Raw genomic sequence first — 121,299 nt, forward strand, 5'->3', positions numbered from 1 at the left:
GTCAGCTGCGTGATTGCAAGGTTTACCGAGCACAAAAGGGTAGTGATGGGAGAAACAAAGCTTTTCAAAGCTTTGAACTGATTCAATGTTTCGAAGCGTTCGGAACGCCACACGCTGGTGACCCCTGCTGGTCAGATTGGAAATGCAACAGTGGAAATGCAACAAAAACTCAGGCCAAACATGCATAAAACAACCTTTTACAAAGCCATTGCAACCGCTTCCTTGAGAGTAAAATCTTTCAAATGCAGTTAGCTTACCATCATCAGGTGAGTCTTGAACGGCGGGTTGGCTTTATCAGCAGCTTCCACGGTAAAGCCTGAGCTTATGCAAGATCTAAAAATCTAAAATCTAAAAATCTCATGCGAATACTACCACTGGTCTTCAACATACTATCGGCTTCAGTGACATCCTATTGGACAGGGTTTGCGGTCATCTGGTGATGGGGCAGATTCTTATTACATCTGCTCCTTCCTCTAATGGAAATGGCTGTGTTATTGTTTTTTGTTTTCTTTAAAGAAAAAAACCTGGGTGGGAGGAGCCTGCACCAGACATTACCCTTGCTGAGCATGGTGGCATGTGCGTGGGAGCACATTGACCCAACGTCTCATGGGTATAGCTCGAGTTTCTCTTCATTCACGCATAAATCTTTCGCCTTTTACTAAAGATTTCCGTGGAGGGGAACATTTGCGAGTTTCTGGTATTTTTGGACGCTCTGCTCACAGCAGAGCTACCTAGTTTGTTCAAAAACAGAGGACTTTTTGTGGCTTGCTCAGAAGAACCGCCGCAGGTTGGTCGAGCGTGGCAGAAAGTGTTGGCCATTTTGTCCATGTCTGGAGCTGGGTGGTCGTCAAACCATCGCCACTTTCCCAGTTCACAACTTCAAGTCTTGGGTCAGCTGCGTGATTGCAAGGTTTACCGAGCACAAAAGGGTAGTGATGGGAGAAACAAAGCTTTTCAAAGCTTTGAACCGATTCAATGTTTCGAAGCGTTCGGAACGCCACACGCTGGTGACCCCTGCTGGTCAGATTGGAAATGCAACAGTGGAAATGCAACAAAAACTCAGGCCAAACATGCATAAAACAACCTTTTACAAAGCCATTGCAACCGCTTCCTTGAGAGTAAAATCTTTCAAATGCAGTTAGCTTACCATCATCAGGTGAGTCTTGAACGGCGGGTTGGCTTTATCAGCAGCTTCCACGGTAACGCCTGAGCTTATGCAAGGTGTTTGGCCGTGATAAAGAAGAAGCCTCCCCGTCGGGGAATCGAACCCCGGTCTTCCGCGTGACAGGCGGAGATACTGTCCACTATACTAACGAGGACTGGTCATTACAGTTGTGTCCCTGAGCCGTACGGCACTGTATGCTCAACCGTTACTGGATATGCTTTCCATTATGGGAGTTATTATTATTTAAGCCTTTTACTTTGGCCAAGGGGGGCAGGAAGAGGAGCTCATCCTGTCCTATGGAGGAATCCACCTGCAATCCAAGGAGATGAAGGGTTTGTTCATTTAGCTTCCAGGGAGTTCATAAAAATCTCATGCGAATACTACCACTGGTCTTCAACATACTATCGGCTTCAGTGACATCCTCTTGGACAGGGTTTGCGGTCATCTGGTGATGGGGCAGATTCTTATTACATCTGCTCCTTCCTCTAATGGAAATGGCTGTATTATTGTTTTTTGTTTTCTTTAACCAGTTAAGCTGCAACGCCACTTTTGAAAAATCCCCAGAAATGACATACCCAAACTTAAACAGATACAGTTCATGAACCCTTTGCACTAAAAGCACAAGTATGATCTCATTTGAAAGCTGACACCTGGCAGTTTATTGTAAATGTAGAATTAATTATTGTCATAATGAAAAAAAATTGTTATAAATAGCTTCAAAGTTTTGTAAAGTTATTATAAATTATTTTTTATGAAACATCCTCATGAAAATAAAATTGAAGTTGGCACTGGAGCAATCTAGAAATGCACTACAGCTAAAGCCACATGTCTAAACATTTTATGTTTAAAATCTGAAGATAATAAGTCCAAAACTCTGTATTTAGTTACATGTTTTTCAAGACCATGTCAGTTGACTTTATTTTGATTTGACGTTAAAGATGCTTCTGATGTTTATTGCCATCTTCTAACCATCTATCCAGTATATTGTCTCTATTGTTTTGTGGTGCAAACGAGCCCCATTCAGTCTCAGTCTCCCCCTGCACACATTAACACCTCTCCAGCCTGGTTATGTCTGTAAATAAGCATTTCTTTTGTCTGCATTATAGTTACTAACGACTGGCTATTCGTAGGGTTTCAATCCCTAATTTCTTTTATCAAATTTCTTACTTAACATTTAAAAACTGGATCAAATGCCCTGCTTGAATAATGAAACATTTTAGTAAGCATATTTAGAAAAAAAATATAAAAGGATAACTGCAATATGTGGCAGGTGCACCTAGAGCTAGCTAGCATGTTATCTTAGCACACCATCAATACACGACAATTTATGAGATTAAAACCATTTTTGTGCTTCAAACTTAATTTATAACGCAAGTAGAGTGTTTTAAATAATCTTCTGTGATATAATTTCGCTTCAGATTAAAAAATCAGACAGAAAATATATATTTTTTATTATTCTGCACAATGATAAAGTCTATATCGATTAGCAATACATTATAAATATAATCTATTATTATGGAAATACCTGACATTATTTGAAGAACACAGGTAAACCAAATATCATTTCAATCATGTTTATTGTCTTCAAAAAGTATTTTTTCTGCATGTAACAACGATCTCTGATAGCTTTGTGTGTGTTCGAGACTTCCTGGATTGTCACATGATCATGGTTCTTCTTCATGTTACATAAATGGACTATTATTGTGAATGTAGCGCCCTCAGGCTGTTGGTATGGATTGAAAACACAATACATCACAGTGTCCAGCGCTCATAATGATTACATCGACGCATTTGGGCATAAATTCAATAAATATTATTACTGTCTATAGAAATCTGATGAAAACTTATGAAAATATATCAATATTTCTCCAAATCTGCACATTTTTTAGCTAAAGCCCTGAGGGACGTTGTTTTGTGTATCGCTGTCATGACGACAGCACGGGAGTTTTTTATGAATGAAAGCGGCTGACGGTCATAATTCATATTAAAGGTATCGACTCATTTTTTCATTTCATAACTCCTGACACAAATTAAGACATAACTGTCACTATAAGTTTTTCAGAATACAATAGTGGTCAAATACTGAAACTTGAGTCTTATATCTTTTTAATGATGTATAGTTTGTCAATTTATAACATTAAATCTGATAGTAATTTTTAACTAAATAAAAAAAAAACGCTTCAGTGCACCGACGCACTGGTGAAGCTTAACAGGTTAAAGAAAAAAAACTGGGTGGGAGGAGCCTGCACCAGACATTACCATTGCTGAGCATGGTGGCATGTGCGTGGGAGCACATTGACCCAACGTCTCATGAGTACAGCTCGAGTTTCTCTTCATTCACGCATAAATCTTTCGCCTTTTACTAAAGATTTCCGTGGAGGGGAACATTTGCGAGTTACTGGTATTTTTGGATGCTCTGCTCACAGCAGAGCTACCTAGTTTGTTCAAAAACAGAGGACTTTTTGCAGCTTGCTCAGAAGAACCGCCGCAGGTTGGGCCAGCGTTCGAGCGTGGCAGAAAGAGTAGGCCATTTTGTCCATGTCTGGAGCTGGGTGGTTGTCAAACCATCGCCACTTTCCCAGTTCACAACTTCAAGTCTTGGGTCAGCTGCGTGATTGCAAGGTTTACCGAGCACAAAAGGGTAGTGATGGGAGAAACAAAGCTTTTCAAAGCTTTGAACCGATTCAATGTTTCGAAGCGTTCGGAACGCCACACGCTGGTGACCCCTGCTGGTCAGATTGGAAATGCAACAAAAACTCAGGCCAAACATGCATAAAACAACCTTTTACAAAGCCATTGCAACCGCTTCCTTGAGAGTAAAATCTTTCAAATGCAGTTAGCTTACCATCATCAGGTGAGTCTTGAACGGCGGGTTGGCTTTATCAGCAGCTTCCACGGTAAAGCCTGAGCTTATGCAAGGTGTTTGGCCGTGATAAAGAAGAAGCCTCCCCATCAGGGAATCGAACCCCAATCTTCCGCGTGACAGGCGGAGATACTGTCCACTATACTAACGAGGACTGGTCATTACAGTTGTGTCCCTGAGCGGTACGGCACTGTATGCTCAACCGTTACTGGATATGCTTTCCATTATGGGAGTTATTATTATTTAAGCCTTTTACTTTGGCCAAGGGGGACAGGAAGAGGAGCTCATCCTGTCCTATGGAGTAATCCACCTGCAATCCAAGGAGATGAAGGGTTTGTTCATTTAGCTTCCAGGTAGTTCATAAAAATCTCATGCGAATACTACCACTGGTCTTCAACATACTATCGGCTTCAGTGACATCCTCTTGGACAGGGTTTGCGGTCATCTGGTGATGGGGCAGATTCTTATTACATCTGCTCCTTCCTCTAATGGAAATGGCTGTATTATTGTTTTTTGTTTTCTTTAAAGAAAAAAACCTGGGTGGGAGGAGCCTGCACCAGACATTACCCTTGCTGAGCATGGTGGCATGTGCGTGGGAGCACATTGACCTAATGTCTCATGGGTATAGCTCGAGTTTCTCTTCATTCACGCATAAATCTTTCGCCTTTTACTAAAGATTTCCGTGGAGGGGAACATTTGCGAGTTTCTGGTATTTTTGGATGCTCTGCTCACAGCAGAGCTACCTAGTTTGTTCAAAAACAGAGGCCTTTTTGCGGCTTGCTCAGAAGAACCGCCGCAGGTTGGGCCAGCGTTCGAGCGAGGCAGAAAGAGTTGTCCATTTTTGGAGCTGGGTGGTTGTCAAACCATCGCCACTTTCCCAGTTCACAACTTCAAGTCTTGGGTCAGCTGCGTGATTGCAAGGTTTACCGAGCACAAAAGGGTAGTGATGGGAGAAACAAAGCTTTGAACCGATTCAATGTTTCGAAGCGTTCGGAACGCCACACGCTGGTGACCCCTGCTGGTCAGATTGGAAATGCAACAGTGGAAATGCAACAAAAACTCAGGCCAAACATGCATAAAACAACCTTTTACAAAGCCATTGCAACCGCTTCCTTGAGAGTAAAATCTTTCAAATGCAGTTAGCTTACCATCATCAGGTGAGTCTTGAACGGCGGGTTGGCTTTATCAGCAGCTTCCACGGTAAAGCCTGAGCTTATGCAAGGTGTTTGGCCGTGATAAAGAAGAAGCCTCCCCGTCGGGGAATCGAACCCCGGTCTTCCGCGTGACAGGCGGAGATACTGTCCACTATACTAACGAGGACTGGTCATTACAGTTGTGTCCCTGAGCGGTACGGCACTGTATGCTCAACCGTTACTGGATATGCTTTCCATTATGGGAGTTATTATTATTTAAGCCTTTTACTTTGGCCAAGGGGGGCAGGAAGAGGAGCTCATCCTGTCCTATGGAGGAATCCACCTGCAATCCAAGGAGATGAAGGGTTTGTTCATTTAGCTTCCAGGGAGTTCATAAAAATCTCATGCGAATACTACCACTGGTCTTCAACATACTATCGGCTTCAGTGACATCCTCTTGGACAGGGTTTGCGGTCATCTGGTGATGGGGCAGATTCTTATTACATCTGCTCCTTCCTCTAATGGAAATGGCTGTATTATTGTTTTTTGTTTTCTTTAAAGAAAAAAACCTGGGTGGGAGGAGCCTGCACCAGACATTACCCTTGCTGAGCATGGTGGCATGTGCGTGGGAGAACATTGACCCAACTTCTCATGGGTATAGCTTGAGTTTCTCTTCATTCACGCATAAATCTTTCGCCTTTTACTAAAGATTTCCGTGGAGGGGAACATTTGCGAGTTTCTGGTATTTTTGGACGCTCTGCTCACAGCAGAGCTACCTAGTTTGTTCAAAAACAGAGGACTTTTTGCGGCTTGCTCAGAAGAACCGCCGCAGTTTGGGCCAGCGTTCGAGCGTGGCAGAAAGAGTTGGCCATTTTGTCCATGTCTGGAGCTGGGTGGTCGTCAAACCATCGCCACTTTCCTAGTTCACAACTTCAAGTCTTGGGTCAGCTGCGTGATTGCAAGGTTTACCGAGCACAAAAGGGTAGTGATGACAGAAACAAAGCATTTCAAAGCTTTGAACCGATTCAATGTTTCGAAGCGTTCGGAACGCCACACGCTGGTGACCCCTGCTGGTCAGATTGGAAATGCAACAGTGGAAATGCAACAAAAACTCAGGCCAAACATGCATAAAACAACCTTTTACAAAGCCATTGCAACCGCTTCCTTGAGAGTAAAATCTTTCAAATGCAGTTAGCTTACCATCATCAGGTGAGTCTTGAACGGCGTGTTGGCTTTATCAGCAGCTTCCACGGTAAAGCCTGAGCTTATGCAAGATCTAAAAATCTAAAATCTAAAAATCTCATGCGAATGCTACCACTGGTCTTCAACATACTATCGGCTTCAGTGACATCCTCTTGTACAGGGTTTGCGGTCATCTGGTGATGGGGCAGATTCTTATTACATCTGCTCCTTCCTCTAATGGAAATGGCTGTATTATTGTTTTTTGTTTTCTTTAAAGAAAAAAACCTGGGTGGGAGGAGCCTGCACCAGACATTACCCTTGCTGAGCATGGTGGCATGTGCGTGGGAGCACATTGACCCAACGTCTCATGGGTATAGCTCGAGTTTCTCTTCATTCACGCATAAATCTTTTGCCTTTTACTAAAGATTTCCGTAGAGGGGAACATTTGCGAGTTTCTGGTATTTTTGGATGCTCTGCTCACAGCAGAGCTACCTAGTTTGTTCAAAAACAGAGAACTTTTTGCAGCTTGCTCAGAAGAACCGCCGCAGGTTGGGCCAGCGTTCGAGCGTGGCAGAAAGACTTGGCCATTTTGTCCATGTCTGGAGCTGGGTGGTTGTCAAACCATCGCCACTTTCCCAGTTCACAACTTCAAGTCTTGGGTCAGCTGCGTGATTGCAAGGTTTACCGAGCACAAAAGGGTAGTGATGGGAGAAACAAAGCTTTTCAAAGCTTTGAACCGATTCAATGTTTCGAAGCGTTCGGAACGCCACACGCTGGTGACCCCTGCTGGTCAGATTGGAAATGCAACAGTGGAAATGCAACAAAAACTCAGGCCAAACATGCATAAAACAACCTTTTACAAAGCCATTGCAACCGCTTCCTTGAGAGTAAAATCTTTCAAATGCAGTTAGCTTACCATCATCAGGTCAGTCTTGAATGGCGGGTTGGCTTTATCAGCAGCTTCCACGGTAAAGCCTGAGCTTATGCAAGATCTAAAAATCTAAAATCTAAAAATCTCATGCGAATACTACCACTGGTCTTCAACATACTATCGGCTTCAGTGACATCCTCTTGGACAGGGTTTGCGGTCATCTGGTGATGGGGCAGATTCTTATTACATCTGCTCTTTCCTCTTTGGAAATGGCTGTATTATTGTTTTTTTGTTTTCTTTAAAGAAAAAAACCTGGGTGGGAGGAGCCTGCACCAGACATTACCCTTGCTGAGCATGGTGGCATGTGCGTGGGAGCACATTGACCCAACATCTCATGGGTATAGCTCGAGTTTCTCTTCATTCACGCATAAATCTTTCGCCTTTTACTAAAGATTTCCGTGGAGGGGAACATTTGCGAGTTTCTGGTATTTTTGGATGCTCTGCTCACAGCAGAGCTACCTAGTTTGTTCAAAAACAGAGGACTTTTTGCAGCTTGCTCAGAAGAACCGCCGCAGGTTGGGCCAGCGTTCGAGCGTGGCAGAAAGAGTTGGCCATTTTGTCCATGTCTGGAGCTGGGTGGTCGTCAAACCATCGCCACTTTCCCAGTTCACAACTTCAAGTCTTGGGTCAGCTGCGTGATTGCAAGGTTTACCGAGCACAAAAGGGTAGTGATGGGAGAAACAAAGCTTTTCAAAGCTTTGAACCGATTCAATGTTTCAAAGCGTTCGGAACGCCACACGCTGGTGACCCCTGCTGGTCAGATTGGAAATGCAACAGTGGAAATGCAACAAAAACTCAGGCCAAACATGCATAAAACAACCTTTTACAAAGCCATTGCAACCGCTTCCTTGAGAGTAAAATCTTTCAAATGCAGTTAGCTTACCATCATCAGGTGAGTCTTGAACGGCGTGTTGGCTTTATCAGCAGCTTCCACGGTAAAGCCTGAGCTTATGCAAGATCTAAAAATCTAAAATCTAAAAATCTCATGCGAATACTACCACTGGTCTTCAACATACTATCGGCTTCAGTGACATCCTCTTGGACAGGGTTTGCGGTCATCTGGTGATGGGGCAGATTCTTATTACATCTGCTCCTTCCTCTAATGGAAATGGCTGTATTATTGTTTTTTGTTTTCTTTAAAGAAAAAAACCTGGGTGGGAGGAGCCTGCACCAGACATTACCCTTGCTGAGCATGGTGGCATGTGCGTGGGAGCACATTGACCCAACGTCTCATGGGTATAGCTCGAGTTTCTCTTCATTCACGCATAAATCTTTCGCCTTTTACTAAAGATTTCCGTGGAGGGGAACATTTGCGAGTTTCTGGTATTTTTGGATGCTCTGCTCACAGCAGAGCTACCTAGTTTGTTCAAAAACAGAGGACTTTTTGCGGCTTGCTCAGAAGAACCGCCGCAGGTTGGGCCAGCGTTCGAGCGTGGCAGAAAGAGTTGGCCATTTTGTCCATGTCTGGAGCTGGGTGGTCGTCAAACCATCGCCACTTTCCCAGTTCACAACTTCAAGTCTTGGGTCAGCTGCGTGATTGCAAGGTTTACCGAGCACAAAAGGGTAGTGATGACAGAAACAAAGCATTTCAAAGCTTTGAACCGATTCAATGTTTCGAAGCGTTCGGAACGCCACACGCTGGTGACCCCTGCTGGTCAGATTGGAAATGCAACAGTGGAAATGCAACAAAAACTCAGGCCAAACATGCATAAAACAACCTTTTACAAAGCCATTGCAACCGCTTCCTTGAGAGTAAAATCTTTCAAATGCAGTTAGCTTACCATCATCAAGTGAGTCTTGAACGGCGGGTTGGCTTTATCAGCAGCTTCCACGGTAAAGCCTGAGCTTATGCAAGGTGTTTGGCCGTGATAAAGAAGAAGCCTCCCCGTCAGGGAATCGAACCCCAATCTTCCGCGTGACAGGCGGAGATACTGTCCACTATACTAACGAGGACTGGTCATCACAGTTGTGTCCCTGAGCGGTACGGCACTGTATGCTCAACCGTTACTGGATATGCTTTCCATTATGGGAGTTATTATTATTTAAGCCTTTTACTTTGGCCAAGGGGGACAGGAAGAGGAGCTCATCCTGTCCTATGGAGGAATCCACCTGCAATCCAAGGAGATGAAGGGTTTGTTCATTTAGCTTCCAGGTAGTTCATAAAAATCTCATGCGAATACTACCACTGGTCTTCAACATACTATCGGCTTCAGTGAAATCCTCTTGGACAGGGTTTGCGGTCATCTGGTGATAGGGCAGATTCTTATTACATCTGCTTCTTCCTCTAATGGAAATGGCTGTATTATTGTTTTTTGTTTTCTTTAAAGAAAAAAACCTGGGTGGGAGGAGCCTGCACCAGACATTACCCTTGCTGAGCATGGTGGCATGTGCGTGCGAGCACATTGACCCAACTTCTTATGAGTATAGCTCGAGTTTCTCTTCATTCACGCATAAATCTTTCGCCTTTTACTAAAGATTTCCGTGGAGGGGAACATTTGCGCGTTTCTGGTATTTTTGGATGCTCTGCTCACAGCGGAGCTACCTAGTTTGTTCAAAAACAGAGGACTTTTTGCGGCTTGCTCAGAAGAACCACCACAGGTTGGGCCAGCGTTCGAGCGTGGCAGAAAGAGTTGGCCATTTTGTCCATGTCTGGAGCTGGGTGGTCGTCAAACCATCGCCACTTTCCCAGTTCACAACTTCAAGTCTTGGGTCAGCTGCGTGATTGCAAGGTTTACCGAGCACAAAAGGGTAGTGATGACAGAAACAAAGCATTTCAAAGCTTTGAACCGATTCAATGTTTCGAAGCGTTCGGAACGCCACACGCTGGTGACCCCTGCTGGTCAGATTGGAAATGCAACAGTGGAAATGCAACAAAAACTCAGGCCAAACATGCATAAAACAACCTTTTACAAAGCCATTGCAACCGCTTCCTTGAGAGTAAAATCTTTCAAATGCAGTTAGCTTACCATCATCAGGTCAGTCTTGAACGGCGGGTTGGCTTTATCAGCAGCTTCCACGGTAAAGCCTGGGCTTATGCAAGATCTAAAAATCTAAAATCTAAAAATCTCATGCGAATACTACCACTGGTCTTCGACATACTATCGGCTTCAGTGACATCCTCTTGGACAGGGTTTGCGGTAATCTGGTGATGGGGCAGATTCTTATTACATCTGCTCCTTCCTCTAATGGAAATGGCTGTATTATTGTTTTTTTGTTTTCTTTAAAGAAAAAAACCTGGGTGGGAGGAGCCTGCACCAGACATTACCCTTGCTGAGCATGGTGGCATGTGCGTGGGAGCACATTGACCCAACGTCTCATGGGTATAGCTCGAGTTTCTCTTCATTCACGCATAAATCTTTCGCCTTTTACTAAAGATTTCCGTGGAGGGGAACATTTGCGAGTTTCTGGTATTTTTGGATGCTCTGCTCACAGCAGAGCTACCTAGTTTGTTCAAAAACAGAGAACTTTTTGCAGCTTGCTCAGAAGAACCGCCGCAGGTTGGGCCAGCGTTCGAGCGTGACAGAAAGAGTTGGCCATTTTGTCCATGTCTGGAGCTGGGTGGTTGTCAAACCATCGCCGCTTTCCCAGTTCACAACTTCAAGTCTTGGGTCAGCTGCGTGATTGCAAGGTTTACCGAGCACAAAAGGGTAGTGATGGGAGAAACAAAGCTTTTCAAAGCTTTGAACCGATTCAATGTTTCGAAGCGTTCGGAACGCCACACGCTGGTGACCCCTGCTGGTCAGATTGGAAATGCAACAGTGGAAATGCAACAAAAGCTCAGGCCAAACATGCATAAAACAACCTTTTACAAAGCCATTGCAACCGCTTCCTTGAGAGTAAAATCTTTCAAATGCAGTTAGCTTACCATCATCAGGTGAGTCTTGAACGGCGGGTTGGCTTTATCAGCAGCTTCCACGGTAAAGCCTGAGCTTATGCAAGGTGTTTGGCCGTGATAAAGAAGAAGCCTCCCCGTCGGGGAATCGAACCCCGGTCTTCCGCGTGACAGGCGGAGATACTGTCCACTATACTAACGAGGACTGGTCATTACAGTTGTGTCCCTGAGCGGTACGGCACTGTATGCTCAACCGTTACTGGATATGCTTTCCATTATGGGAGTTATTATTATTTAAGCCTTTTACTTTGGCCAAGAGGGGCAGGAAGAGGAGCTCATCCTGTCCTATGGAGGAATCCACCTGCAATCCAAGGAGATGAAGGGTTTGTTCATTTAGCTTCCAGGTAGTTCATAAAAATCTCATGCGAATACTACCACTGGTCTTCAACATACTATCGGCTTCAGTGAAATCCTCTTGGACAGGGTTTGCGGTCATCTGGTGATAGGGCAGATTCTTATTACATCTGCTCCTTCCTCTAATGGAAATGGCTGTATTATTGTTTTTTGTTTTCTTTAAAGAAAAAAACCTGGGTGGGAGGAGCCTGCACCAGACATTACCCTTGCTGAGCATGGTGGCATGTGCGTGCGACCACATTGACCCAACGTCTTATGAGTATAGCTCGAGTTTCTCTTCATTCACGCATAAATCTTTCGCCTTTTACTAAAGATTTCCGTGGAGGGGAACATTTGCGAGTTTCTGGTATTTTTGGATGCTCTGCTCACAGCAGAGCTACCTAGTTTGTTCAAAAACAGAGGACTTTTTGCGGCTTGCTCAGAAGAACCACCACAGGTTGGGTCAGCGTTCGAGCGTGGCAGAAAGAGTTGGCCATTTTGTCCATGTCTGGAGCTGGGTGGTTGTCAAACCATCGCCACTTTCCCAGTTCACAACTTCAAGTCTTGGGTCAGCTGCGTGATTGCAAGGTTTACCGAGCACAAAAGGGTAGTGATGACAGAAGAAAAGCATTTCAAAGCTTTGAACCGATTCAATGTTTCGAAGCGTTCTGAACGCCACACGCTGGTGACCCCTGCTGGTCAGATTGGAAATGCAACAGTGGAAATGCAACAAAAACTCAGGCCAAACATGCATAAAACAACCTTTTACAAAGCCATTGCAACCGCTTCCTTGAGAGTAAAATCTTTCAAATGCAGTTAGCTTACCATCATCAGGTGAGTCTTGAACGGCGTGTTGGCTTTATCAGCAGCTTCCACGGTAAAGCCTGAGCTTATGCAAGATCTAAAAATCTAAAATCTAAAAATCTCATGCGAATACTACCACTGGTCTTCAACATACTATCGGCTTCAGTGACATCCTCTTGTACAGGGTTTGCGGTCATCTGGTGATGGGGCAGATTCTTATTACATCTGCTCCTTCCTCTAATGGAAATGGCTGTATTATTGTTTTTTGTTTTCTTTAAAGAAAAAAACCTGGGTGGGAGGAGCCTGCACCAGACATTACCCTTGCTGAGCATGGTGGCATGTGCGTCGGAGCACATTGACCCAACGTCTCATGGGTATAGCTCGAGTTTCTCTTCATTCACGCATAAATCTTTCGCCTTTTACTAAAGATTTCCGTGGAGGGGAACATTTGCGAGTTTCTGGTATTTTTGGATGCTCTGCTCACAGCAGAGCTACCTAGTTTGTTCAAAAACAGAGGACTTTTTGCGGCTTGCTCAGAAGAACCGCCGCAGGTTGGGCCAGCGTTCGAGCGTGGCAGAAAGAGTTGGCCATTTTGTCCATGTCTGGAGCTGGGTGGTCGTCAAACCATCGCCACTTTCCCAGTTCACAACTTCAAGTCTTGGGTCAGCTGCGTGATTGCAAGGTTTACCGAGCACAAAAGGGTAGTGATGACAGAAACAAAGCATTTCAAAGCTTTGAACCGATTCAATGTTTCGAAGCGTTCGGAACGCCACACGCTGGTGACCCCTGCTGGTCAGATTGGAAATGCAACAGTGGAAATGCAACAAAAACTCAGGCCAAACATGCATAAAACAACCTTTTACAAAGCCATTGCAACCGCTTCCTTGAGAGTAAAATCTTTCAAATGCAGTTAGCTTACCATCATCAGGTGAGTCTTGAACGGCGGGTTGGCTTTATCAGCAGCTTCCACGGTAAAGCCTGAGCTTATGCAAGGTGTTTGGCCGTGATAAAGAAGAAGCCTCCCCGTCGGGGAATCGAACCCCGGTCTTCCGCGTGACAGGCGGAGATACTGTCCACTATACTAACGAGGACTGGTCATTACAGTTGTGTCCCTGAGTGGTACGGCACTGTATGCTCAACCGTTACTGGATATGCTTTCCATTATGGGAGTTATTATTATTTAAGCCTTTTACTTTGGCCAAGGGGGGCAGGAAGAGGAGCTCATCCTGTCCTATGGAGGAATCCACCTGCAATCCAAGGAGATGAAGGGTTTGTTCATTTAGCTTCCAGGGAGTTCATAAAAATCTCATGCGAATACTACCACTGGTCTTCAACATACTATCGGCTTCAGTGACATCCTCTTGGACAGGGTTTGCGGTCATCTGGTGATAGGGCAGATTCTTATTACATCTGCTCCTTCCTCTAATGGAAATGGCTGTATTATTGTTTTTTGTTTTCTTTAAAGAAAAAAACCTGGGTGGGAGGAGCCTGCACCAGACATTACCCTTGCTGAGCATGGTGGCATGTGCGTGGGAGAACATTGACCCAACGTCTCATGGGTATAGCTCGAGTTTCTCTTCATTCACGCATAAATCTTTCGCCTTTTACTAAAAATTTCCGTGGAGGGGAACATTTGCGAGTTTCTGGTATTTTTGGATGCTCTGTTCACAGCAGAGCTACCTAGTTTGTTCAAAAACAGAGGACTTTTTGCGGCTTGCTCAGAAGAACCACCGCAGGTTGGGCCAGCGTTTGAGCGTGGCAGAAAGAGTTGGCCATTTTGTCCATGTCTGGAGCTGGGTGGTTGTCAAACCATCGCCACTTTCCCAGTTCACAACTTCAAGTCTTGGGTCAGCTGCGTGATTGCAAGGTTTACCGAGCACAAAAGGGTAGTGATGGGAGAAACAAAGCTTTTCAAAGCTTTGAACCGATTCAATGTTTCGAAGCGTTCGGAACGCCACACGCTGGTGACCCCTGCTGGTCAGATTGGAAATGCAACAGTGGAAATGCAACAAAAACTCAGGCCAAACATGCATAAAACAACCTTTTACAAAGCCATTGCAACCGCTTCCTTGAGAGTAAAATCTTTCAAATGCAGTTAGCTTACCATCATCAGGTGAGTCTTGAACGGCGGGTTGGCTTTATCAGCAGCTTCCACGGTAAAGCCTGAGCTTATGCAAGGTGTTTGGCCGTGATAAAGAAGAAGCCTCCCCGTCGGGGAATCGAACCTCGGTCTTCCGCGTGACAGGCGGAGATACTGTCCACTATACTAACGAGGACTGGTCATTACAGTTGTGTCCCTGAGCGGTACGGCACTGTATGCTCAACCAACTTTTTCAACCGACAAGCCTCCCCGTCGGGGAATCGAACCCCGGTCTTCCGCGTGAATTCCACTGTCCACTATACTAACGACAACTGGTCGTTACTTGCCAGAATTGTGTCAATGGCAAGCAAAATAATTGGCAGACAACAAAAGCCATTAGTACAGCTCTATGCTGAAAGGGCAAAGAAGAAGGTGAGGACTATTCTTGCAGGTAGTTCTCATCCTCTCTTCAGTCAATTTGAGCCCCTGAAATCAGGTAGACGCTACAGAATCCATCTAGCAAATAAAAATGGGTTTAAGAGGTCTTTTATTCCAAATGCTGTTAAAATTCTCAACTCGGCAAGTGACTGATAATCCAAATGATTATGGCATGAAATGTGATTATTTATCTATTTATTTTTAATTTTAATTTTTATGTAATGTGATTCTGTCTGTTTTATGTCTCTGTTTCTCATTACTGCTTGTAAACTTATTCTAATGGCTGGTGAGCCAAAGACAATTTTCCACCTCGGTGGACAATAAAGATATATTACTATTACAGCTTTGTGATTTTAAGGTTGACCAAGCTCAAAAGGGTAGTGATGGGAGAAACAAAGCTTTTCAAATAATTATAACCCTTTTGAAGGGTACTGTCCCAGTGACAGCTTTTATACCTTTTTTTCTGAGAGTGCAGAGAGAGAGAGAGAGAGAGACCTGCCTACTTGATAACTTTCTCCCAGTCGGCTGTAGTGATTTTGGACTTCCTCAGGGTTAATGGCTCAGGTTTAGACACTATTGCCTTCACACTCTAGGGCTAGGGCTAGGCTTTGACACAAATGTCATGATTTTATTAGATTTCAAATCAATTTGATATTGATTAACATCTACTGAAAACAGTATAGACTGAAAGATCAATTCTTGGGATTTACAAATCAGTTTTGGTTTTGAAATACTGGATTCAAAATGAGAATCGATTAAAATCGAAAAATCTATCTTTTTAACCCAGCCCTATTATTTTGACATTGCAATCCTCAATACCTTTCTCGTCTCCTTGTTTGTGGGCATCTAAAAGTAACACATAAAAAAGACAAAAATGCATTAAAACATTAATATTTATAAAGTTTAATATTTTCGTTTAGTGCTAAACATCCCTCATTTATCTGAAATACAAATAAAATGTTAAAAACGTTATCTAAACAGTGACACTCATTCAGTGTAATGATGACACTGTGGTGTAACAGACAATTTGCATTATACTGAATGACAAAACGTTACCCTCCCACTAAGCAAAATGATGTCCAAAAGACGTCTTTTCAACGTCTTTGTCACAAAAATCGGACGTTGAAAAGACGTCCACTGAGGGTCTAGAATGAAAGTTTTTATGACGTCTTTTTTTGACGTGTTCTGCACGTCCGATATAGACGTTCATCGAACCTCGAAGGTTAAAACTAGTTCAGATGTGGCCATTTGTGGACATATTTCAACATCATTTATTGTCTTATTTAGACATAATTACTTTGACTATTGCTGTCAGATGATCTCAGTGAGAATTAACAGAGGTTTAGATGTTGATATTTGTTTAATTTGAAGTGTCACCATTGTGGTGATCAGTGTTTGCTTTAGTTGGGCTCTTGGTCACCGTTCCTTTTACTTTAACTTTTATTTGACTGCTTTAACTGTGTGTTTGTAAAAGACAAATGTTGTGGCAGAGAAAGCCAATAATAAGTAAGATCAGCTTATGGTTGATGATGAAATCATCACAAAAAAAGCATTGAATGTTGTCAGATGTTTTGGCATTCAGACCACCAACCTTGTGGAACTGCAATATTGGTGTGAAAAGCATTAAAATTATCACTTATTTGAAGGTGTATAAAAAGCATGTGCACATGATGTTTTGAGCAAATGTATCAAATAGTCACACACAGACATCAAGATTTTGCACATGAATCACAACAATGGTGACAATTAAAAAAAAAAGCTTCATGCTGCAATGCATGATGGGTAGCTTTCATAGTACAAATCTCATCCTTGATTCTCAAGCTTTTTTGTTTTAATTGTCACCGTTGTTGTGAATCATATCCAAAATCTTGATGTCTGTGTGTGACTATATGATACATTTGCTCAAAACATCATGTGCACATGCTTTATATACACCTTCAAATAAGTGATCATTTTAATGCTTTTCACACCAATATTGCAGTTCCACAAGGTTGGTTATGAATGTCAAAACATCTGACAACATTTGATGCTTGTTTTGTGATGATTTCATCATCAACCATAAGCTGATAACAGCTGATCTTACTTATTATTGGCTTTCTCTGCCACAACATTTGTGTTTTACAAACACACAGTTAAAGCAGTCAAATAAAAGTTAAAGTAAAAGGAACGGGGACCAAGAGCCCAACTAAAGCAAACATTGATCGCCACAATGGTGACACGATCTATGATCGATCAATGATCTAACCTCTGTTAATTCTCACTAAGATAATCTGACAGCAATAGTCAAAGTAATTATGTCTAAATGAGACCATAAATGATGTTGAAATATGTCCACAAATGGCCACATCTGAACTAGTTTTAACCTTCGAGGTTCGATGAACGTCTATATCGGACGTGCAGAACACGTCAAAAAAAGACGTCATAAAAACTTTAATTCTAGACCCTCAGTGGACGTCTTTTCAACGTCCGATTTTTGTGACAAAGACGTTGAAAAGACGTCTTTTGGACATCATTTTGCTTAGTGGGCTGAATGACGAAACTTCTACTTAAGCTAATATTGCAGGCTAACAACTAACCACCTATATCAAACAGTGAACTTGACCAGAAATGTTAATCATAATTATTTACAACATCTACTTATTTTTCAAAAATTCTAACAATAAAAGTTTTTTTTTTTTTTTTTTTTTTATATTTCACTGAAATCAGTTCACAAGAAAGTGAACTGATAATATTGTGTGAGCGCACCATGCGCCGGCGCCATCACTGGATTTGTTCCTCAGCACGGGAAATAACTTAATACTCTGTCATTTATAGTCATACAGATAATATGACATACTTCGAAATAGTAAAATGTATATTTTTATTTTTGTACATTCAAAATGACAACAAAATGTCATGCCTTTGAAAAATAAAGAAAACAACATGCTAGCACGTTTTGGTCTGCTTGAACATCTTTCTGGCGCACACCAAAAATGAACCAAAATACAGAGAATAGTCTTCTTGGTGCACCTACTTTTGAAAGTCAACATTTAGATTATTTGAACGAACTTAAATGCTTATATAGGCTTAAGTCACTTTGGAATAAATCACAGCGTGTTTCATGATAAAAAACTTGACTTTAGTTTACAGTCCGGAAAATATGGTAGGTTATAGCAAATTATTTCACGGACCCCCTGGCACTTGGGAACTGCTGGTCTACACCAGTCTATGGTCTACACAGTGTCACATGCCTGTCCTGTCTTGTGCTGCACATGGGTGTTTTGTTATTTTGGGACATGTGCTCGTGTCTATTGTCTAGCCCCTCCCATCTTGTTATCTGATTATTGGTTAATTTGTCCCACCTGTCTGTCTCGTTCCCCTATTTAGCCTCCTTGTGTTTGTAGTCTTGTGCTGGTTCGTTGTCCGAGTTTCCCCGTTCCTGGAGTCCTGAGTTTTTGTACCTTGTCTGCATGTTACTAATACATTTCCTCTGCATCTGTATCCTCGTCTCACGTTAACTGTTTCGTGACACACAGAAGAAAGCCCTGTCTAGGCTCTTCCCCGGTACGGTTCGTGCCGAGCCATTAGTCTGGTTGTTTGATGAGAAAAATCTGAAATGTAGTAGTTACAATAAACGTGTTAAGAATCCGTACAACTGCAGCGGAGGACTATTATTCTGCTGTGCGAAACTGAGGAAGAACTGATTACTTTGGCTGACAAATCACGGATAGAAATCGAATATTCAAGCTGTTCAAATTTTTTTTCTACCTGAGAATGAAAAACGTAAAATTAGCTGAATACTTGTTTTTTATTTATTTATTAAAAAACGAAAAAATAACTGTTTTCTCGTTTTTCTACTTTCAATATAAAATAAAAATACAAATGAATATGGACCTGAATTACCTAATAAACTGTAGGCTATCTGTAATCCTCATTGTGGGGAAGAGACTGTGATTATTCTTATGTGAAAGTCATCAAGCTTGACTTAAACATTATTTTCCTAACTTTGTAAAACAATATACGGAAAAAATATATAATATTATTAAAATACATTTCTTTTAAAATTTTAAGCGCAGCTTTTTAATGAAGCAGCAACATAGACAGGACCGAACAATTAAGGCTATCAATAAACTTCCATTGCACAAAAGTATTGTAGTATGAAAGGCTCCAATAAAGAGCGGCACGGAACCAAGCGGCAACCTCCCCGTCTCTCTCTTGAAACCAACACGGAAGTGAGTTAAACTGCAATTCGTTGACTGGCCGCTTGAGGCTGTTGTCAGAAGTGAGTCAAATCTGTATCTCCCCCATGTTAAAATGCCAAATTTTACAGCAGAAAAAAACGTGTTTAAAGCCTGGTGTCTGTATGTGGATTTGGTCTATACAGCTAATTTTGCCCTTCATAACAACTGTGAGGGGGGTGAATTATTTTATAACTCGTCCGTTTAGTTGATTAATATTTAAATTTAAGGGTGTGGCCAAGCCACTTGAGTGACAGATGGATTGCCGCTGTCAGCAATATTATCTGCCTGCAGAGCCGGAGGCTGCATTTTTAGGACCCCACTTCTAGGACCGCATTTCTAGGACCCTAGGTTTTTGTGACAGCGCCACCTACCGACTCGGAGAACCGCAGTCTCAGGAACGCATTTCCAGGACCCTAGTTGTGCCAGGCAGTATTTCCACCCACCCAGTTTCAACTACATTAGAGTTTTACAGTTTTATTACACCCAAATACTACTTTATTTATTGCAATTAAACCTGGTTCCTAGGAATGTTGAGAAATTATTGGGTCTAGCATAATATAATAACTCAAGTAAAATAAACAAGGAATCATGTTATAGTCTTTTCAGTCACTAGATCGACCACATTTTCAAGTATAGAGGGAAGACAATGACTCTGGGGGTAGATTGTGTATATTTTACAAAATAATATATCACACCTCAACTTGAACACACTAAATATTTTACAAAATAATATATAACAACTGAACTTGCACACACAAAATATTTCACAAAATAATATATAATAACTGAACTTGCACACACAAAATATTTTACAAAATAATATATAATAACTGAACTTGAACACACACAAAAACAAATTTGTTCATGATGTGGACCACAAACAGAACTTCATGGACAACATCATCACTGACTCCTTAGAGAGAGAGAGAGAGAAAGAGAAGTGAATTAAATAAGGAACATTTAGTTGAACATGTTCTACACTTTATTTTTTTTTCTTAGTTACCAAACAGTGCACACATATCAATTAATGTTCATAATACTATTATTGCATACTGTTCAAAGATTTGAAAAAAAAAAAAGGTTTTGATGTTGTGGGAACAAAGGTTCTAGAAACACTCATGTCAATAAAGCCCATCTCAATTGAGAAATCTGAATAGAAATAACATTGACACGACTTTTTTTCTGACCATATATATATATATACATTTACATGTATATAATATTTAAAGCACACATTATAAAACCATGTCAAAATGATGAGACGCATGTAGACGCATACTACACATAACTTGTATTGTGGGTAACGTTAAACAGGCTGACTGTGAGCACGTGACAGTGAAAACATTAAGATTATTTTAACTGAATTGAAATGGAAGAACAAGGAGTAATTAACAAGCTTTCAGAACGAACATGCTACAGTTTTATTGTGCTGTCAATAAGTCAACACAGGCTTATCACGCAACAGTTCCGTTAAATGAACGTGCTAACAATTCATTTTCAAGCATTAGAGGCTAAATACTATGGCTATGCATTCAAGACTATTTTTTTAGCAAATCACCATCACGTTTGCTACGTTAACTTTCCAATTAAATGCATCGCAATTGTAAAAATTTATTCGCATTTGATACTCACACTCTGATTGTCATCCATCTTCGCTGGTCCTCTAATTCGGTAGGTGGCGCTGTCACTAAAAACCTAGGGTCCTAGAAATGCGGTCCTAAAAGTGGGGTCCTGAAAATGCAGCCTCCGGCTCTGCAGGCAGACCCTACTCGCTGTCAGTGCTAGCCGTTTGTCTGCTGTTACTAGCCGTCACTTCACGTCAGCAATGTTAGCTGCTGAACTTGCCATCTCTGCAGTGTTTGTGCTTTTTTTCGGGATTATTATTTCAAACAATTTAATAATTGGGTAACGTTACAAAGCCCACGTCTTTGGATTCCGTCGTTATCGTTCGAGAGAACAACCAGCGCTGTATTTCAGTTGTTTTCCTCTGTGAACATGCACTGATGGATGTCTGACAATTTCGTTGCTTTTTGGGGTTTTCAAATTTAAAATGTCAATAAATGCTCGTTCGTTCTGCTCCCATGGAACAGATGGATTATAATATGCTTATGTAAGTTACCGTCAGATGAAATCATGCGGGCGTCGGTGCTTTCTCCGTCCGTGAATGAGCGCGGATTTTCTAGCGCATTTACTTGCACTTCAAAGGCAATATATCTATGGTTTAACGGTTAAACCATAACCCATTTGAGAGACGGCCAACATCAGAATTTAAAATGGACTGAATAAGCTCTCTACGAACTTGAGCGATGCCGCGCTGACGGACCATGAAAGAGTGACGGACATGTATGCACATAAATCACTGTCACACACAAACACTCTCGAAGTAATACACAGTCTCACTTGTAGCCATGTCTTTTAACTATTATAACATTTCGAAGGGCAAAAATAGGAACGTTTAATTGGCTTTACATCATCAGCTAACTCGATCACGTTGAGCTAGGTTATTTCAGATAGCCAGGCCAGGCTCCTCAGCTCCACTCACGCCCCGCCTGTTTGCCTATTTTCTGTTATCCGGGAGTGACGCAAGGCCAAGATGGCGACGGCCGGCTCCGCCCACTTTAGGCTTCAAAATGCTCTTCAGAAACCTACGGGTGACGTCACGGACACTACGTCCATATTTTTTTACAGTCTATGCACGGAACGCTTATGCGCATCCCGAGCGCAGAATGATGCGCTTGAAGCAACATGGAGTCACAGCGCGCAGCGACAGCACTTAGCATTGAAAAGTTCAAAGCACAAAGAGAAGAGATATTGATGCGTAGTGTTTTATATATATATATATACAATATATATATGTATATATATATATATATATATATATATATATATATATATATATATATATATATATATATATATATATATATATATATATATACATATATACATCTCAATGATGCTATCCAGTATCCACAGGAATCAGCTGCAGTGTTTGAGGTTCAAGTTTTCCCTGGTGTCTGCAAGCGCAATAACCCCGGATTTCCACCAACTGCGGAACTGCTGCGGATCGGCTCCACTGCGTGTCAGCTCCGTGTCAATACGATTCAATACCCACCAGGTCCAGATTTGTTGCAGAATGGCTGCGGCTATGACTGACAGCTGAAGTCACGAGGACCCACGAGATCTCGCAAATTCACGTATGATCGCGTGATATAAGTGCTGAATTCTCTCCGGCATCCGGCAAAAATAGAAGCTCTGCGAATCTGCTCTGGAGGGCCGGAGTCGGAACACAGCCGTTCCGCAGTCAGTGAAAATACACACATTGACTTTAATGGAAACCTATTGACTCCGCCGCCATTTCGGAGAGGATCCGCAGCCGTTCCGCAGTTGGTGGAAATTAAGGGTAAGTGGCTGGGCAATATGCTAATGTTTCGTCTTGACGTCACAATGAAACAGCTTATGACTGTTTGAAAAACATTTCATTTCATTGACTCAGAGTCGACTCTTACTTTTGAAAGACAATACCTTATACGGTGCACTTTCAGATTTAAAACTTTGCAGGATGTTTTCATTCACTTAGAGCTGTTACACACTACATGAATTTTCATTTTCAAAAATCCATAATAGGGGCACTTTAATGGAAACTGGTTAGTAATAAGTGAAGCTGGTAATGCTTTTTGTGGAGATGTTTAATCCTCCTCTGCTGAGATTTTGAGATATTTAAAGTGCCCCATTATGAATTTTTGAAAATGACCTTTCATGTGGTGTGTTACAGCTCTTAGTGAATAAAACATCCTGCAAAGTTTTAAATCTAAAAGTGCACTGTATATAAAGTTATTGTCTTTCAAAAGTAAGATTCGACTCTGGGTACACCTACAGTATATGATGTAGGAGGCCTCAGGACAGCTGACGTTGTTATGGCAATGGGCGGTTTTTTTTTTCGATGCACGCGCTGTACACGGTACACCTATCACAACAGACTAAGCTGTATGGCCAATCAGAGCAGAGTAGCTCGCGGAAAGGATGTATTTAGAGAGATTTATTCTTCTGATGAGTCGTTTGAGAATCATTGAAAAATGTGATGTGCAAATGTATATTATGAGAAAATGAAACCGTTTTTTTACCTTTGATGCATGTAAACCTGTTGTAGGAGACTCCAAAACAACATTACGAAACTTTAAAATAGCACAATAAGGGCACTTTAATGTTCATCTAAGGCTGTGTCTGAAGTCAGTTGTGGTTCTTGTGTTTCTCTTTCCTTTAGTGATTTTACTTGTTTTTATCAGCTGTCTTCTATCACTCAATTATATTTATGTATATTTGTGGACATCTCAGGTTAAACTTCATGATATTTACCTTTATTTAAGGGATAAGGCCATGCAGTTTTTTCAGTGGTCTGAATGTCTGTTTTTTTAAGAAAATTTCTAAGGCTCGTTTTATATAAAAATTGTGAAATCATTGTTAAATTTGACTGCATTTTCTCTGTAAAAACACATTTATTTTTACTGTGCATTTCTTTTGCTTATGTTGTAGCCTAATTCATTTGTTCTCTGATAGTGGATACTTCGCAAAGTTTGCCATTATTGTTTCATATGTTTTTGTAGTGTGAAATCTCTATTAAAAACAACGTCTAAAAAGCAGCACCAGACAGCTGAATTGATATTCAGCTAAATTGATATTATTTCTATGTGAATATATGTTGATATTATTACAATGTGAATATTTTCTTTTAGATGCATCATTTCTGGTATTATTCCATAAAAAAATAATAATGCCAATTGTGATATCACGGTGATAAGCTCTCTCGCAATAAGCGCTTCTAGTCTGCATGTAGCTGTGAAGGGTACTAGTCTACCCAATCTGGCAACCCTGGGAAGCACTTTTGTGTGTTTTCCCACATGTGGGAGTCGCATGAAATTGGACACTTTCTTGAGTGCGAAGGACGCTTGACGATGGATTGAGGCAAGAATATATTTGCTCTGTACACAGAATTGACAGAAAAACGTTACGCATATCTGGTGTCCGTGTAGCACGACAACAAAAAACAAAATAGTTTTAAGCTGACGGATCTTTGCTCTGCTCAGTCTCCACCAGTGAGAGCATCAGCTTGAACAAGAACCTGCGGCTTTCAGCACCCACTTGACTCCGGTAATGATACAAACAGCTTTTTTCTTCTGGTGATGATGTAGTTTAGAGCTGACAGGTCGAATTGAGACAGTAAGATTGTAGAATGTTTTCATGTACATTTTGTATTTATCAGGATAGCTGTCTACTTGTTTTATTCTCGGTATTGTGGAATTGTATTTTCCTGCCTCGCCTGCCTAAAAGTGGTTGCGATCAAAAAAGTTTCTATATTTTTGTTGTCATACAATCATTTACTGCAAATCTCATATCTACTATGCAATTCTACAGCAAATTTGTATTTATTGTCTTGTATATTGGAATGTCACCACTTACAGTCAGATTAAGACTAAAACGGTATTTGTGAAGATGTATTGAGGGTGTTGTAAGCAGTGCATGTACCTTGGCAATCTTTGGTTTAACTTAATTAAATTGTGGAGAGTTATTCCATTTTTTTTATTTATTTTTTATCTAAAAATACCAAAGTATCTCAACCGAATATTTCATGTTAACTACTAGCCACAGCACACAATGGAATCATAAATGTAACGTTTTCTACGAACTAAGTAATGTATGGGATGAGCAAGGCATGGCAGTGTACTGTTTTTTTGCGCAATAATTGCTCATTAAAGGGACATACATTATGTTACCATCCTCAACCTTAGCACAAGGCATATATTTACCCTATAACATAGCTGAAGTCATTTATCATCATTAATGATAAACCTGTCTTCTTTTTGAAGTTGTTGTGACGATGATGAAAATATTAACAATTGTGTCATGTTAATTTTGCTTTTGGAAACAGAATGCTGCACCAAAAAAAAAGTATGCAACTTCTCATATAAGATGCAGTCTGCAATGTAAAGAGACAATTATTGGAGACAGATGTGGGAACTGAAAAAGTGAAAAGGTTTGCAGAGCAGAGAGGTTTGCTCTCTCTCTTTTTTTTTTTTTTTTTGTCTCCATTATCCAGTAGATTTACAGTAATCTGAGTTGCATAGCAGCCACATGAGCTCACAGTGCTGTCCACGCTTTGTGCCAAACTGTCAGTGTGCACTTGTGTAATCAGAGAGACCAGATAGAGTGCTTTTTAATTACATTTTTAAACTGGGCTCTGTTTGTTTTGTAAGAAGTAAATGGTGGTTACAATGACCATTCAGACAGACGTAGATTCTTCAAACTTTGACTTTTGTGTGAGCTTTATCCTCATGGAAGCCATGCAGTGATGGAGAATAGTCCAGTTCTCTGGCTTTGGTGGAATTTTTTTCTTGTTACATTAAGTTACAATATTCAATATAGAAGACTCCTGATCATAATTCTTAATCACCTTAACCTTGCAGTTTCCCACATCTGGGAATTAAGATTGTGATAATGTTTAAACAACGTTATCAACATTTCTAGTGATGCACCAAACATTTTTTTTTACTAGCAAATTGGTTGATTCCAATATCAAAACTATTCTGAAGACAGTCAGTTCCCTTCAGAGATGCATTCATATGAACCCCCACCCTCAATACAATATTTATATTTTTCTTCCTAGATTTTGAGCACAGCGAACAGAGATTGCTGTGCCTTGTGCAGTATTTTCTCTCCTCTTTGCGTCCGTCTTCAGCGTCTCCTGTCTTTGGCCCGTGTTAACGTCCTGTTTACAGACTTTGTAATATTTCCACACAAAGCATTTCTAAACATTTCGTTTTTATAAATTACCTGTGAGGGTCAGTGAAGAAGCCATACTCATTTCGATGACCTTAATAAATGCTGAATATAAAACTACAGTTTTTAAATAAAAATACACCTAATTGACTAAACACAATCTTTATTGACTAATGCAAAAAAAATTAATGAGCAATTCCAATGTGTGCTTGTCATGTGAGATACCTATCCACACCTAAAATAAAATATTCCTAAAAAAATAGTAATAAAGTAAAACAAATAATTACACTTATTCTTTTAGCAGGTACTTTTATTCAAAGTGACTTTTACAAATGAGGGACAAGGATAACAATCTTATATGTCTATTAAACCTTTGACAAGTACGATCACAGTGAACATTCAGATCTGATCCGGAGAGAGCAGTTGTCATGTATAGATATGAAACAGCTTCACAAACAGTCTTTTCCAAACACACAGTATTATTATTTCTGTCATACAATAATTCAGATTATTGCAGAAGTACTGGGATAAAAGTTTATAGTTCAGATATAAACACTGATGTCAACAGTAGCTAGGGCTAAATCACCTTTTTAAAGTAATGTTCTTTTGTTAAAAATGTTACTAGTGGTAATTAGGCATTTTTTCATCCATTTTTTTCCATACTTTTTCCATACGTGGTGTAGATCACATGTAAACCAAAATCAGATGCTTCTTTATGTGTGATTTTGTACCTTTGTTGATGAACTCTATGTAATAATTACCATTTTCATTGTAGGACACTGTTATTTATGAGAAAGTCAAATGGTACAAACAGTTCTTAAAGTGTAAAGATGGCCAAATTGTATTCATTTCATTGAATACAATTGTTCATTTCATTGATTAGTATGTTTGGGTATTTAAGCTCTGCGTTTCTTTCAGTTTTTTATCTGTTCTCGGTGTTTGTTCTATTTCAGTTTATGTAAGTCTAAGTATCCTGAGTATGTTGTTTTGAGAGTTTTGTTAATAAAATCAAAATCTGCTGCAATTAAATCTTTTTCCCATCTTTATTTGCCACTGACAACAGCTTGTTCTGTCCTTGAATAATTTATTTTGTACCATTTGTTTGCCATTTTTGCAGTGGGTTGTGAATGGAGAACAAGGCAATGTATCTGACCACCAACAGTGAAGATAGGGATAACAGCTCATTTTATGAGGAGGGCTACGATGGGATGAATCTATCAAAACTCAACCTATGTGAAGAAGGTTTGTATCTTCTTTACTATGTCTTTATTACCTGCACTGCACACCATCAATCACAGAGCTATTTATGAAATAAACATCTTCTTTGACTGTGTCTACCTCTCTTTGTACAGTTTGTTTATCCGACATCTTTCCATTTTTGCTTTTGATCAAGACAGGTCCTTTCTGTCATATTGTCCATGAAGATCTCTAAATTCGTCACTCAAATTCTTGAGAAACCTCAATCAGTCCCTGCTTTATCTGCTAATTACAGACCAATTTGTATTGTCCTACTTCTCACCAAAGTTTTAGAAAATGTAGTAGCTTCACAGCTGCAGTCTCTCTAACACTGTGTCACAACCAGATGCAATGCGATTTCAGCTACAAGCAGTTTGTCTGTCCACAGAAAACGTGAACATGGCCAATCAGAAGAGCGTGTGGGCGGAGTCTCTTTGCAAGCGCACTGCGCTCGCAACCAATTGGATAAATGTATAATCAAATTAGTTTAACGTTTTTAAAATATGTACTGAGTGACTTCACTGAATACACTTGACTGTTCACATTGCGTTTGAGTTGATTGTTTGAACCTTTTTGTTTCCTTTAATCCTAAAATCTGTGGTAAATTATCCATTGTCGCTTTCAGTACGGCTATAAATTAGAGCTGTCAACGTTAAAATGTTAATGCATGCGATTAATTCAAAATTCTTAACACATTGAAATAATTTAACGCAAATACATTCCTGAAGCTTGTGAAATTGCGTCATTACCGTAATTTACATCACACTGTTAGATGAGATTTCAATTCTAACCCTTTAACCCAATTTCTTTTCTCTGTTTGCAATCAGATCATTTTAAGCAATTAAACTCTGGATAAGTTTTCAGTCCAATTATCCAATAAGCGTATTCATTCAGTCAGCCCAAAACAGCGCTAATGTAAAGAAAACCAAGCTGATTACAACAGAGATGGCAGACAGAGAGACTCACATTGAGTTTTCAGTGAATTATTAATTCCAGTTTGTTTTGTTTTAAAACATTAGCGTTGTCATATTATGTGATTGTTTCTGAAGAGCACGGGCCCTCATGCATCTCACTGTGTGAAATACAGACTGAACAGAAGGTCAAAACATCCCACCGCTGTATGGCCAGATGATACGCAAACTACATTTCTCAGCTAAAGCAAAAAAATATTTCACTAGTAAAGTTTTGATGGATGAGGATTGCAATCAAGCTTGGAGAAAATACCTACAGTTTTGTGAGAATCACCCTGATGGTTTCCTTTGCTGGATATAGCAAATGGTGACTAAATGAATATGTTAAACAAGATAAATGATGTATGCATAATTTCATGACAAGTGTGACAAAAGGGTGCGATTAATCTCGATTAAAAATGTTATTAAAAAAATCTATTGACAGCCTTACTATAAATTATATTCAAACTCACATTAGACACTTTTACCATTGAATAAACATTGAATAAAGCACATAATCAGTACCTCAGATTATCACTGTCATACTTTAGATGTTGTTGTTCCAGCTGCAATAGAAATGGAAACCATTTCTAAATTAGAATCGTTGCGTATTGCTGCCGTGCCTGATTAGGAGAAAAAACCTATATATATTATTGTTAGGACGCAGTGTTAGAATAAAGAAAACCCTTTTAGCAGTGGCAGCTGGGTTATAAAATAAATCAGGCACACTAAATTGTAGCTTTTTTGTTTTTGATTGTTTTATTTTTGCTTAACTGCTTTAAAATGTTTTTTTTTTTTTTTTTTTTTTTTTGCTTTTAGATAGAAAAAATGACTACACATGCATAAAGACAATGTAAATATAATTTCATGCACCTATCACTTGAAGAAAAAAAATACTGCTGTATATTTAAATGTCTGTGTTAAAAGAGCACAATTTAATGGTGATCAGTCTCTACCCTCTATAATTACGGTAGGTGCTAAATTTTCAGCAGGAGCAGTTATTATTATGTAAATTACGTCTCTATGAAGATTGGTTTATATTACAAGGTAGGCTAGCCTATTATGCCAATGTATTTTTCTCAAAACTCTAACCACTAAAAGCGAAACACTCAACGGTGATTGTCTATTTTTTTATTTACATTTTTTTACCAATGGAGGCAAAAGTCTCCGGCTATGGATTTTGCCTACTCCTCCCCTTCTCTATCCCCTTAGATTCACTTAAAAGCTGCAGTCCGTAACTTTTTGGGGTTAAAAATTATCCAAAATATATTTTTTAAAAAGGACATAACCAGCCACTGTTCAAAACTCTCTGCCTGCCTTATTTCGATTCAAAACGGTAAGCTTGTAATAATGTTTTTAATTCCAGTGGTACTGGTGGATTTCTGCGGGAAATTCGAACATGTCTTTGCGTCATTATGTCACATCTGTACACATAAAGAAGGTGTCTCGGATATTAGGCTATATTGCGTGTGAGGATGTTGGAGGTGGAGATTTATAGCCTTTTCTCACAGCATTTGATATAATTAAAATGATCAATTTAATGGCGGATCCAGTAAGGTTCAAACAGCAATCACCAGTGACAACTGGAGATTTACCCATTGTAAAATGCAAAAGACTTCGGACTTCGGAGTGGCTGCAGAAATAAAGAGACTGCAACCGGCCCATGTGAAAACAAGTATAAATACCGGAAGGGCATAAAATGTAGTCATGCAATTCTGATGTTGTTAACATTAACAATTTGAGAACAAAGTATAATTTGCATGGTTTGACGTGTAATGATAAGCGATGATAAGAGAGGATGTTACTTACTTGTTCGGTTGACATTTTCTGGTGAAAATTCTACTGTTGGTCATACTTCCAAAAAGTAGAATCTGTGATTCTGAATGACAGTATCCACACCGGCGCGGTGACTGACTCCTCCTCAAAAACACATTCTCCTCAAAACATTGGATTCATCCGCGCTGTGCCATGCCAAGGCACAACCCACGTAAAGTTGATAATTCCGCGAATAACTGCAATTTCAGATTTTGAACGAGATCCCGACAAAGAGGAATAACTACAGACAACTTTAAGCATAGTTTTCAGAACGATTGTAATTACATTGGCAGATTCGGCACATTCGCGGGAAAAAGCAGTGGTGGTTCACACTTCAGTAATATTTTATGGTCTTACAATGGTCTGATGAAGAGCCTGCGTGCTCGAAACGTCACATACGCTATGCGATAATTGTCTTAAAAATAAATATTTTTGATAATTTTGGAGCTTAGGTGTTGCCGACTTTATACTTTATCTTTTCACATGGTCTTACAATGGTGAAATTGCAAACAACAAATACACATTATGAGACATTAAATTAAATGAATAATTAGACATTTTATTAACATTAAATCGTTCTCCTGTTTTCCACCTCAAAATCTTGAGTAGGCTGTGGTTTTGTCCAGTTTATAGCACTTTTTGTGACACTCTTTCTCATGAAAGCTCCTTGGCAGTCTTGCCTGTCTTGGTACTATACTTTCCTGGATCATGTTTTAATTCTTGGATTACCATTACTTCATCCCCATTTTATCAACTGAATTGTTAGTTCCCAGTTGTCACACAGTACTTTCTGTCTCCCTTTTCCTTGTGCTTATACATATTTATTACTTGTGCAACATTACACAGCAAGTCATTTGAGAATGCCAAAAGAGAAAATATGCAGAAAATCTTGTTGAAAATTGTAACAGAAACCTTAACAGAACTAGATGAGACCAGCATTGTGCCCCTTCTGTGTCATATACCAGGATTACCATGCTTAAATGTTATTCAGGTGTTGTATTTAATTACTTTTTTTCCTTCAGATTTGTGTCCTCAAAACATTATTGTGTGTAGAACTACTTTCTAATTCTTCTTCCTTTAAACAGCCAAAACATTATTATTTCGAAAGGAAAAATTCAGAAGTTGTAATGGTGGCTTAAGCCATTGCTATGCAGTTCCCTTTTGAGGGAACTCGAACTGCATCGATTACGACACTTTGGGGAATGTCCTCAGCGTAGTGTGTCTGGCCCTGTCCCAAATGGCACACTTCATGTGCACTTTCAGTCTTGTGGACTTACAATGGCTGCCGCGTGCACGTGTCCGTTAAGTCCGTGAGACCGCAGTGTGTCCCATTTGTCATTTTTAGATCTCAGAAGGGTGGTCGCGAGCGCCCCCAAGTGGTCGATTTGCGCCCTTGATGCGCACTTTTGCCGAGCCCGCGCTGATGCGGGCTCCGCAGGAGACTTCTTCCCGACAGTCAAAGCGGCATTACGTCACGAAAGTGCGGACTCAGAGGAAGACCGCGAGTGCTTAGGGTTCCATTTGGGACAGGGCCTCTGAAGCTTGAATGAAACTATTCCAATCCTGATTGGCTTTCGGGTGTTTCAACCTCACGTCTATTGACTTTCATTTCGAGGGAAGAAAGCCGATATGTACTATGAACAGCTTGTGTCTCGCGTTGTCGAGGCAACATGTAGATTACAAGACTGGTATACATGTATAAATATCTGGCTTTGAGGAGTTCGATATATTTATTCAGCCTATCATTCAGACCATTTTTCACTTGTCTGTTTATTATGGCTGCAATTAATTCTGATGAATTAAAATGGTGGAATATCTGACTTTGAGCTAAATATTTCAGCTTACCATTCAGACCATATTTTACTTGTCTGGTTATTATGGCTGCATTTAATTCTGAGGAATTAAAAAATATTTAATAATCATCTGACTAAGCTGGGAGCAGAGCATGCATGGGCAGTTCTCGAGGGAGCTGCCTGCACACATTATGAGCCAAGCTCCTAGTTTAAGCAGCAGCGAATGAGTGGTTGCCTCTAAAGCCCCCCCGACGAAGCAATACTCTTGCCCGACGCTTTCCAAAGAGAAAACAGATCAGGAAATTGATGTTCGTATCCAGCATCAAGTGCTCTTCGGGATACATCGTTTTCCAGCGAACGCACGCTGCACTGTCTGCCCCACAGGCTTGCGGCCAGGCAGCGCTCACATCCTCACATCGAGAATCGTTTTAGACCAAACCCTGCCGGAGAGCAGCTTCAGGGGATTGAGAACGAATCTTGAATAGTACCCGAAATCAGCCTCGAGAGGCTGGTTCCCTTAGTAGAATATTTCAAAGCGTGGCAAAACCTGCCGAATATTTCTACTTGGGAAAGGGGTACAGGCTGCAGTTCCATTTCTGCCCCACTGAATTTCAATGGGGTGGTTTGGACTGCAGTCAACCCACAGCAGGGTCAGGTATTGGAACAAGAAGTAAACTCCCTATTGGCAAAGGAGGCTATAGAACGTGTTCCTCTGCCGGACAGTCCGGGTTTTTCCCAAGAAGGCTGGTGGGTTGCGTCCAGTTATAGGTTCCGGTTCAAGATGCTCACTATTTTCACCATTGTGAGCCAAATCAAATCCAAGGATTTGTTTGTGACGATAGATCTGAAGGACGCATACTTCCTCATATCCATCCTTCCATCTCACAAGAAGTTCCTGAAGTTTGCTTTCAGGGGCAAAGCGTTCCAATATTGGGTTCTTCCGTTCGGTCTAGCTCTCTCTCCCTCACACTTTCACCAAATGCATGGATGTAGCTCTAGCTCCGCTGAGGCTTAAGGGTATCAGGGTGCTAAATCACATAGACGACTGGCTTATTCTGGCCCAGTCGCAGCCGCCGTTCCCAGGCAACACACTGTCCACTGTGGTTTTCTCTCACGAATCCAGCCCTGCTGGGGTTGGATGCCATGGTGCAGGCAGGGCCGAGGCAGCGCCTGTACGCATTTCCCCCGATCGTTCTGCTCCCGGGAGTTCTGGAGAGGGTCCGTCGCGACGGGGTCTGTCTACTGCTTGTAGCCCCATTGTGGCCGGCCTGAATATGGTTCTCAGACATAATATCACTCCTAGCAGGCCCTCCATAGGATATCTCCTTCAGGAGGGCCCTGCTGTTGTAGGCAGAGGGCTCAATATTTCCCCCTCGGCCAGAGTTATGGAAACTGTGGGTCTGGCCCCTGAGGGGGCACAGTACCGAGAGGCTGGCCTGTCAGCAGGAGTAGTCGAGACCATATTCAGCTCTAGAGCTCCCTCCACAAGGAAACTGTACGATCTAAAATGGAATGTTTCATCATTTGGTGTAGATAGCTTGAGGTGGACCCAGTTAACTTCCCGGTGGCTTCAGTGCTAGAGTTCCTCCAGGATCGCTTCTCTGCTGGTCTTACCCCATCCACACTCAAGGTGTATGTGGCTGCCATTACGGTTTTCCACACTCCTCTGGGTGATGGCCCTTATGAAGACATCAGCTGGTCGTACGTTTCCTCCATGGGGCTTGGAGGATGAGACCTGCGACTCTGACCAGAGTTCCCACATGGGACCTGGCAGTGGTTCTTGAAGGGCTGGTTGGGGCCACCTTCGAACCTCTGGAGTCGGCTGAGGCCAAGAACCTTTCTCTCAAGGCAGCTTTTTTTATTAGCCATTACTTCTCTGAGGAGAGTATGAGATCTTCAGACCCTTTCTATATCTTACGGGTGCCTGGAGTTTGCTCCAGGCGATATTAAGGCTGTCTTGCATCCCAGGCTGGGCTATATGCCTAAAGTGCCATCTAATGTGGCACGGCCTACGGCTCAGCAGGCTTTTCATCCCCCACCTCACGTGACGGTGGATGAAGAAAGACTTAATTTGCACTGCCCTGTCAGAGCTCTCAAGATTTATGTCCAGAGGTCTTCTTCATGGGAGAAGTCAGACCAGTTGTTGGTGTGCTTTGGGTTGCTCAAGAAGGGGCTTCCCGGACAGACCATCAGTAACTGGATCGTTCAGGCTATCTCTATGGCCTATCAGGTGCACAGTTTGGCCAAAGGCCTATCAGGGAGGATCTAATTAAATTGAACAAATTTTTAATTATTAACTAATACTGGGCTTCATTTTAATTAGTTTTAATTAGGATTTGTTATTGTACATCACACAAAAGATGAAGCTTTAGTTTTACTTCAGAAAATCACTAGCCTGGTTTACACCAGCCCCTTCTCAGTCGTAACTGAGAGTGGGTCTGGGGAAGCTTCATTCACATCCCATTCCCAAAGGTGCATCACCAACGCACGTCGCTCAAATGCCTCTAGGTGCAATTGGATAGACCTAAAACCGATCAGAGCGATCGTCAATGTGTAAAGCCCACCTCAACGTTTGTGGTTGGTGCCAAAATTTGGAGAGATTGGAAATGGGCTTGAATGGGCTCTTGGCCAGACTGACTTGCAGAGCAAATCTAAATTTGCCGGAAGTTCGTCTGGGTTTGCCCAGGCTAGAAAATCACTGTAAGAACTGAATAAACACAGTATAAGAAGTGCGCATTAAAGTCTTATCCATAAACTCTCTCTCTCTCCCTTTCATTATCATGGAACATACACAGTGAAGTACACAAAACACTCGTTACAACTAACAGTAAACAAATATATACACACCTTTTCAGTGGGTGCTTAATAAACTGGTAAACCTTATATCCGTAAAACGACTTGATGAGCTGTGATAAAGTGCGCACTCTCACTTTAATTTCTGCCGTGATCAGTAACGTTAGGCCTGTTGCTCTGTAAGCTGTAAGCTTGATCACGAACAGTTGTACTGATCCATCCTCGAGTAACAACGAGAGTAAATGAAGACTGCTACATCCTCTTATATCCAACAACAAAACAACTCAGTCGTTTTTAAGACATTCTTGTCTACAGCTGCTCCAGCGTCGAAACAATGGCGGACTGGGTCCAGCTCACTCAGGGCGGGTCTACGCTAAAACTGCAGTATCAATCAACACTGTGTCGTGGGAGGAGCCTGTGCAAAGTGACGTCACATTGCCCCGAATCTGAGAACAGCTCATTCTGAGACAGTGCTTATGATTTATGGGGATTTAAAAAAAAAGCACTGGGTGGATTTTTATCATTATAGGGTGGTTGTGTACACACACTGCCAACACACATTTATGTTCAAACACCATGTAAAAGTGAATTTTGCATAATAGGTGCCCTTGAACATAAACTACCAACATCTTTCTCTTTACTGAAAAACACATAAAATAACACTTAATCCCTAAATTTACTCTCCTAATGCAGTCCCTTGCAAAGCATGCTGGGAACTACAGATCCACTGCCCAGGGCTGCATTTCTCAAAAGCATTATGAGCTAGGCTCTACGATCGTGGCAAAGGCTCTACGATTTACTTCTTTGCAAGGGACTGCATTAGGAGGGTACATTTAGGGATTAAGTGTTATTTTATGTTTTTTTTCAGCAAAGGGAAATATGTTGTTAGTTTATGTTCATGTTTAATGTTCATGTTTAATAAAATTGTTTCTAGTTCAGTTATCTTTTGAGGCTGCTGAGTCACCTATGGTATCGATTTATTATCGATACAGAGGTATTAAATTAAATTCTGTTATCGTACAGAAGCCAAAATTTTGGTATCGAGCCAATGTTATAGTCTTCCTAAACTGGATTTATCTCCCTAGTCCCTGATGTTAAAGTCAGTGTGTTTGCTTTCTAGACTCTCTGTTGATCAGTGTTTATCTTTCACAGTAGGTTCTTCAAAGTACAGGAGAAAGACAGATAATTGCTGTGGTCAATTGGATTCCTTCACTGCAATCAAATATGCCATTGTGTCCCTTTATATTCTGGTACTGCTCACCATATTTGGCCTCTGCATAGCAGGTAGGCATATTTTCTTTTTCTCTCTTTGTCTTTCTCCTTTTTTCTGAAACTTGGACTTGTGGTGGGCCAATTTGTTTCACATGTTTTGCATAATTTTATACTTTTTTTTAAATCATTATTTATTGTAATCAGAGAAAAAAATAAAAGGATCTTGCTTTAAGTAGGCTAATAAGTAATAAACAAAAAAATATTAAAGATATAGAGTTATTTAAGAGTTAAAAACATGCTCAGTGTATTTTAGGCAATAGAAAATAGTGCAACTAATGCAAACAATCGATTGCCTCAATTTTTTAAGTTTTGAAATTCAAAGATTCAAAGATAACATTTCAAGTTAAAGGGATACTTCACCTCTGGGAAGATGAATGTGTATTTAAAATAGGTCATTTAAGTAGAAGAAATGTGGAGAAATTTTTGAATTTGGAGCTTTCTAGACAGAGAAAAGCCAGAAAATGTATTTTTGGCTTATGTGGATGAAAGACAACAACTCCCAGAATGCACTTGCTTCGCTGCCTTAGGAGGCCACGCCTACCGGTTAGAGAGCACAGTTGAAAACAACAAGGCTAGCCTAAGTAAGTGATGAGTTTGCCAGGGATTTAGAGACCTAAAATGTCCGGGATCCGGCTTTTGCGTTCTACAGTCGCCATTCATTATGTTTACTGTGGCGAGCAGGACGAGGCTGACGGCCGCGGGAGAATGGCGCGAGGCCGGTGGCTTCATACTGAGACGCGCCGGGTCTCGCATCTCTCACGGAGGAGCGGGAATTTTCTTAGCAATGTTAAAACGCACATCAACCGATTACTTGTTTAGCGTTCATGTAAACACTACAGTCAGATTCACCGATCGGAATTAATTCAGTTAACGTTAGATTGAAACGAGAGGTGTGCATGGAAACAATGAATGGCGACCGCAGAACGCAAAAGCCGAATCCCGGACATTTTTAACAGTCTCGCCCGCCGGACAAGTCCGGGAAAAGGAAGATGGTAACCCCTACTTACTCAGCTTTCTCCTATTATTCAGCTTTCTCCACAGAACAAGAGCATGCTAGCTTAGCTTCCAAAGAAAGACGGCTGACACTGTGTGTACATTCTGTGAGTGAGATCCCACCCTCTATGGGCGGGTTGAAAACATGCGGAACAACGCCATCTACTGGCTGTAGTCTTTAGCCTCTGGACAGAAAATCCTCCGATGACGCAAAATGACGATTTTTGCGTCATCGGAGGATTTTTTCCAGACAAAAAATACATAAATCTCTTGTCTCAGGGGGATATGAGGGGGGAAAGCATGGTAATTCGAAAATACTACAGGTTTTCTACTAATACAAAGCTTAATGCTAAATCCTGAAGTAACCCTTTAAGAACAATTAAACATTTCAAGTAAAGAACAATTAAACATTTCAAGTTAAGAACAATTAGTGAACAAACTCCATCGCACACCTGCAGGTGATAGGTGCGTAGGATAACAAGACCAATTAGGTAGGTCGTTTCAGCAGATAAGGAACTGATGAAGGTCGTGTGACCGAAACGTTGTGTTAATAAATATTAATTTTAATTGCAAGTTAGGAACAATTAAAATCAGATTACACTATTTCATACATTTAACTTAAAACCTTCATGTAATCTCAATGTGAACACTTTCATTAGTATTAACTTACAGTTTTAACAAGCTAGTTTGCTAACATACTATTATGTTATCATGCTAACAATAGTATGTTATACAGAACTTGCTGCATGAGTGCAACAATATAAAGATTTTATTTGCTCTCAAATCAAGCCGCATGCACCACTTGTCACCATGATGGTAACTATCCTTAAACCAACATTAACAGAAATTCTTCTAAACTAGCATAACGAAACATTAATCAATACTCAATCTCCCACTTAACATTAATCTTGTACAAAAAAAAACCATTATATTACGCTTAATTTTAGCATTTACTCTCCCATTCAAGTGTCATCGGCAAAGCATGCTGGGAAATAGACATCCCAGCCGTTTCAGTTAAACTTAAGTTTGTTTAAATTAAAATGAATCATTTCATAAAACTCAAAACAATGAAACAGTTCAGTTTACTTAAAATATATCAGTTCTGTGAACTTGAAAGAAAAAGAAAGTGCTAGATACTCATAAAAGTTAATTTGACTGAACTAATTAGTTTAATTTAAGTTTGTCCTACTCAATTAAGTATTTTGATCGTTAGGGTTTACAGTGCATAGACATATATAAACAACATTAAAAACTTGATTTTCACCACAGGGGGACTTAAAGTGATTGATTGTTTAATGGAAGACAAAAACTGACACTGTTATTTCCTATTTCCCCTTACCCTGAAGTTAGAGCACAGACAAAATTTAATCTAGCCCACAGCAGGACTCACAGCAAGGATTCAGTGCTTATGTGGGCTGACCCCTAATGAACTCAAGATACCACAGAGATTTATGTATTTATTCCCTTTGCAAGTTCTGGGGCAGTTCTTCGTACGTGTAGCCTATTACTCAGTTATCTGGATTTCATTTCATTGTTGACGATTTGACATGATACAGGATTGTTAGCTTCTTCGAAGCTCATCCCGGAGTTGCTGTCATAGCAACAGATCCTTAAGCTTAAACCTGCTCAGGAGAAGCTTATTTCATGGAAACAGGATTAGATTGCATCTTTTTAAGCAGAGGGGATTTTAAAGGTGCCCTAGAATGTGAAATTGAATTTATCTTGGCATAGTTAAATAACAAGAGTTCGGTACATGGACATGACATACAGTGAGTCTCAAACACCATAGTTTTCTCTTTCTTATTTAAATCTCGTTTTTGAAAAACACCCCAGAAAAATAGGCGAATCTCCACATAACACCAACTGTGACGCAACAGTTGGGATCATTAATATGTACGCCTCTAAAAATTTGCATAAGCCAGCCCATGCTCAGTGCCAGGCGGAACTGCACAGCCAAATCATCGGAAGTTCTGCAGGTGAAGAAACAAGCGAGGATCATAGAAAAAATGGCAGATCTATCTATAATCTATCTATAATCGGATACCGCTACAGTTTAATTAGAAGTTTTTAGTTGCTCTGCCCATTTCACCGTGGACTGTTTTTCTAACCTGGAACGATATCAAGCAGCCAGGCTTCTCTCGGCGTCTCAAACGGACGAAGGGGGCAATTTCAACTAACGTTATATTCCCGCAAGCGGATTTTATTAACGATAATTTACACTGTGTTATCTAGATCCAGCGCGATATTGTTTTTTCCTCGAGAGACATCGTGGCTTGCAGACGAGCGAATGAAGCATGGCAGTTGCTCAGTGTTTGGATGTAACTACAAATGAACACAATAATATTTTTTTAGCTCCTTCATCCGAGCCTCTGGAGAACCAGTGGGTTATGTGAATTTCTGATGTGTAATTGTTCAAGTCCAGACAGATAATCTTTCTCTCAAAGTCGTTCAACACTGTTTATGCATCAGTAGATTGCGTTGCAGTGATAAGATCTTCATTCACGCGATCGACAGGCTGTCATCTGCTCAATGCTGGAATAGATCTAAATACTTAAAAACTTATCATGATTCGTTAATCCCGGTAGCTGTAATAGTAAAAACGTATAATCGCTGTAATAGTAAATGTTTTCCAGATAGCTCTACATGTAATGCCAGATATTTCATATGCAAGCATGTCAGCCAATCACAGCAGTGGGCGTTTACACTGAAGTCTCACAGCAGACACGCCCCTTCAAACAGAGTGTCCAGATCAGGGTATGAAATCAGGCTAGGAAATATGCCTTTTATTTCTAAATTATAACAAATTTTGATCTAATAAACATACTAACATTATAAGGGCACCCCAGGAAACATTAAAAAATAATAAAATAATCCATTCTACGGCACCTTTAAAGTCTGTCCTAGCCACTGCTACTTTCTTACAAGAGTACCCTAATGATCCAGGGACAATATTAATTTAGAATAATAATAATAATTTAAAAATTGCTTTAAAAATATTATTCTAAAGGTGTGTAGTCTATCATAATATAGACACAGCCAGTTTTACTCTTTGAGAGATTTATTTGTGAGGGGAAAATTACCTAATAATTTTATTGGTGTCTTACACACATGGGGCCAGATGTACTAAACAGGGCAAATTAGCAATTCCAAAAAAGCGCTGATGGAAGTGGAAAGTTCTGCGCGTGATCTACTGACGACGTGTAAAATAAAGAACACCGACACAGTCAGATCATTTCCATAATGACCAACGCAATCTACCAGTTAGTGTCTGGTTTAAGACAAGCTTTTTTGGGGTGGTAAATAATGGTGCAAACACCAGTAAATTGACAAGCACAAACCTTAGTAAATCACCTTGCATGATTAATTTAAAAACTCTGCTCCCATAAAGTTTGCGTCTGAAAGGGAAACTCCTACAAATGCATATGCAATAAGGTCAGTCGCAAAAAATAACCTTGTCCACGCCTTTTTAGAGCGAATTTTTCACTACGTGTCTTTAGTAAATCCTGACAGTAGTTTTTTAACACCAAAAGTGCATTAATTTAAATGGTGACAGCTAATATGAGTGTGTCTTGATGCAGTGCAGGAGATGCAACAAACAGTCATGTAACAATTAACAAACAGTGCATATTTCATTTATCGATTACAACTTTAATGTCGTTTTGGTCACTTGGCTGTTGCCTTATAAAGGTCCAGAAAATTTTTCGCCAGGTGTGTGATGTTCTTTTAATATGATGTCATTACGTTGCTGTATTACGGCCAGTCAATCACTGCATTGCTGATCATGTTTTCAAGTATCGATATATCTGCCCTTTCCAATGAGCACAAGAATGCGTAGTAATATCAGACAACTTAATCCAGACATTTTAATCAAATCCACAAATTCGCTTGAAGAACCAAATTATCCAGAGATCAGTTTGTATGATTATATGATCTGGTATCTGTCAAATCATTTCAGATGTAGTAAGCGAGGTACAAAGAATGGACCCCAGATTGGTTTAAAATCTTCATTCACTAAAGTTCTACACCACTGAAGTATGGCATGCGTCCATCTTAGCATCCATTTCCATAGTGCATTCAACGCTCTGTCGAGTGTCTTTCTGTGTTCCCCATAGGCGTGTTTTTACCTCGATGTTGACTGATCTGACTCCAAACCACATTTCTGGAATGACAAATTAGCAATGTTTGGTTTAATCAACTCAGAGACATCTAAGTTTGTTAAATTATTACTAGACTATTATGCATCCCTAAGCTGTGTTTTAATTACCTTCACTGCATTTGAGCTATAAACTGCTTAAATTCTAGATTCTAGATTTTACACAGCAAAATCCCCAGAGTAAAATTAACTCTGTTCAGAGAACATTTGGTCCCTCTCTACAGAGAGTTAAAATAACTCTGAATCAGAGTTAAAGTTAATGAGATACTTAAGTGATTAATTAAGTGATGATTGGGCATTAATGATGAACACCTGCTGTTAACAAGTTCTCAGCAGAGGAGGATTAAACAACTCCATAAACAGCATTACCAGCTTCACTTATTACTAACCAGGGGTGCGTTTCCTGAAAGCATCGTTGGCCAACTATGGTCGCAAGTTCATCGCAATGTCCATTGAACTCTATTGGTAACGACGGAACTTGCGACCATAGTTGGCCAACGATGCTTTCGGGAAACGCACCCCAGACTGACTTTATTTCTGTCAGACATCTACAGAAGGTCTTATTAAGAATTAACAGAGGTTTAGATGTTGATGATTTATTGAAAATGTATGATCACCGTTATAGTGATGAGTGTTTCCTTCAGTTGGGCAGTTTGACTCTTCTTGCGAGTTTGTGGTTTTTGTAACAGCTTTTACCAAAACATGTAATTTGTTACAAAGAAAACCAAAAACAAAGATGATCAGGTGATATAGTGTTTAACAGCAGATAGTAAAAAAAATGCGTTTATATCGCCACTGTCCAAAAGTGGTCATTTGATGTTAATAGATTATATTCACTAACAATACTCTCTTGCTACAGATTGGACATTTTGAATTTTTATAATACATAATAGGGGATTTTTTTTTTTTTTTTTAAACAAAGACATCAATAATCAGCTTATGAATCTCAACAATGGTGACATGCTTCATGCAGCAATACATGCTGGGAGCCACAATAGTATAAAACTCATGGCTCCCAGGATGCATTGCGGCATGAAACATGTTACCATTGTTGAGATTCATAAGCTGATTCTTGATGTCTGTGTCTTAGAAAAAAAAAATCCCCTATTATGTATTTAAAAAAATTCAAAATGTCCAATTTGTGGCAAGAGAGTATTGTTAGTGAACATAATCTATTAACATCAAATGACCACTTTTGGACAGTGATGATATAAGCGCATCATTCTACTTTTTGTTGTTGAAAACTAGATCACCTGAACATCTTTGCATCTGGCATTCTTTGCAACAAATTACATGTTTTGGTAAAAGCTGTTACAAAAATCATAAACACTCAAAAATATAAGCTAGACTCAAACTGCCCAACTAAAGGAAACATTCATCACGATAATGGTGATCATACATTTTCAATAAATCGTCAACATCTAAACCTCAATTCTCAATACGAACTTCTGTAAACGTATGACAGAAATAAAGTTAGTCTGGTTAGTAATAAGTGAAGCTGGTAATGCTGTTTATGGAGTTGTTGAATCCTCCTCTGCTGAGAACTTGTTAACAGCAGGTGTTCATCATTAATGCCCAATCATCACTTAATTAATCACTTAAGTATCTCATTAACTTTTACTCTGATTCAGAGTTATTTTAACTCTCTGTAGAGAGGGACCAAATGTTCTCTGAACAGAGTTAATTTTACTCTGGGGATTTTGCTGTGTAGATTCAGTTAGACTTACTCTAAAGAAAATTTTTGTGTATCTGTCACTGTGAATAAAACTAGATACATGGTTTAAAAAAAAGCCTGCACACTCTATCAATGAAGAAAAGGATAAACAACTGTGATAAAACCACTGTTTTAATGGCAAACGTTTCGGTCACATGCAACCTTTCTCAATGCCAAGTTTACAATGCTTAGTCCAGGAGCCAACTAAGCAACTAAGCCAACGGCTTAGCATTGTCAACTTGGCATTGAGAAAGGTTACATGTGACCGAAACGTTTGCCATTCAAACAATTTATCAGTGCTTTTTGTTGTATTTTCTGCTGAGTTCAGCACTGCCTGCTGAACTCAGCAGAAAATACAATAAAAAGCACTGTAGACCTGTTCATCAACACAATATTGCAATATAGACTTTAAACAAAGCAACATGAAATACATGAGTGAACTACTCACCCATAGTTTGAAAAGATGTCTATCTGGTTTGATTGAAAAATAGCTAAAAACTCACGCGCCTTAAAAACTGCCTATATGAGGTGCATAGATAAAAAAAAAATCCAAGGGAAATGAAAAAAAAAAGCCTGCACACTATGAAGAAAAAATTGCACGATAAACTGTTTTAATGGCAAACACTTAGTTACAGCAAAAATTGGCTCAGTGCAGAAACAAATCATGAATGTTGTGAAACATGCAGAGGTGGACAAAGTACACAACTTCCTTACTTGAGTGAAAGTACAGATACTACTGGTCAAATATTACTCCGTTACAAGTAAAAGTTGTAAAGACTGATTCTTACTTAAGTAAAAGTACAGAAGTACTCGTTTTTAAAAGTACTTAAGTATCAAAAGTAAAAGTAAATGTCAATGCATTGTTTTATTATTGTTGCATTGTTGAATGTAATACTTACAGTACCTTGTACCTTATGCCTCTGAATCTATGCCTGCCTTCCCTCATATCAATATCACATTTATTTCTAGAACACAGTTCCAGTAGTGGGATTGAATATGAGATTGAATAAGTGCACTCAATAATGTCTACAATGGTTTCGGACACCCAAATGGCTGTTTCCTCAAATAGTGCCCTTGGCTTAGTTTTTTGGCTTTGACGTCAACCCGACTTTCATTTCCAACAAAAATCCAACGTCTGTCCGACGTCGGGTTCTGACGTCGGGTTCTGACGTAAATCTGACGTCGTTTCCAAACCAAAATCCTCCCCTGACTGACGTTACTACTTTCTACTCAAGGACCTTGAAAGAAACGTAGTGGAGTAAAAAGTATGATATTTGTCTTTCAAATGTAGTGAAGTTAAAGTAAAAAGTTTCCAGAAAAGATAATACTCAAGTAAAGTACAGATAACTTGAAAAAGCAATATATACAATTCCTTTGACATCCATGTCTATGTATAAAAGAGTTTGTCTAAACACTCTTTGGTGTTGCCTGCACAAACTGTGTGTCAGGGTTGGTTCAAACAAGGAAAAATAAGATGAGGATCTAGATCAGTAACTGATTGGTGTATGACATCAAAGTACTGCGAGAGCGATTCGAAAGCATACAGAGCTGAACATACCTATGGTATTGGAGGTGAGGCTCAGTTCCCATCATGCCCTGTGGTTCGAACTGATAATGAGGCAAGGCAAGATTATTTATATAGCACATTTCATACACAATAATTCATAGTGCTTTACATAAAATAAAATAAAAATCATTAGCTAATTATCATAAAATAATATAACATGCTTAAGAAATAAGATAAAAAAAAAAGATTTAAAGGTATCATTCACCCTAAAATTAAGTCATCATTTACTCACCCGTTGTTCTACTGCCGTTTGCCGTTATTATTTTTTTCAGACCACATAAAGAGAAATGTAAAAAAAAAAAAAAACATCTCACATGCCCTTGTCTGTATAATGGTAGTGAATAGTGACCGGAAAAGCTAAAAAAAAAAAAAAAAAAAAGTATCACAGACAGATCCCATGCAACATGTGCCATATTTTCCAGGTGTTTTGTACGATAGGGTTTGGTAAAAAAAAAGTATTTTTTAATGAAAATCCTGCCGTTGGTCTTTTGTGCTCGACTGCTCGTTCATGAGACTCAATTAGCGCAGCAGTTCACCCAGAAGAAGCACACAAGTTTTGAGAAATCAATAAAATGTGACTTGATATAAAACACCTAGAAATACCAAAAAAGTATCTGTGTACTTTACGACGGTTCCTTGCTACTTGAAAACAAAGAATGGCTGCTGCTGGCGAACAGTCTGTCGAATCGGCTTTGGCCACGACTCTGGAGGACTTGGAGTTAAGTTTTTCTTTGAGAAAAGAGCAAAGTCATTTCTTAAAAAAGGAAGATGTGTTCGTAGTTTTTTGCCGGCCAGATTCAAAAGTTGAATCTACCAACTAAAGTTAGCTCCGCTGTTGGGAAAACGCTCTTGGTTGAAGCGCTGTCCTATTGCGTGCAGAGGGAATTTGAAAGACAGCCGTTTATCCCGCCCCTCGGATTGAGCCGTGTCTATGGTGAGTTGCCAGACCTAACATCTTGATGTAGGTCTGGCTTGCCAGAGTGTTAGCACTAAGTGTAAAAAAAGTTTAAGTGCAAATAGCGTTAAATGTTATTTGAACTTAATGTTAAAGTGTAAATAGCGTTTAATACTAGTGTTTAATATTTGTGATAAAGTTTTACAGAGGAGAAGTATCATGTTTGGCTCCAGTATATTGCATAAATGCAAAATAGACTAATTGGCCATATGCCTAGCAAAAAATATTTAATTAAAGTGTGTCCACCAAAGCATTTTTAACCAGCTGAAAACGCTCTTCTGAAAACAGCTTGCTTTGGAGGCACAGTGTTTTTCATTGCTATGATACAGAATATCCCCGGAAGTAATGTGTTACTATATCTAATTTCTCATATAGTTTGTTTTATCAACAATTACTGAATATAAAAATGTAATAATACCAACAATATTAACTTTGTTAACCATATTAACCATTGTTGTTCAGTCATTATACAAGGATGTAACGATTGGTTGTTGTGGTATTTATACCACCCTTGGATGACTGGGTAAAATGTGACATTGATGAGTGCTGCGTTTTGATAGTAAAAAAAAAAAAAAAAAAAACACACACACACACACACACACACACACAAAAATCCTTATCTTCCAAGAACTAGTCCCTGTGGTTTATCAGAGCTTGAGCTGAAGCCACTTCCTTGAGCCCCTCCGCTGCGGACTGCAAGCCAAGAACGTTTAACCCCAACTGTTTAAGATTACCTATATGGGCTGTTACGATCTTTAAAGGTCTAGGAGATGGAACGCAACATTTCGATATCACACTACTGCTGGTAGATTGGGAAAAGCAGAAAGAACCATGAATATGATACAGCCAGTGTTGGAAACTTGATAATTTATTACAAAAAGCCGAAGCCACTAGATACAGTGAGTGAACTATGTACAATGCATATGAAAAAAAGAAAAAAAAGAAAAAGAAAACAAGAAAATACAAATAATTATAGGGAAAAGGAACTTAAGTGGCGCCAAATTAAAGAACCAAATATAACCAAATAATTAAAAATAATCTTCCCCACAACCTCTAACCTAATAAAAGAACAAACATAACCGACTTCTTCAGCGTATGCAACAACCTAAAATCCTTCTCTAACTAAGAAAACAAAAATACAAAGGGTGACGCACACTTTTTACTAGTGTGTCTAACACCTGACATTACTACAGGCACAATGTACATCGCACAATCTACTGACCTGTTCTCTTTTCCCACATAAAGAACAATGAACTCAAACATCGGCATAAAGCACAAATAACAGTAAAGTAATGAATGTTAGACTACACATACACAAATGGGATTCGATTACTAACTGATAAAAAAGTACACAACTGACACACACACACACTGCCGCCAAACGAGACGCGCTGGAAGGCTTTTAAACCGACTTCTTGTTGCCAACAGTGGTCTGCTTCAGTTTGTGCTTAATACCACAACACTCTGCTTTAGATAAGTGCTAACATGGACCAGTCACATGATGACATGCCATCATCCTCGAAAAATGTAAATATATTTTGAAGGTTTTTTTTTGTTATGTTTTGGTTTGCCACTTAAATAATCTGAATCATAAAGCAAAACATGCAGAATCCCTGGAAATCTACCCTGCAGTGTTATTCAGTATTTTTGTTTGAAGTGCAGGACAGACACATGAACACACACACACACACACACACACATCAGCTGAATGAGTCATTCACTGCACAAGCCATTACATCATTCATCTGTTTGCTTGAAATTTAATATGAGTGAAATGGGAGGGAGGAAGATCTACAAGAGAAGGGGAAGAAAGGGTAGAGAAAAACAGAGAAAAACCGAGTGCTCTTTTGAGTTGGAGGGTTTTAGAACAGATGACTCACACCCTGTTTAAATTACTGAACATGCACCAAGCAGCAGTTCAGGCATCTTGTGTAGTGATTGGACTATGTGGATATTCTGTAAACACATGCCTGGACACTACATGTGTTACTTTAATGAATCAGACATTTCCTCCCCAAAATATGTCTTAAAGGGGTCCTATTATGCCCTTTTACAAATTCTTGATTTTTTTTTTGGGGTATCCTAGAATGTTTTCATGCTTGATTGTTAAAACATTGCATTATTTTCACATATTTTACATTATTACAGCTCCTCTCTTTCCAGTCTGGTTGAACGCGAAGTTTTCGATGAAGCCCCTCCTTCCGAAATACGAAATGTACTGTGATTGGTTAGCTGGCCCAGAGTGTTGTGATTGGTAGCGCTTAGCATGTGTTTGGGAAATGTTCCACAAGCTCTACTCAGATGTAAATATTAACGATGGCGTCAATTTCAAACCATTTCGAGCCAAATTCAGACCCTGACAATGTTAACAAACAAGAGGATTGTGCTGAACGGATTTTAAGCACAGACTTTGCAAACACGGATTTCACTGGACGTTTCAGGGTGGTATGTTTTTTTTTTTTTTTTGGGTTATTTTCTTGTAGATACGATGTTATCCACCATTTAATCATGTTTTTCGGAAAACTATGGTAATTCAAACAGTAATCGATCACAAAATCATGGATGATTTTCCTAAGGGGCTGTGAACAATCTTACAAAAGCAAGAGCTTATAAAAGCTAAAGTAAACACTACAATACTGTAATGTTAGTTAGCAGGCTAGCGGAGGCAAAGCTTTGCCCTTCATTTACATCATAGCTATCATAGCAACTACATAAAGCTTATGATTGTAACTGTTAATAGAAAACACAACTACAAATAATAAGACATACTTTGACAGTTGTGATTGATGTCCCGACAAAATGGGAATGGCTACGTCTTTCATGAGAAGCTTTTGCGTATAGCCTGCATTGTACTCTCTTCTGGAAGCTGTTCTCCTTAAAATGTGCAGCGCACAGACAAATGGTAAGGCTATAATGTTCAGGAACAGTGTATAAAAAAAAAGTAACCTCTCTGTTCGTCAGCCTTAGGACAAACTTTTTCTGGGTTGTAAAAAACAGCGAAAACCAACACGGCCTCACCCCCTTTGTTGTGTGTTCCCGAGGGCAGGGTTTATGTCAGTTTTAGGGTTTGTGATGTCACCAACCCGGGAAGAAGCTCATTGAAGTCCCTACCTGCCGTTTGTTGTAGTCATCATAATCAAGGACCCCTTTAAGAGTCACATTTAGAAAGAGATGAGTCACAATGCAGTGCCCAGTATTCACACTGTTAAAACAGTATTTGTGTTAATACTGTGTGTCTTTTGCCCAGTGCTGGTTTTACCCGTGTGACTGTGGGGTAAAAGACCCCCCTCGCCACCTCATACATTTACACTGTAAAAAACAATACATTGATTTTATTGATATCTAATTAATAAAAATGAGGCAACAGATTACAAGCAATATTATTAATTAAATTGAACAAATTAGAATTGAGTAATAATTAATCAAATGAATTCCTTAAAAGTTAACCATTTAAAATGAGTAAAATTTACAAAATATCTTTTATTGCCAACATTGAAGACACCTGGTGTTAACAAGCAGAATCACTGAAGGAGAAAACCATAATTAAAGTCACCATTGTGGAGATCAGTGTGTGTTTTAGTTGGGCTCTTGACCTTAAATTATTAACTTTAAGTTTTGTTTGGCTGCTGAGCATGAGTTATAACCGCCAGATGAACAAAGAGAAAAGGTGATCTGATGGTGTTGGTTGTGTTTTAACATAATCATTATTTCACAATCATTAGACCTGAATCAGTGAACCTCATATAGAGTCCAATTTATGAGTTAGGTTTACTTTATTAACTATTGCAGCACTGGCCTTGTACGGCATAATATTTTTTAACTTTTACAATGTAAGGCAAATAATTTCTAAAAAGTTTCTCTGACATAAAAAAGGAGACACACAGACATCAATAATCAGCCTGTGATTCTCAACAATGGTGACAATAATAAAGCATGTTGCAGTGCATTCTGGGTTCCACCAATCAAAACTCATTCATGGCTCCCATCATGCATTGCTGCATGAATAAATAATGAGCTTATGTTCAGAGGTGATCTGTTTGTCACCATTGCTGAGATTCATACGCAAAATCTTGATGTGTGTTTGTGCCTAAAAACATACAGTATATATATATTTTATTATTGATTTGATCATTTGGATTTCATTGAAAAGGCTAAAAATATTATACTGCTGTAATTAATAAAGTTAACTTAACTCATAAATTGGACTCTATATGAGGTTCAGTGATTCAGGTCTAATGATTGTGAAATAATGATTATGTTAAATCACAACCAACACCATCAGATCACCTTTCCTCTTTGTTCATCTGGCTGTTATAATTCAGGTACAACAGCCAAACAAAACTTATAGTTAATAATTTAAGGTCAAGAGCCCAACTAAAACACACACTGATCTCCACAATGGTAACTTTAATTATGGTTTTCTCCTTCAGTGATTCTGCTTGTTAACACCAGGTGTCTTCAATGTTGGCAATAAAAGATATTTTGTAAATTTTACTCATTTTAAATGGTTAACTTTTAAGGAATTCATTTGATTAATTATTACTCAATTCTAATTTGTTAAATTTAATTAATAATATTGCTTGCAATCTGTTGCCTCATTTTTATTAATTAGATATTAATAAAATCAAAAATTAAAAATGTCTCTTTTTGAGGGTAAGCAAAAACGCGTCGTTTTGTGTGTCCCTTTAAATGCAAATGAGCTGGTGCTCCCGACAGAGAGGGTGGATGGTTGTTCTGGACGTTTCTGAATGGTTAGTTGATGAATTTATGTTGCTGAGGTGGAGTTAACTATCCCCCAGGGCAGCTTGGCAGTTTCTTGGAGGAGCTTGAAGTTCCAGAAACTTGCGCTCTGCAAGCGGACAACGTCTTGTGGTGCCATCTCAAAGAGGCACAAAATCTCTTTCTCTGACCTTTACCATGACGTAGCCCAAGAATAGACTAGTCATCAAATTGACAGCAAATGAATTACTACATATAATAGACAACAAAATAAAACTTAAGGATTCTGTTTACTCAAATATAACACACATCCAATCCATCCAAAAAAAAAATGAACAACTTAAGATAACAACAAATGAAAAAATATACAATTATGACACTTATTAATGTGTCCTTATCTTAACCACGTGTAGTGTACAAGAGACCACCTAATAAAATAAAGAGCTACTGCAAATAAAAAGCTACTGCAAACATGTAGATAGACTGCATTGAGCAAGTAAGCAGATCTAGATTTAGGTTCTACAGAGGATAAGGTTGATGTCAGTGTCAATAAAAGCTGCAGTGAGACCTGTTCACAGCTAGCACTGAAAAAGACTATTTAAATGTTAACGTTTGTTTGGCTGCCAATTACAAGAAGAGGACATATCATCCAATGCCAAGAAGTATGAAGTGATTGGCTGACACATTATAGCTTGCACTAGAGTTTAATGGCTAAACTTCAGTAAGTCGACCCCAGGGGGAAATTAATCCTCTGTTCTCAGTTCTTGAACATAGTCAAAGCAGTTAGCTAAGTTTAGTGCAAGTCATGTATAAGTTTGGTTGCAGCTATCCAAATGGCTACCGATGGAGATCACCATCCAGGTGCCCAGATAACTGGAAATTGTGCAGTGTGTGGTTTGTAACCGGTCATTTTAAAATTACAATTTTTCAATGTTTATCCCTTTCCAGTATCAAAATCCCATGCATCTTCACAGAGGGAGGAAGCACTGCTGGAGAATGTGACTCGTCTGGGAGAGCACACTGAGACCTTGCAGAGATCTCTTAGCCAACTCCCCTCCCAAAGCGACCTTCTGGAGAACATCTGGAAGCTTGAGAGTCTCTTTCATAATCATAGCGAACAGCTGCAACAGCTAGGTAACCACCAAAATGCAAAGCAGAAGAGTCTAGAAAGTTATTTATACCCACTTGGTAGTCAAACACATTTTTAATAACCATATTAATACCCATCAATTTAATTACATTTTTTTTTAATTAATTTTGTTGAGGAAGTGACACCATATTCTTATTTTATATTGATATATAGAAATGACAAAGTATGATAATAATTAAGGGCCATATCATATACCCAGCACAATGCACCACCAGGCACGACGTGAGTGTTTTTTGCTAGTTTCAGCCCGACGCAGTTATCATTTTCACGTCCTGTGCCACATTGTTTAAATAGCAAATGCATTGTCGCCCATCTGTCGCCCATCTGTTCGCCATGGGCTGCTGGTCTGAAAACGAGGTGTGTTCAGGTGCATTGTTGGCGCGTTGCTATTTTGAGGAACTGAAATTTACTGCGCCATTGACAAACTGAAACCAGGTCTAAAGTCAATGACGTAATTTGACGTAAAAAAAAAAAAATAATAATAATTTAAAAAGCGCGATAGTAATGTGTGCCTATAGGCGGGTACAACACGCGTGTACACTCTGCTTATTACACACACAGGGACGCGCAGCAGCACACAAACATGCCAAATATGTAATAATTTCCATAATTACATGTATAATTATAATTTTGACCCTATACCTTACCCACCTTTAAATCTAAGCATACCACCAAACCTGTCCCTAATGTTAATAATCAGTAAATAGTAATTAAAGTCTGTGTAGAGAATGGTGTCGTCTTAGCGTCCCCTAATTTAATAACAAATGATCGTTGCGATGGAAGCGAATCAAGCAAAACTAATTTTATCTGGAAAATAACTTTAAGAACCGCTATAAAGCCAAAACAATCTTATCTTAAATTATACGTTTATCTCTGTAAAGCTGCTTTGAAACAATCTACATTGTTAAAAGCGCTATATAAATGAAGATGACTTGACTTGACTTGACTTAATTAAAGCATAGGGGAGAGTGGGGTGAGTTGTGCCAGTTTTTACTCAAAGTGACTTTAAAGTGAGGCCATGACAGTAATGCCTTCAACTTAAGGATGTACATGTATTTTAGGATGTTGTGCATCCCTGAGAATAATAACTTTGGATCTGAAATAAATTGTTTCAGAAATATAGCTCTTGGGAAAAAAGTGGTCTCATGGCACAACTTGCCCCTGGTGCGGGGTAAGTTGTGCCTTTTGGGGAAATATGTTGGGGTAAATTGTGCCAGTGCTTTCTGAAGTAAAACAGAACATTTTACTGTTATGAACCGTATGCTATATGAAAGCAAGACAAATTCAATACAAAATTACTAATTTAAGGTTTATTTAGATATTGTCACCCTGGAATACCATAGCATGCGTTTTTCCCACTATGGTCAATTGCATAGGGATTTTGTATTGAACACAACTCTGGATCACAGTGTCATAGAGACAAGGGGGCGGGCTCATTTTACTCAGACGACCAATCAGTCTCTCAGGATCATTGTGGAGCTATCAAGCTACGCCCTAGCAACCATTTAGAGCACCATAGCAACACAATATATGATATTTGTGAATCATTTCAGGCAAAAAAGGCTTTGGCAATAGATGCCTGTTGACAGAACGCTGTCTGTCAATTATGTAACATAAGAATAAAGTTACTAGGCTAATTTCTAAACATCCTATTGTGACTTAGGCCACTTAAAAACTTAATAAAACTTCTATTTATTAACATAGTGCAAACTCAAAACTGAAATCAGTGTTAGCTAAATTAAACAAATAACAGGCAGGCCTAAGTCAAACACTGATGAGGCATGACCATCTCCTCACTTCTCAAGATTATCCCCTGTGAGTATGTAGGTCTCTAGGTGGTCTGGATCTGGCACAACTTACCCCATGCCCTTTGGCACAAATCACCCCAGACCCACAAGTTTGAATAATTAGCATGATCCAGCAGTTAAGAGCTAACATCATGCTAACTGTATAGACTCATTGTGTAGCCTACTAAAGCACTAAAACATGTGTGAAATGTTTTCAAACTTGTCTATAATTGTCCAGACACTACAATCAAAAAACCTTAATCATAGAAAATTTACTTTGAAAGGGAAAAAACAGTTTTTTGCCCTAAAATGTGCTTAACTCTCATGCCACGTATCTCTCTTTTTTAGAGGATGAGTAAAATTGATTGCTTTTCAAAATTATGTGGTCACAAGACCAAATTATTCTATGGTTTTCCAGAAACAAGGGTGGAACTACTTCCCCCCCTGGCACAAATCACCCCACTCTCCCCTAAAGTGGAACCGTGCATTTACATTTATTTAATTTATTCCCTGTGCCCTTCATATAAATATCCCCGTGGTCTATTGTTTGAGCTACATGAATACTCATTTGAGTCTAATATCCCTATACTTGTATTTGAGCTGAACACACTACATCACATCAACATAAAAATGAATTTACGTGTGCAAGTGTGACTAATGCATGCCCTACACTTCTGTTACTAATACGACCAGGGCGACTAGCGCAGGGCTTGGAGCGTGACATCAGAGATCTGCAGACTTTCTCTGAGCACACCACAGACTCTGTGGCTCAACTCTGGGAGCATCTAGCCATGATCAGTCATTCTAGTCAAAGGAACAGCAGCAGTCTGGGAGAGGAGTTAGCCTTAGCTGCTGGCTCTATCCGAACACAGGATGCAGTTTTAAAGACAATGGAGGTAAATGTAGAGACTCTACAGGAGCGTCTGAAGGAGGTGGGATGGACAGTGCAGATTTTAAACCATTCACTTAGTGGAGATGTGAGTCTGCACCAGGTGAAAATCTGTGAACTACAGGAGAAGATTGGAAATGTGTCCCATGATGCCACAAGCATGAGGATCACACAAATGCACCTTGAGGAACAGATCAGGAATGAGATTGAAATCCTAAACGTCATCACTGCAGATCTGAGGCTAAAGGAATGGGAGCACTCCATGGCACTCAAAAATTTAACTGTATTACAAGGTAGGTAAGAGTTGTTTTGAGCATCCTCATGTAAGATATTGAGAGATTTCATTTATTTTACGTGCAGTTGATTTCCAGCTCTGTGGCTGCAAGTCACTTGTAATTGTTGTGGCATCTGTTAGTTACTCTGAGATTCACAATTCCAGATAAAACCAACCTGGTTTAAATCAGGTTCAGCGGTCTCACAAAGCTCAATATACATATTCTGAGTCTGCGATTAACTGTGAAGTGCGTGCACGCGAAAGTGACACGTGCAGAAAACAGCCAATCACACGGAACATGGAGAGCGTCAGTTTGATTCACTCCTCGCAAGAGAGACGTGCAATTCACTTCTCTTCTGAACATTAAGAGACCGTAATGAGAAAAATATCATGAAATTAAATGCATTTACAAGGCAAGAATAAACACTGCTGATCCAGCAAATGTTTGAGAAGGAAGCTGAAAGAAAATATCAGACCATATCAATGCAAGTGAATCAAACAAATAGGCCTTATATTTTATAGTTTCACAAAGAGCTCAAAATAATACATGTAAGCTTAATCTGTTCAAAAACTTGCATATTAGCTAAAGCTTGCATTTATATAATGTATAATTTATAATGTATATAATAAATAATGTATTATTTATATAATAATGTTTAATTTCAAAGCAAAGCTTAATATTAATTGTAAATGAATATAAGAATTATAAGAATATATTATATGAATTATACATAATTACAATTCATATGATATAAATATAATAAATAATTAGCAGCAAAAGATGGGCAATTTTGTCTCTAAAATTCTTTCACTCTAAACTGCTTTAATTTGGTGTGAGAGATACAGAGGGAGTGGCTTTAATGCATCAGATACATGTCACTTTACTCAAAATATATATATATTTTTATTTCTGAGTTTTGGTTTGGAACTCTAACCCAGAATAAAACCTGCTCCGGAGCAGGTTAGCCGTGTAGCATAAGTTACAATGGCAATGAAACCAGCTAAAAAAAACAATCTATATTATTGAGCCCGCAAAACCAGAGTTAGCTCAAACTAATCTCAAATTTACATGGGTAGCAAGTTCTAGCAACTGAAACCGGCTTCATGCAACAGGCCACAGAAAACATTAATGGTCAGTCATCACTTGTAGACGGATCCTACTTTAATTAACTCCAGTACTACTTCAGTGTTACTCCCTGGACATATAAAGACTGAACAGTGTTGTTTTAACACTGAGGATTTGGCTGTGACACTTCCCCCATTTGCCATTGGTTGGACAAACAAATACTGTAGTCCCAACCCAAACTCACACGATTGGTGGAATCAGTATTCCTGAGTCAGGGCTGCTTGTGATGCTTAAACAAACAGAACAGTGATTTGAAGGCATCACAGAGTCACAATACTAAACTTTTGGGGGAATCAACCTATGAAGAGATTACTTATAATTATAAGAGAGTATTGTAAAAAATAATAATTATAATAATAATTACACACATACATTTTAAAGAACTGAGTAAAAGTTGGTGACTCTGGAGCCAGGAATGAATCGTATTTTTTACACTTCTGTTTTAATTGTTAAATGTTGTTGTTCTGCTTTTAGGACCCCCAGGACCAAAGGGTGAGAAGGGTGATGTGGGGCCCCTGGGACCAGCTGGACTTCCTGGTTTGACGGGAATAAGAGGTGTAGTACCACACTCACACAACACACAGTGAAGCACAGCCAAAACACATCATCACCAGCAACTGACTGACCAGCTATAGCCTCTAAAGCAGGGTTTCTCAAACTCGGTCCTGGAGGGCCACTGTCCTGCACAGTTTAGCTCCAACCCTGATCAAACACACCTAGCTGTGAGTTTCTAGTGATCCTGAAGACATTGATTAGCTTGCTCAGGTGTGTTTGATCAGGGTTGGAGCTAAACTGCGCAGGACAGTGGCCCTCCAGGACCGAGTTTGAGAAACCTTGCTCTAAATCATCCACTGTATGAACACAACCCAATGACAGCTCATATGTATGGCATTTGTCTTGAGTATATATCCTAAAGAAACTTTTGTTTTTGTTTTTTTGTCAGGCTTGTCAGGAGAAAAGGGCATTCAGGGTCCTCGTGGACTGGCAGGACAAGGTGGGCAGGATGGACACAACGGAGAAAAAGGAGATATTGGGCCTGAGGGACCAAAAGGTTAGACATTTATGTTGACAAACACACACACACACACACACACACATACACACACACACACACACAGAACCACACCGCAAATCCAAACGCATGCTAATTGTCAGTCATCTTTGAAGATGGTGAGCCTGACAGAACTATATTAGTGAAATCAGTTCATAGACTTCTATCATTTTATAAATAATGATTCAGCATTCACAAACCGTGTGTGTGTGTGTGTGTGTGTGTGTGTGTGTGTGTGTGTGTACAAGTGTGGCTTACGAAAACACAGTTCATGCAGCAAGAGAAAAATGAATGTAAAAAAAGTCAAGGGTCAGGAGCCCAACTAAAGCGAACAACAATCTCCATAATGGTCACTTCAAACCAAACATTTTCAATTAAACATCACAATAACAACTTCTGTAGATGTATGACAGAAATAAAGTCATACTGGTGAATAATATTTGTAATAATGTGTAATAGTTGGAAGTCAGTTGTAGTACTTGTTTTTCTCTATTTTCTGCTCTTGTGTTCATCTTTCCTTCAGTGATTCTGCTTGTGAACAGCAGGTGTTCATCACTAATGCTCAACAATCACTTACATATTCACATAATTATCTCACTGTAACACTGCATCAATGTTACTTGTACTCTTTGTAGTGCGGATTTTCCTGTGGGGTTGAAAGGGTTAACAGTGTAAGATAAAAGGCATTTTGACATGTTTATTTAAACTGTAAGTTAAAAACAGTTTACTTTAAAATTTTGTTTTTTTTGGGTTACCATTGTGCTGAAGAGTAGAGCATGTGCTTTAGTCCAGGAGAAGATCTAGAAACATTGATGATGTGTTACATGTTGCTTTATTTAAGAGGCGGTGATTGTGTAGTTGCTGGTCCAATGGAAATCTCATTATTTAAAATATTTTTTTAGTGGTCTCAAATGAAATAATTTTACAGAAATACTTTGCTCACATTATTAGTGCATTAGAAATATTAGTTAATAAATTTAAACCGCAGTTGGTAAATTTAAGTCAGTCGGTTTCTGCAAATGAAATTAGTTAACTCGAGTTTTAATTTAGTGCATGGTATCTTTACAGTAACATACTGTAGATTATAGTAAATAACTGTACAATTAACAGTAAATTCACCAGTATTTTACTGTAAAAAAGTCTGGTAAGGTCTATCAGTGAGGAGATTTTGGACCTCACAAGTATAGTCAAACCTGTACTCACACACATTAAAGTGTAAACACAGTTTAAATATTTATTGTTCACTGTATTAAGCTTTGATTAAAACAAGTGTTTTGCTAGGTACACAGGTTTATATCCTTCTTCTTTTTTTCTCACCCTTTATCTTTGTTTCAGTTAGCCTAGTGCTACACTACTCAACATGAAATGTGTTTCCAGACATTTTACTTTTCTAATGTGACATTTCATCCACAATTATACCAGGAATGTGTAATAAGAAAATAAGATTCTATTTCTGTGGTATTCTTTTTAAGGGGTTCCTAAAAGCGTAAAATTGACTAATATTTAGAGGCTGCATTATGTCACAATGCAGTATAGAAACAAGTGAAGGAGGACTGTGTGTGTTCTTGGAGTTTCAAACATGATGTCATGATGTAATTTTCCTTTAGTTCTGGGATTATAAGTTTCATGACCTTCAGGTTCAGGTGTTTGACCAAAAACACTTAGCAAACAGATAATAGGTAGATTTTAAATTGCAAACTCCCACTGAGATTAATGAGAATGCTAAGCTAGATGGTATAGCTTTCTCTTTGCAACATATAGACATCCTTTACTCTACATAAAGCATCAAATATGTTCTTATTTACTATGAATGTGTTATGCCACACAACAGTTTTGTGTTCATTGTGAACAGACAATTCACTTGTCACTAGAAACTTGGTTTGGACAGGGTGTGAGGTTCTAGGCTGGTAAAATAGCTAGCTGACTTCAGGCTTTACTTACTTCTTTGTTTCTATTTTCACTCTTTATTTAAATTTCAGTCTGAGCTCCAACTCCAACTCACTGATCTCATTCTCCGAACATGTGCTGCTCCTTAAACACCTTCCAAAACATATAATGATTTCCCCTAATGTTCTCCAGAGCACCATACCATCCTCCAATCGCTCTTCATCTTTCCTCAACTTCCACCAAAACAATCCACCCATTTCTCCTATTTTCATTGCCTCATTCTGGTGTTTATTGGACCTCAGAACCTTGTTTTTGTAATAGAATCATCCTCACTTACATCCACTACGATCTTTGGCCTCACAAGATATGTGACCACACTGGTTGTGGTCCGTTGCAATAGATGCGTCATGTTTTCAAAGCATGTGACAAACAGCTGCGAAAGATCAGTGTGAATTGGCCGAGATTGCTGCTGACTATTACAGACCAGAAGAGTGAGCCTGTGGCTGTGTATGACTGACATATATTCTAAATATCATTTTTAAATTGCTAGTTTTTCATGCTTTTAAGAGGATACTTACTTGTCAGGAGTAACAAACACATTTGCAAAATCTAAAATTAAAATCACTCTGCCTAATATTCACGCTACTGGATGCGGGGCTGCCTTTTGAGTACCCCTGATCTATATTGAATCTGCTCCCACAGATGATCTATAAAGGATTATAGTTACAAGAAAAATGGACTGAATCTTAAAATGTGTTAAAAGACATGTATCACTGCAACGTCCCTCCATAAACCCTACCAAATCCTCTAAGTGGCCATAGAAACCACAGTTAGTACAAATGCAGTTTATTTCTTTATTTCACCACTATGACCAGAATTCACTGAAACAGACACTTGGAATTTGGTGTTCCCTATCTGTCAGTCACCTTGACGTTGGGTCAATGTACTGATGCTAAAGGTCGCACTTGGGAGCCCCAAACACCTCTGATACTTTGAGAAAAGGCAAATAAGAATTGGTGAGTAGAATTTGCATGTCACTCCCCTGACAAACGGGTATAAAAGGAGGTGGCTTGCTCCTCTCATTCAGATTTTTTTTCTTCGGAGCTGAGTGGTGTGCAGTCACTCTTTCCATTCACCTCTACACAAGGGAATCTTCTATCGAAGCTGCTGTACACAACACATTGCTGCGGTCGCTCTCCATTCTCTAAAGCACAGATAAGCACAAAGAGCTCCCCTGGGCACTTCAGCAATAAAAAAAACAGACTTCCCTAAAAGAGCAAACACAGACAGAGAGCGTCTTTTTAAAGATGCCATTCTGTCTTGTGTGTTTCTGGGTGCGGTCAGTATTTCTTGTCCTTGGATGGCCACAATCTCTGCCTTTTGTGTTTGGTCTGACCCATGCAGAGGCAGTGTTCGTGTATGGTTTTATGTTCCCATCATGAGAACATGGCCATGGCAATGTAACTTTCACAACTCTCTTTTCTGGCTAGAGAGATAGTCACTTCAGTCGCTACCCGTTCTGGTCCTTCTGCTATCTGGTCGCGGCGGCAAGCTCTGAGGGCAGCATGAGGACAACATTAGGAGCATTTCTGCCAAGTAAATCCCCACTGACCTCCCATTCCTCGTGTTGCACGTAGGGCCAAGTGGAGATCCTGGATGAGTTAGGCAGCTTGTCTCATGGCAAGCCAAATTTCTAACTCGGGGCTCCAGATTAGGGCGAACTGTCGATTGTCGAGGGTGGGCTGGATGTTTGCTATCTTGGCTCAAAACACGACTCACAGCAAGGTTCACTTTTTTGACGCCCCAATATCGCAAGGTGGCCTCTTGGGCAACACTGTTGTGGACTTTGCCAAACAGTGCAGACATACATCTGCCTTTGGCGTGATTCCACCTACAAAAAAACCCTGCTCCGTCTGCTCATTGAAGAAGGCATCTACCTGTGGCAGCCACACCAGTTCCACCATAGTCCGAGCCTATAGCCCGGCCACAGCGTCGATCTTCTGGGGGAAATGCAACATAGCTCGCTCATCAGACGAACCTCAAGAAGGCTTTGAAGCATCCCTAAGACGAGCGACCCCATTGGAGGGGCAAGTGGAGAATCCTTTGTTCCCTTTTCTCCTTGTTCTGCCAATAGCCCAAGTGGCAGCTGCATCTAAATTTGCTTCCTAATTTCTTGTGTTACACAGTCTGCAGCCTGGACATATTAGATGCAAGTTTGTTGCCTTCTCATATCTGTCTACGACCCTCGCAAAGCCCTGCACAGGTCAGCGTGGTGTTTTTCAAGGATGCACAGCTTCCTCACCCATCACTGGCCAGCAGTGTTGGGGCTAGTTACTCAAAAAAGTAATATATTACATATTACATATTACTCTCAAAAATAGTAATGCCTTACTTTACTTTATTACTCCCTGGAGAAAGTAACTAGTTATATTACTAGTTATATTACTAGTTACATTTTTGCATCAATGTGAGATGCATCAGATGGAGGGAGAACATACAAAGGAGGAGTGTTCTTTAGGGTCTTTATTACGCCAACAACAGACTGGCACTGTCTAGCACAAATAACTACAAACAACTGTACTTGTACTTGCCGTTGTTGACGCTTCCATTTTTCCCCATCTGTCCCAATAATATCTGTCTGCAGAGCCGCAGAGCCACAGTTTCACCACAGCAGTTTTACCCGCGCATGCGCAGTTTCAGGTTGTAATTCAAGCCCTATTAAAAGTCATTTATATGCAGAATTGTCTATAAAACACAACCGGTCTTCCGACCTTTTACTATATGCGCGAGGGAGAGAGAGCAATACAGCGCTCGTGTTGTTTGAAGGCGGTGAGAGTGAACGGGCTGCGCGCGCGCGTCCGGGGCGCTTTATTTTTTTTCCCAGGATGGTAGGGGAAGACTTATGAATATTCATTAGGGAAGTCATCCCTGATTGGCCTTAACTGCCGCGTGTCGACCAATCGGTGATGGTAAATGATACCTCGTGCCAAACCCAGACCAATCACTGTTCCATTCACGCCCTCCTCCCCTTCCCTTCTGTTCTCTGTGTTGTGTGCCTTGTGTGTGATGAAGGTGCTACTGGCAAATGTAACGCAAGTAACTAGCTCGGGAAAACTGTAATAATATTACTATTTTCAGACGAGTAATGCCTTACACTACTAGTTACTGAAAAAAGTAATATTATTACAGTAACGCTTTGTACTTTTTAACGCGTTACACCCAACACTGCTGGCCAGTTCCAGTTGGGGTTTATGGAGCAAGGTAGGTATTCCAGTACACCCACAGCCACAGAATCAGCTTCCCAAAATGCCGCCTTTGCTCCACTTCGCTGGTTGTTCCTCTGGTGCTACTCGTACTGAGTTTGGAGGCCTGTCTAGCGTCTCCCAACCCGTCTCACTGGACCTACATTGGCATATCAATTGCCTCGAGTTGCTAGTGCTTTTGCTATTGGTATTACACAGATGTTGTTCAAAGTCAGGGAGGACGAAGAACAGGTCCTATTGGTAGCGCCATACTAACCCACCAGGAACTCATGCTCCTTGCGACTAGCAAATTGTATAATTTCCATCATTCCCCTGATCACAAAAGAATGATTTTTGAATGGAAATCTCTGTTTTACCTGCAGGTATGAGAGGAGAAAGAGGACCGAAAGGAGAGAAGGGAGAGCGTGGAGACAAAGGAGGGAAAACAGGTGAACATTTGATTCATGCAGAAAATAAACATGCTACATTATAACATTGTATTTATGTTTTTACTACAAATTATGCTTTGTGAAAGTATTTTGTTAATGTATGTTAAAGTCAAGTCATAATTTTTTAATGATTGCATCCTTTGAGATTCTCTTATAATTTATAATCATTTTTTTGTTCAAAAGATTTAATACATGACCACTGTCTACTTGCCCCCTTGATTACACCCGTGAAAAGAACTCCAGATGGAAAAAAAAATCTTAATTTGCCTTAAAAGATTAGGCATAATTTGATGACAATCAAATGTATATACTGTCTAAAAAGCGGCATGGTTTAAATATGTTGCTGTGTTTCTTCACAGATTACACAGATCCTCTGATTTGGGAAGCACATAAACTGTGAATATTGGCTCAAATTGGCTGAATGTTCAGTAGCTTAGTTTGGTGGGGGGGAAATAAAATAAATAATTAAATAATAATAATTTCTTATTTTAATAATAAAAAAATGAATATGATGACACCCAAAGTACTTAATTTCACCTGAAAGGGGGAATAAATATGGCAACAGTCACCTGTCCCATACAGAAACTGCATTGTCAGAGTATTTGGGAATATTCACAAATAATTTATACACACAAAAAAATTATCAGTGTTACAAAATCACACATTTTAGATGAGAACAATGCATCACAGTTCTTTAAACCAATGAGCATTTAGCTGTGTCATCAGCAAGTCCTTTCCCATCCATCAGCGCAGTTGCTGGAGAGCAACGGCCGCCTCGTCATCGTGAGTTTTTTGGCATATATCAGCATGACATCAGAGCATGCATCTCACTGTGATCACCGGTGATTGGTTCGGCACAGATTTCACTCAGCTCAAAAACAGTTTATTGACAGACTCTGCAATGCAGTGAGCAATCACTGAGACAGTTTTAATAAATGTATCACCTACTTTCAAGCAGTTGTCCACTTTCTTTACCATTAACATTTTGATTTTAATGCAGTCTTTCATTCTCTGTACTTATTTTCTTAAACTCTCTTAAAAGTCTCTGAGCACACCCTTCTGATGGCCCATTCATATGGCTTTAATCAGCTGTGTGGGTGTGTGTTTGCTGCCAGGAGTCACACAGCTGTTACATATTTACGAGATGTTTTCTGACTATACCATCTCATTGATCTACAATACTCAGTGTGTTCTGCATTAATGTCATGAAAGGTTCAACTTTGAACATTAAAATCTCTCTGCATGAACTTGCTCTTATCATCTGACCCCGACACCAGGGACTAAAACAACTGTGTGAAATCTGCATCAGTCTGACAACAAAATCAAAATCTCCTTCTCTGATCACTGTTATAGGTTAAGGAGGATAATATGTCTCAAACCCTGCTTATGGGACCACAGTCGTATGTCTTGAATAGCAGTCAAAAGCAGTGACATAAAGCCATTGATGATATTGAAACGCTGGAGAGCACAAAACATGGGGCCCTATTTTAATGATCTAAGCTCATGGTCTAAAGCGCATGGCGTAAGTGCACTTACGGTGTATTCGAATCCACTTTTGCTAGTTTAACGACGGGAAAAATGTTCGGCGCGCCTGGTGCATGGTCTAAAAGGGTTGTCCTTATTCTCTTAATGAGTAATGGGTGTGTTTTGGGTGTAACATGTAATAAACCAGTCAGAGTGTCATTTCCCACTCTCTTTAAAAGCCAGCTGCACTTGCGCCATGGCGGATTCGCTAATTACGTGGCGGAATTTGCAAGTGTAAAGACTGAATGCTTCTCCAGAGAGGAAACGGATCTGCTCATGCACAAGGTTAAATCGAGCAAGCAGACCATCTACAGGACAAGCCGGATTCCACCATATCTTTATGTACACAATATTAATCTTTTACATTGTAATCCTTTTATTTTGTAGATTTGGCTAGTTTGTGTGCCTTGTGCGTTTAATAAGCTGATTGTACATGCATTGTGCACCCACCTATTGGCACATATTACTAATGCGCCCTTTAAATAACAAAAAAAAAATATTGCTTTTATATTGCTTTTGAATACAGGCTTTTATTATTTAAAGGGAGCATTATTAATATGCGCCTATAGGCGGGTGCACAACACGTGTCTTTTTTAGTTGCTTAAGTGTAAGCAATTTGAAAAAAACTGTAATATATTCGTATGATTTGTCGACTAATCGCTTAAATGAATGACTAATAGTCAGCTAGAAAAATCTTTAATCGAGGGCATCCCTAGAGATAAAGACACCGAATATAAAGTGGGATTGATATTTAAATGGGATTTTTTTATATGTCTGTTTCTCTGTAAGATGTAATGTGTAATAGAATCATTCTGCAATGAATGTATATATTTCAGTTGAAGAAACTCTGGTAAGGCTTGTCAACGGCTCCGGGCCTCATGAGGGTCGAGTGGAAGTGCTCCATGAGCTTCGATGGGGGACAGTGTGCGATGACGTTTGGGACATAAAAGATGGAGACGTTGTGTGCAGGATGCTGGGGTACCGTGGTGCCAAAGAAATCCACAAAACAGGCCGGTTTGGACAAGGTCAGAGTCATTACAAGGTTAAGGCAGCAAAAGACATGCTTGCAAATATTCACTGCACTCTACAGTACTGTCATGGGTTTAATTGCTAGGCAGTGTATGAAGTTATTCTATGTATTGTAGAACTCAAATATAATTTGGATAAAAGCATTTGTCAAATGTGTAAAATGCATGGCCATTGTTATATGACATAAAACCATAAAGATTGAAGAGATGTATGAGATTCAGTTTTCTTTCTCTTTTAGGCACTGGGTTAATCTGGATGGATGATGTTGCTTGTGTTGGTACTGAAGACTCTATTCACCAGTGTAAATTCTCAGGATGGGCGAAAACCAACTGTGGTCACGTAGAAGATGCAGGAGTGACCTGTAACATATAGCCTGTTTCAAGTCTGTAGAATGGACAATTAATCTGTAAGTGTGGATGATTTACTGCAAGCTCAGAGGAAGCAGTATTGTGTCACTCTACAAAGCAGAAGACTTATGAACTTGACTGTGGGAGAGTAAAAGGCCTTCGAGATCAGACACAGGGTCAACATACTGTACCAGCAATGATACTATTACCCAAATACTCCAGCCATATCCATCTGACAGGGATACAAATAATATCCCACATCTAATAGAAAAGTGTGTGTGTGCTCTATGCTGCTGCTTGTGTTTGTGTGTGTATAAAAAAATATATTTTTTAATGAAAGCCCAGCTGCAGTTTACATTCTGTACAGATAGATGCATTTAACTATCCAAAGACTTTTATGAACACATTTTTGAATGCTAGTATATTTTTTATAACATTTAACTCATTAAGGATTTAAAAGGCTTGTGTAGTTGCAGATGTGCCTTTAAAATATAACTTTGACCATAACATGTCATGACATGGTCAGCAATTGTATACCTCAGTTAATGAGTACCATTTACAGTCTGTATTCATTATTCAGTAGCTTCATTATAATACTAAACCATCGGTATTGGTAATACAATAAATTATTTACCTATTTTAGTGATGAATTATCCAGTGTGAATAATGAAAATGATACAACAAAATAAAATATATATTATAAATTGCAGTTTCTAAGAGTGATAACATGCTATATAATACACTAAAGTATTTTTTAAATAGTTTAACAAAAATGATTTAGGATATTTTTACTAAGCTTTTCCTTCAGCCATTGTAGATGACTACAGGCTTGATTTGCCTAATTTGGATTTCTGCTGATTAGAGTCAAATTAGTGAACGGAAAGATATTTTGACAAGTTTAGCTTTCTCTGATCTTTCATTGTGCAACATGTCGTCTTTACTCTGTTAAAAGTGCTGTGAGGAAATTTCAGACGTCAACCACGTATGCTCTTTCTTATACTTTCCAAAAACATCTCAGAAATCTGAAATATGCTAAAGGATTCACATGCAGAGAGAGTCTAGTTTTCTGACTAGTGCAGGCCACTCCCCTGATGTTTACTCTAGTGCTGTCATGTTGGAGTGATGTTTGTGTCTCCATGGACATCTTTACAGTAGTGCACATGTCCTATCGATGGATTGAAAAAGGAAAAAGACTGGACTACCAGCCCCAACTTCTCTGCAGACCATTCTATGGCCAGTGAGCCCGTGGGAGCGCCTTCAGCTAGAAATTTGTGAGGACACAGTGTACGTGGCCATGGAGTTCCTCGTCATCAGCACATTTTGGTGGTCATCTATGATCTCCATTCTAAATGGCCTGAGGAAGTACGAGCTGGGACAGTCACATCACAGATTATCACACAGGTGTTTGGTCCTCCTGCCCCTCTACCTGATCCATTATGACCATGGTTAGGTCAGGAACCTCAATGTTCCCCTCTCAGGGAAGCCCCTACAACAGCCAGGATCTGATCTGCAACCACCTCTGCCAGCATCTGAGCCTCTCTAGCCACTACCTGATGTTATCCAGGATGGCCAAGATGTGCTGCCAAAGTCCGGCCCGGGGATGAATTTCAAAGGCCTGCAGCTTAAAGGGTTAGTTCACCCAAAAATGAAAATTCTGTCAGTAATTACTCTCCCTCATGTTGTTCCAACCCCGTAAGACTTTCGTTCATCTTCGGAACACAAATTAAGATATTTTTTATTAAATCCGAGAGCTGGATCACTCCTCCATAGGCTTCTAAGGAATTGGAACTTGCTGGCCCGGAAAATGTATTAAAGACATCGTTAAAATAGTCCAAGCGACCACAGTGGCTCAATCTTAAGTTTATAAAGCGACGAGAATACTTTTTGTGCGCAAAAAAAAAGTAAACAAAAATAACGATTTTATTCCACTATTCATTTCCTTCTCTCTGGGCCTCGAGTGAGTTCACGTAGTGTAACAGCGCAGCGCTTCTGTGTTGTACGTCACACGTAGGCTCACTATTGGCCAATGCTGGTCATGTGTGTGATGCGTGTGACGTACAACACAGAAGCGCTGCGCAGTTATACTACGTGAAAATACTCGAGGCCCAGAGAGAAGGAAATGAAAAGTGGAATAAAGTCGTTATTTTTATTTTATTTTTTGTGCACAAAAAGTATTCTCGTCTCTTTATAAACTTAAGGTTGAGCCACTGGAGTCACTTGGACTATTTTAACGATGTCTTTAATACATTTTCTGGATCAGCAAGTTCCAATTCCTTAGAAGCCTATGGAGGAGTGATCCAGCTCTCAGATTTAATCAAAAATATCTTAATTTGTGTTGAAGATGAACAAAAGTCTTACGGTGTTGGAACAACATGAGGGAGAGTAATTACTGACAGAATTTTCATTTTTGGGTGAACTAACCCTTTAAAGACCACACATATTTAATAAATCATGCAGTTTCACAGTGTCAACACAAGGTGACAGCACTAGATTTTAGTGAAACAAAGAGCTGACATTCTTAACAACACTGACAGGGAAAACAGGAGGAACATGGTGCGACAACAATCCAGTTAGAATACTTTTCAATCCACAAATCACAAACATTTACCATGGATTTACTGTAATAACACTTACTGTAAACATGGTAGAAATGTGGGATAGCCTATTCATATAAAATGTTATGATATTAATGTAGACATGTTAAATATTAAAGGAGTAATGAAATATAGGGTAAATTACAGAAACCAATGGTTATCTTTAATGAGAGTAGTTCTTACTCATAAAGAATATTTATATTTTACCTTTAAAAATTAGGTTGTTAAAACGTTACAGATGTTACTGTTTGTGTTAATGAAAATAAATTTACATCAAGCTAACTGAAGCTATACTGTCAAATGTGTATTTCCAAGAGACAAAACATGTAGGTTAATATACAGCTGTGGTCAGAATTATTGGCACGTCTGGTAAATATGATCACAGATTAAAAATAAATCTGCATTGTTTATCCTTTTAATCTTTCATTCAAAACATTTTGCAATTGTTAGTGGTAGTCGCCTTGGTTAGCTTAGCTAACACAATGTGATCAACAGTCTGAATGTGTTTCCTTGGAGGATGAGGGTTCGTAGTCCAAATAGATGGAACTGCACTCGGAGAGACATTTTTAAAACTCCGGCGAGATCCATGATGAACATATTTACGGCGTGGTATAAAAGCAATATCCTGATTTGGGTACAAAGCAGACTGAGGTTCGCCGTAATACACGTGTAGCTGTAACAAAAGATAAATGTCATTTATCAGCTGAGGTCAGTTCAGTGTAGATTCAAATCCTGTGTAAAGTTCATCAAATATGGAATGTGTTCAGTTCGGCTATAAACAGAAAACAGTTCTCATGACTACAGGTTTTTGCTCACACGTAATAATCTAAAGGTAAGATGTTGGCCCCCATGCAGCCACTTTATCTTTGAAGCCATTTGTGTACAAATTAAATCTGAAAAAAAATTTAATAAAAATCCTCAGGAAGGTCATTTATTTTGTAAGCTGCATTGAAAGTTCCATGCAATGTCTTTTTCATGTTAAAAGTAACTGTTGAATACAGTATTCATTGCAAGCAATACATTGTTAGGGATGAAAGTATCTAGAAAGTCCACTAGATGGCATTGTTGTGAACCAAAAAAAAAAAAAAAGTTTTCATTACCTGAAATAGAAATAATTTATGAGAGGATGTTTAGGTCTATTTTAAACTTTACTTCTCAAATGCAAATGCCTATAATTGTAAATAAACACAAAATGTGCACACACATGCAAAACACTGAACTACAGACAAAATGCAGACAGATACACACTCTCACATTCATTAGTTGTTTCTCTCTTAAACTTGCAAACACTCACTGCATTAACTTTGTTAATGAAATTAAAATGGGAGGCCTTTTGAATTTTTGTCTTCATACCCTGATTGAATGAAGAATTATAATGTCCCTGTTTTTCTTTTTTTAAAACATTGTGTTTCTCTACCAGCTGTTTGTTAGTCCTTAAAAAGTGATTTCTTTAAAAGCAAATATCAAACAGCAACATTACACACTAACTAAAGTTAGAAAAGTCAAATCATAATCAACCACCCCTTTAATAGAAGTGTGGCTGGTAAAGACGTATTTGGCTAGCAAGCATGAATGGAGATTAACACAGTTAAACTACAGGGCATGCACTAAGCAATACAGAGCTAAAATATGTCTTGAATACAAATAAGTAGGATGGTGTGGCAGACAGGAGTAGGCAATGCCTTTCCTACTTTATTCAATGACTGCTTACTAAGTTACATACCTGCAGATGCTTCCTCGGGTTCGACATTGAAACCATTGATGTTGAAAGCATTTTAATAGTTGGCAAACATATTTTGCACTGAACTGATATATTTGCGTCCTTTTCTGATTTCTGGGTGAAATGAATGTTTAATTTCCAGCACTGGAACGCATTTTTATCACTCACATGGGGGCAAATCTCAGGCAGGTTGTAGCCTAAAGCTTTCAGCTGCGATGTGGATTGATGTAATTGGCAGATGTGATGTGCTGCGAATTCAAACGAGAACCAAACCCAAAGCATTATAATAGCAATGCTTTACTAAACAGCCTTTAAATGGCAGGAGGCATCGTGCACATCAAAAACAGGCAGAGCAAAAAAATAATATTATTCAACATATCCTAGCTTTTTACAGAAAATATTCAGATGTAACCACCTTTGTAATTGTTAACATTTAAGTAACTGTAATTTAATTTGATTGAAGATTGGTATCAAACAGGGCTGGACTGGTAATCTGGCATACCGGGCAAATGCCCGGTGGGCCGACGTGCTTTTGGGCCGATACATCTCATACTTTTTTTTTTTTTTTTTTTTTTTTTTTGACGGCCCATAAAACTCGTACATCGGCGGCCCATTCATTTTGTTTTGTTTAATTGACGGCGCTGGGTTAGTGCCGGTGTAATGCATTGGTCAAAAAAAAAGTAAGCGTTAGTTTTTTTTTCCACTGACAGACCGGCCCATGAAACGCGTAGATCAGCGGCCCATTGGTTGTTATCTTGATTGACAGTGGGCTGGCCCAATCACATCTTTAAACACCTCCCCCTTTGGGCTTTGAGTGAGCGTGCAGTGTCAAGTGTGTATCTGTCAAAATAGTCTGAGAGATGGAGAGGAAACGCAAGGAATGTGCAGAGAAATAGCGTGAAAAATAGATACAGGCCCTTCAAGCAGGAGGATCAGGAGAGAGAGATGAGAAAGTGTAACGTAGAGTCCGCGGTAAGCAGAACTACTTTCAAAACACTTTGGCTATGAGTGTAGGAACCCATAACCCGGTTACAGATTATTTCCACATCTGCATAGTTGACAATTACAGCAATTTACTAGAAGTTTAATGAGACGCGTTTGTATCCATGTTTTCCGCCAAAATAAAAGCTCGATGCAGTTTCCGTCAAAATAAAAGATCATGTGCTTATCTCTTTCAAGTTTAGAAATTAGTACAAAACTAATTATGAAAGTTTTCTTTATTTTTCGGTGCATTATTTTTTACAATATATAGGCTACTATCATGAGATTAATATTATAACTATTATTATGTAGTAGTGTAATATAGACAGACACTGTTATTAAAAGAGGTTTGATTTGTTTTCTTTGTTATACTTGCACACTGAATATGGGTTGGAGCTTTTAATTTTGAACCCTCAAACTGCACCAGATTGATGAATTTAACATTAAAATGCAAAAAAAATTCTTAGGGGGACCATGCCCCCAAACCCCCCTAGAGGTCCACCCACCACAGTTTTACCAAAATTCCTTTGAGAAACACTGTCAATGCAGCTTATAGCTTGTTTTTTGGATTCATCACTGTGGAGTATAGTTCGACTGTATTAATAAATTATAATTTTGTACTTATTTCATCTGTTAACTCTCACTCGTTTATACTCACTCATTACATGGCATTAGCGGTTTTAATGAATAGGAGTTAAACAAAAACATATTCAAAGGCATGCAAAGATGGGTGGTGTTTATGATCATATGTAGTGGGCCAGTCTGGGCCAAAATGCCAGGGCCGATTTTCTGTCCCAGTCCAGCCCTGGTATCAAAGAGCACATCCAGGTTTCTAACTGACGACGAAGACTTGACAGAACATCCATCAAGTGTTAGACAGTATTCTAGATTATTATGTGCGGGGGTTTTGGTCTAATAATTAGAATCTCTGTTTGTTTTTGTTTTTTTAGGAGACAATCACATCCTTGAAAAACCCAAATCAACAGATGATCCATTGAAAACTTCTGCATACTCTACCTATCTTTAAAATGTTTCTATATGCATTTGTCTCCTTCCCTGAATTGTAATTTATATCCGCAGAGAGCAATTGGTACATATTTTAAAAAATAATAATAATCTGGAAATGCCCTACACTGTTTCCTTTCTGGTCTCAGCTTGCTCAGCTACCATATCATTCCTGTTAGATAAGGATATGGCTCCACAACTTTTCTTTCTTGTATTGTCTCCGCAACAGAGAAACTTACTTTTCGCTGCTTTCACTGCTGCAAAGATAATGTTAGTCAGTCGTTGGATTCCTCCACATTCGATGAGCAGGCGTGTATGGGCCTTATCTCTGCTGGATATTATTTCTTTTGAGCTATCAACAGCTCGCATTCATGGAGCAAAGGCAAAGACTTTAAGGAATTGGAGTGCTACTTTTGATATTGTTAAATCCTTTTGTTTCTTCTTTTTGATTTTGTGTTTGTTATGTGTGGCAACCCGCGGGTGAATTTAAAGAATAATCTGCCAAACTACGCCACTCTGGGAATTCCACCCAGAGAAATTAGTGTCTCTAAAGGACATGCAAGTTCGTTCACCAAATAAGAGCTCAGAGACATGGGTACATTTACATTTATTCATTTAGCTGACGCTTTTATCCAAAGCGACTTACAATTGCTATATATGTCAGAGGTCGCACGCCTCTGGAGCAACTAGGGGTTAGGTGTCTTGCTCAGGGACACATTGGTGTCTCACAGTGGATTCGAACCCGGGTCTCTCACACCAAAGGCATGTGTCTTATCCACTGCGCCGCCGCCGCCCCCGCCCCCCCCTATGGGTAACAATGCAAAACAATTAACTTTATTAAATCACAGTCATTTTATTAAAACAATCATTAAAACACATCAGGCCTCAGCCAAAGCACAGCCCATCATAAGAGTCTGGCTCTAAGAAGGTCTCAGGAACACCAGCTAACTGAGGCTTACCTCTCTGCCTTTGGCACCCAGATCCTGTGACACAAGAACAGAGCAATCTTAGTAAAGAGTCACTAAAATGCACACAGAATTAAGAAACAAGGCACTGAACTGCCCTCATGCTGAATTAACAATAAATTAAATGACAAAAACAAAACACCAAATAAGAATTAACAAAACTGCAAAAGAAATGGGCAAGGCCTATTTGCCCTCAAATGACAATGAATAAATTCAGCAGAGTTAGAAAAATGCAAAAGAGACAGAATTGGTTTTAACAGTTTGCAAGAAAATAAACTAAGCAGCAAAACAAAAATACAAAAAACTAGAAAAATACAAAAGAAAAACAACAAAGTTGCGTTCAACAAAATATAATAAAATAAATCAAAAAGCCAACAAAAACATACAACACAAGGATCGTGTGAAACAAAACCAGTGTCACCACTCCTAATAGGAAATAGCAAAGAAATCAAACAAGCCACACAAAATAAATAATGAGCTGCAAAACAAACCCAAAGGCAGAGCGTAGCGCTCTATGCAAAATGGAAATCAACAAAATAAAATACAATGATATTAGAAGATACAAAGGCAAAGACGAGCAGAGAGCATTACTTCTGGCCAAATGTACAGTACTGTGCAAAAGTCTTAGGCATGTTACACCATATATTGATTTGAATTAGTTAATAGAAGTTTAATCATAAATAAATTCAATTTGTGATTTTATTTTTGAAAGCATTCTCACTTTACAGCATTTTAACACAAGTGCCAGTGCTTTTCCCAGTCCTGTAGCTTTGCAGGAAGGTTTCTTCAAGCGTCTCGGAGACGTTCCCGCAGTTCTTCTGGATTTAGTCTGTCTCAGTTTCTTCAGTTTCTTCATGTAATCACAGACGGACTCGATGATGGTGAGATCAGATCATACCGGCTGTTGTCAGACTCCTTGTGCATACACAAATCTCACTGGATTATTACAATTAATGGCAAAAAGAATGTTTGGAAATGTAAACTGATATTTCCCACTGACACACTACAGCAAAAGATATACATAACTGACTTAAAACCATTTTTTTGGGTGGGGGATAGTAACATGCCTAAGACTTTTGCACAGTACTGTAGATAAAGACAACTTTAAAAAAAAAAGAAACAGAAAAAATGTAAAGCAAAATCAACACAAAACAGAGCAGCAATATAAGGACCGAGAGTGGCTTGATGATGAAGGACACCATTGTGACTAATGGCTGCACACATTGTGATGTTTCCACTACGCTGCCCTGGGACACTGATGATGGCACGGTGCCCGATGAAGTTTCTTCTCCTAAGTCTGGTTTTGCATAGGTTAAATCTGACCTCATCAGTATAGATGAAATCATGATGTTCTGCAGCAGCTTCTAGTTCCATAACTCTCCGAAAAACACGACAACACATTGTCAAATATGAACACACAGAGCAGTCAATAAGAACGATATAGCTTACTTGTATGTATTCATAGCAAAGTTATTTCATTCTGTGAGAATTTCATTCAAATCCGTAGAGCTGCTTCATTCGGATCTGATTCCGGTTCAGGAGATTGCTAATTTTGGATAAACTCACCCTATTTATGTTATTGAATGGTATGTTGTCAGTGATGATGTGTTGTTGTCATAAACTCATTCCTCCGATCCAGGGTCGTCTAGCAATTCTGCAAATACATGGTTAGGATGCAAGGCTTCTTTCAGTATGCAGGGAAAGTTTCTGTAGTGCTGTAAGTACAGAAGCATGTGTGATAGAAATATTTTATGTAATGGGTATTTTCAACATTAAATGTACAGAGAAATGCAGACTAAGGATGCTCAGGTCAAAGGCCATATATACTTAACCAAAAAGTGCTTAACACAGTAGAACTAACAGTCATATGACTAGCTCAGATCATTACAAACCAATCTCCAGAACACACCACAGTGAAGAAGACTTGAGTGACAGTGATTTTTACTCAACTGTATGATATAAATGTATATGTATCTTTCTATTCAGGAGACTCACTTGGTTGTCGTGGCCAAGCCCGCATTAATGCACGGGCTTACCTGGGCTGAAGCCCAGGGGCCTCCCAAGTTCAGGGGCCTCCCAAGTTCAGGGGCCTCCCATGTTCAGGTTTATGATGAGCTGAAAAGGTCATATTGTTTTAACTTGTCAGATTTTGTCGCTGTATGTCGCTAGTCGCTTGTGGACGTTGGTAGTGCTGTCGCTCTAATGTTACGGTGCGTTTCCACTGGCGCGGTGCGAGCGGAGCGGAGCGAGCGTTTTCAATTCATTCCTATGGAAGTCGAGCTTCACGCTCGCGCAGTGCATTTTGGGATTGACAGCGTACCGGAGTAAGCGTTTAGAGCGACCGAGAGCGTTAAAAAAGGTTGGGCAGTTTTTGACTTTATGCAAATATCAAGCGAAAAACGCGGTCGGCAGCCAATTGCTGTGAGGTTCGGGATGTGACGTCTGTTTTGAGAGTTTAAAAATATGCAAATTGTGCTGGAGTTTATGCTGGATTTAGTGCGTAAATCATTTTGTTTACCAATTAGACGCTTTGCAGTTGTTTTATATATGTTAAAGATTTTATTTTGGATGTGTTCATTGTGATTATATTGGCTGGGTTTATAAAAGTTTATAAAATTGAAAGGATCTTTGCTTGATGCATTTGGAAACAAAGCTTGTCTATTTGTAAATGTAATCGCGTGCATTTCTGGTGATTATACTGTCCGTGTGTTGAAAAAAACTTCGATTAAACACACTCGCAATGACACACCCCAAAGCGGAGGCGTTATAGCGTTGCCAGCGGCACTGAGCGGACTTTTGCCGCTGTAGTGGAAACCCAGTCAGCAAATTACCTTTGGCAAAGATGTGGGCCAGATAAACAGCTGAGCTGTGGCCCAGATTAGTTTGTGTTTGCCGGCCCAGATATGGCCCACATCTCCTTTGCCAGAACTGAACCTAAGGACTGCCATAACTCCACCAAGCATGAGCCAAATACTACAAATTCATGTGGCCCATATGTGGGCCTGGTATGCAACTTTAGTATGGTTGAGTTCTGTTAAAATCTACCGGCCCTTATGTGGCCCACATGCAGCTGACAGTATTTAAAGTCTTAACTCACAGGTAAATTAATCACTCAACAACAAATGCACTCAAAACTATTTATTTTGACAAGCATTTAAATAAAAAACATTTCATAAAAATAAATATAATTACAGCAAGAGTTGAATAATAATTACAGTAGTTTTCAGTTGAAAACATTTCATAAAAATAAATATAATTAGAGCAACAGAGTTGAATTTAATAATTACAGTAGTTTTCAGTTGAAAACATTTAAGAATACATAGAATTACAGCTACTCAGTTGTACTTATTTTAAGTAGAATTCAGTTGAAAACATTGAAGAACACAAATTAATAATATAAATAGCATTCAAAGCAAATTTTTTACACCAAAGTTCAAAACACTCGATCAAAGTGTGTATTAATGCTATGTTCAATTAGTCTAATGAGAGTAATACAAATAAATCACAGTAACTTGGTAAAGAGATCTTTAAAGAGAAATTGAGAAAGTTAAAGCAAACTTGAAAGGTAAAGAGTTGAGAAGTGTGTTGATGTGCAGAGAAGTCCCCAATGAGGGTCGGCAATGTGTTGACCTTTTCCAGTGAGGGGATTCTGCCTGACTGCACCTGCAATAAAGAAGAATTTAAATAATGTTAGCAGCAATACAACCTGGAAGCTAGAGCTGCAGGATAATGAAGAAAAAAATAATTAATGTAAATTTCCTTTAACATTTTAATTGCAATTATTAACAAATTGTACACCTCTGAACTACCACTGTATGAAAGTTTTTTTCCAGTAAATTTTCAAAAGGAATTGCAAATTGTATTTTTCAATATGTGGGCCAGAATTATACCATAATTCCTTATGACAAATTATTACGATTTTTAGAATACTTCTGCACCAATAACCGGTTAAAATTTACAGCACTGCATGTATTCTGCTTTTTTTTTTAAAGACCTGCACACTCTAATGTAAAAACACACCAACACAGATAGCATTAATGTCATGTTTTAGTCCAAAGAGTCTACAAAAATAAGTGTTTTTTAACTAACACAAAGTAAACTCAAGATAATCCGCAATGATCCGAGACAATTTGGAAGCAGAAACACAAAACAATAATGGGCCAAGTACTGAATGCAAGGAGGAACATAAAGGGTTAGTTCACCCAAAAATGAAAATTCTGTCTGTAATTACCCTCAAGTTTTTCCCAACTTCTGTGTTGTACGTTGGAGCATAGACTCACTATTGGCCGACGCTGGTCATGTGTGGGATGCTGGCCTACGTTCTGACGTACAACACAGAAGCGCTGTGCTGTTACACTATGTGAACTCACTTAGAAAAAAAATGAAGAGTTGAATAAAGTCGTTATTTTTGCTTGTTTTGCGTACAAAAAGTATTCTCGACACTTGATAAACTTAAGATTGAGCCACTGTATTCTTGGACTATTTTAACAATGTCTTTACTAACTTTCTGGGCTGGCAAGTTTCAATAATAATTTCAATAATAATAATAGTCACTTAAGTGAGCCACGGATGTGATCAGGTAATGACAAAAAAAGAGGGAAAACCAGAATAGCTAACCCCATCCCCTGTAATTATTATTAAATAATAATACTGTAAATACTGTAAATAATTTTTATTTATTTTTATTACATGGCTTGGCTGAATTCCAATGTAGAATGCGGTCTGTTATTTCTTTATAACAGACCGCTGCGAAGTATAACAGACCGTTGCCATGAAAAACAGCGCGTTGCTATGGACGCGGAATGGACTATTTTCTTTGGCGGAAGCAATACAATCGTTTTTAAATCAATAAACTCCTTTTTGAATAAATAATTTGTGTCAAATTATTTATTTATTTTGTAGGTAGCCATGTAATAAGCGGGATAATGTATAGTGAGCCGGTTGTTATAGTGAATAACAACCCCTTCAGGCTGATTCAAGATCCCTCCGCTTCGCGTCGGGATCCCGTTCAGCCTGTCGGGGTTGTTATTCACTATAACAACCGGCTCACTATACATTATCCCTCACATAATGCATTCATAATATCAACAACATTACAATAATATTTCGATTGCTTCTGATAAACAATAATACACTTCATTCTTACGCATCGCTTTCTGTGAGGACTTTTACATGCTTTTCCCAAATCACTGAAGTGACCTCAACGTCCGAGTTAGCAGTAGCATTCACCGTCAGGCAAGTGTTATTTAAATAAACTCCTGATGTACTTACAAACTTTCTAATGCCTCGTTTTACTACTGTAGAAGTGGGCATTATTAGTGGAGTAATTTACGAGATAAACCTGGAGCCGTTAGCGCCTGCACTAAGTCATACGGCATGAATTTGTGACTATTACTATTACTGAGATAACAAAAATAAAAATACAATGTTCTGTAAAACGGTTTTGAAAAGTTGTGTATTGTGCAAAGTGCAATACAAATAAAAGGGACTTCTAAAAAAGGTCTCACCAATGACAACTTCCTTTACGACCAGGCGTTGGACACCAATCTTCCCATTGACTTCTCTCCAATTCATAACGTGCCACAGCAGTTGTAAAAGTGCTTTTCAGCACTCTCCACATGGTGTTATCCAGGTCAAAGCCACCAACCAAACCCACATAGGTAATCTGATAGGGAAAAAAAATTGGGTAAGTGGTTGAAATATGCATTTAAATAGACCACCCTATAAACTATTACTTACTCCATCTGAAACCATATTTTCTAGGTTTTTAATATGGAAATTATTGTCATTGCCCCAGCCCCACCCATACCGCACATTAGGGCTGGTTGGTATGACAGTATACCATAGCATGGTATATAATCTCTATCGTTAGAAATCAGAGTAATTATAAACTTTTCCTGCCTCTTCCAAGCTTTATAATGGCAGTGAATGGCCGTTCAATTAATTGATAGTTAACAGAAATACAGCAATTCATTGTTTGTTCATGTAAGTTCACAGTGCATAGGCCTACTAAAGTTAACAAGTACAATTTTTTATTTGAATGTGTTAGTAAATGTTGAAATTAACATTAACACATTAATATTATGCTGTAGAAGTGCAGTTCATTATTAGTTCATGTTAACAAGTTATTTTAATCAGGTATTGTATCGAAAGACATTACAACTTTAATTTTAAAGAGGGAAAAGTCATGAGAAAAAGTCTTGGTTGAATAATATCATTTCAGAGTTAGATACATAAAAAGATAGGCTACATACAATAATGCACACGTATTAATGTATTTATTCTTGGCATTTTTATATTATTATGATTAGTTGAATGATTGTGAACACAAAATAGGATTTAGCCTAGGTTTTTTGACAAACAGTAACGTTACTAACACTGACATTGGACGGCGTCGCCTTAATTCACAAATAGGCTACTGCACAATGACAAACTATACTATATGTGTACGACAGTGAGCTGTTGATTTATAAACAAAAACATCTTCATTTAAAACGGCAAACCAGCGAACTGCTATTTAGCCTAAGTTAACAGTTACATTAAACTGTATTGTAAGTTATAGCAGTAAACCCCTTCCTCGATGAAACGAATAACTAAATGCATAATAACATGCAATATTGACACATAATACTGCATATTTCATTTATAGGACTTTAAAATGCCAAAACATCACTTACCTGAATGTACACAGTCGTGAGGAAAGCAGAGTAAAAGGCGTCAGCTGGCCAGCGTCGCAGTCAAACTCGCGCCGTAGTCTCACTCCACCAATAGGAGGGAAGATGCATAGCAACCTGAGGTGTGGAACGGCGGATGTTTGCCGCACTTGATTTCAGGATTCCTGTGTTTTTCCACGTATAAGCCAAATGTTTACCACAAGTCGGTGTTTCTCACTGTGTGCCATAGCTCAACCACATATGGTCCTCATGTGTTCGTTGTTATCAGGGCCATATACCTCAAAATCAGTTGTGAACCAAGAGAGCATTTCCCGCAGATTTTAAAGTTATGGCAAAACAAATATGGCTTCAATTTGGCCCATATCTGTTCAGCCATGCCACATCTAGGCCATATGTGCCAGATAATACCCACATGTGGCCCAAACGTAATTGCTATCTGGGAACGCACCGTTATTGTTATGGTGCGTTTATACCAAACGCGAATAGAGCGTCTGGCGCGACGCCGCGCGAGTGATTTCAATGTTAAGTCAATGCAAAGACGCGTTTACGCGCGTCTAGAGGTCCCGCGGCGCGAATGAGGCAAAAGTCCGCTCAGTGCCGCTAACGTCTCGCTTTGTGTCTGTTGCGAGTGTGTTTAATCGAAGTTTTTTTTCAACACACGGACAGATGCACGCGATTACATTTAGAAATAGACAAGCTTTGTTTCCAAATGGACCAAGCAATTATCCTTTCAATTTTATAAACTTTTATAAACCCAGCCAATATAATCACAATGAACACATCCAAAATAAAATCTTTAACATGTAGGCTATATAACAACTGCAAAGCATCTAATTTGTAAACAAAATGATTTACGCACTAAATCCAGCATAAACTCACTGAGACTGTCGACAGTTTCTTTTCCATGCATCATTTTATTATAGCCTATCCATGTTTGTGGTTAGTTACAGTCAAATCATATAAAACAGTGAAATCGCCCTTGAACTCTTCTGTCTTGCCTGCACTGCACTCGAGACGGTGACGGGAGCTGAGCTCCACTGAAAGGCTTCTTTCCTATTGGTTGTCGCTCGCGAAAATCGCTTCTCATTTGCATAAAGTTGAAATTTAGTTGCTGTGTGTGGTTGTTAAATAAAGTGTCTTGTGTTTATGTGTTCAGTGATATGTTAATAACAATATTAAAATTGAAAACAATATAAAAAACTCACTGTTGTAGGTTTCGAAAGAAACTAATGCATTCTGTGATGTAGATTACCTAGATATTACACTTTTTTTAAAATGAGACTCTATAAATCGAGGGGATGGGGGGCCTACAAAACCTCTCAGCCCCGGGGCCTAACATTAGGTTAAGGCGGCTCTGGTCGTGGCCAGTGACCTCCCGGCCGTGAATAAAACTTCATTTCTAGAAAGAGCATCTTGGGAGTCGTGTCACATATACTGTATGCTGCGCATCTGAGAAACAGATCCTACGCTCAAAAGAAAAAGGCAGAACATCAAAGTGTGATTGAGGGAGTGATAGTAGCTTCATCGATGGGACTCCGTCACCTTACTTCAGGGAAGTATTGTATTGTATTTTTAACAACTGCGTGGTGAAGAAGTCAGATTATAGTCAGGTTGTATTCGTATTAAGAATTTCCACGACACGTTATGAGGGTAGGTTTACTAATCCGTTCTCATTTCGAAATGTCCGCATGACACTGGCTACCGTGTAGCGGCTTAAGTTAGGCTCGAGCCTCTGCCCAGCCTCCCTGAAACCCAAACCACGGTTGACCACATCGTCAATCAAAGTGGCCCGGATCCCTCTTCCTCGTCCCCCTCTTACTCTCTTATTGTCCTCCATTTTTGTCCAAACCAAGAAAGCCATCCTAAATCCTATAAATAGTCCTCAAGCTCTGATTTCTAAGTGAACAAATTAGCTATAAGTGTTTTCACACATGAGCATTGGGTGTAGGTAATCGGTAAATGAGTGTGCCATTTTGAATGGCAGTGTTTTCTAAATGAAACACAAGAGCTGTTCGTTTTGAGTGATGTGTCTAATGTAGAGAACTGTGTTTAGAGTTTTGCAAAAATGTTTTTCAATTGCAAACTGAGTGTAAAGCGTATAATGTGCCTGTAGTTTTGCAGACTTGGTGAGATTTGGTACATGGGTGAATGTTTTCACTGAGTGGGCCTCAATCCCACTTTTAGTGTGTAAGCAAAAGCTGTAATGAGTCTCTACTCCACCAGGGTGTGCTATGAGCACGAGCCCCGTCTGATTGGTCATGGCGGCGGTGTTGCAATCTGTGGAGATATTCTTAATGTTACTCAGAAAACAGGACTTTACTTGAAGTGTTGACTTTTGGTAAACACTTCTGTTTTCGCTCTGATAAAAACACTTTTCTGGTGACTGCATAGTATTTTTTTTGACTCTCTTCTGCAAAAACAAAGGATTTATAAACGTTCTCTTCCTCACTCCCATAGCATAAATGAGACCGTTTACTTAAACTTCTCCGTCCTCTATCAAGCTTAGTAGCTGTCCAGAATCACTGCAATCTCTGTCCATCAGCTTATCAAAGGAAAAACTCAAAGGCGGATTAAAATTTGCTATTGTCCGTCACTTATGTGACCCCATGTAAAATGACAGAGTAGGCAGTTTCTTCACTTAGAAACTTTACCCGCTACACACTACAGTCGCCATGCTCACACCCCTTGAAGCTAAAGTATCAGTAACAGTGTTGAAATGATAAACAATATCATATCATGACATAAACATACCCTAAATTTTTGATAATTTTCACAAATCTTTCATGGCCCCAAGAATATTTTTTGTATGAATTTGTGAACATGCAATATATGAAAAGAAAGAACAGAGCCTCTGGTTTTAAAAACAAAACAAAAATTCTAGCTTTGTGGATTTTTTTTTTTTTTTAAACAAATGTAAGTTTCAGGAAAAAAAAAAAATTGTTTCATCATTTTGAACAAAAATGCTTTTTTGCCAAAGACCGGATGGGATTCAGAATGATGATCTAAGTTTCACAGTTGTTACCTCTTCATGGGTCGACCTTTTGTTTAGTAACATCAGGTAGTTTTGATTTATATTCCGTTTAATGTTTGACGATCACGTTAGATTACATGTAAGCAATGCTTATATCGCCTGTTTTGAGCCAAAGCTGCTCCCCCACCATATAACAGTGAAATCATGGATTGACGGAAAATCTTGTTAATGGCGGGGAAAGAGTTAAACAAACGTAAGATAAAAAGAAAAACTCCAGCAAAGCAGACAAAGTTTATTTCTGTTTTAATTTTTTTCCTTTTTTATTTTTTATTTTATTTATTTTTTTTACAAATAACTTATCTATTACAAAGACAGTTTTCCCAGCTAAGATCAAAAACATTGGATATCCAAATCATTTTTCTCCCCCTTTTCTTTTAAAATCCATAAACATGACAAGACAGATCTGATTATTTCTTTGGGTTTTTTCAAAAGTTAGTTAAACTACCACAGAAAGAAATGTTTTTGGAGCCAAAAATAGTCTCATCTCCGAAACAAAGCGTAGAATGAATAATTTTTCTCCACAGCAAAGTTATTTTTAGCCTGGATACCAGAAACCAGCATTTGGAAATTGTGTATTCATTTGTTTCATAAATAACGACCTCATTCAACCTTTCAATGCACGACTTATGCATTGAGCACTCTTGTAAAGAATGAATGGCAAAGCATTCATTTTCTGAAATAAACTTTAGGTCAATCAACTAATAAAGTTACAAAACATTTCCAAGGACCTGTTTCAATTCTGTAACATCTGCAAGCGAAGGCACTGTGCACATGATCAGTAACCGAGAACCATGTAAAGACTGAAGGCACATAGTGAAATATTGAGCTACACTCAGGGACACGATGATCTGCGCTTCGGCACTTTATAAAACCTGAGCCATAAAGGCTTAGCGGTGAGTACTCTGTGTATTAAAAGGCCCTTGTGAATACTCATCCACTGTTAGGAGGGCACCCATACACTATGGGACAAAGTCTCGTCTCTCAAACCCACATTACTGAACATAATCTGAAGCGCGTTATCAATGCATAGCAACGAAACATTCCTTTCTTGGCACAAAGGTATAAATTCTCCTAGTAAACCTACATTCCAGTTGTCACATAGGAAAGCACGTGTTATCTGAGGGCGTTATGGATTTCCTGTGAAGTCCTTTGACCGCTCTGAGGTCAAGTACCTTATTAATAAAATCTAGATTTTTTCAGTTTTGCTGCATCTGCAGCTCGTACACTGGATAGAGTGCTTGACAAAGAGCATTGTTTTTGTCGTTTACCGTTGCACATTTTATCATCCCTTTAAGTTCTCACAAAAGCTCACGATGGGAAACCATTCTCATATGAGAAACAAAAAAAAACAACACCACATAGAAATAAATGAAGTCTATAAAGCTATACTTACAAGGAAATACATGTGAAATCTTGAGAGAGAAAATAGGCATCAAAAAGCTCATTCTAAAACTATGTACAGTAAAATCTGTGTGGCGGGGACTCCTCTGTAAACTGTACATCTAAAGCATGCAATTTTTTTTCTTTTTTTCTCACATTTTATTTACCAAACAAAAGAATTGCGAGTTTAGCAGATTCCACTCATGATCCTTTGGGAACAGCATTCATAAAGCAGTCAGAAACTGTTCCCATGAAAGAAAAGGCACACTGGCATCCGTAGCCACACATGTAAACCGTGTGGATGTAACAAACGTGTTAATATCACTGGCAGCACTGAGCCTCTTCATGGAGTTTCCCTCGATCTCCCAGGCGACACACAAAACTCCCTCTCGACACAGAAGCACACAGAGACAAAAGAGCTGTAAACATCATCCAGTCTTCAGTGGACATCACAAGACAGACAGACACACAATGACACTGTGGGGGAAAGAGGAAGCTTTATAGAGATCCTCCAACAGGTGTGTCCATGATTCCCTGGAGGAGGCGAAACGGTGGCCGTCGACACGTTTGTGTGTGTGTTGCATGTATTGTGTGTGTGTGGCTCAGAAATGCCGTGGAAATTCACACTCTTCACAGCGGTTGAGGGCGGGGTGGTTGAGGAAGGTGCAGGCAGTACAGCTCCACTGAACTCCATCATCATCCTCAGGCTCTGACATGACCCTCACCCTGCTGGACTCTGAAAGAAAACGCATCACAATCGTTATCAAAGTCTGTGTTCAAGTTCACTTTATTTACAAAGTTCACTTTATATTTACAACAGCCACTGGGCTGACCAAAGTGCTTTACAGAACAACCAGATAAATAATAAGAAAATCATACTTGCATAACAACACATAAAACACAAATAAAAGCAGTAGGGCTGGGTAAAAAAAATATAGATTTCGCGATTTTAATCGATTCTCATTTTTACGAACCGATATCGATTCTTAAATCCCAAGAATCAGATTAGTCATCCTGTTTTCAGTTGATGAATGAATGGAACATTGTAGCGCGCATCCCATCATAATCGCAATAATCTTTGTGCTTCGTTACAATTGATATGAAACAAAGTCTCAGATTTCAAATTACGTCCATTTTCTTACGAAATTCCAAAATATAAATACCGTTTTGGCGCTGTGGCGTGAGATCGCTCAAGAGAAGCACATGATCTTCTCTTCCGCCTTAACACCAGTTACCGCGCGGAATAAACATGAATGAGCTTCTGAAAGTGTTAAAAGATAAGAGTACAACTTATCGAAATCCTTATCATGTGACATGGAGTCGCTCAATCAGTGTTTCAACCGTGGAAAGACGTCAGTAAAACAGCTTGTAAACAATGTCATGTAACGTCACATTTACCAGTGACCATAAACTCGTTAGTCAGCGAGAAAAATTAACTCTAGAGAGGAGCATTTTGCTAAATATATGCACCATATTACATATTCAATATAATTTCTTCAATTTTTCATGCATGTTTGAATAAATCTGGCAGGTTTTTGTGACAGCCACCATTTAAATGTTTATATTTCATATAACTTTATTATTATAAAAATAAATAAAAGTGTAATTTAAGTGTTTGTATACAAATCAGTTAATTTTTACCTTCAATATTATAGAAGGCTAATGAAGCCTAGCTACAACTGACTCCCATAGTTTACAGCATTAGTTAAGAGATTTGTTAGAAAATGTATTGTACCTGATATCCAAAATAATCGATATCGAATCGGAATTGAAATCAAATCGAATTGCAAGCTTGTGAATCGAAATCGAATCGAATTGTGAAATTTGTGTAAATACCCAGCCCTAAAAAGCAGCAAAGCTAAGAGCAACCTTAAAAACGGAGTAGCAAAACGCTATCAGGCTTGAATATAAAATAGTAAAACAGAAGTAGCAGAGCAGTATCAGACTCAACTATAGAAAGGAAAAACAGTATCAGACTCAAATATAAACTAGTAAAACCATCTGTGCAGATCCGAGTTAGAAGGAAAGAGGTGCGGAGAACGAGAGAGACAGAGACCCACCCATGGATACAGCCATAGAAGGTGGTACAGGAGGTAGAGACGGATCTCGCTTTAACTTGGAGCTGACGTTTATTTTGCGCCCTCTCCTGTCTAGAGAACCTGTGAGATCTACACCTGATCGGCACCACAACACAATGGGCCGATCGGCAACAGAGAAATAAAGACAGAGAAAGAAACTGAGGATGAGAATGGAATGAAAAGGCAGTAAAAACAACTTTAAATAAAATCTTTCAAGGGTTCATTGATAGAAAAATAAGATATACAACATCAAAAAAGAGAAGAAGAAGCAAAAGATCGTATTGTAAAGTGTAGAAGAGATGAGATTAAACGTTTTTTTTTAACTACTGACCTGGTTTTGTAGCTTTAAGCGGTTTAGGAGCTACAGGACCCAAGAATCCAAGGTTGTCATAAAAATTGTGAATTGCAATGGGATTAAAGTCTGGTCCTAAAATCAGAAGAACAAGCCGTCAAAAACACATTTGCATAAAATGGGACCAATAAGAGAAGCTGAAATACTTTAGGGAGAGAATACATTAAAAGAAAATGTCATCCATCTTGATTTTTTTCTCATAATGCACACATGCAACAGGCAAAAAGATCATAAAATAGAAAATGAAGCTCCTGAATGTGTTCCTTAATGTCATCCACAATGATTTAAGTTCAAACTAGTAAAAGAAACAACAGACACTGAAGTTAAAGTCATTTTTCGGTTCGGTCCAACTCAAACCATTACTGTGATAAATTTGTGAGATTTACATTAGTCTATTTTTGGAACGGTTGTTCATATGAAACGTAATTAAATATACATAAATATCTGAATAAATCAGTGTTATTCAATGATAATTAAATAATATATATATATTTATTGATAGGCTACTAAAAACATGAATTCATATATCTTAAATGATGATAGATTAAATGATAGTCTGTCATTGGTTCTCAATTATTATTATTTTTTTATAAAAGCTTTGAAAGGGTAAAAAATAAAGCATGTAAAAAATTCTAACAATTTTTTAAAAGCATAAAACATTCCAAACTGCCCGAATTAAAAAAAAACAAAAAAAAACAATAATAATCCCAATAATCTTATTTATAACAACAGCAATAATGTTAACAATAGGCAAAATAAATGTACAAAATCTGATGTTTTCAAATGGAAACCATAAATAAGACAAGGGAACCTATCAACTTCACATTAATATAAGCATTCGTTTCAAACTACAGTTTTGAAGGGTTTGTGTGTTGTTTAATAGGCTAATGAGTGAAGCGAATGGAAATATGCATACATTGTCAGAAAATTAAACCACGAATACATCACAATTACAGAGTCCATCTGACATGTTATTATAATTATTATGAATGTTTTTGTCAGTCTAGATGATTAAATACCTGCTGACAGAGTGCTGTTTTATTTACTGTATGCGCTTCTCTCACAGCGATAACTGATTTATACATAACTGACATTTAGATGTTTAATACAAAATAAAGATTATATAGTAAATGTTAATATAATTTAAGGAGTTTTAAACGAGCGGATCATGTTAAAAGCTGCATACGGCGGCCATGCTGGAGCATCTGAGCATCAACCCGGGGAGTGAACGAGACTATGAATATGAATACGACTACGAGACTAATGATAAGCATAGACAACAGAAAAAGATCATTATCGATTCTCTCCCCTACTTACGACACTTTTAAGACGCTATGCACTCAAACTTCTGCGCTTCTGAAAAATACTGATATTTGAGTTATTTTGTAATTTATCAACTTAAAAGTAATTGGCCTCCTGAATTTGTTCAAAATTTCAAAAAATTATTTTGCCTGGAGCCACGTAATGCCACACCAGGACATATCCTGAAAAGCTGCGGAAAACTAGCATGGTACTCACCTCGTGTCTGAAGGAGGTCAATCTCTTTGGTTAAACAATCAATATCGATCTGTAGAAGCCTATTCTTACACCTCAGCTGCTGCATCTCCTCAATCTGAAAATAAAGAAATTAAAAAAACATAAGTGGAAGTGTTCAAAGTGCATTGTGTTGATCTATTATAAAATACAAAATGAATAGTCTACCACTCGTTTGTTACTTTGCATTAAGTCCGTCATGGCATTAAGCTCAGTGTTTCCCCTACCATTATATAAGGGGGGCGCCCCGCCCTCCTAACGGCTCCCCCCGCCCCCCCTTGGAGGTCAAGTAAATTTGATTTGATTTTCTTTATAGCGCCAGATTACAATTTGTTATTTTATAAAAAAAAACTAAATGGCCCTTAAGTAATATGTTATTTATCTTATTTCCACGATGGCATGTCTTTTCTGTCTGTGTTTGCGCGTTTACAATTATCCCAATGAGTGCGCACGTGCGCACACTCACACACAAACAAACACTTGCATCACATACAGATGAGCACTAGCGGACAGAGAGCGCGCGGCGGGAAATATGTCGCTGAACTGAAGATGGCAACACTCGCTCTACTGCGAGTAGCAGCCGGAGTAGCTCTCCTGCTCCAAGTCTAACGCCCGTTTCACATATATTTCGTTTGCGTTGAGTATTTTTTTTTCCGTACCCATGTTAACAGGTTAGAGCTTTCACACTGCACGCGGATGCAGTCCGTCGATCCGTTCCAGTTGCGGTGCGTATACAGCAGTGCAGAGATCGTTTTACGCACCGAGTCTATTTTTGCTGTGCTGCACGCGCTGAATTAAAGTGACAGCACATGGTTCGTGGTCAAAATGAATACAGATTCAGATTTCAATGACATGAAAATTTAGTAATTTCACCATAAATGCATTTAATTAAATAAAATGTAGTAATCTCACCATAAATGCATTTAATTAAATACTAGCCTACTATTTTTCAGTCATCTTTTTACTTCAAGACCGGGGTAAATCAAGGAAAAATGCAATTTACTTCAACAAGGCAACATAATGGACAACACTCGTCTCATTCGTGGAGGTGGAAAAACAAGTTCTTTGTGACATGCAAGATTTATTGTATTAAAATTTAAATACAAAAGATTTTAATATAAGTACATGGTTAAATATTTTACCACTTGCTTGAGCAACCTAATATATAATTATATAGAAGTAATGCATTGAATAATACATTGATTAAATTGTGTTTACGTGAACGCGCGTTCACAGCAGTGGTGCGTCTGACAGGATTATTCTCTCCAATAAATGCATCATAGAAATAAAAACTTCTCATAAAAAAGCCCATTTAAAATTTGTTTGTCATATAAATGTATTAACTAACATTAACGAACAATGAATGAGCAATATATTTGTTAGTATTTATAAATCTTTTTTTAGTTGTTAGTTAAAAAATAAAACTATTTAAGCTCTGGTCCATTAATATTAACAAATACTTCTATAAATTTAACAAAGGTTATTTGCAAAAGTCAATTTTAAAAAGATTTAAATATGTTTATTTATTTTTTTAAAGAGATATCTTATGTTAACATTTTTTAACTTTTACAAACCATTACCCTCCCAGACAACCAATTTATCAGACAGACAGACAGACAGACAGACAGACAGACAGACAGACAGACAGATAGATAGATAGATAGATAGATAGATAGATAGATAGATAGATAGTGTCTGTCAATTTTCCCCAAACAAACCAACCCCCCCCCCCCCAAACCTGTAAACCTAGGGGAAACACTGAAGCTCATATTGGATCGACATGTTGTAACTATTTTTTAGGCCAAACTAATGAGACAGACCCACTTACAATCCGTAAAAGCATCTCTATGACTCAAGTGTGCTAAAGACTTCAAGCTCTGATGCAACATACATAGAATATTTACACTTCAGCGTATCTGAAAACAATCACTCTCCAATTTAGTAAAGAAACATAATTATAATCAGTGTTGTCAAAGCAAATGTTAGCACATCTAATGTAGAGTTAAGCGTGTTAGCGAAGGCTGTTGCGATAACCGCAGTATTGTAATACAGCGATACTGACAAGCCAAATGCAGAGGAATGCAAGCAGCCGCCGCAACACCGATGTTCACTTGAGCTCATAAGGCTATGCTCTTCTTGTTTAACACTTCATGCATGTGTATTGAATGTCAAATAAGTTGATAATGATAAAGAGTGAAGAATGTTTTTTATTCCACCAACTTGCTTTTTTTTTACTTAATTAAGACGGTCTACAATTGTGATTTGTACAGATGCTCAGTGGATTTGCACTAAACAAGCCTAAACAGACGATTAACTGCGTCAGTCCTTCTTTAGGTAAAGTTTGTGAAAAAAATACGCTTGCCATGTGCGAAGAGGAAAGCGAAATCTTTGTCAAAGCATCTTGTCAATTAAGGGTATCGTGGCATCCGTAGTCGTAATTGTGATTAAAAATTCGATTGATTGTGCAGCCGTAGTTTCAGTTGTTCTTGGTCGGTTCTCGTTTATGCATTGCGTGGTTCGCGTTATTATCCTGTGTGTTAATTCAGAGTGTTTGGATTATTAAAGGAACACTCCGACTTTTTGGGACTTTAGCTTATTCACAGTATCCCCCAGAGTTAGATAAGTCCATACATACCTTTTTCATTTCTGTGCGTTCTGTAAGTGTTATTTGACGCACCCACCGCTAGCCTAGCTTAGCACAAAGACTGGATGTAAATGGATAAGGTAGCATACTAATCCCAATAAGTGACAAAATAATGCAAACATTTTCCTATTTACATGTTGTGATCTGTATAGTCACAGCGTGTACAAATAACAAGGCTATATGAGACAGAGACCATTTTTAATCGTATAAATACTGGGAACTATATTCTCACTAGGCGTAGGAGCACAGCTACTTGGGCGGAGTGATTAGCGCAGCACACGAGACGCCCTGTGGTGAGGAGCAGAGAGTTCGCTCAGAGTTAGAGTAATAGTCAGCAATTACTAGATAGTAAATTTATAGTTTACAATCATGGGTGTTCGCTGTATCTTGTCTTACAGCTTCCAAAGTTTGTAACTCCTCGTCTGTGTATTCTGGCTCAAAACTATATGGTTCTGGATCTTGGTTTGATACCCAGTAAAATTCCTCTGACAATTCCTCAAAGTCAGCCATGATCACGAGTCACGTTCGCTAATAGCTAGTTAGTCACGTTTGTTTTGTTTACGGAACCATCAACAGGGCGTCTCGTGTGCTGCGCTAATCACTCCGCCAAGTTCAAGTTTCAAGGGAGTAAAGCTTGTTTATGCCATTAAGAAAAGGAAAATCTGTCAATACATTTTGTTTTAAAGAAATGTTCATTTAAAAGTAGCACTCATTAATCAGTGTATTATGTTACCATTAAAGATGCGCGCATCAACCGTCGCCGAATCCGCTGTTGAAGGTGACGATCATCCATTTATAATCACGCGTAACACAGAATAAATGTAATTTGACCATCGGGTGCGGATACTTAAATCAGAGAAAGTTATTGGGGCGGGTGGATGATTTATTTTTGGCTACGGATTCGGATACCGCGACAAATGACGTCAGAAAAGCGTCAGTACATTATAATCGGTTATGGTCTATTACTGAACCGATACTGAATTGTCTTCGTCTGCTTCGCGATGCATCGTAGAAACAATTAATTTTTACACCCCTAGTGACAGCCCTAGTTAGAGAGTAAGAGAAATGAAGAGGTACATTAACGTACAGATGGTATCTGACAGACTGAATTGGAGCGCTGCAGTCGTCTCCTTGTGAGGTCATTTTCCATCTCGTTGACTTCCTCTTTCAGCTTCTCCAGCTTTCTCTTCTTCAGCTCTAATTCATGCCACAATCTCTCCATGCGTGCCCTCTGATGCACTAGCAAAGCTGTAAATACACACAAGTAATCATCAGATACATGCAAAATTTCATGTACAAAACTGATCACATTTGATTAAATATTAAGAGTATGAAGTGATAAAACAGCATTCAAACCCCATTTAGCATTCAGCTTCTCTCCATACTGTGAAATATTCAAATTTGAGTAAACAAAATATTTGACAAGTTAGACAGGACTTGAGTTCATCAATCAGAAACTGACTGGACTGTAAAATAAGGTGGTGAATGAGAGTTTGTGGTGGATTGTTCTTTCCCTTCTCCTTCACACACTTTTGAGAAAGCTTTTTGACCAGGAGATAGAAACTGAAGCGACATTTTTTAAAATTTACTAATATCAATATTGATGTTAAAAGGTAGAAAGAATGGTATTGAATATTCCTTTTAAACATGTAACCACTTTAAACATTTAATGTATGAAACTTCATAAAAGCAAATGTATTTTGGTGCAGAAAATATGAATCATGACTGTATTACAAAATACAGGGTGGGCCATTTATATGGATGCACCGTAATAACATGGGAATGGTTGGTGATATTAAAGTCCTGTTTGTGGCACATTAGTATATGTGAGGGGGCAAACTCCTCAAGATGGGTGGTGACCAGGGTGGCCATTTAGAAGTCGGCCATCTTGGATACAACTTTTGTTTTTTTCAATAGGAAGAGGGCCATGTGACACATCAAACTTATTGGTAATGTCACAAGAAAAACAATGGTGTGCTTGGTTTCAACGTAACTTTATTCGTTCATGAGTTATTTACAAGTTTCTGACCACAAGTTTCTGACTTGACTCACTTATAAAATGTGTTCAATGTGCTGCCCATTGTGTTGGATTGTCAATGCAACCCTGTTCTCCCACTCTTCACACACTGAATGGCCCCCAAGGTCTCCCGATCTGACCCCCTTAGACTTTTATCTTTGGGGTCATCTGAAGGCAATTGTCTATTTTGTGAAGATACGAGATGTGCAGCACCTGAAACTACGGATAATGGATGCCTGTGCTGGCATTTCTCCTGCGGTGTTGCTATCAGTGTGTGAAGAGTGGGGGAACAGGGTTGCATTGACAATCCAACACAATGGGCAGCACATTGAACACATTTTATAAATGGTCAGAAACTTGTAAATAACTCATGAACGAATAAAGTTACGTTGAAACCAAGCACACCATTGTTTTTCTTGTGACATTACCAATAAGTTTGATGTGTCACATGGCCCTCTTCCTATTGAAAAAACAAAAGTTGTATCCAAGATGGCCGACTTCTAAATGGCCTCCACCCATCTTGAGGAGTTTGCCCCCTCACATATACTAATGTGCCACAAACAGGACTTTAATATCACCAACCATTCCCATGTTATTACAGTGTATCCATATAAATGGCCCACCCTGTACAACAGAACTATTGACATTAATATGTAATCCTGTACTGGACAATAAAGAATATACATTTCTTCAGAAACACAGGCCAAACTTGGGGTTATTTTTATTGGCAAAAGATCTGCTAACACTTTATTCTGATGATCCCCAACAGACATCAGTAACTTTGCAACTATATGTCAACTTATTCTTCCTAACCTAACCCTCTGCTAATACTCTAATGAAAGTTAGTTGACATGTAGTTGCAAAGTTACTTTTAGTTAGTAGAAAGTCTAAAGTGGACTTTCGCAAAGCATTTAAAAGAACGACACAGCTCATTACCAGAACCAATACAAGAGATGAACGTACCTTGTGTGTATGCAGCGTCGTCTGCACCCATGCTGAGTCTGCGAGGCTCTGAGCTTTTGTCCCGGTGAGGTGAAAGTGGGTCAGACTGGTACAGGGGATCCGGCTCCGCGTAATGGTGATCGCCAGGTAGACTGAGCAGGTTAGTTGGTTCAAACGTTGGCGATACCACTCCAGGAGACACAGCTGGTGGTTTATTGGGGGAGACAGTGATTTTAAAGGTGTATTTGGTGTTGGGCTGCGTTACCACCACACGAGGAGACGTGGCAGTGCCTCCAGCTGCCACAGAGGGACGAGATTTGGGTGGGTGGTGGTGTATATATGCAGGTCCCATGCTCACCTGGCTTCCTAAAGCCCGCAGACCAGCAGAACCCTGAAGCGTCGGATTGGCCGAGATATAGACTGTAGGCGGGTTTCTTCCCCCTCCATCATCGGCTGATGTGTTTGCAGAAATATAGAACTTGGGCTGCGAGCGAGGGGTGTTGGGAACAATGGCGCTGTCGTCAGATGGGGTGGTAGCAGCAGTGGGTGGGGACGCAGAGATATACACCGTGGGCTGGCTGCGACTGAGCCCAGATCCTCCAATTGAGATGGGGGCAGAGGAACCCGTGCCGGCAGCCAGAGAAGACGACGAGGGACAGGACGAGGATGTGGAGCTACAGGTGGCTCGTGGGGAAGAGCCCGAGCGCAGGAGCGTAGCGGTGGCCGTGCTCGAACCACCAGCCCCCCTCTGTGGAGACTCCAACTTTATCTCAATCTGATTCTTCCGAGGCCCAGTTGAGATGTTCTGGATGTTATACTGGCTAAAGGAGGCAGCAGACGAGCATGAGGAAGGCGAAGGTGACGAAGAGGAAGCCTGTGATGCCACGGCCGAGGGGATGGAGGGGGCTTGGGTGTTGGTGGGCGAACTGATAGGCATGTACACGTGTGAGGTTTGATGCTGGCTGCCGCTCCATGAACTCTGGGAAGCTGCAGGATGAGTGATTTGATAGATCTGCTGGGTAGGCTGGGAGGTGGGACTGTACTGCGCTCGTCCTTGTACCTGTCGCGTCGAGCCTGGCTGGGTCACGTATGGGCGAATGTAGATGGAGTTTGGACTGTTCAGACCCGACTGAGGCCCTCCGTGTATGTGCAGGGAGGTAGGTGTATTTCGGCCGGTGTTGGGTGCAAGCGTCACTGTGATCGGGTTGAAGCGCGGGGTTGGCGGTGGTCCGTGACCTTTGCCCCCAACCTGGTATAGGCCAAGGTGCTGAGGAGGCTGCGGCTTACGAGTGGACTCCATGCCAGCGAATGCACTGAGGCTTGTGGGCGTGTGTGAAGGCACAGATGGCGTTTCAGGCTGGTAGAACTCAGAGAGGGGAGACAGCACGTTTAAAGGCCCATCGCTCACACTGGGGGTGAGAGTCCTACTTCCATTCATCCTTACTACATCTCGCTGCACTGCACCATGGGTATTCTGAGAGACGCCGAGGTTGAGTTGGGTCATGTGATTGCGAAGATCTGTCAAACTCTGGCCGCCTTCACTATACAAAAAACCAGGACTCACCTTGGCCAGGTATTTGCAACATGCAGCCAAATCGTTTTTATTCTGAGGAAAGAAGAGCGAGACAAATGTGTCAGCTTCAGATATGTCTGGGGTAGAAGCTACATTTAAAGATATACCCCTGGGGTAACATGCCCCACCCCTTAGATTTGGTAGCGACAGACTCCAGTGGCATTTTGTTGCTGTTCATTTTATCATTTCATTTAATAATTAGTGAGGATAATAATTCCAACAATTACATTTCAAACATCATTACTCATTGTTCATCATACTCCACAGGTCAACTGAATGACATCAGTCAGTGAGGTTTGAATAGTGAGACTGCACATTGTAAGCGTAGAAATATTGAGCACAACCCCAGGTTTCCCACATTGAATTACCTGTGCAATGAAGTCTGTGATTGTCCTAGGAATTTGTTTAGACCTTTCCGTTCTTTAGGACGTTTAGATACTTTAAGGAGTATTTTTTGTGGATTTGGCAGCAAGCAGAGAATATTTCTGTCTGTCAAAAATGCCATCATGCAGCCAAGTTAAAAATTAAACTCAGAATCAGGTATATAAATGTTTAGGAATTGATTGAGAATCGTTGAGGGAAAAACAGTGATGCATCAAATAATTTTTTGCCAATTAGATTTATCTTATATATTTGGCAAAAATCTAATAAAAGCTGGAAAGTTTACCCTGGGAGACAACTTTCCCCAGTAGTGATTTTCAATTTTGTTCTATAATAAATTAATTAGCAAATTTTTGAATTTATTTCCTTTAAAATATATATTGGATGTTGTATCAGTGCAGTTATTCATCTCTAAATATAGTGCAAATATGATAAGTGCTAACTGGTCCTAATGGGTTATCTTCCATAAGTGTGCCGTCTTTAACGTGAGCATGATATGGCTTTTGTAACTCATTTTACTTTCATAATTTAGCCTATTTCTGAATACAATTATTTATTTTTTTATTTATTTTTTGATACCGGTGCCAAATCGATACTTTAAAAACGGTATTGGAGCCTAAATGGTGCCTGAACCGATACTTTAAGCCTCAAAACGATGGTGAATGACGAACGGCTTTTTATTGAAAAAAAAAAATAAAACTTTAAAATTTTAATATATTAAATTTAGAATTTAAGTAAATATATAAATATAAGTAGTCTAAATATAAAACCAAAAAATTCGGTATGCTAAAAACCAGCTTTAAATTTCAGAAATTCTTTTTACATTTTCTTACTTCTCTGGCAGAACACGTCACCTCTCCTGACTTATTGCATGTCCTGCACAAGGTGAGAGTATTTGAGAACGCATCACTTTAATAAGTTCGTCATGAAACCCCTCGTGGAAGAACACCGTCATGTTCACAGCTTTGGCAATGAGCGCTCATCAGGATCAACTGAAGGCTGGATTTTCAAAAGTATGTGAAGTTCGCGGCTCCATTGTTGCAGTAAATTTGCACGTTCTTGAATGAATAATTTATGAGATGTACGCTGGTCTGTTATTGTAGGGACATCGACTTTACATTTTCACACTAAACATGACACGGAAAAAAATGCATTGCGTTACATGTCAGTCAGTCAGTCCTTGGCTGATATTTTTATCCTTAAGTACATGTAAGTGAATATTTTTTGTCATTTAAGAAACCTTTACAATGATCATGATGCATGTTAGTTGATCTATAACGCACAATGGGCGCCATATTAGTACACATGCAGTTCAGAGAATTGAATCTGTCCGATTTAGGCCTACAACACGTCAATTCATCCACTTCTTCCGAAATACATTAAAGCAAATGGCTGGTGAAGTGTGAGAAGAACAGAGTAAATTTTATAGTTACCTACACAATGTGTATCTAAACACTTCATCAATTTATAATTGAAAGGTTTTTCTAATACTTGTGTATTTAAATGTCTGAAACCTAAAATAAAGCTTATCTGGTTGAAAACAGAATAGTTGTGATATATGACAGCGTTGAGCACGTCTCTCTCTGGCTCAGCGCCAGCCAAAGCACGAACGCAGATTTGAATTTAGAAGTTGATGATCAGACGATCTGAACGTTCTAATCACACCAGTGTGAATGATCGTAAGCGTCAAAGGGGTTAGCTAGCGATCACATGAGGTGGTGATGCTTCTTACGTCCGTTTCGGAGAACCAGAGGGCAAATATTTCAACCGACAGCCGAGGCATTTAAGGCACTGAAATGAGGCACTGAAATCTGTGTTTTGATTTGGTCCGGTTACATACCGGTTTCCATATTGGTACCGGGTTTCAATACCCAACCCTAATGGCTAATATGTCCTAACTATATGTTAAGTTAATCATAAATTACAAGTATGTCCGTGCTTAACTAATGCATAATTCTGGACCCTTAAAATAAAGTGTTACCAAAGTGTCTGCTCAATTAAAGCAAAAAAAAACCCTACAATGCAAATGTAGTGTGAGATTTGATTTTATTCACCAGGAACGGGCTAGATTGTTTAAAGCCATCTCTACATGACAGGTGGTTTGAAGGGAGGGGCTGTAAAATAACAGGGGTTAGTGACATCAGCGTAAAGTTGTGTCTGTATAACATGCATTGATGAATTTTGCGCAAATACACCAGGTATTGTATTTAGACAATAAACAGTGTCACTTTTGATTTCATATTAACTTGTGACAATTTATGCTGGGTCGAGGCGAATTTCAAAAGGATGTTCAAAGTACTTGGCGTACAGAAACACATTTGATGATAACCCTTGTATAATTTGCTCACAGGACATGGATGGGGAAGTGGAGCATGTCTAGCTCACCTGTAGGACACACTCAGACACCACGTCCTCTGGTACTTCTGGAAACTTTTGCCGCAGGTGGTGCAGAACCTGGTTGTCAATCTGCTGGTTTCCCTGTGCCATTCGTCTACTGCCAAAACAGAACGGACTTGACCTCAGCACGCACGCGTCGCTCACCCACTATCTTAGCATCTTCTGCAATTAAAGAGAAGACAGATATGCATATTTGTGAGACTGACTAACCAAATGAAAAGCACTGGAAATTTGCAACAGATGTAGTCCAATATATATATACACTTTAGGAAAATTTGGATCAACGACAGCCACTAATGTCGTACTGTGCTTAGTTACTATGCTGATTTAGCCAGTTTTCCCAACACTTTACACATTTAAAATGTTACAGATAACAAATTTCTTTTTCTGAGCAATTTCTTGGAATGATCAGAATTAGGCATTTATGAGTGCAACACTGTACAACAATACAACTAATCTTACTGTTATGGTAAAATGTTCCAACATTTATAACAATCACATTTATAAGGACATAGATTACAAGGAGTAGTGGTTAAGGAGGCAACTTTAGTCATCTAAATGTACTGGAATTACAGACCTTACCTACACAACACAGTTTGCAGAACAAGAAATGCCAGTTCTGTAGCTGTGAAGGTAACATAATTAACACTGGCAACCTTCCCAAAGAGATTATGCTCAACTGGAGGTTTACAAATCAACCAAACTAGCAGAAACTGCCTGAGAACAGAAGGCAGAAACTATAGAACTGAAAACTACAGAGAGACTACAACTCTGGACTACAACAAAGCCAGCAAAAGTTTCTGCAATGTTACAAAACTTCAGGAAGAATTTAAGAGAACTAATGAAGAACTAGCCTATTACTGAATGAATGCAGGACAATGTATTAAAAAAGGCCAAACTATATTGGCAAGGCTAGAAAATATATGGTTACAGTTACATGAAGTTTGAAACATCAGTGATGGCTGTGGCATAGGCTGGGTTCAAAACACACGAGAGCTGGCAATCTCACTAGCTGACTTGAAACAAGTAGATCTTGGTCATGTCATGTCTCCTGACTGCGTCGAAATATCGCCCTCTCCTGTCAGATGTCTGTCACACTCACCAAAGCTCCAGTCACACGGGGATTTGATCCAGAATATTGCCAGGAAGTGTGTAAAAACAAATCAGAGCATATTTCCATAGGAATATACACATGATTACTGCTGAAAACTACTGAAAAAGCCCATTATGACACTTTACAAAGTAACAGTAGACCTATCACAATATTAAAATACACATTTAACATATTGCAAGGAAACTAATCCGTTATAAAGCTGTAAAATACTGTTGTCAATGCAAACAATGAGGAACTTCTCTTTTTAGCTGGTCAAATCTCATGTCTGGAAAGCCTTTCATACTGAATTCTCTTTCGGTGACTATACAGTATATTATTATTACTCAATGCAAACATATTTAGAATCAAATTCAGTGACCAAAACAGATGTTTAATTAGCGCTTCTCCGATGGCACGCTTTGACTGTTCAGCGTCTATTTCGTGCACACAACGTGGATAAGCTACATCAGTTAAATATGTCAGCCGTGTGGAAAGCTCCGGATTGACAATATTAGTTTCTCCATTTTAATCAGTAATGATATGGTTTCCTAAATCTATTTTTTTCTTTTTTTAGTCTGTGCTGTTTTCTTTTAATGCACTTTGTTACTTTTAATATGAAGCAAAGCTTTTTCAACTTCACAATTCTGTCGATTTTATTATGAAATTCAAACAATAAACGTCGTTTTGGCGCTCTTTAATACGGTGTGACAGATATAGGCTAGACAATGTCACTTAACATTATAAGAAAGCTATTCAATGACCATAAACTCATTAGCTAGCTAGAAAAAATAACTCTAGAGAACAGCATTTTGCTGAATATATGCACTGTATTACATATTCATTATATTTTTACTAAACTAGTGATGTCTTCATTATTTAATGTAGGTATGCTTGAATAAATGTGTCATAAAAACTAATTATTGCAGTTTATATGTTTATTTCACCAACAAACTGGAGTACAAACAATTCTTAAACTATTTAAAAAAATATATAAAAACTGCCTTATGTGCAATTTAAATGTTTGTAGAACTTATTTGAGTGTTGATTGTTAAATAAGTTTGATAAATTAATTTACTTAATTTATTTTCGGTATTGGTTTTCAGCCAAGTGCACATTACACATTTAATAAAGTGCAAGTACACATTATTAAAGGCTATTCTATTTGTTAGCACTCTTCCACTTCTTCTGAATCAGTTTCTGGTTCAAACATATGGCTAAATTAAAACAGTATTTCCACTTGCGATTTTACTCCAAACTCACTTCATTACGACAGTTGAGCTCATCCTTCTGTGAGATGATGAGCTTCTTACACAGAATAAGGCAGTTGTGCGTTTATTAGTCATGTTTAATCAATAAAAGAATTTCAATCTTCTGTTTATTCAGCTACAGCGATAGTATGATGCCCGACAGAGATTTCCTGGAATGATGTGCGTTATCGTACTTCTGCAGGGCATATTTGCCGTGTGTGTGTGTGTGTGAGACGCCCTCTGGTGTTCAGATGGAGCAGTTTTTATAACCGATCAGCCGTGATGCACTGACAAGCTGCGCATAAAATAATCACAGCCTTAGCCAAATCGTGTGCGGTTTCATTGCGATTAATTGTGCAGCCCTAATTTAAATATGTAATTTTGGTGATCAAAGAGGAGTTTTAAGGGATAAAATTATTGACTACAGGGGGACTTTAATAAATGATCTAAAAAAAACTAAAACAAAGCACTGTAGATTCAATCAGCATCACATGTTCCTCAAATGTTTTTATAAATCACACAGAATAGGATAAAAATCAATAAATGCATAAAAAAGGGGTATAAAACATTTTTATACATCAGTTAGTTTTAATCCTCGAGTGTGATTGGCCGAGCAAGAGTAGCTGATATGACAGCACTGCTGCTTTGCACTGTTTATCACTCCGCTGGTCTGTGTTAGCACACTCCCTTCAAGTTAACCAGAGAATAAAAGGGAAAACCACAGCAGTCAAGTGATGGAGAATGATCTTCAGCTCTGTTTATGGCAAACCCATTTAGTTGCAGCGCTGGATGTGACATATAGGCCAATGCCTTTTATTGTTTTCCCAGTTTGCTAGTTCCTTATCTGTTCTTTAGCAAGGTACATTATTATTCTGTTTGCTCTGCACTTTAAATTTGGATAAGGTTGTCAAAAAAAAAATCCTTAAATGCTATAGCACATATTGTCCTGAAGATGGCAGCATAGTTCACACTTGGATTAGTGCTACCTTATTACATACTTTAAAGGGTAACTCACGCCAAAATGCAACCTAGAGTCTTTTTGTTAATCTACCTGAGGCGAACTTTCGTGTAAAAGCATAATTAGGATGGAAACGCCACTTTTAAGTTTGACCGTATTTACGTTTTTGGTCAAATTGCCTTGTGAATGGGAGTGCTTGGAGCACTTCTATGATAGCATCAAAAAATCGCTATTTTTAGAACACCAAGAAGGCTCGACACAACATGAAACTTTGCTGGAAGTATCACCAGGGGCTCGACACATGAACTCCAGCATAGAGAACATTGTTTGTGTACACAGAGTTTACTAAAAAGAAAGATTTTGAACAACTCACTGTAGCTGTCCGCTTGCATTTTGACAGTCAAAAATAGTCGATAGTACTTAAATGTACAATTGAATCTGAAAAGGCAATGATTGACAGTGATGTAACTATAGCAACAGACGGAACAAAACAATCTGATACTGTATGTCAAAACAGATCTGTCCATTAGCCTAAGTCTTAGAGCTTTTCCACACCTAAAGATCGTTTGTTTTGTAAACAGGGATTTAATTTTGTTACAATACCCGTGTTTCCATCACCCTTCAAATTGCGCAAACTGAAATTGAGAATTGAAAATACGCCCAATGGAAACACGTCAGTTTCGCAAAAACTCGCATTTATCGCAAAAAAGTTTTTACGCTCGCATGAGGGGGTTTCCCAGGCAATTCGAAAAAGAAATATTTCGCAAAACTGCAATGGAAACAGTTTTTGCTCATTTACAGGTCACTTGACGTAATGATGCGGTGTGTTTGGACAGAATACGAGACAGAGCTCTTTATTAAATTCATAAAAGACAAAAGAATTACAAGATTAATGGATTCTAAACCTCAAAGAAATGCCACAATCAAGACCTCGCAGCAGATCTGAGGGAGAAACACCCAGAAACACCTCATATGAGCAGCTCACATATATAATCAGGGTCGTTCCTTACCATGAATGCTTTGAAAACACACACACACACACACACACACACACACACACACACACACACACACACACACACACACACACACACACACACACACACACACACACACACACACACACACACACACACACACACACACACACATATCTCCTTTGATTAATAATAATGGCCAGTGCAGTGGCCGGGATTAGTACATAAACCTACCAACGTCCATTACCATGGTTTTTGGAATGATTTTACTTATCGCGAGAGGAAAAAATTAAGTTTTAGTCGCATACATCGGTTAATGGAAACGCCGTCATTTCGAAATAGTTTTTTGTCGACATTTAAAAAAATAATAATATATATATTTTTTTTTTTCGCTAAAGTTTTATGCAAATCTGTAATGGAAACGCGCCTAATGTTGCGTTTTCTTCTTGGTTCGGTTTGCTTTCTCAAGGCAACCATTCAAAGCGTACCAAAATGTGTTCACGCAAGTAACTGAAAGTCACTTTCATGCTCAGATGTGAAAGCACCCTTATACAGTTTCCTGCTGTTTGCGCTTAATAACCATTCTCCTACATTGGTTCTTTATTTGTATTAAACAGCACATTTAATATTTATCCATTTCTGGTCATAATTTGGAGACTATGAACATATAAACCGATGTGCCGTGCTGTTTCTATCTATAGTCGCGTTTCCATTACCCTTCAAATTGCGCAAACTGAAATTGCGAATTGAAAATAAGTTTTGCGCGAATATTTAAAGGAAACGCGGCTTATCACACAGTAAAAATGCCCCTCTCCACACCCAAAACCTGTGGTCGTCTGTGGATGAGAAACTGGTGGGACGTCATCCTGCTTCACTTCACAGACGCAGAGAAAGGAGAATTATAGAATAACGGGACACTTACTTATATGACACTATTCATTTATACAGCTCGTTCAGCACGTCACACGTCATTTACCGCTATGCGAGCCACAAATTAAAGCTTGGCGAGCCGCGCAATGAGTAACACTGCTAGAGAAGAACTGTAGAGGAGCACTGTCAAAGCAATTACATTTTTTCCCACTTCTCACAAATGTTACTGTTGTTAACGTACATCTGCACCTCAACTCAAACTCAGTGCTTCACTTTCAGACATGTGCATGAGACAAAATAAATAATATTGTTAGTAACAGCACTTAAGTCTCTGTCCGCGCCTCTTCCCCGGTGCTGGTGCCACTGCTCTCATATGTTAGTCTGAAAGAAAAACTTCCTGAAACACTGAGAGCACTCTTTATTAGTTTATTTATTCTGATTTATTTAGGCTTATTATTGCTTGTAATTTGTTTCTTTGTTATGATTGTATTACTAACTGTTTATTTGTCTTCAATAAGCTTGCTTAGAGAGTGATGCAGAATATTAAAATTGGCACCCAATTGATAACTTCTATTAAAAAAGCTATGATTAACCTCCTATGCAGTTGTGAAAGTAGGGTTTTCTGTGAAGCTTCCACCATTTCACACTGTTTAAACACCCAAACTAATTTCAGCTATTAGCCCAGAGACTATTTCAGTGCCTTACTTATTGTATACATCTGTTGTGCAATCTGTTTTGGAAAAAGAAAGAGGGAGGACACAAATTAAAAAACAAGAGAGAGAGAAAAAAAATGTAAATTCACTGGTTGCTCAATAGGAAATATTCTGTTTTCTACCCCAAGGCTAAAGAGGCCATTTTAGAGTTGCAAAACACAAGCAATGCAATTTTTATATAGTGCTTCTAATGCTTGGTAGTTTGAGATACACAGAGAACATCCATTCATCGCCCTCGGCAAAGCCACAGCTCAACGAAACGAGCCGCTGCCTTAACAAGACTCCAGTGGAGAGCTGCGCCGTCCACCACACCCACACAACGAACAACACAACAAGACTGAACAAAACAGATAAGCGCATCCCAAAATCTGTGATGTAGCCCAGGTCCAAAAATAGGCTAACGCTTAAAAATAAGCCAAACATGAGCAAATTTAGAGAGAAAAAATGTGCTTTGGTGAGTAAATAAAACTTGGTTAAAAACTGGTAACTTCATAACGAAAGGGATAATACACCGTTTAAGCCAAAAGGTAAGAATGATTATCTGACATTCACTGAGATATTTAAAATCAAAGACATAGCCTTAACTAGGCCTACCTACTAAAAGTATTCATCTGCCGCAACTTGCAAACGTTCAAACCACTTTTACCTTACTGGAAATTTCAGTGGAAAAGTCCACACAATTGTGCAATACTCCTTGAACTTGTCCACCAACAACAAAAATGTCTGGCTTGCGCTTGGTGCCAAATGAATCATGTTATGTTTTATTATTTGCATTTAGCATAACATATTTTCTCTCTCTCTCTGCTATCCATGAGCTTATCACAAAAAGGTCTGGTCTGCAAAAACGAATGGAGTTCAAATGCAAAGCATTTTGTTTGAGCAATGTTTGTGTTGACATGTACATGCACCTCTCATCAGGTATGCATGTCTTCAAGTTACAGGCAGGTTAACCGTCACCACTTATCCCTTCCTTAACTCTAATATCTGCAGTGACAGCATTAAGCAGTACATATCCCGCCCTTTCCTGTTTTTGTCACTGTTTCACAATTATCAGGTACATTTGTACATAACCAATAGAGAAATATCTATAGCTAAAGTCAACCAATCTGGACAGCTGTTTTATTTAAGAAAAAAAAAAAAGTGTGAAAAAACCCCCCGTAAAAACACAATTTAGTGTGAACCATTACGGTGCAATATTTGACTATCAAAGACCTCTTGCTTAGTGAAGTCCTTAGATCTGATTCTGTTTTTGTTGGGCGTCGGGCAAATGAATAAAAAAAAAGTGACTCCCTTTGAGAAAACTATCACTTTACCAAAAACATGTATCCGTGTTTATTAACCAAGCCATGTGTTTGGTTTGGAAAATAATGCTCAACGCACACTGAGCCTATTGTTGTCAGTACTTCAAAACAAGTATTCTAATGGCCATGTGTGTGATGAGGAACATTATACGTTTAGAAACGTACAAAACAAGTTTCTGTTTCCTTTTATTAATGTTCTTTATTTCCAATTAGTCCTCAAACCACTTGTTTTTAAATATTTCCAAATACGTTTGTGTTTCACTTGATCAATATTCTGACATTAATGAATCAATATACCTTTCAACTTAAGTACAACTTGTGTTTTAATCAACTAAGTGTGAAAGAAGACGTGAAGATGATCCTGAAGCGGTTTTTGATTTTAGCACGGACTGTATTTGGCACGTATGTTTTGCACACAGTGGTTTAGCTAATGCTTTAGTGACTAGATAATAGGGCTGGGACGGATGGCAAAAATAAATAGAGAAATAAAATAAAAATGACCTATTGTTCCTATAATTCTTTTGCACTTTAATCTGTTTGAAACATTTGTTTACTTTAAGCAGTTTTTGTGTTTTTTTTTTTTATTGTATTTAAATGTTCAGAGTTCTTTTTGTTATAAGAATTTTTTTTTTTTTATTAAACCTAAGGGATAAAATAATTTCATCCCTTAAAACTCATCTTTGATCACCAAAATTACATATTTAAATTACTTTTTTTTTTTTCATGCCTTAAATGATCTTCATTTCTTAATGCCTTTCTTCATGCCTTAAAATACAGTAGTCAACATTTGAAGTGGATCAAAACCTTTCATCAAATACATGAATTTTGAACAATACCCGTTCTGGTCTTGGGACAACTTTGATTAACTTTTTTGATCGGATCCACTTCAAATGTTGACTACTGTAGCTTGAATGTAACTCGACACCATTGCCTTCTATGGACTTAAAACTGTCTCACAATATTTTCTGGTATTTATTGCGATAACGATATCAATGACGATATAAATAAAGTATCATTCAACACTGTTTTTGGCTTCAAGTGATAGCCTTAGAAACACTGATCTAAAGTAAACATACCCATCATCAAATAGGCTACTGATATATAGCAATTACATAAAAAAAAGTAAAAATCCAAACCCCAGCCCTGGCAGAAATGGAAAAGTTGCAGATATACGTTTCTTCTCTAAAAGTGCAGATAATGTTTAACTGTACTGGAAAACATCAAACATCACACAATAATAATTGCAATCAATTACAAGTTTGAAATGTAAACACGGATTATGTATTTATTAATTCTCTCATGTTGCAAAAAATATTGCAAACAACAAAAGTAACAATCTCGATGTCTTCAGATAGGTTACAAAATTACAAGAGAGTGCAAAAATAATCAAGCATTATTTAATGACAGAACTTGAGTAATTAGAATTAAAACTTGGTAACCATGTATGAATGAAAACGTATGAATGCATATTTGTCATTTTAGCTGAACTTAGGACTGGTCGTGGTGCTTAAGATATTGTTGGTCATTCAGTGTTTCTGTAAAAAAAAATAAAAAATAAAAAAATACTGATAAGATCATAATACTACTATGAATTCTACTACTAACTAATAACAATATAAACCGCACTTGTTGTCTGCGTTCGATTGCATGCAGCTGTGAGCGTCCCCGTCTCTGTGTAAGTGGTTAAATCTACTTGCATCTCAAAGTGCTTTTATGATGCGAAATGAAAGTAAACACATGTCTTAAGGGATTAAACACACTGGACAAACCACATCTTATATTTCAAAAGAGATCTGTGCATTAGTGTGAATGCAGCTTATTAGATCTCCCGCTGTCTATAATGTCATAACCCAACAACAGTAAAGAAGAGAAAGAGAAAAATCACTCAAAGCTCGTGAATGGAAAAAGTTCAGATGGCCGACATACTCAAAGGAGTCTTTGTTTATTGCTTGTAATATGTTTTTTGTTCCTCTTTATTATTTACTAGCTTTTACGTTTTGAAGCTAAATTAGTTTATATAGCTAAATAATATAAAATTCTTAACATGCAATTGTTTTAATTAAATGTTTTAGTGTGTAATTATTTGAAAAGTATATGTAATTAAATAATAAAAAAAAGATTTTAAGTTGTATTAATTAGATTGATCGTGACTCCCAGAAACTGAATCAGAATCGGATCATGAGGTGCTTAAAGATTTCCATTCCAACTAATATACAATGATTTATAGCTAGTCTTTGTTAAATAATACAGAAAATAAAGAGCTTAAAAAATAATTGCATATTAAATCGCAAATATTGGAAAAAATCGCATTATTTTTATTACATTATTTTCCAAAATTGTTCAGCCCTAATTAAAACAACTTATAAAAATGACAAAAATGCACAACAAAATTACTAAAACTTTAACTGACATTAAAATGAAAAGGTAAAATATAAACATAAAAACGCATCTCAATGACACTCATTTTATTTATTTTTTGCAGTTTTAATAAGAATCACATCCAATAAGAATCTAGTTTTGTATGCTGTTTTTTGTTTTGTTTTGTTTTTTTACATTTGATTATTCAGTTTCTGTAGCATTTCTTACTTAAATTTTGTTGTTATATAGATCTGTACCAGCAAAAAGTAGTAGTTTTGTAAGTTTTATCTTTGATTCATTGCATGAACTTTTTGAAGCGTCAAAGTGGTAGTTGCGTAGACTGTCAAAGGAGGGACAGAAAGCTCTCAGATTTCATCAAAATGGGTCTTGGAACTACATGAGGGAGACTAATTAATGACAGAATTTTTGGGTGAACTATCCCTTGAAGTAAAACTACTCATATCATGACATAATATCACCCGCTTCTACAAGACAGCATTAAGTACGATGTATTATAACGTAGCTTTAGCACAAAGAGCTCTGACTGCATTGTGAGGTTGTGTTTACTGCATGAGCTGCTATATCTGACATGGTGGAGGGTGTAAAATAGTGCGGTGTGGTATGAGCCGTACACTTCTAGTCTCTATATTTGGCTGTCATGGTGTAGTCAGTTAAAGTCTGGACCCTCACTGCTGTACAGCCACACATTCACATGCACAGGTATCAAGCTTCAGCTGGGTTTTGCATAGTTGAGTTTTCTACATCGCATTTAATTATAACTGCGAAAGAAAAAAAAATTAAGAAAAGGAAAATTCGAATAGCATTTTATTTTTCGACTAATAATTACTGATCGAATATTCGAAAATGTTAATATTCGTGCACATCCCTACACAATATCGTTGGTGACACTCGCATGTTTTGCAAACCCGGGCTGTCCACACCAGCCATTGTTGAATGAGGCCTTAAATGAGTGGGGTATTACCGAGAAAGAACCGGCCCTGGTTCTCCAAAACTCCCAAAAGTGGCTCAATTGCTTGGCAAAGTCAGGCTTCTTTCATTGAAGCAGCATCGCCAGCCATTCTCTTGAAAGTCAAACAAAAGCTACTGGATCTACCCTCGCATAAGCTGAAGACTGACGTTGTAGCTCGGTGGAACAGCGCACTGGAGATGCTAGAGCGGCTCCTGGAACAGCAGCCAGCCATATCCGCAGCGCTGCTCTCACACGAGGCTCGCAGACGAGAGAAAGATCTCTGCACTTTGTCAGACGCTGACATAACAGCAGTAGAAGATGTAGTGAAGGCTCTGAATCCCATGAAAGCTGCTACACTAGCCATGTCTGAGGAGTGCTCACCAACTTCTGCAGTCATTGGTCCTCTGCATGCACGGCTGTTACAGGAGATGAACATTGCACTCCACAATCATCAAGGACTTTAAGGCGAGACACGGCAGGCAAAAACATCGTTTTTTTTTACTGGTCAATTTTGAGATTTTTGGATATTTGTCTTCAATAACATGTCTTCTTTCAGACTTGTGGTGAAAAGTCTGAAACACACATTTAGGTCTTTATTTTACTACACTTTGTCTGTTCGCGTCTGTAGATTTCTCATAAATTCAACAAAAGTTGGCGTTCTTAATCAACATGCTGCTCCGCGATCTCTGTCTGCTCCCTCTCACCACACACACCGTTAGAAAGCTCTCTCTCTCCTGTACAATACTGTCGGATCCAAATATGGTCATTTCCTTTTTATCAGCAACCAATCGTGAAATTAAAAGGGCTGAATGTGCAATCTCGTTGGCTGATACAAATCTTTAAAGCCCGTTTTCTCAAAATTACTTCTCTAATACTCCAAGTCTGAAATCTCCACTTCAGTAGCACCGATATACACCAAACTTTCCAGTCTTGTACCTAGTTATATTATGAAGACATTTACAGAGGGATTTGTAAATATATTATTCCTAGCTTGATTTATATAACATTTTATTCCAAAAAACATGGCGAAAATATTTAAGGCTATTGACAGTATTTTCTGATTTACAGGATAACAAAAGTAGATATCCATAAATCCCTCTGTAATTTTTTTCCCCATCTAATATGTGAACACAATGAAAAAATATGTTTTAACCTGGCTTTATCCAATACTCAGATTTCTTAAAATATATGCAAAATAGCGCATATTTAATTAGATATTGCCTAATTTGCATATTTAAACATTAAATTACAGAAAACTTGTAATACATTTTTTTTCTTATCTTAATGTAGGTAATCAACTGGGAAAGTTTCATGGAGATATCTGCTAGTTAAAAATTTTTACATATTCACCTGTAGTGTCTCGCCTTAAATCCACTATACATGACAACCTAATGTCAAGGTATGTTTACTTTTTTTTTACTTTTATAAAATTCTGTAGTAGTGTTGATTTATAGACCGTGTAAACTAAATATAGATTACATGCATTAAATAGATTTACAACCATATATAGATTAAAACAGTCAATTACATGCAATCAGCAACACTTAATAAATTACTGGGTGACTTTGACTTGTGTATGGACGTATAACTGCATATGACAAAAAATGATTTAAATATGAGGAATTTCCTTAGGATATGCTGGCCTGAAGGGAACATTGTACACAGCATCAGCACTAGATCCTCGTTTTAAGGCCCTTCCCTTCTTGTCTAAAGAGGATCGTGACAACACATTTTCAAGGCGATGAGGAAAATTATTGGTCTGGAGCAAATGAATGAAAACACGGAATGTAAGTTGTACCAGTGTAGAAAGGAAATAGTGTTTTTGGTTTATTTTGATCAGAACTTCCAGCTGGTATTTTCTTTGTGATCATTTATTATCATTATATTTTAAATGTAATTTTTAATTATTTTATTTTTAAAGGGATGGTTCGGAGTAATTTCAACCAAGGGTCCTTTGCACCATGACCTCGAGCCAAACACACCCCCCAGAAGCCTTTTTCCCCTTGGTCGAACATTATTAAAGTTAGAGCTTATTTAGAGATATCAGCTGAATGGCTAACGTTGTATCTGGTAAATTACCGCACTAATAATGCCCAGAATGGTCCCAAACTTCTACAGTTGTACAAATAGGTTCTGTACTCATAAAACAAGGCATTGGCAAGTGTGTAAGTACATCAGGAGTTTTTTTAAATAACATTTCCCTAGAGTGAATGAATGGACAACACTAGGAGTGTGACGAGATTTCGTGCCACGAGATCTCTCGAGATTAAAATGTGACGAGATTTCTCGCCGGGTGAAAAGCTGTCTCGCGATATCCCAACGACGGAGCGTGAGGGTGAAATTAGCATAGAATATGCCACTTGCTACGTTTACATTCGCCTCCACTGTCTTTATGGAAATAGAAACCATTTAATTCAGTTGGATAATGGTCACTTCAATTGTAAAAGTCTGCTCTACTCATCAACTCAGGAATCACAGTTCACTGATCACGTGACGATGGCGGATGATTCGTTGCGCAACAGAGCTTTAGCGTCTGATAAATGTCTCTGTGGCGAGTGGGGCGTGGTTCAGCGAGGTCTGCAGCGGGAGAGAGAGGCAGGAGATGAGCGGTAAGGACCAAATGACATACAGCTGTGTCTCGTTGCAGTAATTGGTGTGAAGGGAGCAGATAAAAGCCACCTGGAAATGGGAATCAAAGAGAGAGAGAAGCTGTGGACTCGTGAGCTCTGGAGAGCTGCCTGTCAACTAAGTTGGACGGAGTTTGAGTTTGAGAGAGCGCTGTGAGCGCGACTAATGTTTGGAAGTTTGAACTATCAAAATAAAACATTAGAGTCTCAGCAAGCCGACCTGTCTTCTTCCTTCCATACTTTGAACATTGTTACAGTCTTATCTTGTAGAACGCGCACTTAGCACCACCTACTCTACACAGAGTACATGCCATAGCAAATTAGAGGGTTTTTTCTTCTTCACAGTGGATGCATAAGAGGCTTATATTTCATATTAAAGACATGGACTCGTTTTTGTTTCACACCTCCTGACAAAAATTAAGAAGACTTTTACAATAATAATATCATATTTTATAATAAATCCTTAGACCTTTCTAATGATTTATAGTCATAGGCTGCCTGCATTTTTTCGTAAAATAAGCTCTGTAAAATATAAATATTATTATTTCCTTATTATATTGTTATATTTATTTTTAATTACTCTTTTTTTTCTTTACTTTTAATAATAAAAATGTTATTGCAATAGTAATATTTTTTATTTTGTTAAATATTTTTACTTAGCAATAATATTAATCATAATTATTATTATTATTAGTCATTTTAATATAGAAGCACAAAATGTTGGGTATTTTATACATTTAATTTGTAAAAAAAAAAAAAAAAAAAAAAAAAAAAAAAACTATTTTAAAATCGCAAATTGCAATTTTAACCAGAAAAATCGCAATTAGATTTTTCCCTAAACCATGCAACCCTCATTGCTAAATCTATTCATCAAGCCAGTGCTTCTCAAACCTGTCCTGGCTGGGAACCCACCATTGCACATTTTGTATCTCTCCCACATCAGTCAAACCCAATTCAAGGCTGTGTTTGAAATCGCACGCTAAACCCTCATTCACTATTCCCTACATCACTCCACTAATATAGTCCACTTGAAGGAGCGAATGAAAACGAGTGAGTGAATTCGGACGAGTGCGTCGGAAGGGCTGCCGCTTTTGCAGAGTTTGTGCTTGCCGTTTAATAATCATTTGAAACTTAGCAAACTGGCAGCTCCAGTAGTAAGATGAAAAGTAATACTAACACTTAGTAATACTAACACTTAGTAATACTAACACTTAGTAATACTAACACTTTCTCTTCTATTTATAAAAAAAAAAACTGTTTTGCGTTACTGTTAAATGTACTGCGTTCGATTAAACTGAGAAGGATCATAGCACTTGCATATTGTTGTCCTGTTATTTTCACTGCTTCTATTGTTCTCATTTGTAAGTCGCTTTGGATAAAAGCGTCTGCTAAATGAATAAATGTAAAAGATTATCAGTTAGAAAAGATTCTGAGATATCTTATCAGTTCTCGCGACTGCGTCGTGGCTCTCGTGAACTCACGTCAGAGGCCCACGCGGAAGAAAATAAATAGTTGAATAAAGTCGTTATTTTTTCCGCACAAAATTTTACAAAAGTATTCTCGTCGCTTGATAAACTTAAGTTTGAGCCAATGTAGTCGCTTGGACTATTTTAACAATGTTTTTACTAACTTTTCTGAACCGGCAGAATAAAATTGCCTAGAAGCCTATGGAGGAGTGATCCAGCTCTCAGATTTCATCAAAAATATCTTAATTTGTGTTCTGAACATGAACGAAGGTCTTACGGGGTTGGAACAGCATGAGGGTGAGTAATTACTGACAGAATTTTCATTTTTGGGTGAACTAACCCAGCACAATAATCCACAAATAGGAATCGAATTGGCGATCGAACGCTGTCTGAATTGTCAAATGCACAATAACTGGCGTTTAAAACTATGGACAGATATACACTAGGATTTGTGCGCTCGACATTTCTTCCCTTTGTGACATGAACTTTTCAATGCGCACTTGCGCTGCGCACTGTGACTTCATGTTGCTTTAAGGCAGCACATCATTCTGCACCCTGGATGCACATAAATGCTTTCTGCCGCTCTGTTTTGAAGCGTTTCATATTCTCATGGTTTTGCACACTGAAATATTATTAAAAGCCTATCTTGTTCTGTTGTATGTATCATATCTTGTTGCCCCATTAAAAATCATCTTTTAATTTTATACAATGAATACATTGTATATGAATAATTAAATGACTTTAATATTTAAAGGTGTTAACTGTAATCTTGCGCTGCAAAATTATAAAATTACAAAGGATTAAATTCATCCAATTATTTAATGAAGGAAGCACACGAAAAGTATCGTCAGCCAAATTTCATAATCTTGACAGCCCTAGTAACGCGATACCTTTCTCGTAACGGTATATCATGCAACACTACAAGAATAACAATTTAATAGGCCATGGTAAACACAAAACTGCACATTTTCAACCCCTCTACATATGCGACTAAATCTTTACTCTGGGCAACTAAATAATGTATATCATTAGCCATTGGCTGATACATTCTTAAATTTTACTCACCAGGGTATGTGTGTTGGAGGCCAAGTATAAGTTTAGCATAGATATATTTTCACTCCCTGAGCGCTTGAGAGTTTCGCACTCCGTCAAGCGATCTGTGCGCAGCATACCTGTATTTGACATACCGTAAACTCTAGTGTGAAGGCGCACGACTCGCCGTAGCTTTGCAGAGAGCGAACGCAGACAACGTGATTAATATTCATGAACCCAGCTTTGTTTCATGCGTTGACAAAGGCGGGACATATTGAATGGCTCCTCCCCCTTTTCAAACAGCCAACAGTGTTTAGTTTATCGAGCGCAGGTGATACGTTGGATTCAATATTAACGTTAACGTTAATATTAACGTTAGAGGTGTGAATAAATTATAGCCATTTCATTCTGAAAATGAATTAAAACTCGAGCGTTTGAGTAACCGAACGCACATCTCCAACCCATATTGCTTCGTCACGTGACAACGGTAGTGATGTCCGGTTCGTGAACAAATTGTTCTTTAGAACCGGTCGAACCAGTTCACCAAATCGAACTGAATCGTTCAAAACTCTATAACTCCGACAGTTAACTGATGGAGCTGATGAGCACGAGCAGCTGACACTGAGCATGCACGTACAGTCAGGTACAGCCTCACTCGCTGCGGCCAGGTGGTGTTTATAGCAGAGGAGGCGGGACGCTTCAGATTCTAGAGAGCATTTGATTGGACAGAAGATGTAATGAGAAGCTGAAGTCCGCGGTGACGTCATAAAAATCCGTGAACCATTTTAGTGGAAGTGAGGGACTGTAAGTTTTGAATGCTTATATCTCCTAAATGCGAATTTTGTCATTGTTTTGGAACACACTAGCTTATTTATAACATTAAGGCTAATATATTCATCCTTAGAGCAAAAAAACTAAAATTTTGATTTCAGGGGGCCTTCAAGCACCATCACCAGTCCTAAGTTCAGTTAAAATGGCAAATATGCTTTCATGCATGGTTACCAAGTTCTAGTTCAACTAAAGTTTTATCATTAAATAGTGCTTGATAATCATAATATAATGCTTAATTGACTGATGTTAAGAGTGTGCGTTCAGATATCTGAAAAGCTGTGCCATTTTACAAAGATAAGCTGATTTGGTGCTATATATATATACACACATACACATACACATACACACACACACACACACACACATATATATATTGTATATCAGTCTGCCGTGTTAACTAAAAAAATTTACTAGCCAATGGCGATTTTAAGTCACAATGGTGCCTCTACCTATTTGTTAAACTGATAAGCACTGGGTTGAGACAAAATATCGATAGAGAGATATATCGTTGTCCTTCTCCGTGCGACACGATAATCGATACGCTGGCTCCAGATATCAATATTTTAATAAATACAATAAGGCACTCTAAATAGATCTCCCTGCTCCCAGCATCGCTACTTTATGGCTCCTGGAGGCGGCGCTCAACACATGAATGAGGGAAACGTGAACATACATAGCTTAACCAGCCTAAGAAAAAGAGGTTTTTAATACATAGTTCCTACATGACGTCACAACACACGGGCATTTGCCGACCCGGTGCCATTTCTGTGGGCATGTTGTGGGCAGAACATTAGAAGAAGAAGCTGAAACGAGTTAATTTCGTGATAAAAAGTGAAAATGGTCATTTCCTGCTGGGTCAATGGATGTTCAAATCGTGCCGGAGGTTCAGTTAAATTTGGATTTTACAGTATACCCGTCATTAGACTTTATGAATGTGAGAAAACGAAGCTTTTGTCAGAACAACGAGGGAGGTTATGGCTGGCGAGGATAAACAGGAAAGAAACTCCCTCAAAACACGCAAGAATTTGCTCAGAGGACTTTGTGTCAGGTGCACAATGCTGTGTTTTATTGCGAGTGTACACAAATATAAGTTAACACTTTGCAGTTTGAATGATGTCCTGTATGAACAAAATGACAAGGTATTAAAAACATACAAAAACAACATTGTTTCCACTGTTTGATCGCGCCCGCGCCTCTCTCTCACTCACTCACTCACTCACACACACACACACACACACACACAGACAGACAACGTTAGCGCATACGGATCCACACCATTTATGAGTGAAATTTTCGTCTTGTGTTAATAGAGTCTCTTTATAATCTCTGTCACTTTGTCTCTTCATGTTTTCGTAACATTATAAACAGAAATAAATTTGCTTGTAAAACTTTGTAAACACCATAGACAGTATATGGTAAACACAGCAGCTTATGCCCTCAAAGATGGCGTCTCCGGGGAGGTCACGTGACATTAATTGGCCTGTGGGAACTATGTATAGGGATGTGCGAGACAAGACTAGTCGACTAAACGGTACAGCTGCTACGAGTCGACACTGAAAACAATAGTCGATTACAGAGAAGAAAAAAACACAAGATTTTTTCGTTCAAATTACTGTCGTTTTAACGTTACTGTGATGAAAACAGAGTTAGGCCGGTGGCGCGAGCGTAAATGAACGAGAATTAATGAACGTCTCTGCTCGCTGCACCAGTCTGGAGTCCCAGGAGCTCTGAAGGATAAGAGGAGGAGTGACAGTGCAAGACGAGAGAAGACCAGGCCTGGGACATGTAAGTTGTGTTTTGTCTATGTATGGGCGACAGTTGACTATGAAGCACCTTTCACGCAATCCAATGAATCCAATAAATGTTTTAAATATCACGGTTATCATCAATACCGGTATGTTGCAACATCCCGACTTCACTGGCATCTCTTGCTACTTAACTGATATAACCTACAAGCAAATTCTTGTAAGCGCAAAACAAGAAACCTCTGCTAAAAATACATGCTAACAAAGATTTAAACATAAGAGAATGACTCAAAATGTTACAGCATGGGACCAAGGCACACTTCCTTTTGCTTTAAGCCACTTTCAAGTTCCTTCTACAGCATGTGTTGGGAATCGCTCTGTTTGAAGATGAAACGCCTCAGTGTCCTTGCTGATTACAGTATGTTTTCAAAGACTTTCCCTCTCTATCTCTTACTTAGCTTAAAATAATCATGACTAAATTATGGCTTGATTATGCCATGATTAAAGGGATAGTTCACCTGAAAATGAAAATTCATCATTTACTAATGCTAAATGACTATATGAAAAAAGTATTATTGTGTTTGCCTATTCTGAACTTTTTTTGGCCGATGCCAGTAATTAAAAAACACCACTGTTTTCAACAAAAAGAAACATCTCCCTGGGTCTCCCTGTGGTTTTCCGCCAAAATAAAAGCTCAATGGTTTAACGTTTGGAAGCAAGACATCCATCCATATATTAGTATTGTAATTTTACAGTAAAGTAAATAATAATAATAATAATGACAATGATAATAATTATAATAATGATTATAATTTATCAGAAGCAATCCGCATGTTAATTTAACATTATTATGGATTATAAATATTCAGGTTTTTTTTTTACAGTACAATAGTGTTTTTGCAATATTATCGCAATAATAAGATAAGTCTATTAATTTAATATTGGGGGTTGGGGTTAGTTAGATTCTGTTGGATTTGTTTGTTTGTTTTTTAAAGAAAATAATTCAATTATTTATGTTCTAATTATTGTTGAACTGCAGGTTTAGGCTCATTTAATTAAGAATTCAAGTATTTATTTTATTTATTTTAATTATTTAATTATTAAAAAAGAACACATCTTCGAGCTGTAATCGGAATACAGTGAAACTGGGTCAGAGGTCACTCTTCCGCCAGAACTAGACTTGCGTACAGCCGTTACCAGAAGCCTGTGATTAATAGCTTATAAAGTTATAAATATGGATATTTTTCATACAAAAATGCATGGCTTCGTTTCAGAAGGCCTTTATTAACCCCATGGAGTCATACGGATTACTTTTATGATGGATGGATGCGCTTTTAGAGCTTCAAAATCTCTATTCGCTCTCATTATAAAGCTTGGAAGAGCCAGGATATTTTTTAATTTAACTCCAATTGTGTTGTGTGCAGTATTGGGGTAAAGCATCACAAGTAACCCAAGTTACGTAATCAGATTATTTTTTTCAAGTAACTAGTAAAGTAACGCATTACTTTTCAATTTACAACAAAATATCTGAGTTATTTTTTCAAATAAGTAACGGAAGGTTTTTTGTTTTGTTTTCCCATTTATTGACTGACAGTTCTGTAACCATTTTGAGAGAAAGCGTGAGTCAGTGTAGAGTCATGCGGTGCGCTGTGTGTGAACATGATGCTTATTGTAGTTCTAGACTAAATGTGAGCAGGCATTTGCTCCTCACTTGCACAAAAAGGATTCAGTATATGAATAAAATCAGTGAAATGCAAAATCAATACTACGCAAACCTCCAATAATTATGTTAAATAAAACAAATATTTGTATGCATTTAATCTCACTTTATTGACCAATGTAGTTGCTGCTGTCCTTCGATGATTCAGTTAAATCATAAGCAAGTATGACTTTAGATTTTTTGTTTTTATTAGTGAATCAAGTGTTAAACTTTCTTCTCCCGCGTCCTCTTCTTCAATAATCCAGAATGACACCTATGATCGTTTGAGGGTGAGATAATTAAGCGATAATTTTCATTTGTGGGTGAACTAACCCTTTAAGACCTTCTTAAGACCTGCAGAAAAGTCAAGTTACAATTATAGCACTTAATATAATAGAAGTTGCTTCACAATAACAAAAAGTAAAGTAACAGAATTGATGATGCAAACTTAATTATGAAACAAGTTAAATCAGCTATAAGACAATAGTGTTGTTATTCAGTTCACTGTTGATTCAGTACATGTCAATAACTGGATCATTCTGAAATCATTAATATAAACGCAATTTAGGTGTGTAAAATAATGGGGCACATGCATCTTGATATGTGTGTTTTAGTTTTTAGTAAAGTCTCTTGATTTGTTTTGTTTTCATCTGCCATTACCAGTATCAATCATGTCAAAACATCTGATTCATGAATTAAGAAAAAGATGTAGGCTACCAGTATTTATGTAATGAGTTATAACACTTTTTGGATCAGAGAAAGTGCCTTCAGCTACTTGCATCCCGAATGAAATATAGTTCATTACGTTCAACTTTATAGCCAAGAAACTTGGTAAAAAGAAAACTGACCCTGGGATTTACTTTCAAACATTCTTCTTCAGCTATTCATGATAGATTAAGCAGAGCATTCATTTGTTTTGAAGGCCTGATGGTCACCATAGTTTTGTTTCCTTTATAAGCCAACTGTTGAATAAAATAAATCAACTCCCACGTTTGACCTGACCATCGATTAATCACTAAAGCATTAATCTATGTATTGCTGCAAGGGGAAAACGACTATTTCAGCCTTGTGTTAATGCAGGCAACATTTCAGAGGTCTTCTAACCTGGAAGGTTCACTCTAAACTAACGTTACACAGAAAGCTCTGAAACTTCAGTAAATGTTAAACGTCAACAAACTGGGGTAAAATCAAAATAGAGCGAACGAGTGAATCAACCCGAACAGAGCGACCGGATGCAGGAACGCGACAGGCTGAAGCTTTACAACTTTTTCATCGCGTTTTGAGCCTTTAAGGCGACGGAGGGGGTGCGCTTACAGTCAGAACGACATCATGAAAGAGGGGAGGCACAAAAACGACTTTCAATTGAGTTGTTTGGCGTTTCCCTCGACTCCATAAACACTGAAAGGCCTGTTCTCAAAAGTTTTTCTCACCGTGTCAGCCGCCGCTCCCCGGGCCGAGACGCCGCCGCGGAACTGCACTGGGCCGGGCTGATGAACCCAGGCCCAACTCCGCTAAAGACAGCGATGAGGGGAGAAAAACCACCACCGCCTCCGCCGCCCGCTGTTTCACAGACTCGAGATTCTTTTGACAGCTCTTCTGCTTTTCCCCCTCTGCTCCCCCTATTTTCTCTCTTCCTTTCGCACTTCCAACAGATAAGAATCAAAATAGTGTCACACAATATGGCGGCCGTACGAGTATGCGCCTATCGCGAGACTTCTTTTTTCCTTCAAGGAAAAGCGAATATACGAACCGTACTATGGAGAAGATTTTGCTCATGAATATTAATTAGGTATGCTCAAGTTGCTACCTGACGTTCCCAAAGCAGAGTTCAACAAAACCTTAATATTAATGAGCAAATTCTTTAATGAGGAAGGAGTTGGCTAAAGGAGTTATGCCTTACGTAAACGGAATTAGAGAGAGAAATTTGTTACAGATATAGGCCTACCCCTGTTTTCACATTCAAGGTTTAAAGGAATAGGCCTATTTCACTTCAAAATGAAAATGCTGTCATCATTTAATCACCCTCAAGTTGTTTCAAACCTGTATGAATTTCTTTCTTCTGCTGAACACAAAAGAAGATATTTTGAAGAATGTCTGTAACCAAACAGTTGATAGACGCAATTGACTTCCATAGTAAGAAAAACAATACTATGGAAGTCAATGGGGTACATCAAATGTTTGGTTACCGACATTCTTCAAAATATCTTCTTTTGTGTTCAGCAGAAGAAAGAAATTCACACAGGTTAACCGTTTGAAACAACTTGAGGGTGATTAAATTATGACAGAATTTTCATTCTGAAGTGAAATATTCCTTTAAGCCTAGCTAGTCAAAATGCATGAGCTGTTTAGCTGAAAGCAACTTGCTTTACGTCAAATAATCTTAAAATACGTCAGTGGCATTTTTTTTTTTCTCAAGATGCACATCAAAAATGTTTTTTTTTCTAAGGCACTTTTATAATCCGACTTCATTTTGAATAGAAATCACTGAACGATTCCTATTGTTTACTTTAAATGGATTTATATGAACCACTGGAAGTTACTAAATGAGAAAGAGAAGAAAAAAGTTTTATGGTAGTTCTTGGCAATATTCACAGTCAATTTCTTATTATTAATGGTTAATTGTCTGTCTTATTTTTATTTATTTTTCCAAAATAAAAAAGTGTACCTGGCTGCATCAGTAACACTTTATAATATGTATACAGTAACAAAGCTCTTATAAACCATTTGCCAATTATAAGTTTATTGTTAATTAATAGTTTATAAACTGTAGTTAATACATTAATAATAGTGAGTTCTTCATTCATTGTCACAGAAAGTGTTATTGTTTAATTAGCTCATATGTAAAGAGTTAGATTGCTTTGTTAACAAGTTATTAACCATAAATAGATCTCACTGTAGATTAGGTCAGAAAATCAGAAATGTCATTAATTAAGTGCTTAAAACCAGCCTTTATTGGACATTACTTATTAGTTTTTAAATGTTCCTTAAAACATGTTTTGAAATGAATCATTAATTGACCTGAATTACTAAACTCATTTTGAGTCTTAACTCTAATTTTGATTTACTTAATTGTTTAGCAGGACTTTCCTTGTGCTGTTTTTAGACACAAAGTATTTTTAATCTTACAGTAAAATCCGGCCTCTAGTTCATAAACGCCAGAGGAGAACTGGCCCCCGACTGAGCCCCCGAATGAGGTGAGGTCACCTGATGGAGTTTTTCGGTTCCTTGCCACAGTTGCCTTTGGCTTGCTCAGTTGGGGATATTTTGGGGATATTTAATTTTAATTTTATCAATCAATAAATTCCATTAGAAACAAACCTTGTTGTATTATTTTAATTTAATACTGTGAAGCTGCTTTGATACAATCTGTATTGTGAAAAGCGCTATACAAATACATTTGACTTGACACAGACATCAATATTCACCTGTGAATCTCAACAACGGTGACAATTATAAAGCATGTTGCAGTGCATTCTGGGTGCCACAAATCAAAACTCATTCATGGCTCCCATCATGCATTGCGGTATGAATTAATTAGGATCTGAATTGCCTTAGCAATTTCCTTTATTCATAATATTTTCTTTTAAGTCTGCTGTTTTATGTGACTGTTTAGTCACTTGTTTTCTAATATTCAGAGATGATCTGTTCATTTGAATATGCTATTTGTCATCATTGCTGAGACTCATACGCTGATTCTTGATGTCTGAGTCTCAGAACACCCATGATGAATCATATTTTTTGAAAAACTTCAAATAATGAATCTGATCATGTCACAACACAGCCTCATCACCTTTTTTCTTTGTTCATTTAAGGGTCATGAGCCCAACTAAAGCAAATACTGATCACCATGATGGTGACTTAAAAATTGTGCTTTTCTCCTTTGTTCTCCTACAGCTCCTTGGTACGATGGCCTTCACCAGTCTCAAAAGTAAGGACTTTGTAGCGAATTTCAGCACGTATATTAAAAACACCTCTACTTGTTTCCGCCCAGTTTCAAACTGGGGACCTTTCGCGTGTGAGGCGAACGTGATAACCACTACACTACAGAAACCTGTCTTCAGGGTGCAGACAGAAATCTTCTGGTGCACGCTTGTTAAAAAGCGTATAAAGGTAAAGCGAGATAAACCCTCCTGGCGTGGCAAACAGTTTAAAGTTTCTGTCAAAACACAGTCACTGTTTCTGCTCGGTTTCGAACCGAGGACCTTTCGCGTGTTAGGCGAACGTGATGACCACTACACTACAGAAACCTCATGGCCCTTTGCATTTTTAAAAAAAGAAAAGAAAACGAGCTGGGTGCGAGGAGCCTGCACCAGACATTACCCTTGCTGAGCATGGTGGCATGTGCGTGGGAGCACATTGACCCAACGTCTCATGGGTACAGCTCGAGTTTCTCTTCATTCACGCATAAATCTTTCGCCTTTTACTAAAGATTTCCGTGGAGGGGAACGTTTGCGAGTTTCTGGTATTTTTGGATGCCCTGCTCACAGCAGAGCTACATGCGTTTGTTCAAAAACAGAGGACTTTTGGCGGCTTGGTCAGAAGAACCGCAGCAGGTTGGGCCAGCAGGTAAGGACTTTGTACAGTTGTACACTTGTTCAAAAGCAACTGAAACGAT

The 121,299-nt window shown here is 38.6% G+C and overlaps 3 protein-coding genes across 6 annotated transcripts in view; 2 read left to right on the forward strand and 1 right to left on the reverse strand.

Moving 5' to 3' along the window:
* Window positions 1-23,917: 23,917 nt before the first annotated feature.
* On the forward strand, window positions 23,918-65,176 carry scara5 (scavenger receptor class A, member 5 (putative)). 3 transcript variants are annotated; one of them, XM_081379660.1, is made up of 10 exons: window positions 23,918-24,189; window positions 26,933-27,057; window positions 35,555-35,686; window positions 50,724-50,909; window positions 53,406-53,894; window positions 55,476-55,556; window positions 55,945-56,052; window positions 61,565-61,630; window positions 63,991-64,179; window positions 64,422-65,176. In XM_081379660.1, the coding sequence occupies exons 2-10, from the start codon at window positions 26,943-26,945 to the stop codon at window positions 64,553-64,555; spliced, it is 1,500 nt and encodes a 499-aa protein (XP_081235786.1). In that variant the 5' UTR covers window positions 23,918-24,189; window positions 26,933-26,942; the 3' UTR covers window positions 64,556-65,176. The 3 variants fall into 3 exon arrangements, with proteins under 3 accessions (XP_081235786.1, XP_081235788.1, XP_081235787.1); XM_081379661.1 differs by having other exon boundaries at window positions 24,050-24,189; window positions 35,558-35,686; window positions 64,422-64,687; XM_081379662.1 differs by lacking the exon at window positions 35,555-35,686 and having other exon boundaries at window positions 23,973-24,189; window positions 64,422-64,866.
* Window positions 65,177-81,787: 16,611 nt separating this feature from the next.
* On the reverse strand, window positions 81,788-118,415 carry tab2 (TGF-beta activated kinase 1 (MAP3K7) binding protein 2). 2 transcript variants are annotated; one of them, XM_081378300.1, is made up of 8 exons: window positions 118,115-118,415; window positions 96,786-96,959; window positions 92,468-94,052; window positions 90,575-90,735; window positions 86,829-86,922; window positions 85,290-85,385; window positions 84,941-85,054; window positions 81,788-83,616 (listed from the first exon to the last, which is right to left on the reverse strand). In XM_081378300.1, exons 2-8 carry the CDS (start codon window positions 96,885-96,887, stop codon window positions 83,483-83,485), a joined length of 2,286 nt encoding a protein of 761 aa, XP_081234426.1. In that variant the 5' UTR covers window positions 96,888-96,959; window positions 118,115-118,415; the 3' UTR covers window positions 81,788-83,482. The 2 variants fall into 2 exon arrangements, with proteins under 2 accessions (XP_081234426.1, XP_081234427.1); XM_081378301.1 differs by lacking the exon at window positions 84,941-85,054 and having other exon boundaries at window positions 118,115-118,412.
* Window positions 118,416-121,002: 2,587 nt separating this feature from the next.
* mmachc (metabolism of cobalamin associated C) overlaps window positions 121,003-121,299 on the forward strand; it is an 11,896-nt gene continuing 11,599 nt past the window's right edge. Inside the window, exon 1 of the mRNA XM_081378607.1 lies at window positions 121,003-121,250. Within this exon, the coding sequence (XP_081234733.1) occupies window positions 121,056-121,250 (195 nt within the window). The 5' untranslated portion in view covers window positions 121,003-121,055. The remainder of the gene's footprint in view (window positions 121,251-121,299) is intronic.

The sequence above is a fragment of the Scardinius erythrophthalmus genome (assembly GCF_964197995.2).
Source record: "Scardinius erythrophthalmus genome assembly, chromosome: 11".
In the NCBI taxonomy this organism is placed as follows: Eukaryota; Metazoa; Chordata; class Actinopteri; order Cypriniformes; family Leuciscidae; genus Scardinius; species Scardinius erythrophthalmus.

Excerpts from the sequence above, each read along its gene's own strand:
- tab2 (XM_081378300.1), bottom strand. The coding sequence starts at position 96,887 with ATGGCACAGGGAAACCAGCAGATTGACAACCAGGTTCTGCACCACCTG. Across the intron at positions 90,736-92,467 it reads CGACGCTGCATACACACAAG|CTTTGCTAGTGCATCAGAGG; the intron begins GTACGTTCATCT and ends GTGTATTTACAG. Across the intron at positions 85,386-86,828 it reads TGACCTCCTTCAGACACGAG|GACCAGACTTTAATCCCATT; the intron begins GTGAGTACCATG and ends TTCTGATTTTAG.
- scara5 (XM_081379660.1), top strand. The coding sequence starts at position 26,943 with ATGGAGAACAAGGCAATGTATCTGACCACCAACAGTGAAGATAGGGAT. Across the intron at positions 35,687-50,723 it reads ATTTGGCCTCTGCATAGCAG|TATCAAAATCCCATGCATCT; the intron begins GTAGGCATATTT and ends ATCCCTTTCCAG. Across the intron at positions 56,053-61,564 it reads TGGGCCTGAGGGACCAAAAG|GTATGAGAGGAGAAAGAGGA; the intron begins GTTAGACATTTA and ends TTTTACCTGCAG.